Below are 144179 nucleotides of genomic sequence, written 5' to 3' on the forward strand. Positions count from 1 at the left end.
GACTTTTTTTTTTTTTGCAAAAATGTCCGAATCGCTATTTTTGAAACTCATTTGTATGATGTTTTTCTATGCAGTTCATGCAAATCTCAAGGAGAGCATTTTGGAAGCATGTTTTGGGCGGGACTAGGGTGGGCTTACAATTTGGATGTTTTTCTGTAATAATGGAACATTGTAAAAACGTCCAGGGCAAAATATAGGATGTTTTTGGTTAGACCTGTTTCAAGTACTGCTAGATTTCTCAGCCGCTTTTGACACTGTGGATCATGGTATCTTGCTAGCACGACTGACAGAAACAGGTATCAATGGTACAGTACTTGCCTGGTTCAGATCCTATCTATCAGACAGGCAACAATCCATAATGTTTGGCAGCAATTCATCACCACCATGGACACTGACCTGCGGGGTACCACAAGGATCGATACTGTCACCTATTCTGTTCAATATCTACCTCAAGCCACTAGCTGAGCTGATTCGGTTAATGGACACTCAGTTCTACATCAATGCGGATGATGTGCAGCTACTCATACCCATTGAACCTGACTTACCTACAGCCTTCAATAAACTAAGTACTTGTCTAACATCAATTCAAGAATGGGCTAAACACAACAAACTTTGCCTGAACCCAAGTAAAACTGAGCTTCTCTGGGTCTCTAACACAAGTGGATACATACCTGACATCAAAATCCCTTTTGGGAAGTATGAACTCCCCCTCAAATCACAAGTCAGGAACCTTGGAATACAGTTAGATTCAACACTTACTCTGATTCCCCAAATCCAAGCAACCTTCAAGAGCTGCTTCTACTATTTGCGACAGCTACGCTGCCTCTCTCCTTACATCAAGAAGGTAAATCTTATCCCAGTTGTGCATGCCATGGTAACATCAAGACTGGATTACTGCAATGCATTATACAATGGTCTGACTACAAAGGGCCTGCACCAGCTCCAGTTGATTCAGAATGCAGCATCAAAACTCATAGAAGTTTGCAAGCGACGTGACCATATCACACCATTTTTGCAAAAACTTCATTGGCTACCAGTACTATACAGGGCTAAATTTAAAACTCTATGTCTGATCTTCAAGGTCCTGAAAGGAAATGGCCCTGAGTATCTGAAGAATAGAATGATCCTCCACACACTGTCAAGGACACTAAGTTCCTCCCAAGGACTTTCACTAACTATGCCAACACAAACAGAGGATGATCTCACTAACTACACCCTCTCCAAAAGACATTACATGATGTGATACCCACAATCAATCCTTCTCTGGAGTAGCCCCCACACTCTGGAATGCATTGCCCGAAAGGCTCCGCTTAACACAAGACTATCCCTACTTCAGGAAGCAGGTGAAAGCTTGGCTCTTCAACCAAGCCTTTAATGGAAGAAGTAACTAACTTGTTAGTCTCACTCACACACACAAGGATTGACTCAGGCTGCACATACTGCAGCGGGACATGTTTATCCACTCCTAGCCTAACTGAGATATTTAACCATCTCTCTGACCTCATGTGCAACTTTCTTCAAATCAGTCACTTTACTTTCAAATTCTTCCTACTTTCTTACTCATCTATATGTTACAACTTTGCCTTACCCTTCACTACCAATTATAATGTTCTATTACGTATTGTGTTGTCATTGCAAGTAGTATACCATGCCATATTTTGTATTGTTACTTGAATATTTTTACTGCTGTAATTGCCTATTGCTCATATTTGATCTATTCTTACTATACACTGCCTTGAGTGAATTCCTTCAAAAAGGCGGTAAATAAATCCTAATAAATAAATAACAACTAAGCGCCAAAAAGGTGCTCAAACTGACCAGATGACCACTGAAGGGATAAAGGCATGACCCCCCCACACTTAATCCCCCAGTGGTCACTGACTCCCTTCCACCCCCCTCCCCCAAGAGGTGAAAGTGACAGTACATACCAGGCTCTATGGCAGCTGCACATAATGGTCATTCCTCTTAGAGCAACAAGCAGATCCCTGGAGTAGCTTAGTGGTTGGTGCAGTGGAACCAAGGTCCATATCCCATTCTGACTGGTATACTTGTGGTAGAAAGTATGAACACCCTAAAACCCACAAAATACCTATTGAACCCACATATAGGTGACACCTGCAGGCATAAGGGCTATTGTAGTGGTGTACAGTTGGATACAGTATACTTTTCACTATTCCTGGAGGGCTCACCATACAATATAAGGAGGTTATGAAGCAATGTGTACCTGGGACCTTTATGTGAAACTCACTGCAGTGCCCCCTAGGCTGCCCGCTGCTCTGCTGAGATGTCTGTGTGGCCAGTCTAGGACATCCCAATGGCTTGTTTGTGTGCGTATTTCCCTTGGATGTCTTTTTGCTTGAAAATAGCTCTTAAAGAAAGATGCACTGAACACAAAAATGTCTAAAATAGGGCAATTTTTGAACCAAAAAGATAGACAATTTTCTGGTTAGAAAATGACCATGTTTGGCACTGGATTTTTGGATGTTTTTATGCAAAAGTCCAAAATTGGATTTAGATATCATAATGAAAACATCCCTCTATGTAGCTTATATAGCACATACTGTATTTTCAAGGGGGGTAAACACGGGGGCAGAGCATGGGCGGGACGTGGGTGGGGCTCCTGCTTACAAGCATAACTTACAGAATGCTGTAAGTTATGTATGTCCCTGCTGCGTTTAGGTGTCCTCACTTATGCCAGCTCTATGGCTGGTGTAAGTGTGGGCGCCTAAATGTTAGGCATGCTGATAATAACGATAACATAATATTTATTTACTGTCTAATCCAGCGTTTTTCAACAAGTGTGCCGCAGCTGCTCCCAAGGTGTGCCATGGCCCAGAGCTGCACGGGGTGTCCATGGGGATCCCACCAGCATGAAAGTAGTTTATGTGGAAGTTACAAGACTGTTACCAAGCAATTACCCTGAGTCATAACACCCAAATACTGCCTCCTCCTCCTTTCAATAATTCAGCATAGCCGCACTTGCTGTCTGCCCAGACCAATGCAGCAAGGCTCATACTGACGCATACATGGGCCAGCAGCATCAGAGGTCACCTTCTCTACTGACGCATGTGTGTAACGTCCTCCACGTGCAGCTGGCCCATGTATCCATGTATTTGTCAATGTGAGCCTTGCTGCAATAAATTAAGGGAGGACTCAGAGGACTTGCTGCTCTACTACTAATCATTTCTATAGCACTACTAGACATAAGCAGCACTGCGTATATACAGGTACTTATTTGTACCTGGGGCAATGGAAGGTTAAGTGACTTGCCCAGAGTCACAAGGAGCTGCACTGGGAATTGAACCCAGTTCCCCAGGATCAGCGTCCACTGCACTAACCACTAGGCTACTCCTCCACTGCTCAGTGCCAGTACCCTGGTGGATTCCTGAATGGAGGACTTGTTGGTCAGTGCCAGTACCCTGGTGGATTCCTGAAGGGAGGACTTGTTGCTCAGTGCCAGTACCCTGGTGGATTCCTGAAGGGAAGACTTGCTGCTCAGTGTCAATTAACCAGGGAAGAACTTCTTTTTTTTTCTACCTCAGAAGAGTCTAAGCTTGCTGGCCAGCTTTGTGATAAGACCTGGTGCAACAGAGCTGCATTCCTAGCTGATATTTTCCAAGCCTTGAACACTCTTAAAAGGAGTATGCAGGGAAAGAATAAAAATATTCTTACTGGTACTGACAAATCTCCTTTAAGGAAAAACTAACACTGTGGGGAGCCAGAATCAAAAAAGAGAACAAAGCTAAAATGTTTGAACTGACAAAAGTTGCAGACTAGACAAAACTCTTATTGACTTAATTCTACATAGTTTGTCACTGCTGACTAAAAACATCGAAAAGTATGTCCTATCACTTGATGTAACTTCCTTGGACTGGGTGATAGATCCATTTATGTTAAGTGCATGTGAGTCAGCAGAATTAACTGTTGCAGAAGATGAGCTGACAGAAATCAGAAATGATAGAACAGTAAAACTGAAACACTCATCAACAGATACGGACTAATTCTGGTTGTCTCTCCAAGCAGAATAACTCAGCATCACAAAGAAGGTGATTAAAGCACTTCTTCCTTTCTCAACATCTTATTTATTTATTTAAGACATTTATATCCAACATTATCCCAAGGAGTCTTGATTTAATGTGGCTTACAACAATCAATAATAGCAGTGGATTGGCTAACCTTTTGGTCTAAATCCAATAGACCCACTTTCTCTGCTGGTATAAAACAATCATCATTTTTTGTTTTTCATAGAGCTTATTGGACTCCTTTCAAATTGTCTAAACTAACCAGATCAACATCTCCTCCAACATGTTGGTCTTGTTCTGCTCCTGTTGGTCACCTGAAGCATCTATTCTTTGAATGTTCCCATGTGTCCACCTACTGGAATTTAATATGGAAAAGAATATGTTCAATAATTCCCTTCTCCTCGCCTGTTGGTTTGACATATGATGTGATAATACTTTGTTCTTCAACCCCTAAACTTACACTTGAGGATCAATATCAAAAACGTTTTGATATAATGATGGCTCTAGCCACTCAGCTTATAGTATTTCATTGGAAAAATAATTTGCATTTGAACTTTTGTGAATGGTGGAGTCAACTTTATACTATTAGAATCTATGAAGAATCTGCAGCTTTTATATTTTGTCAATTGCCTACTTTTAAGAAGCATTGGGCTCCTTTTGATCATTACATCAAAACATCAGCATCTCCTAGAGATTAGATTTGTATATTTATACTTACATTGTCACATTTATCTATATGTAATGCATTTGTTTTTTTCCATTTGTTCTTTGTTGTTGTATGTTATATTGGTTTAAATTTTCTTGAAAACTCAATAAAAATGATTAAAATAATAATAATAATAATAATAATAGCAGTGGAAGGAAACAGAGTAGTACCAGTGGACAGGGCCACTGAGACACAGCTGGGCCCAAGGCAGAACTGAATCACCGTGCATGAGCACCTTCCCCCCCCCCCCCCCCCCCCCCCCCGGCCATCGCTGCCCACCCTTTTCTGTCTCTGAATCACTGCTGCACTGCTCCCTCGCTCTGTCCTCTTCTGCTCCTGTGTGCCAGGAGTTGGGACCTGGATGATTGCATTAATGCGATATCATGTTAATGTAATCATCCAGGTCCTGGGCGACATGCAGGAGCAGGAGAGGACAGACCCAGAAGCAGGCAGGAAGAAGCTTGCTGGCGCCACCCCCCCTTGGAGGATGGGTCGGGAGAATTTTGTCCCTTCCTCTCGGCGGCCCTGCCAGTGGATTAAGTGATTATTAGTTGAAAAATCGGGAGGATAATAAGGAAAGTTGACTGTTGTACAACAAAGAACAATCATTATAACAATGAGAGGGGATAGTATCTTACCTGTGTGAGGTTGGTTTCTCTGCTATGAACACAATGAAAAGCAAGTACAGGTCATGGCTTCAAACACTTGAGGAGGACTTGAGGGTATGCTTGTCAACCATCCACCTTCAGACAAGGGAGATCATGAAACATCACCAAACAAAGATTTCTCACTGATTTATTTTTTTTATAAAGATAAGAGGCTGGGGATTTGCTTTAATATTGTTGTTTTTTGAATGCATGTTATATGTGGCTCTAAAGATAGCACAGGATCCTGTTTACTAAGCCGTGCTAGCATCTTTAGCATGCGCTAAAAATTAGCGCATGCTAATACTAGAGACACCCATAGAAATATATGGGTGTCTCTAGCATTTAGAACATGCTAAAAACGTTAGCGCACCTTAGTAAACAGGGTCCACAATGTTTAAAATTGTAATTATTGAACTTTAAACACAATTTTAATACTTGTTTATATATATATATATATCCTTACAAAACTGATGTGTGCCTTGGCTGTTTTTACACTTTATAAGTGTGCCACAAGATGAAAAAGGTTGAAAATCACTGGTCTAATCACAAAGCTCAAAACCATAAGATAATTTGCTTAATTCAGAAATTACAGTAGTTAAAAAAACTTGTAAATATTTTGCAAATAACCAAGTTTTCAAACCTTTTCTAAATCTCAAATAGTCTAATTTGCATCTAATCTAATGTGGACATTTCTATTCCGCTTTACCAATTGGCTCAAAGCCGGATCACAGGGTAAAAGAGAACAGATCCAGGGACATACCCCCAAATTACAATAAAAATAACCGGCCATTTTCTAATATCTCTAGACATTTAAGCTCTAGTTTATAAACCTGTTATGTATTGTGCAAAGAGTTTGTGTTTAAGAAACATAGCAACATGATGGCAGATAAGAGCCAAATGGTCAATCCAATCTGCCCATCCACAGTAAATCACTATTTTCTCCTTTCCTTAATAGATCCCGCGTGCCTGTCCCATGCTTTCTTCAGACACAGTCCTCGTCTCCACCACCTCCACCGGGAGGCGATTTCACTAATCCACCACCGTGAAAAAGTATATCCTCAAATTACTCCTGAGCCTATAATCTCTTATCTTCATCCTGTGTCCTCTCATTCCAGAGTTTTCCCTCATTTGAAAGAGGCTCACCTCCTGTACATTAATGCCACACAGGTATTTAAACATCTCTATCATATCTCCTCTCTCCCTCCTTTCTTCCATTGTATACATATTGAGAGCCTTAAGTCTGTCCCTATACGCTTTACGACAGAGACCACTGACAAATTTTGTAGCCGCTGTCTGGAACAACTTCATCCTGTTTATATCTTTTTGTAGGTATGGTCTCCAGAATTGCACACAGTATTCTAAATGGGACCGCATCAGAGACTTATACAAGGGCACTATCACCTCTTTTTTCCTGCTGGCCATTCCTCTCCCTATGCACCCAAGTATCCTTCTGGCTTTGATCGTCACCTTTTCTACCTATTTAGCCACCTTGAGATCATCTGACACAATCACCCCCAAAACTCATTCTTCTTTCATGCACAGAAGTACTTCACCCCCTATACTATACCATTCTCTTGGAGTTTTGCAACCTAAGTGTAGGTCCCCCCCCCCTCCCAATTGCTGGACCATTCTTCAAGCTTTGCCAGATCCTCCTCATGCTATCCACACCTTCTGGGATGATACCTTATCATCCACAAAGAGACAGGCCATCCGAAATATCACTCACAAAGATGTTAAAAGGAGCAGCCCAAGGACCAATCCTTGCAGTACACCACTGATAACATCCTTTATTTACCACTACCTTCTTCCACTTAACCAGTTTTTAACCCAGTTACTCACTTTAGGATCCATACCGAAGGCACTCAATTTGTTTATCAGATGCCTGTGTGGAACCGAGTCAAAGGCTTTGCTAAAATCAGAGTACATCACATCTAATGCCCCTCCCATATCCAACTCTTTGGTCACCCAGTCAATGAAATCAATTAGATTTGTCTAGCAAGACCTGTCTTGGGTCCTGCAGTCCATTTGATTCTAGAAACCAAACCTCACAATCCTCCGCTTTAGAAGAGTTTCCATTAGTTTACTCACCACCAATATCAGACTAACAGGTCTGTAATTCTCAACCTCCTCCTTACTTCCACTCTTGTGCAGAGGGACCACATCTTCCCTTCTCCAGTCATCCAGGACCACTCCAGACTCTAAGGAAGCATTGAAGAGGTCAGACAATGGAGCCATCAAAACCTCTCTGAGTTCTTTGAGCACCCTTGGATGTATCCCATCAGGCCCCATCACTTGGTCTATTTTTAGTTTAGCTAGCCCCTCATGAACACAGTCTTCTGAGAATTGGTCCTGGTCTACTGAACATCCATCTCCATTAACAATTGTTTTCTGTGGCCCTGCCGAAACACAGCATCCATGAACAAAGAACACTACCCAGCTCATTTTCGAAAATGATCGCCAGCCATCTTCCGACACAAATCGGGAGATTTTTATTTATTTTATTTATTTATCACATTTGTATCCCACCTTTTCCCAGGCGATCTCCTGAACCCGGCCAAATTGAAAAGCCGATTTTGGCCGGGTTCAACTGCTTTCCATCGCGGAGCCGACGAAACATTAAGGGGCGTGTCGGTAGGGTAGTGAAGGCAGGACGGGGGCGAGATGGGGGTGTGCTCACGCAGGGCCGTGCCTAGGGTCTCTGGCGCTCCCCTGTGAAAATGATCACGCCCCCCCCATGAAAATGATCGCTCACCACTTGCCACACTGAAAGGAATTGTCAGCAATATTCTTAGAAACAAATTGCTATACATTGCAAAATAAGATAGCAGATGTAAATTCTCAAAGTGGACATATTCCAAACGCTAAAATGAAAATAAAATGATTTTTTTCTACCTTTGTTGTCTGGTGACTTTCTTTATCATGCTGGTCCAGTATCTGATTCTGCTGCTATCTGTCCTCTTAACTCCATTTCCAGGGCTTCCTTTCCATTTATTTCTTTACTTTTCTCCTTTCTTCTTCATTTCTTGCTCTATATCCATTTCCAGCAATTTCTCCTCTCTCCCTGGGTCCTGCCCTTCCATCCATGTCCATTCTTGTCCCTCTCTGCCCTTCCCTCCTCCATCCATAGCCAGCAATCCTCCTCTCTCCCCTCCCCTCCATTTCCAGCAATTTGTCCTCTCCCTGGGCCCCCATGTCCATCCTTGTCCCTCTCTGCCCTTCCCTCCTCCATCCATAGCCAGCAATCCTCCTCTCTCCCCTCCCCTCCATTTCCAGCAATTTGTCCTGTCCCTGGGCCATGCCCTCCCATCCATGTCCCTCTCTGCCCTTCCCTCCTCCATCCATAGCCAGCAATCCTTCTCTCTCCCCTCCCCTCCATTTCCAGCAATTTGTCCTCTTCCTGGGCCCCCATGTCCATCCTTGTCCCTCTCTGCCCTTCCCTCCTCCATCCATAGCCAGCAATCCTTGCCTCCTCTCTCCCCTCCCCTCCATTTCCAGCAATTTGTCCTCTCCCTGGGCTCCCATGTCCATCCTTGTCCCTCTCTGCCCTTCCCTCCTCCATCCATAGCCAGCAATCCTCTCTCCCCTCCCCTCCCCTTCCAGCAATTTGTCCTCTCCCTGGGCCCTGCCCTCCCATCCATGCCTCTCTGCCCTCCCATCCATGCCTCTCTGCCCTTCCCTCCGCGCCCTGGTGCCTTTAAATCTTTTACTTCCGGTCGCAGCAGTGTCAGTGAAAGCGGAGCGCTGCCGACGTCTCCCTTCCCTTTGCGCTCTTGGTTCCCTCAGTGTCCGCCTTCTTCTGACGTCAGAAGAAGACGGGACACTGAGGGAACCAACGAGTGCAAGGGAAGGGAGACGTCGGCAGCAGTGGCGTAGCTAGGGTAGTTGACACCCGGGGCCGGTCATTTTTTAACACCCCCCCCCCCCAAATCCAGTACTAGGCATACCGAGAATACAAAACACTCACAACCTATAGAGCAATTCTACCATACCATAAGTAGTCATTTCTACGAGTCACACAAGGAAAAGGAAAGCATCTTAAGCACTACAGTGAGCACTAGAACATCAATTCACCTATTGTAAAACGAAACCAGACAGAATAGTACAGATTGTCGATCCTGCACAGTCAATGCCAACTGAAAGCCATGTCTTTTTCACAAACACAGATACACCCTAATCCACTATAGAATAAGTAATCATAAACTTTCTATTTAGACAAAAATTAAACTGAACCCCCGATGCCAGACTCTGCATACAATGCAACACCACAGAAACAGAAAATGTCTCCTAGTACTGTGCAAAATATAAAGACAGCAGATGTAAATTTGAAAAAACTAACAAACACCAATCACCACTTTACAAATTAACAAATAGAAATAAAACAAATACAGAAAATAAAATAATACCATTTTATTGGACTAATACATTTAGCTTCCAGAGGCCAAAATCTCCTTCCTCAGGTCAATACAGTATAGTGCTGTTACAGTATCCTATCCTGATCTGAGGAAGGGGGTTTTGTTCTCTGAAAGTTAAGTCAAAATGTATTAAAATTAGTCCAATAAAAAGATTACCTTATTTACATGTTCTATTTATAAACATTTATTAACACAGCTAAAATACTATATCCTAAAGCAAAATAATAAAAATATATATTTACAGTTTGTTGTCTTTGGTTTCTGCTTTCCTCATCTTCTTTTCACCGTCTTCCTTCCATCCACCATCTGCCCTCTCTCTCTCCTTTCCCTCTAGCATTTGCCCTCTATCTCTGTCCCCTTCCATCCACTGTCTGCTCTTTCACTCCCTTCTATCCACTGTCTGCCCTTTCTCTCTGCTCCTTCGATTCACCATTTGCCCTCTCTCTTTCCCCCTCCCATCCATTCAGGGTCTGCCCTCCCTCTCACTCCCCATTCCATCCAGGATCTATCCCTCCTCTCTCACTGCCCCCTCTTTTCGGCTCCCAGTTCCCACCTGCGGCTGCCCCTAGTTCCAGATCCATTGATTCTCCCATCCACCCCTGCCCCAGGCATGACCCCATTCTCCCTCCTGCTCACTTTTCAGACCCCAGTTCCAGCTCCATGCCCCTTCTCCCATCTGTCTCCCACCCAGTCCCTTCTGCCCATCCGAGTCCCCCTCACCCCATCTGTCTCCCACCCAGTCCCTTCTGCTATCCAAGTGCCCCCCACCCTCACCCCATCTGTCTCCCACCCAGTCCCTTCTGCCCATCCGAGTCCCCCTCACTCCATCTGTCTCCCACCCAGTCCCTTCTGCTATCCAAGTGCCCCCCACCCTCACCCCATCTGTCTCCCACCCAGTCCCTTCTGCCCATCCGAGTCCCCCTCACTCCATCTGTCTCCCACCCAGTCCCTTCTGCTATCCAGTGCCCCCCACCCTCACCCCATCTGTCTCCCACCCAGTCCCTTCTGCCCATCCGAGTCCCCCTCACCCCATCTGTCTCCCACCCAGTCCCTTCTGCTATCCAAGTGCCCCCCACCCTCACCCCATCTGTCTCCCACCCAGTCCCTTCTGCCCATCCGAGTCCCCCTCACCCCATCTGTCCCCCACCCTCACCCTGCCTCGTCTTCTCCCTGCCACCCGGTCTTTAAAAAGAAATTGCTGACGCGATAGTGAGCGCAGCACCTCGTGTGCAAGTAAAAGAAGCGGATCCGATCATCTCATTGGGCCTTCCTTCACTGTCCCGCCCTAGAGGAAATAGGAAGTTGTGTCAGAGGAGGGCGGGACAGTGAGGGAAGGCCCAATGAGATGATCGGATCCGCTTCTTTTACTTGCACACGAGGTGCTGCGCTCGCTATCGCGTCAGCAATTTATTTTTAAAGGGCTGGTGCAGGGGGGGGGGGGGGTGCCAGGAAGAAGAGCAGTGGGAGCGGCGGCACCCCCCTTTCTGGTGATACCCGGGACGGACCGCCCCCACCGCCCCGCCCTTGCTACGCCACTGGTCGGCAGCGCTTTCACTGATGCTGCTGCGACCGAGGTAAAAGATTTAAAGGCCTCAGCGGCGCGGGGCGAGGGTAAGCACCGCGGCGGCGCCCTCCAGAGGTGGGCGCCCCCCTGCGGTGCTTACCCCGCTTACCGCATCGGCACGGCCCTGTGCTCACGAGATGGCCAGCTTCATCCGATAATGGAAAAAAAAAGCTAGGCTTGACGAGCATTTTGCCGGCTTTACTTGGTCCCTTTTTCTTTTCACGACCAAGCTTCAAAAAGGAGCCCCAACTGACCAAATGACCACCGGAGGGAATCGGGGATGACCTCCCCTTACTCTCCCAGTGGTCACCAACCCCCTCCCACCCAAAAAAAAAACAAAAAAAAACCTTTTTTGCCAGCCTGTATGCCAGCCTCAAATGTCATACCCAGCTCCCTGATAGCAGTATGCAAGTCCCTGGAGCAGTTTTTATTGGGTGCAGTGCACTTCAGACAGGTGGACCTAGGCCCATCCTCCCTACCTGTTACACTTGTGGTGGTAAATGGGAGCCCTCCCAAACTCACCGTACCCACATGTAGGTGCTCCCCTTCACCCCTTAGGGCTATGGTAATGGTGTAGAGTTGTGGGGATTGGGTTTGGGGAGGATTTGGGGGGCTAAACAACCAAGGGAAGGGAGCTATGCACCTGGGAGCTATTTTTTCTTTAATTTTTAGAAGTGCCCCCTAGGGTGCCCGGTTGGTGTCCTGGCATATGAGGGGGGCCAGTACACTACAAATGCTGGCTCCTCCCACAACCAAATGCCTTGGATTTGGCCGGGTTTGAGATCGCCGGCATTATTTTCCATTATGACTGAAAACTGATGCCGGCCATCTCAAACCTTGCGAACTCTGACATTTGGCCGGGCCCAACCGTATTAGTGAAGAAAAATATGGCCGGCCATCTTTTTCGAAAATACGGTTGGCTCCGCCCACTTGCGGTGCTGGCTCTGAAGAAGGCCCGCGAGCTATTTGGCCGGCGCCATTCGATTATGCCCCTCCATGGCTCACTATGCCATTTTGACACTTCCTCTTATCGCTTACATATCTAAAAAAATGTCTTCTCTCCTAATTTTACCGTACCTGCTATCTTTCTTTTCATTAGTGTCTTTGCTTTCTTGACAGCTTTTCCCAATATTTTTGCCTGTCTTCCTCTTTCTGTGTTGTCTTGTAACTTATGAAGGCTAATATTTTTTCTTTTATTTTGCCAGCTACTTCATTCGAGAACCAAAGCAGCCTTCTTTTCCTCTTACTTTTACGTACTTTCCTAACATGAAGGTTTGTCGCCTTTAAAAGAGCTCCTTTCAGTTTCGCCCACTGCTGTTTTACTTTCTTCAGTTGTTTCCATCCAACTAACTCTTTGAGATATTTCCCCATCTTGGCAAAGTTAGTTCTTTTGACGTCTAGAACCTTCAATCTTGAATAAGCCCTCTCCTCATGTGTCTTAATATTGAACCACACCATCTGATCATTAGATGCCAAATGATCACCCACTGTAACATCAGAAACACTCTCCCCATTTGTAAACACCAGGTCCAGAATACCTTCATTCCATTACCAACTGCTGGAACAATTGTTCCTGTAGAGAATCCAAGATCCCCTTGCTTCTAGACAACCCCGCAGCAGGGACGCCCCAATCAACGTCCGGCATATTAAAATCACCTATCAGTAGTACTTCCCCTTTCCTAGTTATCTTGTGAATGTCTTCGATTAAATCTCTGTCTATTTCCTCTCATTGTGTGGGAGGCCTGTATATCACACCAATGTAAATACTTTTTCCATTCCCTCTTTCCAGAATAACCCACAGTGCTTCTTCCTTACCCCATAGGTCCTGCCACTTTAATATTATTCCTAACATTTAACTGCCCTCCTAAAAGAATAATAGCATTTAATGTCTCATATAGTGTGTGGCAGCTTATTCCACAGTAGAGGAAAAGAGAGGGTCCAAAGTGCACCAATCAAACAAAACAAAAAAAAGCACATAAGGGCCTTCAGGTGCAGGACAATGTAGATAATTTAATATAAAGAGACCCGACACGGGCTGTGTTTCGGCGACAACTCTCCTGCTTCAGGGGTCACAAAACTCCTGTGTCAAACTTTGGAAAGCTGTCAGTGATAACAAATGGGTACTTCGAAACTAGGCATGTGTTCAAAATAATGCAAATTGGAAACATCCGTTTCAATCCTGCAAGTGCAAGAAGACGCTGCCAGAAAAAAAACGCATAGGAAGATGCTGCCAGAAAACAAATGCACTTGCACTACTGATATGGATGTTTCTGATCCGCATTATTTTGAACACATACCTAGATTCTGAGTACCCATTTGTTATCATTGACAGCATTCCAAAGTTTGACACAGGAGTTGTGTGACCCCTGAGGCATGTGAGTTGTCGCCGAAACATGGCCCGTGTCAGGTCTCTTTGTATTAAAGTATCTACATTTTCCTACACCTGAAGGCCCTTCAGGGGCATAATCGAACGCGAACGCCCATCTCCATGGGCGTCTATGTCTGAAAACGGGTATGTGAAGAAGCGGGACAGACCGTATTTTCGAAAAAAATGGGCGTCCATCTTTTGTTTCGAAAATACGGTTTGAACGGACCAAATGCCCATGGATTTGGTCCTTTCTGAGCTGGGCGGTTTGTTTTTTTTGCGATAATGGAAAATAAAAACGCCCAGCTCAGAAACGTCCTAATCCAAGCCATTTGATCGTGGGAGGGACAAATGTACAACACTGACATAGCTCTTAGGGGTGAAGGGGGCAACTACATGTGGGTACAGTGGGTTTCAGAGGCCTCCCATTTACCACCACAAGTGGTACAGGTGGGGGGGCCTGGGCCTGGGTCTGCCTGCCTGAAGTGCACTGCAGTACCCACTAAAAGTGCTCCAGGGACAGGACTTGTTGCTGCTGTATAACCTTGGCACAGCAGTTCACACCTGAAGACTAATCTCGCTGAAAACGTCCTTTATTTGAATAAGCACCTTTACTCACAGTTAACTGCAGATCACAGGTTGTGTCCCACTGCCAGTGCTTTTTTTGTGCCGGTACGCAACGGTACGGCGTACCGGCACCTTTTTCTCCCCCTCCCCTCCCCTCCCCTCCCCTCCCATTACTTCCAGCGATTCTCTGCCTCTCTCCTGCCCTCCCATCGACGTGCAGCGATTTTTCCGTCCCTCCCCTGCCCTCATCTCTCTCATATCCAGCGATTCTTCGTCCCCCAGGGTCCTCCTTCACTGCCTGCCAGCCAGTCGGACTCAGAAGCGAACGGTGTAGCTTCCTTCTGCAGGTCCCGCCTATGCGTAAACAGGAAGTTGTAGGCGGGACTTGCAGAGGGAAGCTACGACGCTGCCAGCCAATCGTTGCCTGCACCGTTCGCTTCTGAGTCCGACGCTGGCTGGCAGGCAGGCAGTGAAGGAGGACCCTGGGGGACGAAGAATCGCTGGATATTGGGAGAGGTGAGGGCAGGGGAGGGACGGAAAAATCGCTGCACGTCGATGGGAGGGCAGGGGAGAGGTGGAGAATCGCTGGAAATAATGGGAGGGAAGGGCAGGGGAGAGAGAATTGCTGGACATGGGATGGGAGGGAAGTGCAGGGGAGAGAGAATTGCTGGACATGGGATGGGAGGGAAGGGCAAGAGAGAGAATTGCTGGACATGGGAAGGGCAGGGGAGAGAGAATTGGACATGGGATGGGAGGGAAGGGCAGGGGAGAGAGAATTGCTGGACATGGCATGGGAGGGAAGGGCAGGGGAGAGAGAATTGCTGGAAATCAATGGGATGGGAGGGAAGGGCAGGGGAGAGAGAATTGCTGGACATGGGAAGGGCAGGGGAGAGAGAATTGGACATGGGATGGGAGGGAAGGGCAGGGGAGAGAGAATTGCTGGACATGGGATGGGAGGGAAGGGCAAGGGAGAGAGAATTGCTGGACATGGGAAGGGCAGGGGAGAGAGAATTGGACATGGGAGGGAAGGGCAGGGGAGAGAGAATTGCTGGACATGGGAGGGAAGGGCAGGGGAGAGAGAATTGCTGGAAATCAATGGGATGGGAGGGAAGGGCAGGGGAGAGAGAATTGCTGGACATGGGATGGGAGGGAAGGGCAGGGGAGAGAGAATTGCTGGAAATCAATGGGATGGGAGGGAAGGGCAGGGGAGAGAGAATTGCTGGACATGGGATGGGAGGGAAGGGCAGGGGAGAGAGAATTGCTGGAAATCAATGGGATGGGAGGGAAGGGCAGGGGAGAGAGAATTGCTGGACATGGGAAGGGCAGGGGAGAGAGAATTGGACATGGGATGGGAGGGAAGGGCAGGGGAGAGAGAATTGCTGGAAATCAATGGGATGGGAGGGAAGGGCAGGGGAGAGAGAATTGCTGGACATGGGATGGGAGGGAAGGGCAGGGGAGAGAGAATTGCTGGAAATCAATGGGATGGGAGGGAAGGGCAGGGGAGAGAGAATTGCTGGAAATCAATGGGATGGGCAGGGGAGAGAGAATTGCTGCACATGGGATGGGAGGGAAGGGCAAGGGAGAGAGAATTGCTGGACATGGGAAGGGCAGGGGAGAGAGAATTGGACATGGGATGGGAGGGAAGGGCAGGGGAGAGAGAATTGCTGGACATGGGAAGGGCAGGGGAGAGAGAATTGCTGGACATTGGATGGGCTGGGAGGGAAGGGCAAGGGAGAGAGAATTGCTGGACATGGGAAGGGCAGGGGAGAGAGAATTGCTGGACATGGGAGGGAAGGGCAGGGGAGAGAGAATTGCTGGACATGGGATGGGAGGGAAGGGCAAGGGAGAGAATTGCTGGACATAGGATGGGATGGGAGGGAAGGGCAAGGGAGAGAGAATTGCTGGACATGGGATGGGAGAATTGCTGGACATGGGAGGGAAGGGCAGGGGAGAGAGAATTGCTGGACATGGGATGGAAGGGCAAGGGAGAGAGAATTGCTGGACATTGATGGGAGGGCAGGGATGAGATAATTGCTGATCATGGAGGGGAGGGCAGGGAAGATAGAATTGCTGGACATGGAGGGGAGAGAGGAGAATCGCTGGACGGGGAGGGGAGGACAGGGAAGAGAGAATTGCTGGACATGGAGGGGAGAGAGGAGAATCGCTGGACAGGGAAGAGAGAATTGCTGGACATGGATGAGAGGAGAGAGAGGAGAAATGCTAGAAATGGATGGAGAGGAGAGCAGGAGATAGAGAAGAATTGCTGGACATGGATGGAGGAGTTGGCTAGGAGAGAGGAGAAATGCTGACTTGGATGGAGGAGAGGGGAGAGAGAATTATTGCTTTATATGGATATAGAGGAGGGAAGAGAGATGAGAAATGCTGGACATGGATGGAGGGGAAGAGAGAGGAGAAGTGCTGGACATGAATGGAGGGGAGGAAAGAAAAAAAAAGATGCGCATGGATGGAGATGAGGGAAAGGGAAGAGGAGAAAAACTGCACTTGGATGGAGAAAATAGGCAAAAGCTGGATCCATGTTATACCTCCTCCAGTCAATTCCATGGAGGAGGACCCAGCTTTTACTTATGGATGCAGGGCAACAAAAGAAGAAGAAAGGAGGAAAGTAAAGAAATAAATGGAAAGGAAACCCTGGAAACGGAGTTAAGAGAACAGATAGAGAGCAGCAGAATCAGAGACTGGGACCAATATGGATAGAAAAACAAAGTCACCAGACAACAAAGGTAGAAAAAAATCATTTTATTTTCATTTTTTAGTGTTTGGAATTTGTCTTATTTTGCACTGGGTATACTGGAGCTGTAAGAGCTTACAGAAATTATTTATAATGAAAAAAAATCACATTATTTTTTCTCCTATACTAGTATAATATTTTCAATGATGTCTGTTTATATGCGCCATGGCTGGTATAAGGGGTTTGGCTAATGTGGGTGTGGCTATAATAGGGGCGGTGCCATGTGTGGTGACCCCGCCCACAATGAGTACCGGCACCTTTTTTTCTACAAAAAAAGCACTGCCCACTGGCAACGAGTCTCACTGGTACTGAGATTAGCAGTAGGTCCGAGCTGGCAGCATGGTGTACGATGCCCTCTTTCAGCAACATTCAAGGTAAGAACTAAGTGCTGTAACGTGGCTAACACATGAAAGGGATCTAAAACTGGCTTACAAAAATGGCCACTACCTCATGGACTACCGGAAACACAACAGGGCACACTCTGACCCAGTAAGCAGAGGGAAAAGCACCATGGGAGTACAGCCTACCAACATCGTGAGCATTTAACACAAGCTAATGGAATCACGGAGCCCAATACCCTACACCCACCACAGTGCATTGCTGATGTGACTCTGCAGTGCCCTTAACAGAAAAGGTGTCACACTCACCCGAGACCCACATCAGAACCAGGGAAAGGCTGCCAGAGGATAGAACACATTCTGCTGTCAGTGAGGTGGGTACGGAATTTGAGGCTGGCATACAGGCTGGGAAAAAAGTTTGTAAAGTGGGTTTCTTTTGGTGGGAGGGGGTTAGTGACCACAGGGGGAGTCAGGGCAGGTGATCCCCGATGCCCTCCAGTGGTCATCTGGTCAGTTGGGACACTTTTTCGGGACTTGTTCGTGACAAAAAAGGGTAAAAAAAAGTGACCCAAAATCGCGGTAAAAACACCTTTTTTTTCGATTATCACCTAAAGACACCCATCTCTGCTCAGCCGATAACCACGCCCCAGTCCCGCCTTCACCATACCTCCGAGACGCCCCCCATCAACTTTATTCGTTCCCGCAACGGAGTGCAGTTGAAGATGCCCAAAATCGGCTTTCAATTATACCGATTTGGGCACCCGCAAGAGAAAGACGTCCATCTCCCGATTTAGGTCGGAATATAGGCGTTTTTCTCTTTCGATTATAAGGTGGCTTGTATGCTTTCTTTTGTTTAGCTTTTTGTTTAGTTACCTATCAGAGATCTCCGCCTTGTAACCAATTTTTGACACGTTGATATTGACGGCACATTCAATCTAACTTCCTGCATAGACCGTAACTCCCTATGAACCAAATATAAAGAAATCATATTTTGAAGATAATCTGGAACTTGTCAATATAAAATCTTAAAAACAAATATCAACAACTTAAAATGAATTCTTGCCTTCACCGGCAACCAGTGCAACTTCACCAGAAAAGGACTAGCATGATCAGTAGAACTTCCAAAAATATAGCTTTGCTGCTGTGTTCTGAATTACCTGAATTTGATGCAGCTGTGTATCTGGTAAACCTAATAAGAGTGATACTGCAATAGTCTATTTGACTTAAAACCATAGATTGCAAAATCATTCTAAATTGAGGAGGACCTAATAATGGTTTAATGTGACAAAGTAACTTCAATTTAAAGAAAACCTTCTTCAATATTTCATTTATTTACTTTTCCATTCCCAGAGTAGAATCCAGAAACACCCCTAATATTTGAATGTGTGCCTGTAAAGAGATTTTGGCTGTTGCTAATTTAATTTTTACTTGTGGAACATCTATATCTTTACCTGCAATCATGGGATCCAACTTTCCAAAATATTTGGGGGTGCTAAACCCTATGGAAATTAGCCCTCCCTAGACATGAGTTTGGTCAATATTGTGGGGTGCTCAAGCATAGTACAGACAGAGAGGGTAATACAGTATACAATCAGAGAAACCAAAAGAAAAAAAGCAACACTCTCTTTGGACTTAACAGGAGAAGGCTCCCTCGCCGGAGCCCGCTTTTTTCGCGCCATAGCGAAATCAATGCAAGTCACCCAGGCTTTTCTAAGGCATTTACAACCTCAATTCTGAACGATCGCCATATTTACAAATTTGACCCCTGAGGCAGGCGCCTTTTGGGCGCCGAAACACGGCCCGTGTCGGGTCTTTGGCTAATAAAGTACTCCTGTTGTCCCATTCTTGAAGGCCCAGTGTTGCTTTTTTTCTTTTGGGGTGCTCAAGCACCCACAGGGTTGGCACTTATGCCTGCAACCCATAGAATATTTGTTTTACTGGGATTAATTTTCAAACCATTCAGAAGCATCTTTTCAAACACTTGCATCATCACCTCTGTTGCCTCTGGAAAGTTCTTTACTATATTTTTATTTATTTTTGTTATATTTGTACCCCATGCTGTCCCACTCATGGCAGGCTCAATGTGGCTTACATGGGGCAATGGAGGGTTAAGTGACTTGCCCAGAGTCACAAGGAGCTGCCTGTGCCTGAAGTGGGAATTGAACTCAGTTCCTCAGGACCAAAGTCCACCACCCTAACCACTAGGCCACTCCTCCACTCCACTATAGGGAACAATAGCTAAATGTCATCAGCATAAGGAAACTTTCATCCAGTTTCAGTAACAAAATATCATGATCTACCAAGTCAAAGTTGGAAATAGACAAGTTTTGAAGAAGAGCAAGCAAAATAATAAAGGGGATGGAACTCCTCTCATATGCGTTCCATCCCATAACCCTTTTATTTTCTGACAAGTCTGAAAATCCAGATATACTACTGTATATACCATTGATTAATCCTTATCCAAATTTCATGGACTCCTTCAAAATGATTTAATAGATTGGTTGGATGAGACCTTCTTTTACTAAATCCATTTTGGCTCTGTCCCATTAATCCGTGTCTGTCCAGATGGGCAGTAATTTTCTCTTCAGAACAGCTTCTAACATTTTGCCTGACACCAGCATCATGCTAACAGGTCTGTACTTTCCTGAATCACCTCACAGCTTTTACACTAGCCACCCTCCAATCATATTGTAACTGATTTGAAGAAGTCACAGCATATTAATAATAAATCTGCAGTTTAATTTAGGAGTTATTTTAGTACTCTGTGGCAGGGGCGTAGCTACGGGTGGGCCCAGGCCCACCCAATTTCAACCCAGGCCCACCCAGCGCCAGCCCCAGCTCCCATTGCCGGCCACTGCTGCTTTTCCTGATGAGCAGCAGGGCTGGCGCTACAAAAAGAAGAAGCGCTCAGCTGACTGAGCTGAGCGCCAACGCTAAGACTTGACGAGAAAAAATGTTTTTTAAAAAACGCGGCACCGCAGGCAGCCTCAAAGCATTGGCTGCTGGCTCTGCAGGCTCCGCCCGTCTCTTATGTCACTGCCCCTGGAGCGAAGCAGGGGCAGTGACGTAAGAGACGGGCGGAGCCTGCAGAGCCAGCAGCCAATGCTTTGAGGCTGCCTGCGGTGCCGCATTTTTTAAAAAACATTTTTTCTCGTCGAGTCTTAGCGTTGGTGCTCAGCTCAGTCAGCTGAGCGCTTCTTCTTTTTGTAGCGCCGGCCCTGCTGCTCATCAGGAAAAGCAGCAGTGGCCAGCAATGGGGGCTGGTGGGCCTGAATCGGGAGAGGGAAAATGGATGGCAGGATGGGGAGAAAGAGGGAAAATGGAAGGATGGGGAGAGAAAGAGGGAAACAGATGGGAAGATGGCAGAGAAAGAGGGAAAATGGAAGGATGGGGAGAGAAAGAGGGAAAACATGGGAGGATGGCAGAGAAAGAGGGAAAACGGAAGGATGGGGAGAGAAAGAGGGAAAACAGATGGGAGGAGGGCAGAGAAAGAGGGAAAACGGAAGGATGGGGAGAGAAAGAGGGAAAACAGATGGGAGGATGGCAGAGAAAGAGGGAAAATGGAAGAATGCGGAGAGAAAGAGGGAAAACAGATGGGAGAATGGCAGAGAAAGAGGGGAGATGGATGAAAGGATGCAGAGAAAAAGGGGAGAGACTGGAAGGATGTGGAGAGAGAAGGGACACTGAACAGAAAAGGGTAGAGAGATAGACACTGGTTAGAAGGAGGGAGAGAGACATTAGATGGAAGGCTCAGGAGAGAGGGTAGATGGGTGGAAGGATGGGGAGAGAAAGAGGGAAGACGCTGGATGGAAGGGTAGGGAGAAAGAGGTGACACGATGGAAGGTTGCAGAAAGAAAGAGGGGAGACTATTGGAAGGATGGGGAGACAGAGGGGAGAGACTGGAAGGATGGGGAGAGAAAGAGGAGAGCTGCTGCATGGAAAGGGGGAGTAGTGAAAGATTGGAGAATAAGAGGAAGGGGCATGGGTAGAACAAGGGTGAGAAAAAGATGAAAAGCCATAAGTAGATGAAGGAAATTAAAGAATGGATAGTAAGAATGAATTAAATCTGGACACAGAGAGAGGCAGAAAAATATTGAAGAAAGCAAAGAAAAAGGAGAGAAAAATGACAAATGGCCAGGAAACCCTGGCAGAAGAGTTAAGCGAAAACGAAGGAAAGCAGAATCTAGAGACTGGGAGCAACACAATGAGAAAAAGTAAATGGCCATTCAACAAAGGTAAAGAAAATAATTTTATTTTTAATTTAGGATAAAGTAATATGGTGTTAATAAAGTTTCAGAGACCAATACTTCCTTCCTTAGGTCAGGAGAGGATACTGTAACAGCATTATTCTGACCTGAGGCAGGAGGTTTTGGCCTCTGAAAGCTCATTGAAAAGGGTGTTAGGTTATTAAATAAATTGTCTGAAATTGGACGCACTGAAAAGCAGAACTTTACCCTGTGTGACAAATGCATCTGAGTGTGAATAAATTTTGCTGGGGGAGGGGGCAATTTTGTGCCCACCCACTTTGGGTTCAGGCCCACCCAAAATTGGCAGTCTGGCTACGCCACTGGTCCCCCACCTTGGGCTCTGGCCCCCTCTCACCTCGAGGTCGTCTGGCTACACCAAACATTACGTAAACAGCATGAAAATTCCTACAGTTACAGTTTATTACATTTGCTATACCGCTAGGCGTTTTACAAGAAAAAGATCTGAGCAGTGCACAACGATACAGGAATTGAAACAAAATATTTTTGGGCTGCGCGCTCCTAATTTTGGGTTTGTGAGGGTCACTGCGCGGATAGACGCCTCATGCACCTTCTCTAGTTTGACAGCTACTGGGTGGTGGTACTGTCACGTGTGTGCTGCTCCCTCATAAGCCCCGCCCCCTGGGTCCCGCTTTCCTCAGACGGGTTTCTCGGGGAAACGTGACGCACTTGGCGGCGACTCAGTCGCTCTCTCATCCGGGAACGACATAACACATTCCTCCTCGAGTCGACCTCGAGTAGCAGCAGGAGGAGGGCGGTGGAGGCGGATCCTTAACGCCCACGCCCTCCTCCTCCGTGTCTCTATCTGTGTATCGCTAACCGGTCACGAGTCACGACCCACGGGTCCCGCTGAAGCTTAATGTAGTCCGGAAGAGATCAGTCCCACTCCCGCCGTAAGGGAAGAAGGCGTGGGTCGGGATTGAGGTTGAGGGAAGGTCCCTGAAAGCTCCGCCCCTTTGTAACGTGACCGGATTCGCAACGGCAGGAACGGAACTACAAATCCCACAGTCCGTTGGGTGCCGTTGCCCTAGTGACGGAGGGTCCTGGTCTGGACGAGCGGTGCGGTGGTGGAGATGGCGAAGGACGAGGACGTGGTGCGCATCGCCAAGAAGCTCGACAAGATGGTGTCCAAAAAGAGCACCGTGAGTGTCTGCCGCCTCTCCCTCCCTAGGCGTGTGTGTTTCTAGCACTGCAGTGGGGGCATCTGTATGCGTGGAGGACAAAACACGGGTTCTGACTCTGCCCTCATCTCCCCCTCTCCTCTCCCGTGTGTGTATGTTTGGCACTAGAGCGGAGACGGGAGATCTTTATGCGCGGAGGGCAACATTCCTTCTTCCTCACCTCGTCCTCGGTGGCTGTTGGTGGGTAGGGTGGGGTGGGCAGGACCAGGGCAGTGGCAGTAGATTGTGTTTGTGGGTGGGGTAGGGAGGGCAGGATTGTGTTTGTGTGGGGGGTAGGGAGGGCAGGACCAGGCCAGTAGCAATAGATTACCATTACCACCTGTGGCCCCTGGAACCGTTTACACCCTCCACCTTACCCGCACACTGCTCTCCTAACATTGGAGTAGTGCGCAGTCCTAAGCACCGGAATGGATCTGTCTTTCCGTTAATCATTTCCAAAGAGCCTGGGTGACACATGGCACCTCTTTTTCAAGCAAATGGTAACCGACTACAAAAGTACATCCAGCGATATTACATCTTCATTCAAGCGAACCCACAAACGAACAAAACTGAGAACCCTCTTGTAAAAATGGACGTCACAAGACTTGTATGCATGGTTTGTTTGTTTTAGATTTTCAAGAGATCTACAATCACTAGAGACAAACAAATTGCCATACAGTCTCAATTATCTGTTGTAAGCCGGACCGAGCCATTTTGTCAGCTAAGTGAAATGTCGGCTAATTCGAAAACAATGGTAACCCCTTAAAAATGCAGTATTAACACTAACCCCCCCCCCCCCCAACATAGATATGATTGTGTTTCTTGTACAGTAGACAATTTGAGCATAAATACAGAGCCACATATTTCACAGTACAAAACAGCTATTGTACATAGTGTGAACAAAAATACAAAACTGAGCAAGAGAACCATACAGTATTTATCTATTGCATGTTCAGCCTCCCTTGAGTTGTCTTCTTACAGCAGGCCGTGAAGAGAAATACAGAACTGAGTTGGAGCCCTATTTTTCAAGCTCACTGCTTTATCTTTTTCTGTCAATAACAGTACTGTATGAAGCAGACATCAAGACAGCAGAACTGAAACTGGAAGCAGACATCAAGAGGTTAGAACTAAAATTGGAAACTCTCCACAGTCCCAAGTTCACAGGCAAAACAGATGTAAGAATAAAGTGCTGTAAATATAAACAGGGTTAGGTGTATATACAGTACTGCATAAAACTCATTGTACACAAGAATCTTACTATGGTTCCCTTGCTGCAAAAGGATGGTTTCTGATCAAAAATGGTTCCCTAGTAGGAAAAGCAGGTTCTCGGGTCAAATAATTAATTTACAGAGCAACAGCATGTTGGGTCCAAAAATTGCTGCTATGCTGTAAAAGCAAGACTTCAGCTCAAAACATCTTTAATGTTCACTCTAACATAAAAATAGCCATATTGGGTCAGACCATTGGTCCATCTAGCCCAGTATCCTGTTTCCAAAAGTGGCTAATGTAGGCCACAAGTACCTGTCAGAAACCCAGTTATTAGCAGCATTCTATGCTACCAATCCCAGGGCAAGCAGTGGCTTCCCCCATGTCCATCTCAATAACAGACTATGGATTTTTCCTCCAGGAACTTGTCCAAGCCTTTTTATGACTCAGATACGCTAACCGCAGTTACCACATCCTCTGGCAGCAAGTTCCAGAGTTTAACTATTCTTTGAGAGAAAAACTATTTCCTCCTGTTTGTTTTTAAAAGTACTTCCATGTAATTTCATTGAGTGGCCTCTGATCTTTGTATTTTTTGAACGAGTTAAAAATTGATTCACTTCTACCCATTCTACACCATTCAGGATTTTATAGACCTCAATCATATCCCCCCTCAGCTGTGTCTTTTCCAAGTTGAAGAGCCCTAACCTCTATAGCACTTCCTTTTACCATCATCCAATGCTCAAACAAGCAGTGTATCAATCAAAAATGGTTCCCTCGCTTCAAAAACAGGGTCCCAGGTTCAAAAGTTATGGTTCCTTTTAGGGAAGCATGGTCTCAGATCAAAAACAGTGCCATTGCTGAAAAAGCGAGATCCCAGATCCAAATATTACTGCACGTACAGTACTAGAAAACTGGAAGAGAATCTGTGCATGCAAACCAGCTGCAAAACATGGTTCCCTTGCAGAGAAGCACTGTTTCAGATCAAACATGGCTTCCTTGCAGCATGTGAAGCTGGAAAACAGGAAGAGAACCTGCACACTTCCTTAACAGCAATGTAGTGATGTCACCGGGGGTCTGTCAGATAATCAAGACTGTCCTGTCCTGAAATAAATATTCCATTCTTCCATAACTCTAGCTACTGATCCGAACTGTAGCTACTTTGAACCAAAACTTTTTTGGAAAATAGTGGGATACAAGAAAGCATAAATAAATATCTAATTCAAATCAGAGATCAAGTGTTTTATTTCAGTAGAACCCCGGATTATTTGTATTCGGCCGAATATGAATAATGTATTCAAGGCACTATTCAGGGCCGAATCGAATGTGAGTATTTGGTACAGATCTAATAACAATCTTGAAAAATTGGATATGAAAACAAGAACTCCATGCTCACCAGGTAATCTATTTAAAAAAAACAACCCAAAATAATGTATTCCACTACTGTATCTTAATTGCTGAAGATGGTATCGGCTTTATGGAAATAATTACACTCTTATAAAGGGCAAGTTTATAAACTAGAGGCTCACACAGTGCATGTTACATGTGTACGTATTTAGAATAACAACATATATGAGCATATGTGCACACCTAGAAGCATAATATTGGCATTTATGTACCTAATGTATTTGCAAGGGGTATACACGAGTGTCTTTGCTACATTTAAGCACTGCCCTTATGCCTAGATGTTAGGCGTGTCGATACTAGGTTATGCTAATATTCTTAGTTCATTTATAGAATAGCTCCTACTGTGCGGCCTGGGGAGATGCTTGGTTATAGAGCTAACTTCACAAATACAGTGCAATCCGCTTAAGTGCAAGGGTCTGGGACCAAAGAAATACGTGCACTTACTGTTGTGGCCCAAAGACGCTTGACATCTGATAAACATATGTACAGTACTGTTTATTATACGTACAGTATACAGTCTTCGTTAACTGACGTTATACAGTTTCCGTTAACTGACGTTAGGCTTACTTGAAGTAATCAGTCATAGTCCTCTGTACACTCTTGTGTCTGTGAGTTCCATAGACTACGTCTGCCCGATGGTAAAAACTGTCATAGCACTGACATCCAGTGGTCTCCAGATAGGCCCACATGGTGTTGAGACTCTCCAGCGCTCTTGCAAAAGTGACAGGAGGTTGTTGAATTTCATCAGCATGTGCCTGCACTCATTTCATCATCTGTTTCATCATCAGCCATTGGCTGCGTGTAGGCGCGTATCTGGATATCAGTGCTATTAGCTGTTTGTAGATCATAATCAACAGCTACGTAGTGATGAAACTCCTGTTCAGTAACACCGGCTGGGATGTCAATAGCCTGTTCATCTGACGCATTTGTAACAGCTGCATCTGTTTCATCCCTCTCCACATCATTAACAAAGCTTGCGCGCTTGTAGCAGTTCACAATGGTTGCCTGTGTAACATGATTCCAGGCTTCTTTCTGCATATGTAGGGAATTCAACAGTGATAGATTACGAGCCAGTTCAACAGCACGTTTATCATTGCCAGTCTGGTCATCCATAACGCTCATCAGATGACGTAGCACAAGAGCCTGATAATGTTTTTTGAAATTGGCTATTATGCCCTGATCCATAGGTTGGATCAGAGAGGTAGTGTTTGGTGGCAGGAAGACCACCTTGACGTTAGCCTGACATCATCACTGTGTGCAGCACAATTATCACAAAGCAACAAAATCTGACTCTCTTGTGCCCGCATTCTAGTGTCTAGCTTCTTTAGCCACTGCTTCCAAATTTCCCCAGTCATCCATGAATTTGTGTTAGCCTAATATGACACAGGAAGTTGCTTAACATTCTTGAAGCAACAGGGCTGACTAGTGGTTCCAACTTCTCACTCCCATCCATATTGCAGCAAAGGAGGATATCGTCAGTTGGTCCTTTGACGTTTTACTTCCTGTAGTTTCGGCTTGTTTGAATGCAAGTGTTCTATCAGGAATCGCTCGCCAGTAGAGTTCATTTTCGTCAGCATTGAAAATGTCACGAGGTGCAAACTCGTTCAAGATGGTAGGAGGAACCCAATTTTCAGCACCAAAGTCATCTTTTTATGTTGTTCCTCTCCTTCCATCTTTCCAACCATCCAACAATGGCTTTGAATTCAGTTAGTCCAAGACTTTCAGCTAGCTGATTGGCTTTCTCCATAAGCAGTGGACCACTGACAGGAAGCTGTCTGCTCCTGACTTGAGAAAACCACAGAAGAAGAGCGTCGTCTACCTCCAGCTTTTCCCGTCCGTTTTCGGTGTGGATTTGTATTGTTTTGCCAGTCTTCCAGAAGCTGGTCTTTCTGTTTCAAGATACGTGAAATTTGACAGGGATTGACACCATATTCTTTAGCAATAGATGCTTGACTTTGTTTTCTAATTTTTTAAGAACGTCTATTTGTTCAGCCAGTGTTAAGGTCTTACAGTTGTGCAATGACAACAATGACGCCAGTGTACACTCTAACAGCATTCTTTTGCTTCTTCTGCCTGTGGCAGTTAACCAACAAGATTTCAAATTTACCGCCGCTTTGTCACACGCCAATTGGCTTCCATATTCCGTGCGTGCGCTCATGCGGAGTCTTTCCTGCAGAGGCTTGGTCTTAAACCATGCATATAAGCGAATCTTGCACTTATCAGTGGTGCGCTAAACCAAAGTTTGTCCCCATAGAAATCGATGGCGCCAAAAACGGGACTGAAGTAGGGCATGCAGTTAAACAGAGCATGCGCTTATCTGACGTGCACTTAAATGGAGTGCACTGTACTCCACATACCCTGGCTTAGGAGTGAGGTTCATTCCTGTCATTGTATGTGCAAAATTAACCGAAATATACCTGAAGGTTTCTCTAAGGGGCAACCCTCCATTGCCCCATGTAAGCCGCATTGAGCCTGCCATGAGTGGGAAAACGCGGGGTACAAATGTAACAAAAAAAAATACCTAACAGTATCATACCCTAATACTCAAAAGTGCTGAAGTACAAAAGCTGATAGTCCATTACTCTCCTTAAACCTGGAAGAGCATCCTGAATGGAAGGAATGAGTGGAAGTCCACCAGCACGTGGGGAAAGAAGCAATAACAGTTTGCAAAATGAGCGAAAAACTTTAAGATCAGCGGACATGGAAAAACAATTGGCTAAAGTACAAATATAGTGGGAAGTATATAGAGTTACTTTAAGGACACAAGTACATCATTTCTCTTAGTGATGCAAAAATAGGCAAGTCAAAGATGAAACACAAGGTAGTTTTCACTTAGTACTCAAAGGTCGCTGTAGTCTCCAGACTTGGAAGGTTGGTCTTCCCTGGTTGCCTTCTATAGAAACAGCATCTTATTTAGTTAAAATTTTAGGAATCTCCATATTGGCTGGAGCCTAATCAGCTGGTTGTAATGCTGAGACCTTAAAACTAGAGCCTCAAATGCCTCTAAAAATTGATATTTCACAACATTCTTTAGCCTAATAATGGGGGACTCTCATTGCTATTTTTCTTGTCATGTTTTGGTTAAGGCTCTGTTGTGCTGCCTCCCTGTGAAGTTCTGGACTGACGCTGAAGTATGACTTGGGATAGTTGGACTCGTTGACATGTCCCATTGTTTTGTTTTATAGGAAGGTGCAATGGATCTATTGAAAGAACTAAAAAGCATGCCCATAACCCTGGATTTACTGCAGGTAACGATTATGGGAAGACAAACTTTGCAGTGTTCTGAGTTAAAGGCTGATGCAAAAAGGGTCACATTAGAGCTGCGCATAGATGGCTCAGCATGCGGCTTCTATTGCAAACTTAATTCTGTGCTATGCAGGAACCTATTTGCAAATTTAAAACACACAGAACTTGCCTGTTAATCAGGAGAAGCCAGTTGGGCACATGCTCACAAGAAGCTGTGCTTACTTTTCGAAACCTTTTTTTCGCATGTCCAAAGAAAAGCAGGAGCACATCGGGACCTGTTCTTTTGCTTATAAATATGTCTCACAAAACTTATATATGAAAGTTTTGGGAGGCTGATATTTGTACACAGAATAATAGGTGCGGATGTGTGCCTATACTGTTGTGTGTGTGTGGACATCGCATATGATGTGGTACCTCCCTTTGGTCATTTAAATTTGCAGGCGCTTCGGTTATGAAAGAAGACAAAACTGACAATTGAATGTCTGGCATGAATCCTCTCCAGTAATCCTTCTGCAGTATCCCAGATCTGGCAAAAAAATTGTCTCGTGCTCGCATCAAAAGCCACTTTTTTTCTTTGCATTGCGCAGAATGCTTTAATGTGCTCATTACTATATGTTTTAATGGACTGTGCAGCCATATCTGTGTGAGTTAACATATGTGCTCAACCCCTTTCTGCATTGTATGGCCACTAATGTGTTCGTAAAACCCATGCTAATCATGCAGTTAGGCTCATGTTAACTTTCTGCATCAGCTCCTTAGAATGTTTCTAGAGGTCTCTCCACTCAGTACAGCTCTTTGCAGGATTCGGGGTCGGTGACCTGTTCTGTGTAATGAGGGGGATTGATGTATAATGTGGCTGCAGATGGGGCTATGGCTTGGCCTTAGTGCAAGGCTGGTTGCTTGTGATTTTTTTGTATTTATTTTTCTTGCTTTTATTCTTTCCAACCCAATTAATATTTTGGAAAGAAATGTATAAATAAAGGAAGGAGTCAAGAATGTTTGAGGGCAAAATAACTGAAAAATGAAGAGTGGGGCCAAATTTAGCATGAGGGTGAAAACAGTAGCAATCACATTTGTTTGAAAATGGCCCAGATCGTACTGGGATTTGGAGAGAAATCAAGTCTTCTCCCCCCCCCCCCCCCCCCCCCCCCAAAAAAAAAAAAAAAAAAAGAAATAGCCCAATGCTTTGTGTATAGCAGAAGAAGTTCTAGCTTCTGCAGTATAAAAACTTTTTCATGTGGTAAATAGCAGTTTGGGAGTTGCTTCTTTCAGACTTTCAATCCTTCTGTACTGCCCCAGACTCCTCCCCCTACCCTCTGCAAACATACATCCCTTACCCCTTTTCTCTTCCAATTTATCTTCCTTCACATACATTCTCTACTTTTTCACTGTTTCCTCTCCTTCTTTTCATTAGCTCCTTGGCCCCCTCTGGTGCATTCCTTCCCAGTGGCGTTCTTAGCTTGTTCACCACTTGGGGCTGATTGCTGCTGTGCCCCCCCCCCCCCCCCCAGCGCATCACCAGACCTTTCCTCCTAGCAAGAGGGTGTGCAGAGCCAACAGCTGTGCACCTGCTCCACGCACCCCCTTGCTGCCTGCTCCTGGGGTGGACCGCCTCCACCACCCTGTCCTTGGTATGCTACTGTTCCTTCCCCAGCTTCTCTCCACAAATTCCGTCTCTGTCAGCATTATAGTTGTTGGATGATTTGACCTTCCTGCACCATGTGGAAGAGTAGCCTAATGGTTAGTGCAGCAGCCTGAGAACCAGGGGAACTGGCTTCAATTCCCACTGCTGCTCCTTGTGACTCTGGGCAAGTCACTTTACCCTCCATTGCCCCAGGCACAAAATAAGTACCTGCATATACTATGTAAACCGCTATGATTGTAACCACAAAAAAGTGGTATGTGATTAATGTGGTCCTTGCAATCCTGCAATGTTATCAGTCTTGTGAGAACAGCACAGGACTTCCTGCACCATGTTGGTCACACTCTAAAGGAGTATGCTGTGCAGAAAAGTGTGGCAGCAGCTGAATTTCAACCAGAGCTCCACCTTGAGGCAAATTCTGTGCCGTGGGTGGAGTCCAGTACAGATTCCACAATGCAGTAACATTCCAAAAGCAGTGTAGTGCATGAATAATAATCTTTTTAAATTTTACATGGAACTTGGGCACACCGGTAGGTTGTACCAGCTGTTCCGAGTGAAGTCTAAATATGAAGCTGAACAGCTTCTGATAAGGTTTGGTTTTCTGTTGACATGGTCGTCTCTTATCCCTCCTAAGCAAGTTGAGGAATGCCCAGTCCCCGGAGGCTTAGATTAAATATAGGTCTTCTGAGTTTAGATTTTAACCACTAAACACCAGTAAAACATCCCTGATACAACAAAATGAATATATGGGTTTATTTGATAAACAGTGAAAAAATACTACTTTATCACTCTTATCCCTTCCCTGGCTTGTTTTGTACAGCCTACTGTTTTTTTTTTTTTTGCCTTTTCTGTACTAATAATTCCTAAGTGACAGAAACATATGTGTTTAATTCTAATGGAAAAGATATCCAACAATAGTACTTGTGGTATAAAAACTGATGAAACTAGATTATTTTTTTTTGTACCTACAAAGATTGCCTAATTAGCTGGAAAATAAACACTCACATTTACGATTCATGAACATCAATGACCAGAAATCCTAATTATGTGCCATGATATTGATATCCAAGGTAGATTTGAAGAGCGGTGGTTGAATGATGTAGGTAGCCTGGTGACTGCTCCTTTTTAATTGAGACAGGTGTCAGACTTTCATCTGCAAACTTTTTCTGATCCAGTCTTGAGTTGAATTCCCAAGTAGAGACTTAGTGTACTGGATGAGTGAAAGTGGGGATCAGGTAGCGAGAGTTGTGGATAATTCACAGTTTAATCATGATACATCTCTGCTCTTCTTGCTTTTCAGTCCACCAGGATTGGGATGTCTGTGAATGCATTAAGAAAGCAGAGTATGGATGAAGAAGTTATATCTCTTTCTAAGTCGCTCATCAAATCCTGGAAAAAGCTCTTGGGTGAGAACCTCAGGGTTAATTGGGGAAAAAGAGGCATCACGCTTAGATGCAGACCTTCCTGAGTAATGGCTCTGTCCAAGGGGTTTACCACTTGCGATATACGATTCGGTGTGTGAAATTGTGTCCAGCCTTCAGTAGTGTTTTTTTTTCCTTTAATACGCACCTGGTTCCTAGACCCTCCTCTAGATAGGAGAAGATGGCATCATTCAAAGCTTTGTTAATGTATGGAGTGTATGACCTTACCTCATCTTGGCAATGTTGAGTATGAGAAGCAAGGCCTGAGAGCTGTGTTAACTGGGCTAATGGTGAAAGATTGCTTTGTTGTAGATTGCTTGATAGCTTTCGCCAGGAGAGACCATATCCCTGCATGAACTCCTATGTGCAGATTAAAAAAGGGAAAGCATCAGAGTGTATCTCCTCCAGGATCTTATTTGAGGCCAGTTTTCCATAACTACTTTTAACTTTCTGAAAATGTTTTATTATGAACGACCACTATACATTTGTTGGGGTTGTTGATCTGAAAGCAGACCGACTGCCATTGAGTTGAATAATGTGTAATTGTGTGGTTCTGGCTCTTGGTAGATGCCCCAGAAGAGAAAAGTGAAGAGAGGAAGAAGAGGGAGAGTGGTGATTCCATGGACCCAAGGTAATGAACTGTCATGAGAAAGGTTAAGCATCAGCAGTCTAATGTGGGCTGAGAACCTGGGGGGTGGGGAGGAAGGTTCTATTTCCACTGCAGCTCCTTGTGACTCTGGGCAAGTCACATAACCCTCCATTGCCCCAGGTACACAATAAGTACCTGTATGTAATATGTAAACCACTTTGATTGTGACAACAGAAAGGCAGTATATCAATCCCTGCCCCCCCCCCCCCCCCCAGAGGATGATAAAACAGTAAAGAGAGGGGTGGATACTGTCCTATGGAGTTAGTACTCTATGCTGTCAACTTGCAGCCTCATAATGGCGAGAATGTCCTTTTCTTCCCACCAATTCTGCTCCTCCCTTGCTTGTCCTGCCGTCTGATGTTTTTTTTTTTTCATTTCTCTTCAGTTTAGCTGTTTTGTAATGATCCTGGGATCTAACTTCAGACCTCTTTACCTTTTGTTTTTTCTTTTTTTTTTTCTGTTTTTCAGCTCGCACAAAAAACAGGAGCAACCCAAAACTCCAACAACTCCGAAAATCACCACCTTTCCCCCGATTGCTGTCACCTCTGACACAGTGCGGAATAAGTGCAGAGAGTTGCTGACTGCTGCACTGCAGACAGATAGTAAGCCTGTTGGGGAACAGAGGCACGGCCCAGGGGTGGACTTGACCCATTCCTTTCTCCCTCTATGTTGTGATGTCATCCTCTCCTTTACTGAGTTTGCTTTGGTATCCAGAGTCCAGTTCTTACCCTGGATTCTTGTGGTGTTAAAACTCGTCTCTTTTTAGTTTGAGCACACGGACACTTTCTCTCTCTATAGGAAACACACCAGCAGTATCTTATTAATTCACTTAACCCAGAGGTTCAAAAACCTAGTCCTGGAGGCACTCCAGCCAGTCAGGTTTTCAATATATCCACAATGAATATTCATGAGATAGATTTGCATGCAGTTGAGGCAGTGCTTGCAAATCTCTCTCATAAAATTCATTGTGGGTGTCCTGAAAACCTGACTGACTGGGGTGACTTCAGGACCAGGTTTGGGAGCCACTGACTTGACCACTGGTTACTGTCCCTGCTGCAGTTGCATGGATGTCAGCAGGTTGTTTCTGTAGCCACCATGCCATTTTAATCAAGTGTTTTGCACATTTACATGAATACTGTATGATGCTCTAGAGGTAGAATCAGGAGCAACATCAGAACATTTCTTTAGTAAACAAATAGTGGGTGTTTGGAACAGCCTCACAACAAAGGTGGTGGAGGTATTGGAAATTCAAGAAAGCCTGGGATAACCACAGAGGATCCCTAATGATGAAGAATGAGGGGAAAGCCAGAGATAAATTGCAGTTTGTGGCCCATTGTACCAGGAGTGAAACCGGGCAGTCTGGATGGGGCCAGGCAGCCTCTGTGTTCTTTGGTGGTCTGTAGCACTGGTAGGAGCAGGGTTGAGAAATTGCAGTATTGCAGACATCTTGCCTTTCACTTCTTCTAAAGCAAAGACAAGGGAGGGCTGATGAGGGTAAAACCAAGGGTACTCACAACCAACAATAACTGGCAGAGTTGGCACAAACAGGCTATAGTGACCCAGAAACTGATTGGGTTGGTGTCAACATATTGTTGTACAAGACAGTAGAGATGGCTAGAAGCAACAAATGGTGTAAAGCAGAATTATTAGATGTTTCTAAAAAGACTTGACACAGGCCTCAGGAGTCAGCATACAAATTTCGGCATACAAAACTATCTTAAGAGCGTTATAGGTCCACACAAAAGCACGTCATCCATTCTTTTTGTCAATAATCAGACTGCACAAGCAAACTTTTTGTCAATAATTACGGCTGTTCGTGCAGTTTGACACGTTCTTTCTTTAGCGTTTTTTGGAGGACGTGCTTTTGTGTGTATAAGTGATGTTAGATTCTGGACCTATAAAGCTCTTGAGGTGTTTTTGTATGTAGACCCCTGACGCAGGCCTTATAGCCGAAACACAGTTCGTATCAGATCGTTTTCATTGAATAAAGATCTTCTGCCAACCATTGTTCACTTTGTTGTTTTTTTGTGCATCCTGAGTCTTTTTAGAAACATCTAATGAATTCAGCTTCACACCATTTGTTGCTTCTGGTCATCTCTACTATCTTGTTCTGTGATTTTGTCGTGTGGAGATTTGGTTCTTTTGTCTGTGACCGGCCAGCCTATAGTTGGCCAGGTACTGTACAGCAGGATGCAGGGCACCAGGAGGCTAGATGTTTGGGAGTTGATTAGATTATTTCAGAGCTGGAGATTGACTATTCTGGATTACTGCTCAGCTGCCAGATCGGTAGAGACTTGGTGAGGAAGGAAAGAAGAACTGGCATCCTACAGGTGATTGTGTTGTGCACCTGGAAGCTGGGATTATTTATTTATTTTTTTTACTTTCACTTTCTGTTCCATTCCACCAATTCGTTCCTAAAGGATGAAGAACATATTGCATACACAAAACTCATAAGCCAGAATCAATCATATGCAGCATTGAACACTTGCATGTACATATAAGATTTTCTTGTAGTGTGGACAGAGTACATACAGTGGTGGAAATAAGTATTTGATCCCTTGCTGATTTTGTAAGTTTGCCCACTGACAAAGACATGAGCAGCCCATAATTGAAGGGTAGGTTATTGGTAACAGTGAGAGATAGCACATCACAAATTAAATCCGGAAAATCACATTGTGGAAAGTATATGAATTTATTTGCATTCTGCAGAGGGAAATAAGTATTTGATCCCCCACCAACCAGTAAGAGATCTGGCCCCTACAGACCAGGTAGATGCTCCAAATCAACTCGTTACCTGCATGACAGACAGCTGTCGGCAATGGTCACCTGTATGAAAGACACCTGTCCACAGACTCAGTGAATCAGTCAGACTCTAACCTCTACAAAATGGCCAAGAGCAAGGAGCTGTCTAAGGATGTCAGGGACAAGATCATACACCTGCACAAGGCTGGAATGGGCTACAAAACCATCAGTAAGACGCTGGGCGAGAAGGAGACAACTGTTGGTGCCATAGTAAGAAAATGGAAGAAGTACAAAATGACTGTCAATCGACAAAGATCTGGGGCTCCACGCAAAATCTCACCTCGTGGGGTATCCTTGATCATGAGGAAGGTTAGAAATCAGCCTACAACTACAAGGGGGGAACTTGTCAATGATCTCAAGGCAGCTGGGACCACTGTCACCACGAAAACCATTGGTAACACATTACGACATAACGGATTGCAATCCTGCAGTGCCCGCAAGGTCCCCCTGCTCCGGAAGGCACATGTGACGGCCCGTCTGAAGTTTGCCAGTGAACACCTGGATGATGCCGAGAGTGATTGGGAGAAGGTGCTGTGGTCAGATGAGACAAAAATTGAGCTCTTTGGCATGAACTCAACTCGCCGTGTTTGGAGGAAGAGAAATGCTGCCTATGACCCAAAGAACACCGTCCCCACTGTCAAGCATGGAGGTGGAAATGTTATGTTTTGGGGGTGTTTCTCTGCTAAGGGCACAGGACTACTTCACCGCATCAATGGGAGAATGGATGGGGCCATGTACCGTTCAATTCTGAGTGACAACCTCCTTCCCTCCGCCAGGGCCTTAAAAATGGGTCGTGGCTGGGTCTTCCAGCACGACAATGACCCAAAACATACAGCCAAGGCAACAAAGGAGTGGCTCAGGAAGAAGCACATTAGGGTCATGGAGTGGCCTAGCCAGTCACCAGACCTTAATCCCATTGAAAACTTATGGAGGGAGCTGAAGCTGCGAGTTGCCAAGCGACAGCCCAGAACTCTTAATGATTTAGAGATGATCTGCAAAGAGGAGTGGACCAAAATTCCTCCTGACATGTGTGCAAACCTCATCATCAACTACAGAAGACGTCTGACCGCTGTGCTTGCCAACAAGGGTTTTGCCACCAAGTATTAGGTCTTGTTTGCCAGAGGGATTAAATACTTATTTCCCTCTGCAGAATGCAAATAAATTCATATACTTTCCACAATGTGATTTTCCGGATTTAATTTGTGATGTGCTATCTCTCACTGTTACTAATAACCTACCCTTCAATTATGGGCTGCTCATGTCTTTGTCAGTGGGCAAACTTACAAAATCAGCAAGGGATCAAATACTTATTTCCACCACTGTAGGCCAGTGGTCTTTTTCTGCTCTCATGTGCTATTATAATTTTTAGAGAAGGCATCATGAAGTATCCTGTTCTGTGCTATTGCTGATTCAGGTTGGTGAGGGGTTTTAAATGGGAGTTAGATAGATGAGCCTTTTTTAAATGAAGGAAAACTCTGGAATAAGAGGACATAGGATAAAGTTAAGAGGAAATAGGCTCAGGAGTAACCTAAGAAAATACTGTTTCCATATCATCATGCTGATCAATCCATAGACTGGTGGGTTGTGTCCATCTACCAGCAGGTGGAGATAGAGAGCAAAGTTTTTGCCTCCCTATATGTGGTCATGTGCTGCCGGAAACTCCCCAGTATGTTCTCTATCTCAGCAGGTGGTGGTCACACACAGCAGCAGCTCAAGCCTAATTTTTAGGTTTTGTTGAGTACCTGGGGTTGAGGGCTCTTCTTGAGCAAGTGCAAACCTGGTGGCGCCAGGTCCCTCCTTTTCTCCCCCCTCCCGCTGGCTCCGTTAAAAAAAAAAATAATTTTTGAACGTCCTTAAGGGCGTTTATTTCGACGTTTATTTAAACGTTTATTGCAGCTACTCACTGGGGCACCAGGTCGTTACAGCTTGGAGCGAGAAGCAGGTAATTTTTACCTTTTTATAGCGGGCAGGGGGTTCCCCGATCGATCTCCACGTGGCCTATGGCGTCGGAGGGCGAGGGCGCGAAGAATCGCTCCCCGGACCGCGTGTGCGCTTCTAGCGGGGATGCGGGGGTCTTAAAGTCTGATTCGCCCTTGTTGGGTGTCAGTTTGGAGGCCGGTCAGTGTCCCGGGTCTTCCTCCGGTGCGGCGGTTTTTCCCGCCATAAACGCCCATCCCCCACTGCTCGCCTCCGCCATCTTGGCCGGCCACTCTGCTCGGACGGCTTCTTCTTGGGCCGCTCTTGAGCTGGGAGAAGTTAATGCCATGGCCGCCCTTGATTTGGGCGACGGCAAAAAAGCGGCTAAAGTTAAGCGCCGTTCTTCCCGCGCGGCTCCTTCGCGGAGTGTCGTGCCGGACGCCATCTTGGATGCACAGCATGTTTCTCCCCCGCTCTTGCGAGCGCCGGTTGAGGGTGCGTCTAGGGCTGTGGCCCAGGCTGCTGAAGTGCACAGTCTGGGGGGTTTCTCCCCCGAGTTTATTTTGCTGCTGCATCAGGCCTTCCTTATGCAAAACGCTGCCCCTTCTCCCTTGTCTGATAAAGGGGTTGAGGGCCCCGGAAGTAAACGCCCTCGGGTGGATTCCCAGGCCTTAGAGGACTCTGTTTCCTCTGATGTAGATGAGGGCAGCGTATCTGAGTTCTCCCAACGGTCCTTTGGGGATTCCTTGGAGGAGACGGATTCCCGCTCGGATGGAGCGGATGACCCCTCTGCAGCGCGGATCTTTCGCTCAGAGGATTTGCCCAACCTGTTAGTGCAGGCCATGAGCATTTTGAAGATTTCCTCTCCGGAGGACGTCTCTCCCTCAGCCCCTGTTGGCTCCGCCATTATGCTGGGGACGAAGCGCCCGCCTAGAACCTTCCACGTGCATGATGCCATGCACACCTTAATTTCGGCTCAATGGGATGTCCCGGAAACGAGCCTCAAAGTGGCTAGGGCTATGTCCCGCCTCTATCCTTTGCCTGAAAGTGAACGGGAGGCTTTTCTTTGGCCTACCGTGGATTCTTTAATCACTGCGGTGACTAAGAAAACGGCGTTGCCGGTGGAAGGTGGCACGGCCCTAAAGGACGCCCAAGACAGAAGATTGGAGGCGGCCTTAAGGTCGTCCTTCGAGGCGGCTGCCTTAAGTTTGCAGGCCTCAGTTTGCGGTTCCTATGTGGCCAGGGCGTGCCTGACGATTGTGCAGCGGGCTTCCCCCTCGGATCCTTCCTTGAGGGCTGATTGGCCGGCCCTGGAATCGGGCTTGGCTTATTTGGCAGACTTACTGTATGATGTCTTGAGAGCCTCGGCTAAAGGTATGGCTCAGACAGTCTCTGCGCGGCGGTGGCTTTGGCTGAAACATTGGTCTGCGGACCACGCCTCTAAGTCCCGCCTGGCTAAGTTGCCTTTTAAAGGCAAGCTGCTCTTTGGGGTCGAGCTGGACAAAATTGTGACCGATCTCGGCACGTCTAAGGGCAAGAGGTTACCAGAGGTCAGGGCTCGGGCCAGTGCTCGCCCCGGTATCTCCAGAGGACGGTTTCAGGAAGCCCGTCGGTACCGCCCGGGCAAGTCGGGCTCCTCTGCCCCCTCTTCCTTCAAGAGGAACTTCTCCCCCAAGCAGCATTCCTTTCGCAGAGACTGCCGTCCCGGAGGTGCGCCCTCCGGTCCTCCCCCAGGGTCTCGTACCCAATGACGGGGTCCTGGTCCATGGCCCAGTGCAGATTGGAGGATGCCTGTCCTCGTTTCTGGGCGAGTGGACCAGGGTAACTTCAGACGCTTGGGTGCTGGAAGTCATCAGAGACGGCTACAAGCTAGAGTTCTGCCGACCCTTAAGAGACGGGTTTGTTCTCTCTCCCTGCAAGTCTCCGGTCAAAGCTGTGGCAGTGCAGCAGACTTTGGACAATCTGATCCGCCTGGGTGCGGTCGTTCCGGTGCCAGAAAATCAGCTTGGCAAGGGACGTTACTCCATTTACTTTGTGGTACCAAAGAAAGGAGGTTCTGTAAGGCCTATCCTCGACCTCAAAGGGGTCAATCGGGCCTTGAAAGTTCGGCACTTTCGCATGGAGACTCTCTGCTCTGTTATAGCGGCAGTGAAGGCAGGGGAGTTCCTGGCATCCTTGGACATCAAGGACGCGTACTTGCATATTCCCATCTGGCCTCCTCATCAACGCTTTCTGCGTTTTGCAGTCCTGGGCCGACACTTCCAGTTCAGAGCCCTCCCGTTCGGGTTGGCTACTGCTCCGCGGACCTTCTCCAAAGTAATGGTGGTCATCGCGGCCTTCCTGCGAAAGGAAGGAGTACATGTCCATCCTTATCTGGACGACTGGTTGATCCGAGCCCCCTCTTATGCAGAGTGCGGCAAAGCTGTGGACCGGGTGATTGCTCTTTTGAGCTCCCTGGGGTGGATCATCAACTGGGAGAAAAGCCAGCTGCGCCCGATTCAGTCCCTGGAGTATCTGGGAGTTCGATTCGACACCCAAGTGGGCAGAGTGTTCCTGCCGGACAATCGGATTGTCAAACTTCAGGCTCAGGTGGACCAGTTCCTAGTAGCCTCTCCGCTTCGGGCTTGGGACTATGTGCAGCTGTTGGGCTCTATGACGGCCACGATGGAAGTAGTGCCCTGGGCCAGGGCTCATATGAGACCCCTACAACACTGTCTGCTGCAGCGCTGGACTCCGGTGTCGGAGGATTATGCTGTGCGCCTTCCCTTGGACCCAGCAGTGCGCAAGGCGCTGAGCTGGTGGCTGAAGACAGACAAGTTGTCTGCAGGGATGCCTCGTGACCCCGAAGTGGATTGTCACGACGGACGCCTCTTTGACGGGCTGGGGAGCCCACTGCTTGGGAAGGACAGCGCAGGGGCTCTGGCCTCCTGCAGAGGCAAAGTGGTCTATCAACCTCCTGGAACTCAGAGCCATTCGGTTGGCGCTTTTGGAGTTCCTCCCGGTACTAGCGTTGAAGCCAGTACGGGTCCTGTCGGACAATGCCACGGCTGTGGCCTATGTCAACCGCCAGGGAGGTACCAAGAGCGCCCCTCTAGCCAAGGAAGCCATGAATCTATGCCAGTGGGCGGAAGCGAACCTGGAACAGCTGTCAGCGGCCCACATTGCCGGAGTCATGAATGTCAATGCGGACTTTCTCAGTCGCCATACCTTGGATCCCGGAGAGTGGCAGTTATCGGCTCAGGCGTTCTTGGACATCACGAAGCGCTGGGACCAGCCGAGCCTAGATCTGATGGCGTCATCGGCCAATTGCCAAGTGCCACGCTTTTTCAGCAGAGGACGGGACCCTCGATCTCTGGGAGTAGATGCTCTTCTCCAACAGTGGCCGACACAGGAGCTTCTCTATGTGTTCCCGCCCTGGCCCATGTTGGGCAGGGTACTAGACCGGGTGGCAAAGCATCCGGGCCGAATAATCCTGGTGGGTCCCGACTGGCCCAGACGTCCTTGGTATGCGGACTTGATAAGGCTATCAGTGGACGGCTGCCAGTGGAGCAGGGCCTGTTGCATCAGGGTCCCGTGGTGATGGAGGATCCCTCCCCCTTTGGTCTTACGGCCTGGCTATTGAGCGGCAGTGTCTGAGGAAGAAGGGCTTCTCAGACAAGGTCATCGCCACTATGCTGAGAGCGAGGAAGCGCTCTACTTCTACTGCTTACGCCAGGGTTTGGCGTACCTTTGCAGCGTGGTGTGAAGCAGGCTCACTTTCTCCCTTCACTGCACCAATTTCTTCAGTGCTGGTGTTCCTGCAAGAAGGTCTGGAGAAAGGCCTGTCGCTCAGTTCCCTTAAAGTCCAGGTAGCGGCTCTGGCTTGCTTCAGGGGCCGCCTGAAGGGGGCTTCCCTGGCTTCGCAGCCAGATGTGGTACGTTTTCTCAAGGGAGTTAATCACCTGCGCCCTCCTCTGCACTCAGTGGTGCCTGCGTGGAATCTCAACCTGGTGCTAAGAGCATTGCAGAAGCCGCCTTTTGAACCCTTGTCGAGGGCATCTCTGAAAGACCTGACGTTGAAAGCAGTCTTTTTGGTGGCTATCACTTCAGCCAGAAGAGTTTCCGAGCTCCAGGCACTCTCATGTCGAGAGCCTTTTCTGCAGTTCACTGAGGCAGGAGTGACTATTCGCACAGTGCCTTCCTTCCTGCCCAAGATTGTTTCTCGCTTCCATGTGAATCAGCAGCTCTGTCTCCCTTCCTTTCGTAGGGAGGACTACCCAGAGGAATACTCTGCTCTCAAATATCTGGATGTGAGACGAGTCATCATCAGATACTTGGAAGTGACCAATGATTTCCGGAAATCGGATCATCTGTTTGTCCTGTTTGCAGGCCCTCGTAAGGGTCTGCAGGCTGCTAAGCCTACAGTGGCAAGATGGGTCAAGGAAGCCATTGCAGCGGCTTATGTGACCGCGGGGAAGGTGCCGCCTATTCAGCTGAAGGCTCACTCCACTAGAGCTCAGGCGGCCTCGATGGCAGAGGCCGGGTCCGTCTCCTTGGAAGAGATATGCAAGGCGGCAACTTGGGCATCGGCCCATACCTTCTCCAGGCATTACCGCTTGACTGTGGCGGCTCGGGCGAAGGCCCGGTTTGGAGCTTCAGTGTTGCGGTCAGGGATTTCTATGTCCCGCCCTGGGTGAGTACTGCTTCGGTACATCCCACCAGTCTATGGATTGATCATCATGATGATATGGAAGGTAAAATTATGTATCATACCTGATAATTTTCTTTCCATTAATCATAGCTGATCAATCCATAGCCCCTCCTAGATATCTGTACTGTTTATATTCTGGTTGCATTTCAGGTTCAAGTTTAGTCTTCAGTTCCTGTTCAGGAGGACTTCGTGTTCAAGTTTTTTCAATTGGATTCTTCAAGAGTTGAGACGAGTTTGTGTTACAGTGAGCTGCTGCATTCCTCTCCCCTCCGTTTTACGGGGCTGGATTGAGACATAAATTCTGCCGGCGCTCCCTCCCGCTTCGTGCGGCTGTAGGGCAGCTTTGTACCCCTCCCGCTTCGGCGGTGTTAGGGTCAGTCAGCTCCTCCCGCGGTTGCGGTTGCAGGATAAGCCAGATCCCCCCGCATCGGCGGGGTGGTGTCCCTCCCCCGCTCCGCGGGGATGAGCTGGACTGATTCCCCTCCCCCACTTGTGTGGGGATGAGCTGGGTTAATTCCCCTCCCCCGTTTCGGCGGTGGTGAGCTGGGCAGAGTGTCCCTTTGTGGGTGTAATTCTCTAAGTGCTGAGTCCTGCGGATGGAGCTTTGATATCGACATACTGAGGAGTTTCCGGCAGCACATATAGGGAGGCAAAAGCTTTGCTCTCTATCTCCACCTGCTGGTAGATGGACACAACCCACCAGTCTATGGATTGATCAGCTATGATTAATGGAAAGAAAATTATCAGGTATGATACATAATTTTACCTTCACAGAAAAGGGTGGTGGGTATGAGGAATGGCCTCCTGGTGGAGGTCATAGAGACAAGGACTGTGTCTGGATCAGGCGACCCTCAGGGGGAGGAATGCTGGCTTCAGCCTAACCCCTGGTAAGCCTTTCCTCAGCTGAGAGGTGCCCAGCTCTACCACCGGCTGCCTTTCAGGTGCTGTGGAGGACTTGCAGTTCATCTGCATATCCTTACAGCCTTCTCCGGGGTGACACCCAGGTCCACTCCGATCCACTCAGGGCCTCCGCTGTAGGTGCCGCGCGCCTAATGGCGTGCAGGGCATTTTTCTCTTTACATCTAATCTTCTTCCTAGTTGCTAAAGTACCTCAGTCGTTTATGGCCCCTATTCACATTCTTTTCCTAGCCCTGTCCCTTCCTAATCTTTTCCCTCACCCCCTACCTCTCTCCGCTACAGGAACTCACTGCCCATCCATAGACTTCATCACCTCACCTTCTCGCCTATCCTCTTCCTCCCGCTTGGCTTTTAATCTCCGTCTCTTTCTTCCCTCCATTTTGCCTTCCCCATTCCACCTAAATACCTCTCGTCTTCGACGCCTTCATGGCCACACCTCTCCCACTCTTCCTCCGCTCTCTTTTACTCCTTCTCTTACTCTCAGCCGGTGACATCAATCCCAATCCTGGACCTCCTCACCAACTATTATCCCAACTCTACAGATCTCACCACGACCTCTCTAACCTCATCTCTATTTCTCTACTCCCCTCCTCTTCTCTGCCCTTCTCTTGTGCCCTATGGAATGCCCGCTGTATCTGTAACAAACTCCCCTATATCCAGGACCTCTTTATCTCGCGTCACCTCCATCTGCTCGCCATAACAGAAACCTGGCTCTGCCCTGATGACTCTGCTTCAGTCGCAGCCCTCTGCCATGGCGGTTATCTTTTTTTCACATACTCCTCGCCCTACTGGTTGCGGGGGCGGTGTTGGACTACTCTCTCCCTCCTCCAGATTTCAACCCCTTCTTCCACCTCAATCTCACTGTTTTTCCTCCTTTGAAGTCCGCTCTATCCGCCTTTTCTCTCCTCTGCCTCTTCGAATAGCGGTCATTTATCGTCCCCCTGATAAGTCCCTTTCATCCTTTCTCAGTGACTTTGATGCCTGGCTTGCCTTCTTCCATGATCCTTCCTCCCCCTCTCTCATCCTTGGTGACTTTAATATTCCTGCTAATGATCCTTCCAACTCTTATATTTCCAAGTTACTCGCTTTAACATCCTCCTTTAACTCCAACTATGCTCCACCTCCCCCACTCATCAAAATGGTCACTGTCTTGATCTCATCTTCTCCTCCAACTGTTCACCCTCTAGTTTCCTTGCCTCTGATCTTCCCCTCTCTGATCACCATCTTGTAACTTTCACACTTAAATCTCCTCCCTCCCAGTCCCGTCCTATCTTATCTAATTTATCTAGGAATCTTCACGATATTGACCCTTCATCTCTATTCCATCCTAATTCTTGATCTTTCCGCTGCGTTTGACACTGTCGATCACAGCATACTCCTCGATACCCTGTCCTCACTTGGATCCCAGGGCTCTGTCCTTTCCTGGTTCTCTTCCTACCTCTCCCTCCGCACCTTCAGTGTTCACTCTGGTGGATCCTCTTCTACTTCTATTCCTCTGCCTGTCGGCGTATCTCAGGGTTCTGTTCTTGGTCCCCTCCTCTTTTCTATCTACACTTCTTCCCTTGGTTCATTAATCTCATCCCATGGCTTTTCCTACCATCTCTATGCTGATGACGCCCAAATCTACCTTTCTACCTCTGATATCTCACCTTGCTTCCAAACCAAAGTTTCAGCGTGCTTGTCTGACATTGCTGTCTGGATGTCTCAATGCCACCTGAAATTAAACATGACCAAAACCGAACTTCTCATTTCCCCCCCCCCCCCCCCCCCCCCCCCCCAAACCCACCTCCCCACTCCCCCCGTTTTCTATTTCTGTTGATGGCTCTCTCATTCTCCCTGTCTCCTCAGCTCAAAACCTTGGAGTCACCTTTGACTCCTTCTCTGCTCATATCCAGCAGATCGCCAAGACCTGTCGTTTCTTTCTTTACAACATCCGTAAAAGCCGCCCCTTTCTTTCCGAGCACTCTACCAAAACCCTCATCCACACCCTTGTCACCTCTCGTTTAGACTACTGCAATCTGCTTCTTGCTGGCCTCCCACTTAGTCACCTCTCCCCTCTCCAATCGGTTCAAAACTGCTGCCTGTCTCGTCTTCTGCCAGGGTCGCTTTACTCATACTACCCCTCTCCTCAAGTCGCTTCACTGGCTCCCTATCCGTTTTCGCATCCTGTTCAAACTTCTTCTACTAACCTATAAATGTACTCACTCTGCTGCTCCCCAGTATCTCTCCACACTCATCCTTCCCTACACCCTTCCCGTGCACTCCGCTCCATTGATAAATCCTTCTTATCTGTTCCCTTCTCCACTTCTGCCAACTCCAGACTTCACGCCTTCTGTCTCGCTGCACCCTATGCCTGGAATAAACTTCCTGAGCCCCTACGTCTTGCCCCATCCTTGGCCACCTTTAAATCTAGACTGAAAGCCCACCTGTTTAACATTGCTTTTGACTCGTAACCATTTGTAACCACTCGCCTTCACCTACCCTCCTCTCCTCCTTCCTGTACACATTAATTGATTTGATTTGCTTACTTTATTTTTTGTGTATTAGATTGTAAGCTCTTTGAGCAGGGACTGTCTTTCTTCTATGTTTGTGCAGTGATGCGTATGCTTTGTAGTGCTATAGAAATGCTAAATAGTAGTAGTAGTGAATTTAAGAAAGCATGGGACAGGCATGTGGGGTCTCTTAGGAAAAAGTGGTTACTGAGGATAGGCAGACTGCATTTGGCCCTTATCTGCTGTCATGTTTCTGTGAGTTGTCAGGTGCCTTTGTATGAGGCAAATATATTGGGGAAGCCTTTATCCTCCACCAAACACTGCAACTCTGCTGATATCTGCACATGCTTGGGAGAACAGCTGAGGGGGGGAGGGTGGAGGGATATCCAGGCACTGTGTATCCCTCTGTGTATTTATTTGTTTTTGGTGATTTTACAGATGATTACATTGCCATTGGGACAGACTGTGAGCATCTCACTGCCCAGATTGAAGAGAATATCCTTTCACTGTTCAGTGTGTACTGCATGGCTGGAGTGGTGTAATGTCAGACCTTGCTGCTAATGGTAGCAGTATGGGGATGGGATAATACTGTATCTGCTTTGATGTTTATTACTGGTCTTAATATATTGCTATTCACAAGATCATGGCAGTTTGCATACATTAAATATACCTTTCTTGTCATCTGAGGCTGCATCATTCTGAACATGTGGGTTTTCCAGTGAAATCACAGGTATAGCCTGCTGGTGCTCTGGGAAGGTTCAGCATTTTTCTTTACGTCTAGCGCATGGTAGGTTCAGGCTGGTGCTCCTGGTCCCTGGCCTAGCACATCGTTCTGCTAGCTAGGCTGCACAACGAGGTTGGACCTAACGGCCACCACCAGGTTACCCAGTCCCTAGATCGGATCTGGTTGAGTGCAGAATCTTGCTCTGCTGCTCCCAGTCACGATCCTTAGTGTTCACTGGGCAAGGCGTGTGGCTCGGTCCAGTGGAACCCTGCTGCAGGATTGTGGATTCTCATCACCCTGCCCTTTGTAGCTTATACACCCTGTTTGTGTGTTCCTTCATTGGGCACCTCTGCAGTTCTTTAGCACTTTGGGGGGTGAGGGGACAGAATTTTCAGTTGGAACTGCCTGATTAGCTTTATTCCTTTTTTCAGGGGAATGGGGAATAAAGCTATATAAAAAAGAGCACACCTGCGGAGAGCAGGGGAATGGTTGAAACGCTGGAACCCTGGGCTGAAGTCTGCCTTTGAAGGAAGGCAGGTCTGCAGACATCTGATGCTGTGCAGTGTGCAAGCGCCAGCAGCTTAGTACAGCTGCTGGCTGTCTGCTGCTCCTGTGATAGGCCGTTTCCAACTTCAGAAATGACCTGGGGGGAAGGGGGGTAGGAGGGACTGCTGCAGCTGAAGAGTCAGGACTCGTGACCATTTTGTTTTTATTGCCTACAGCAGGAGAGCCTTCAGCCCCCATTGGGGCTTGGAGGGGGAGTCCTGACGAGGGCCCTCCAGCTTTTTTCTTTTTTTGGCTCTCCAGCTTAGCCCATCAGCCGGCAGGAGGGGTATGGGGAGAGCATCCAGGGGCTCAGTTTCAGAGGCCAAACACCATAGAGGGGACCGGAGGGTTTCTGATTCTCTGAGTACCTCCACTGTGATCCCGGAGGATCAGGAGGGTCTTTTGAACACCCAGTTCCTTTCAGGCTCCTGATTTTCACTCCCAAAGGAGGAGGAAGAGGAGTGTTCTCATGTGATTTTTCTCTCGTCGAGAGGAGCTTTCTTGTCGCATTGATGAGGTCGCAACAGCTCTGGGGATGCTCAGTACTCCCTCTGAGGGAGGTCCTCTGCTGTAAGGCCTTGCGGGGCCTCCCAAAGCATTTTTCTCTCCACATAGCCCTAATTCGCAAGAAGTTAGTGGAATGGGAATTGCCTGATGGGGTTTTCAAGGAGGCCAGAGTTCTAGAGCATCTGTACGCCTTCATCCTTGAGGAGGTGAAGAGGTACTGGGTGTACCCCAGGGTGGAAGCACTGGTCACAGCAGTCACCAAGAAGACAGCTGTCCCCATTCAGGGGGGCTCAGCTCTCTGTGAGCTGCACGAGAAGCAGATGGAGCAGTAGTTTTAGTCTCACATTTACTTTTGGAGCTTTTGGCGTTCAAGCCGCCATTTGTGGCAGTTGTGGCCAGGGCCGAGTTGCATTGACTGCAGCAGTTGCTGGAGTCTGTGGAAATTTCTTGTCTGGAGTGTGGTGCAGCCTTCCCAGTGGACGGCTCTTATGACTTGATCCGCATCTCCTGGTTCGTAGCTGCCTCTGTGGTGGGATGGTGCCATCTGTGTCTCCATTATTGGGTTGTGTCTGCGACCTCCAAGAAGCTTCTCAGTCAGTTGTCCTTTAGAGTCTGCTTATTGTTATGGAGAACCTGGAGGAATTGGTGAAGGACATGGAAGAGCCGAGGTGCCTCTGTCTCCCTGAGGTAAGATAGAAGGGTTCCCAGAGGTATTTGGCTGCTAGGGGTTGCTCCAGGGGCCTCGTGTTCGGATAGATCATTTAAGTCAGGCTCCTTGTGGGCCCAGAAGAGCCAGCGACTCCGGAGTGCGGGAGCAGCCTAGTCTACCCAATGAAGGTGCACCGCCCCTTGGTGCAGGTAAGGGGCAGGTTATCTCTCTTCCACCACAGGTGGGCCTGTATCACCTCAGATGAGTAGGTTCTGCAGTGATTGAAGACAGGTATACCTTGGAGTTCGCCTGCCCCGTGCCAGCCTTCATGGTGTCCCCTTGTGGCTTGGAGTGAAAACTTTGTTTTTGAAATTATGGTAATATTTTAGGTTATATTTTTGTTAATTGAAGATGTTTTTGTTTTATTTTGCTATGTATGTTTTTATGGAAACCGCCTAGTTTATAGGTATGTTAGAAATATCAATATATATAAAAGGCGAGTGTCGTACTCACTCGCAAATGCGCAGTAGAGACCTCAGCCCCGCTCCCGCGTCAATACGTGAGGCAGCCTTACAGGGTATAGATGCCCTGGTTCAGCTGTGACTGGAGGAGGAGCCCCTGTATTTCTTTCATCTGTGGTCTCCAGTAGGCCGGCTGTTGCGTGTCATCCTCATCTGGTGGCTACGGACTAGCCCCATCAACCATGGCATGCGGATCTAGTGTGACTACTGGTGGCCGAGGTACTTTCTCTACTCGGAGGTTTCGGGCTCCTCCATTGGGGGCCAACAGAAATGGAATATCCAGACTCCTCCTGGCTTACGGTCAGGCCTTAGAATGGCAGCAGTTGGTGAGTCGTGGCTTTTCATCTGTAGTGTTTTCTACCTTGCTTAGGTCCCAGAAATCTTCCACATCCTTGGCTTTTATGTGCAGGTCTGGAAGGTTTTTGAACAGTGGTGTGCAGAGCAGGTTCTGTGTCCATGGAAGGTGCAGATCCTCTTTTTGTAGCAAGGTTTGTATCAGGTCCTGGCCCTGAATTTCATCAAAGTCCAAGTGGCTGCCCTTTCCAGTTATTGGGACAAAGTGCAAGGTCTCTCCTGGCGGTGCATCTGAATTTGTTTTTTTTTCAGGTGCTATCCGGGGCTCCCTTTGAGCCTTTGCGGCATTCCTGGATTAAGAACCTTACCCTCAAGGTTGTCTTCTTTGTGGCTATCACATCGGCCCACATGGTCTCTGAGTTGCAGGTGCTCTTCTGTTGGGACCCATCTCTCTTTTTTTGGAGGTCTCGTCAATCCGCACAGTTTCCTTCTATTTGCACAAGGTAGTTTCAGTATTTTATCAGGCTTATTTTCAAAAGAGGAGGACACCCATCTTTCGACAACAATCGGAAGATGGGCGTCCTTCTCCCAGGGTCGCGCAAATTGGCATAATTGTAAGCCGATTTTGGGTGTCCCCAACTGCTTTCCATCGCGGGGATGACCAAAGTTCCTGGGGGGCGTCGGAAGCATAGCAAAGGCGGGACTGGGGCGTGCTTAACACATGGGCATCCTTGGCCGATAATGGAAAAAAGAAGGGTGTCCCTGACAAATACTTGGCCGACTTTACTTGGTCCATTTTTTCTTGCGACTAAGCCTTGAAAAGGTGCCCGAACTGACCAGATGACCACCGGGGGGAATTGGGGATGACCTCCCCTTACTCCCCCAGTGGTCACTAACCCCCTCCCACCCTAAAAAAAAATTTAAAAATATTTTTTGCCAGCCTTTATGCCAGCCTCAAATGTTATACCCAGCTTCCTGACAGCAGTATGCAGGTCCCTGGAGCAGTTTTAGTGGGTACTGCAGTGCACGTCAGGCAGGCGGACCCAGGCCCATCCCCGCCCTACCTGTTACATTTGTGGTGGTAAAATGTAAGCCATTCAAAACCCACCAGAAACCCACTGTACCCACATGTAGGTGCCCCCTTCACCCCTTAGGGCTATGGTAGTGTTGTACAGTTGTGGGGAGTGGGTTTGGGGGGGGGGACTCAGCACACAAGGTAAGGGAGCTATGCACCTGGGAGCAATTTATGAAGTCCACTGCAGTGCCCCCTAGGGTGCCCACTTGGTTTCCTGGCATGTCAGGGGGACCAGTGCACTATGAATGTTGGCTCCTTCCAAGAACAAATGGCTTGGATTTGGTCATGTCTGAGATGGGCGTCCTCGGTTTCCATTATCGCCGAAAACCGGGGACAACCATTTCTAAGGACGACCATCTCTAAGGTCGACCTAAATGTTGAGATTTGGGCATCCCTGACCGTATTATCAAAACGAAAGATAGCCGCCCATCTTGTTTCGATAATACGGGTTTCCCTGCCCCTTCGTGGGGACGTCCTGCGAGGATGCCCTCAGGAAAACGTGGGCGCCCCGTTCGATTATGCCCCTCCACGTGAACCAGGTGGTCTGTTTGCCTTCCTTTTCAAGAGGAGAGGTCCAGTCCTTCTGCTCAGAAACTATACAAATTAGATGTCTGGTGGATGTTGATTTGTTACTTGGAAGAAACCAATGAATTTCATCTGTCTGATCATCTTTTCTTTTTCATGGCCCTGGTAAGGGTCATGCAGCCTGTAAGGCCACAATTAGTTAGTGGATCAATGTGACCATAGAGGCCGCCTATATTTTTAGAAATTAGCCAGTGCCTTCAGGTTTGAAAGCTCACTCTGCAAAGGCTCAAGCAACTTCTTAGGCAGAGGTCCAGAAGGTCAATCCATTCCTTTGTGAAGCATTATAGGTTGGATGTGCTTGTCAGGGCTCATTCAGGCTTTGGCAGAACTGTCCTTAGAGGGACTTTGTTTTCCCCTGTTTTCCCCTGTCCAGTAGTTCCTCTTGAGTACATCCCATGTGTCAGAACGATGCAGCCGAAGGTGAAATTGTCTTACCTGATAATTTCCTTTCTTTTAATCAGCTGCACCATTTTGAAGCTTACCCTCCAGTAGACTAAAGTCCAGGGCTCTCGGGTGTTCTGCTCTTTCCTTTTCAGTCTATTAAAAAAAAAAAAAAAAAAAAGATTCCAGAAGGTGGTCCTCAGAGATGCAGGGTTGCAAGTGCCACGCTGTGGCGTTTATGCTCGCTGTGGTGCGAGTGCCACTCTGTGTTGGTATTCTTGCTTGCATTTGATTGCAGCTGTAGTGGCAGTTCAATACTGCCACTTTCCCAGAACATCAGCAGGTTATCCAGTGAGTTCACTAGAAAAGCCACATATTCAGAATTGTGCAGCTGACTAAAAGAAAGGAAATTAATCTGGTAAGACATAATTTCATCTTAACAAAGCCAGAAAGAAAGTGAAAAAAAGAAAAGTGACTGTAAGCAACAGGTAGGTAGAGAAGAAAAGCTACAGACATGAGCACTCAAATTCACAGTCAGAGTCCCCAAATGGGTTCAGAAAGAAATTCCGTATATACTTGATTATGTCGAAGTTTGTGCCAAAAAATTGTTCTTAAAAACCAGGGTCATCTTATCTACGAGTAACAGCCGTAGTGCTAACTAAATTAATCCTCCCCCCTGCACCCCTGTCAATGTATGTAATATCATGCGTGTGTCCAGTCCCGACATCTATAGCCCTCTGCAGTCGTGTGTGTCCAGTCCCAACAGCTATAGCCCTTTGCAGTCATGAGCCTCCCTGCAGCTCTTCTCTTCCTTTTCCACAGCCCAGAACTCGTGTGTATGCATATGTGTGATACTTCCGGGTTTGCGGTAGTGAACTGGCAGCCAGCAAATTTCAGCCCTGGCTGTGCTCCTGCACCACCCCCTCCATTGGGCACCTCTTAACAAGCATGGGGAGGAAATGGGGGCCCGGTATGGTATGTGTAAATTTTTTTTACTACTGTGCCATGTAAAAATTTGAAAAGAAAATATGTTTACTGGTATTAAACAATACTCTAAAAAGTGTAGCTGCAATAAGAGGTGTTGCCCATTCCCATCTTGCCTTTTATGAAACAGGTTTAGGTTCTTCCATCTTGAGACAAGAATTGTACTTGTGCAACCGTTAGCCAGTGTGGGGGAAGGAGCAGTAGAGAGGGCATGCTGGATCTGTGTATGTGTGTGTGTGCCGGGGAGAAAGACCTATTGGCTGGGGAAGGTGTCAGATTTGGCTGTATGCGTGGCGTCAAACTATACACAGGTCACACACATTTTGGCCATTTTTAATTCCAGAACTGCCCTTGACCTTATACACGAGATCAACTTATTGTCAAGTATATACGGTTTGCCTTCAGGCCCACCTTGAATTTGACCAAGGGGGTCTCAAGGAAAAAATATTTTGGAATGAATTCCATAGAATATAAAATGCTGAGTTGTAGAGTGGAGAGGCACCCGAGAGAGAGGTGGAATTAGTTGGAAGTTTATCACTTTGTGAGTAAAGCAATTGCAGAGGAGCATGGGGGATCGGATCATTCAAGAGCTGCTCCAGTAGTCCCATTTGCATGGTTGTAAAATATAAGTACCATAACTTTATAAATTTCAGCTTATAAGCATTTGGAAACCAATCATTTTTTAAATAAGGAGAAGACGCGATCAGTTATATGAAAGTCAAAAAGCAGTATTTTGAATGATAAGTGCAACCTGGTGAACACTATTGAAAAGTGCATTACAGTAATCTAAGCAACTAGTTATAAGAGCATATATCAACATAAAGTATCTTTGTCCTGATTTTCCGAGATGCATAGAAACAACATTTCACAACAGAAGAGGTTTGGGACTCAAAAGAGATCTACCAGTGGCAGTAGCAGGTGCCATTAATGCTAAAATGTAGAGCGGGATAATACCGGCACCTGCTGCAGTAGGATTCTTGGTAGGGCTACGCAGTTAATGTTAATAACGTGATTAACGTGTTAATTGTTTAGTGTTAAAATTTAACGTGATTAATACCGGGAGATGACACTCACCTTAACCTCTTCCCGAGTCATGGTCATACTTCCTCTGTTTCCACTTCCGATGCACTTCCATGAACATGATGTCAGACTGAGGTTGTTGGAAGGAGCTGCTGATCCTCCCTCAGAGCCGCCCTTGGTTCCACTGATCCCCCTCCCCCATGAGAGCTGCTGGGACACCCTCAGAGCTGCTGGTAAGAGTTTTAAAAACAGGCACAGGCAGCTTTGTTCACTCACTCTCACTGAAATCGTACTGCAAGAGGAGGAGAGAGTGAATGGTTGCATATTGGGCTGCTTCCTCCTCTGGTGTCTGCCTGGGGCTGACTTTTCGTTAATATTTAGTATATCGTCCATCCAGATTGTCTTCTAAGCGGTTTACAATATAAAAATAAAGGAAATACGAAAATTCATTAAAACGTGAACCCTAGGGCTGGACAGTGTCCCCTGCGATACATGTGAGCAGTAAAATCCAGGCAGACACAGGAGGAGGAAGCAGCCCAATATGCAGCCATTTGCGCTCTCCTCCTCTTGCAGTATGATTTCAGCTGGGGAGAGAGAGCGCGAACAGTGCAGTTGCTGCCTGTGGCTGTGGATAATGTTGGGCTACGCAAAGCAAGGTGATTTGTGTTGGGTGGGCTGTGTAAAATGATAGTGGGGTTGGGGAGGGTTGTGTAAAATGATGCATTTTATAATGTATTTGTGGCACAAGCACATAAAAGAAATGCAGCACCTCTCTTTGTTTTGTTTTTGCTTTTATTCTGGCCCGGCAGTTTTGTCCTTCTCCTTTTGAGTTTCCAACTCTATACGATTCATGCTACTGCACTAAGAACCTTAGTTCATTCACAACTGTGGAGAGAGAAAATGGCAATGGACAACGATAAAGTTTTGCTGCATGGACTTTTGTTGCAAGGACAAGACAATACTATGGTAAGGATTTCAAATATCATCTTAAAAGCAAACATTCTTTTGTTCACTCATCAAAAACGTCTGTTCCTGGAGTTTTATATTAAGATTCCTCTGGTAACCGGAAAATTGAAAATTCAGAACATCAACTCTTGTAAGTAAGGCAAAAGCTGATGCAGTGACTGATGACTGTCTCTCTGTGTCAGGTGTACAGCGATGCGTGCGTCTGGTAGCGCTATACAAATGTAAATAATAATAATAATGAGTTGATACAGTGGATTGCTATGGACAACAGATTCATGGCTGCAGAGACTTTTCCAGGTGGTCACTTCTGACTCTACCTACATGTTGCCATTACAAACTACCATTAAGCAAAATTTATTTGAACTTTATGATCATGAAAAGCAAGAGAAAATGATGCACATATCAAAAGCTACCTTTGTTTCTGTAACTGCCGATTACTGGACTGTTGGGAATGAGAGCTATCTTGGAACAACTGCATTTCATGGTGAAAACTGGTGTCTTCAGTTGATGGCTCTTGAAATTTTTAGTGTTTAAGAAAGACACACAGCTAGAAGTGTGGCTGACCTTGTCAAATATGTACTTGATGAATGACATCCTTGGGATACAATTTCTAATTTTGGGACCGACAGTCCTAGAAATATGATTTAAAGCATCTTCTCTTCTGCTATAAGAGGCTGGAATTGATGTTGCTCATTTCAAATGTCAGAAGATAGTATGCCACTTCAAACACAGTTCTGCCAACACTTCTGAGCTTCATAAACAGCAATTAAAAGAATTGCCTGAAGAGCAGCAGATCTAAGATGTGCCAACAAGATGGAATAGTACCTTTGACATGCTGGAACAACTTCCGAAATACAAGGAGCCAATAATGTCAACAGTGTGTGTTTTGGATGTGCAGTTCAAGAAGTTGGAAACAACCCCGCTATGGTAAGTTAAACCACACAAGAAAAGAAGTAGGGGATGACCAAATGACTTCCAGCCTCACGGATAAGTGTAGTTTTATTGAGCAAAACTATTTTGATGGTACTTAATAAAACTATATTTATCTTCCATCTATTTGGCTGGAAGTCATTTGGTCATCCCCTACTTCCTTGTGCAGTTCAAGAAGTTGACATTTCTTACAGAACGTGACGATACTTAGCTTTCTAGCAAACAGTTGTTTGCTGAGGGAACTTTAAGCCCTAGACCTTAATTTCCATCTGCCAAGTAACAACCATTAAAGAAAATGAAATTGTCTGCCACCTAGCTCCGATGATGAAAACGAGGAACAATCTAGGCTAGTTGGAGCATTATAAAGCAGAGCCCACTTCAGCTGGTGAAGTTCATGTTTTAGACTGATGGAGAATATGTTGCACCAAGTACACAGTTCTCTCAAAATTGGCAAAATGTTATGTACTCCAGCAGCCACAGTTCAATATGAATGTTTATTGTCAAAAGCTGGATTTATTATTGAGAAACATAGGTCATCGCTGCTCCCTCAGAGGGCCAGTCAATTGCTTTGTCTAAATAACTGGCTTAATGGATAATTAATTCACTTGTGTACTCGGCGGCAGTTCTATAGCTTGGCACCTCAGCTTAGGTAGTTAGGTGATGTCACACAGCTGACATCATATCATAGCAGAGAACAGAAAACATACTGTTACTTCTGCTGTTAGCAAGATTAGGGGAATTGGTGGCTGGCTCTGGGGGAAGGGGGGATATGAAAGAGAGACTGAATAAAGGCTGGGACCCATGCCTTGGTGATATGTGAAACAGAAGCCGTTAGGTGATGTCATACAGCTGACTCCATGCTTCCAGAAGGGAGACTAGTTTCTAGGGATGCCAGCTAAATCCAAAAAATATATTCATAAAAGCCACTTTTTAATTGGTGCACGTCTTTATATGCAAGCTTATAGAATTACTTTTCACATGCCTGAAGGAATTGTGTGTGTGTGTGTGTGTGTGTGTGTTTTTTTAAGGAAACTGTCGTCAGTTATTTGTTGAATGTATATGAACAATAAAAAAAATGTAAACTATGTGTACGTTCTAAATTAATTTTGACTCTTACATATGGATCATGCAATTTATCATGTGATTAAAAATGTAATGTATATCCCAAATCCTTAGGTTTTGATGCATTTTATAGCATGCTGTGTGAGTGTGAAAGTAGCAGCAGTGGCCCGATCAGATTCTTTACATTTTATGGAGAATTTTGTGTGTGTCGTTGAAACCTGTACTTCTTAATGTCCTCGCCTGACCAGCCCAGAACCTTGGGTTATGCTTTTTGACCAGCAGGTGGAGGTAAAGAAATGCTGGAATCTCATATGCCCCGATGCTCAGAAGCAAATGCAGGTGCTAGAGGCCATTAGCGCTAGACTAGTTCCCGCATTTGCTCCCGTGGAATGCTAAAAAGGAACGAGTGCACTGACTCACACCGTGAGTTCAGTGCAAATGCATACTAATGAGCCCATTACCTATTCCTTCATAATGCTTGGAGGACAGCATGCCAAAGAAGGGTGCTCCTTCCGTTGCAAACCCTATGCCAGTTCTGAGCCAGTGTTAGGGTTTGTGAAGCAGTCTGGCTGTCACAGCCATGGTTGTCTGGACCCTGGACCCCCCCCCCCCCCCCCCCCCCCCCCGAAAAAGATAAATCGCTGGTGGTCCAGTGGGATACCCCACCCCAAAGACTGGCCTACATCGAAGGAGGAGGGAAGGAGCCCAACTCCTTCCTCCTGATGGGTGTATCATCAAAATGGCGCCCTGCCCAGCGCATCGCCATTTTGGTGACGTGCTCAGCAAGAGGAGGGAGTAGGGCTCTCCCTCCTTCAAGGTAGATCACCATGTAGGGGGGGTTGGGGGGTCCCAGCCAGGGGTCCTACTGGACCCACTGAGTTTTATGTTTGTTTGGGGGGGGGGGGGCGGTCTGGTGTCCACTGGACATGAGACCTTACGGAGCCTGTACAAAGACGAGGAGATTCCTATGGGTGATGAAAGTACTCTACAGGGATAAAACATTTTTATAGACAAGAACTCTCGTCTATGATTACTAAGTGCCTAGCCATTCTCAGCATTTCTTCAACAGCTCAAGAAATCTCTTCTCTAGGAGATCCCATTATGGAAGGTATCAAAAGACTACCTAAGGCCTTCCCTATGCATCAAGAAATTCATGCTTTTATTACAGCTGAATGAGATTCTCCTGAGGTAAGACTTCATGTTGGTTGTGCTGTGACCATCCTTTGTCCCTTAGTACCAGAAGAAAGAAAAGCTCAAGCAGCCTAAGCAGATGTCATGGTGACTATCACTAAGAAAAGTACTATTTTGGTAGAGGGAGGTACTGCAGTTAAAAATCTTCAAGATTTCAAGGTAGAAGCATCTTTGAAGCAATCTGTCGCTGTGGCAGCATTATGACTTCAAGCTTTTGTCTGTAATGCGTATGTGGCCAGAGCCTGTTTTCGCTGGGTTCAGCAGGCTAATGGTTCTTAGGATCCTAATGGGGTCGCTTGGCTTGGTGGGCTTGGCCTACTAGCAGATGCCCTATATGATTTGGTTTGGACTTCAGGTTGAGGGATGGCTCTAGCAGTTTTAGATGTCTGTCATGGCTGTGCAGTTGGGCTGCAGACTCGGCGTCTGTCTAGAGGCAGATTATTGTTTGGTGAGAATCTTGAGAAATTGAAGATTTGGGTGAGGCTGGTCTTCCAAGTCTTACTGAAAATAAACCTAAATCTTCCTTTTATTCTTCCTGTAACTGCTCTTATTTTCAAGATGCAAAGTGTTACAGACCTGGCTGTTATACTTTCAGTGTTCCTATTTCCAGTCAAAACAGTCCTCCTTTCAAAAAGCCAAGAAGGGAACAAACAAAGGAGGTTGAACTCTGAATGTGTGTGTCTCCAGTGATGGAGTCCAGGTCATTTCCTCAACACTACTAATAGAATGACGTCTGTCAAATGTTTTGTAGGAGGGAACCTGCATAAGTTGTAATCGGTGGGTCCTGCAAGTAACCAGAGATGGACACAGAACTAGAGTTTTCCCACCCTCGTGCATAATTTTTCTTGGACTTTTTGCCAAACTCCTGGCAAAAGGCAGGCAGTAAAATCTAAAATGAATCTTCTGAAGTTAGGAGCAGTGGAGCCAGCTCTCTAGAACGAGAGGAGACTGGGAAGATATTCAACCTATGTCATGGTGCCCAAAAAAGGAAGGTTCCTTCTGGCCTGTCCTGGACCTCAAGGGAAATGACTCGGGCCCTGAAGTTAACTCACTTTAGATGGAAACTCTTTGAATAGTAATAGCTTCAATTTTTCTTGGCATATTTCTCACAGCCCTAGATCATTTTCAGTTCCATGTTATGCCTATTTGGCTTGCCACAGCTCAGGACCTTTTTGAAAGTTATGGCAGTGGTTGCAGCCTTCCTTCATTGAAAGGGTATCACCCTTATCTTGATGATTGGTTAATCAGAGCCAGTATGCTTCAGGAAAGCTTGCAAGTGACTGCCAAGATGTTGCAGCTTCTGCAGTCACTGGGTTGGGAAACCAATTTCAACAAGAGCAAATGTTGAGGGAGTATTTGGGGGTGAAATTCAACACCAAGAGAAAGTTGTTGTTTTTTTTTCTCCCAGAGCATTAGATGCTAAAACTCCAATCACAGATGAGTCTCTCTTTGCAAAACAGACTCTTTGGACCTGAGACTACATGCAAGTATTGTTCTCCATGGTAGTGACCTTGGAAGTTGGGGAAGGGCTTTGAGACCTCTTCAGTACTCCCTTTTCAGTCATTGATCTCCTGTTTCACAAAGCTGTGAATATGGCCTGGTCGATCAATTGTTTAGAGCTGAGAGCAATTTACAAAGCAATATTTGCCTTTACCTTCTTCCTTCAGGAGAAAGTAATGTGGGTCTTTTTATTTTTATGTTTTATGCTATATTTTCTTTTATGGTTTTTCTTTGTTCGGAATGAAAGAGATAGGTCTATCCGTTTTTTTTTTTTTTTTTTTAATGGAGTTCTTTTCTTAATTTTATATTTTGTTTGTAACATAGTAGATGACGGCAGGCCTGTATGGTCCATTCAGTCTGCCCAACAAGATAAACTCATAGCATATGATGTGATACTATAGTTGATCATGATTTGTTCTTGCCATTTTCAGAGCACAGGCGGCAAAAGTCTGTAGGCACTAGCCTTATACTCCAACTTCTGAAGTTGTCAGCCATGATCAGGGCACAGACTATGGAAGTCTGCCCAGCACTAGCTTTGCTTTTCAATTACTGGTGTTACCATCTAATCACCACAAAGCTTGTTTGGTTTCATGCCTTCTATACAGGATTCCTTTGTTTGTCATGTATTTTTTAATTCCGTTACTGTTTTCATCTCCACCACCTCCCCTGGGAGGGTATTCCAGGTATCTACCACCCTCTCCGTGAAAAAATACTTCCTGACATTATTCCTGAGTCTTCCCCCCCCCCCCCCCCCCCCCCAACCTCAATTCATGTTCTCTAGTTTTACCACCTTCCTGTCGCTGGAAAAGGTTTGTTTGTAGATTAATATCTTTCAAATATTTGAATCTGTATCATATCACCCCTGTCTCTTCTCTCCTCCAGGGTATACATGCTCAGGTCCTCAAGTTGCTCTTCATACGTGCAAACTTAATATCATTTTCTCTGAACCACTTCAAGTCATTTTACGTTCTTAGCAAGGTATGGCCTCAAACTGAACACAGTAGTCCAAGTGGGGCCTCACCACCAAACCTGTACTGGGGCATCAACACTTCCTTTCTTCTGCTGGTTATATCCCTCTCTGTGTAACATAGCATCCTTCTGGCCTCTGCCTTGTCGCATTGTTTCATCAGTTAAGATCCTCAAGACACCATCACCCCAAGGTCCCTTTCCTGAGCTGTGCTAATCAATCTCTGCTATCTGGTAGATTTCCTTTGGATTTTAACTGAATCAATACAAAAGGAGAACTTAAAGATATACCTGCGCCACTAAAATAATAAATCACAAGTACAGAATAATCAGTGTAGTCAAACTCATACCACACATTCATTCATCCAACCTACATTTGCAAATAATTGAGTGATTGTGAAAAGTGCTCAGTTCTAACATGCAGTCATCAACTGCAGTCGCCAATGAAATGAGACTGACTTAAGGAGACTGTCATTGCACTAATCAAGTTCTCACATAAGCATCCAGCTGTATCAAAATAAACACAAAATAAACATACACCAGATGACAATGCTTTTCATACTGTTGAGATAACAATTAAAGAAGATGAAATAATCACTACTTGTCCAAATCGATGCCAAACGAAGATCTTATTGTGGCAGTATATGTAAGGCTTGATGACTCTGTGGTGACCTCCTTTAGTACAGCTCCAAAAACATGTGAATAACCCATTTACTTAAAAAAAACAAAAACAAATGTCCTCCGTTTCCTCTACTTAGTTCTGAGTTTCACATACACTTCAGGAGGAAATATACATGTCCTAAAATAAACAAAGTAAGTACTCCTCACATCAGTCAACATGCACTCTTCAATGCATCCATACTAAACTACTGAAAAATATATACAAAAATTGAAACAGCTGCTCACCAAGTATCCATGCATCAACAGCTCACAATGACTCAACAAAGCCCACCAAGTATATATACTCCCTATGGAGATATCCATCCTATCAAAACTAAGATACCAATTCAAATAATCCCGCTGTCAAATTATTATACCATTAATCCTATTCTACCTCCCGGTTCAGTCTCCTTGGGTATACTGTGTCCTAGCCAAAAATTTCTGTTCCTTGTGAAGCAATACCTGTGAAATGTCGCCCCCATATCGCAAAGACACTTGTAAAAGTACAACAAACTACAGATCTCCAATAGTGTGATTGTTAGTCACTCAGTGATTGGTGAGAGGATCTTCCTTTTTACAAGTTCATATATTACTTAAATGTTCTCCAGTATGATGTTTGATGTTGCGACGAGTCTGTCTGATGTAATATAAACCACACGGATACTGGATACAATAAGTAACACAGGTACTGTTGCAGTCTGTCTTGCTCTTTAAATAGAACTTTGTGATCAAATGCAGGAGTTTGACAAAAGAGCATTCCAATGCATATTGACAGTAAATGCACTGACCACATGGCCTCCAGGTCTAATCCTAGTTTATGGCTTACTAGCCAACATATCCCCCCAATATTCCTGTTACGTTTGTATGCAAATTTGGGGAGTTCACACAACTGAGGGTGGTTGCTAAGAATATGCCTATATTTTAGAATAATAGAGTGTACATGAAAAGCACTGGATGAATATGGTATTAAACAAAAGGATTATTCATAGATATACTTTGTGGGTTGCAACAACCAATCACGGTGTGCATACAGTGCTTTTATATGCCTTTTTAACAGTTGCTGCTGGATACCCCCACTGAATAAATCGATTATACATAGTAACAGCCTTTGTTTTAAACTGAGAAATGGTTGAAGACTGTCGCTTCAAACGTAAAAATTGACCCAGAGGACAATCGATGAAACAAATATCTTTCGCAAATCTCTGAAGACATATCTCTTCAACAAGGCATACAATGAGAACTAATAGCCACACTAATTCACCCGACAACCCACTCAGTCAAGATAGCTCACCTAATTTAACTACCTTAATCACTCCTTTCCTTCCTCTTTCTACCCTTATTTAACCTCTGCACAATATTAAATGTAACTGTCACCCTGCAATGACAATGTTAAAACTATGTAAGCCACATTGAGCCTGCAAATAGGTGGGATAATGTGGGATACAAATGCAATAAATAATAATAATAATTGTTACTACAGTAATGCATGCTTTTCTTCTATAAATATTTGTAGAAACATTCGCCTGAGGAGAAATATGAACTGTGATATCAAAAAAATTAATAGAATTATGATGTTGGTATGATGAAAATGTATGGGGGTTGACATCATTTATGTAATGCACAAATTCATCAAGTTGTTCCTGAGTTCCCTTCCATATCACAATGTCATCAATAAATCTTTTCCACAATAATTATACAATCCCTGTACTGGCAGTTGTATATGAACTTCTGCTCAACAATGACATACACAGATAGGCTATAGATGGAGAAACTGTAGCCCCCATTTCTACTCCCTTAATCTGAAAAAAAAATTATGTTCAAACTTAAAGTAATTGTGTTTGACTACAAACACTGCCATTTTATTCAATAATGTCAATTTCTCACCAGAAATACAAACCTGTGACAAAAACTGATTTACTACTACCAAAGTCTTGTCTTGAGGAATGTTCGTATAGAATTCCTTTACATCTAGTGTAACTAAGAAGATATCTAATGGCTGGGGAATACATATATTTTTGCAAAATTTGATTAAGAATAGTCCTGAACAAAAGAAGGAGCCTGGGAAACGAAAGGCTTTAGATAAAAATCAATGTATTGGGGCAATGGCTCCAAAGTAGACCCCCAGCCAGATACAATAGGATTGATTTATGTCACCGATTTATGGGGCACAAAATACATTTCAGGAATCTGAGGATCACAATCATATAAAAATGTATACTTTTTGTACAAAATGACCCCCTCAAAACTGGCCCGGGATAACACATATTCGACACTTTTCTGGAAGACCTCTGTAGAGTCATCTAGCAAGCATCGATAAAATTGAATATAATTTAATTGATTATGTGCCTCATACAAATATTGCTGACGATCCATCACCACTATAGCTCTCCCCTTGTCAACCTTTTTAATGACAAAGGAGGAATCGGAAATCAAATGTTGAAGAATGCTATATTGTTCCCCAGTCAAATTATGGTAAGTTTTAAATCCTTGTCGTTCCATACCATAAAGATCCTGCAGAACTAAGTGCTGGAAAGCTGCCACAGAAGAATGGGGGGGGGGGGGGGGGGCAGGAGGTACCCAAGTGGAAGAGACCATACCAATAGTAGAAAACCCCCTCATTTATAAGTACAGGTTTAAAAAAAAATTATTTATCATTTAAATTTTCAACCAAGAAATCTCTTGTACAGAAAAGTAAAGCTATCCAACATAATCTGATTAAAAGAAAAAGGTTTCTTATCATTAAAGATATCCACTAAGGTAGCTTAACTCAAGTCCACAACTCTGAATCCAATATTACATATAGTAGAGTATTAATTACCAAGGGAATTTAAAAAGAAGATTTAACACCTGAGATTCTAAGGGATTCCCTTCCTTCATTAGAGCTATCATGAGGGTATAATCACACCTCCACGATCCGTTTACCTGCAAGAAAAACTGAGTTGAGAAGGTTCATAAAAAAACATATTTTACAGCTTGGTGCCTAACTACACATTTACAGGGGTAACGTAAATAAAATGTAGCTCCTATCTGAAGGACACCAGGTTTAAATAGGAGAAACTGTCGACGTTTCCTCTGAGTTTCTCTTGTTACATCTGGAAAAACCTGGATTTTAAAACCTGAAAAAGGTTTTTCTCTATTTTTGAAGAATAGTTTCATCAACCAACTTTTGTCTGGATGGAGCAAGAGTGACAGTTGTAAGCAGTGTTGAAGGTGTCACAATTTCAGTGTCCGAAGACTCTCTAAAATGTCAGAGACATCCAACGATAAATAATTTTGAGCCAAATCTTTTTGTTGTTGACCCTCCAAACCTTTTGCTTAAAGGTAGTACATCTGAGAAAATGGAGGTATATTATCTTCCAGAACTCCAAGGGTTTCCTTAATATAACTTTTTAACATCTCTCTAGGAGATATAGAAAAAATAAATTATTAGCTCTTGTTATATTACCTAGTGTTTCTACCTTCCTGTGAAGATCAGTTGTATCTTTATAGATGCCTGTATCTTCTGAATATTTTCCATTTCTTTCGCCTGTTTTTCAACCCGTTCTTTTACTTAAGTTCAGAGTCAACCATTTCCAGGTTTCTCTCGAGGAAATTTGTTGCTCCAGTTTTTGAATCTGAGGACATAATTCTTTGCCCAAGTTTACAATTAAAGCCTAAAGACTATCCAAGGTCACTTCAGATGGTTTACTATTCAAAAATGAAGGAAATTGTGAGGAAGGCACCAATTCCTGGGCTTTAGAAATTACTTCCTGCTCACTATCTGCAGTAATCGGCTCACCCACAATAGTTGAAGTTCCCGCTACCTCATCCTGGGAGTCCGGAAGAACCGTTGGTCACTTGTGCGATGGCTGGTTTAGAGCCTCTCGGCGTTGAAACTCCTCCACACTTCTTTGCAGTGGAATCTGTACCGCCGACAGTGGCGAACTGCTGATTTGTGGTTGTGAGAGGGGAGCTCTAAAGTCGGGGCTCAAGGTGACGTCCAGCCCAAAAGACGCCACAGGATCACCACCTTCCCCAGGCGTCTCAAGCAGGCTTCCTCCCGAATGAACCAGAATTCCTGGCCTCGCTATAAAAGACTCTATTGAACCAATAGCTTGCGGGGCTGGTCGCAGCGAGGCTCCAGCCGCCAACTTTCCCCTACGCTTCGGCATCGCGGTCACAAATGTTTGCAGAGAGGAGAGGCTCAGCGTATGTCAGGTGCGTGGCGCCATCTTGGTTTCCTCTCTATGTACAGATTGAGCCTGAAAAAAATACCTTCAGTTTGAACAATCTGAAAAATCTATGCAAACTATGACAGGTATTAAGTACATAAGTATTGCCATACTGGGACAGACCAAAGGTCCATCAAGCCTAGCATCCTGTTTCCAACAGTGGCCAATCCAGGTCACAAATACCTGGCAAGATCCCAACATTTTATGCTGCTTATCCAAGAAATAAGCAGTGGATTTTCCCCAAGTCCATTTAATAATGGTCTATGGACTTTTCCTCTAGGAAGCCGTCCAAACCTTTTTTTAAACTCTAAGCTAACCGCCTTTACCACATTCTCCGGCAACGAATTCCAGAGTTTAATTACAAGTTGAGTGAAGAAACATTTTCTCCGATTCGTTTTAAATTTACTACTTTGTAGCTTCATCGAATGCCCCCTAGTTGTAGTATTTTTGGAAAGAGTAAACAGACGCTTCACGTTTACCCTTTCCACTCCACTCATTTTATAGACCTCTATCATATCTCCCCTCAGCCATCTTTTCTCCAAGCTGAAGAGCTCTAGCCTCTTTAGCCTTTCCTCAGAGGGAAGTCATCCCATCCCCTTTATCATTTTCGTCGCCCTTCTCTGCATCTTTTCTAATTCCACTATATCTTTTTTGATATGCTGTGTCCAGAATTGAACACGGTATTCGAGGTGCGGTCACACCATGGAGAGATACAAAGGCATAATGTCCTCATTTTTGTTTTCCATTCCTTTCCTAATAATACATATCATTCTATTTGCTTTCTTAGTCGCAGCAGCACACTGAGCAGAGGTTTTCAATGTATCATCGATGACACCTAGATCCCCTTCTTGGTCGGTGACTCCTAACGTGGAACCTTGCATTACGTAGCTATAATTCAGGTTCCTCGTTTCCACATGCATCCCATTGCACTTGCTCACATTAAACGTCATCTGCCATTTAGACACCTTGTCTCCCAGTCTTGTAAGGTCCTCTTGTAATTTTTCACAATCCTCTCGCGATTTGAATAACTTTGTGTTGTCAGCAAATTTAATTACCTCACTAGTTACTCCCATCTGTAGGTCATTTATAAATATGTTAAAAATCAGTATTGTATGCACCATCTTTAGCGGGACAAATGACATCCCATAATTTAATACTGAAAGCTCCATATGAAACAATTGTCTAGAAGAGCTATTGATTACGTTACTCATCACCTCTTCAGTTGCCTCTTGGGTCTGGTCTTAATAGAACCTTGGACAGATGCCCCTGAGGTGGCATATCAGACTGAGGGAGATGTAAAAAGATTGTCAGTCTCATTTGATTGGTAACTCATGTTAGACCTGAGCACTTTTCTTTGCCTCCTCAGTTGCCTCTTGGGTCTGGTGGTCTTGGTAGAACCTTGGATAATTGCCACCTGAGGTGGCATATCAGACTGAGGGAGATGTAAAAAAGATTCTCTCATTTAATTGGCGACTCATGTTAGAACTGAGCACTTTTCACAATCACTCAGTTATTTGCAAATGTGGGTTGGATGAATGAATGAATGTGTGGTGTGGATTTGATTACACCGATTATTCTTTACTTGTGATTTGACTATTAAATTTTAACTGCAATACCTTTGACCATTCTTATAATTTTTGGAGATCTCTTCTCATGGTTTCTACTCCCTCTGAGGTATCCACTCTATTGGCTATCTTTGTGTCATTTGGAAAAAGGTAAACTTTCCCTTCTTCTCCTTTTGTAGTATCTCTCTCAAACTTATTAAATAATCAGCCCCAGTACTGACCCCTGAGGCACTTCACTACTCACCTTCCTTTTCTCTGACTGGATTCTATCTGCCACCACCCTCTATCACCTTTTGGCCAACCAGTTTACAATCCAGTTCACCACTTTGGTCTTAAGTTCAGCCCTCTCAGCTTATTCATGAGTCTTCTGTGAGGGACCATATGAAAAGCTTTGCTGAAATCCTAGTAGATTATATCTAGTTCTTTGGTTACCCATTCAAAGAAGTCAATCAGATTTGTTTGGCAGGATTTTCCTTTGGTAAAGCCATGTTGCCTCGGATCCTGCAACCCATTTGATTCTAGAAAGTTAATTTCCTTCATCAGTGACTTCATTATTTTTTCCACCACTGACGTAAGGCTTACTGGCTTGTAGTTTAACCTCTTCTTCCCTCTCCCTGCTTTTTGTGAGGAGAGACCACGTCAGCTCATCTCCAATCCCGTGGAACCCCTTCCGCCTCTAAAGAGCTATTAAATCCTTAAGAGGTTCTGCAAGGACTTCTCTGAGCACCCTTAGTATCCTGGGATGTATCCCATCTGGCCCTATAGCTTTCTCCACTTTCAGACTTTCAAGCTGTTTATAAACACTTTCTTCTGTGAGCGGTGCAATATCCACTCTATTGCCAGATATACCCTCAGCAGCTGACTGTGGTCCTCCAGGATTTTCTTCTGTGAACTTTGAAGAGAAGTACTTGTTTAGCATGTTCACTTTATCCTCATCATTCTCTACATAACCATTCTCAGCATCTTTCAGTCTGATAATTCCATTCCTAGCTTTTCTCCTTTCCTCATTATATCTGAAAAACGTCTTGTCACCTCTCTTTACATCTTTAGCCATTTTTTCTTCCACTAGCCATATTTCCCTCTTTGCTTCTCTGAGTTTAATCCAGTAATCTTTTCCGTGATCCTCTTGTTGTGTTCTGTATTTCTTGAAGAAATGCTCTTTTGCCCTTATTTTTTCAGCCACTTGTTTGGAGGACCATATAAGGTTCCTGTTTCTCTTGGGTTTTGTTTACTTTCCTTGTATAAAGATCTGTTGACATACTTTTATAGCAGCTTTCAGCTTGAACCACTGCACTTCCACTTTTCCAATGCCTACCCATGCTGTCAGCTCCTTCTTTGGGTATTCCCCCATTTTACCAAAATCAGCATGTCTGAAATCAGTAGAATTTTGTGTGTCTGCATACCACTTTTGCTCTTGTATCAAAACATATCGTGTGATGATCACTATTGCCTAGGAGGGTATCCACCTGGATGTTGGAAACACTTCCTCCATTTTTAAGTGCTAATGGAGTCATAGTTATTAGATTGTGATACTGTATTATTGAGACAGTTGTGCCCCTCTTATGTGTATTTTCATAAGAGTAATATTTACTACTACTACTACTACTACTTATAATTTCTATTGCGCTACTAAACGCACACAACGCTGTACACTTGAACATGAAGAGACAGTCTCTGCTCGACAGAGCTTACAATCTAATTAGGACAGATAAGAGAATTACTAAGATGGGAATGATAAAATATGGGTACTGAACAAGTGAGTGGGGTTAGGAGTTAAAAGCAGCATCAAAGGGGTGGGCTTTTAGCCTAGATTTGAAGACGGCCAGAGAATATGGTGCCGCAAGATAAAAAGAATGGCGTTTGGAGCTAGCAGTGGAGGAGAAGGGTGCAGATAAGAGATCTACCCAGTGAACGGAGTTCCTGGGGAGGAGTGTAGGGAGAGATAAGAGTGGAGAGGTACTGAGGAGCTGCTGCACTTGTAAGTCAGTAAGAGGAGTTTGAACTGTATGCGGAAATGGATAGGGATCCAGTGAAGTGACTTGAGGAGAGGCCTAATATGAGCATAGCAACACTGGTGGAATATAAGTCGTGCAGCAGAATTTTGAACAGATTGAAAGGGAGAGAAAGGAAGAGAGATGGCTTAGTGGGAGACCTGTGAGAAGCAAATCACAATAGTCTAAGCGGGAGGTGATAGTGTGGATAAGGGTTCTGGTAGTGTGCTCAGAAAGGAAAGGACAACTTTTAGTGATATTATAGAGACAGAACAACAGGTTTTAGCAGTCTGTTGAATATGTGCAGAGAAGGAGAGGGAGAAGTTGAAGATATTTAGGGAGGAGGGTGGTCTTTTAATTATTTTTACATCTAGTTTGGTTTTTAGAGTGAGGGATTGTTCTAATTTCCTCTGAGGTAAATGTTTTTTTGTTGATTTTTCTTTTTTTTAATATTCCACCAGGGGTTCTGTATTCAGATACTTCACCTTTAGTGGAATTTTTGATTACCCAAGATTAAACCACTATGATTTGGGGGATTTTAATTTGCATTTAGATAAAATGGAAATGAATTTAAATTCAGTTCAGTTCTTACATACCGCTAATATCCCCTGGCTGGGGTTCAGTGCGGTTTACATCCTCAGTGAGACAGAAGTTGGTAAGTTGGTACAATATTTAAGTTGAAAACATTTTTATATTATTTTTCTTCCTTGGAATGGAAGCAGACAGTCACAGAACGACATAGAGCAGGACATATTTTAGATTTGATTTTTCTTCCAGATAGTTGGAATCTGTTGTCACAACTTGTTGTTTCACCTTTGCCATGATCAAACCATTTTTCTTTACTTTCTGTAGGTCTGGGTGGAGTGGAAAATAAAGTGGACGATTTTTTTCTTTTTTGTTTATTAGGAGTTTGGTTGATCCTCAAAAATTGATGATTCAACAGAATATCAGATCAAATGGTTGAGAAATGAGTTTCAGATTTTGGATGACTTCCAGTTTAAATTTCATCCTAAGTTCTCTACAGAAACACTACTAATTACGGTGTGTGAGCTTATTAGAGCAGGTTTTGACTGGGGGCTAAGCTATATGGTGGCTCTGGACATTTCAGCAGCTTTCGATACCTTGCATCATGGATTGCTGCTGGGACGCTTAGAGGAGTTAGGGGTAGGAGGGAAAGTTCATGCATGGTTTCGCTCTTTCATGAGAGGTAGAACTTTTTGAGTAGAAACTAATCAGACTGTATTTAGGTGGTTGGAAATTCATTCAGGAGTACCACCCCAAGGTTCTGCTCTCATGCTTGTTTTGTTTAAGATTTACATGTTCTCGCTTTGCAAACTTTTGAAAGGTTTGTGAGTATCATACAGGCTATATGCTGATGATATTCAGTTTTTTTCCACATTGAAAAATCAGTTGGGGAAGCATTTGATTGCTTGTGTCTTTTTCTTTCAACTCTAAAAATCTGGATGTCTGCAAGAAGATTTAAAACTCAATATGACTAAGACCCAGGTAATGATTCTGTCAGATAGATCTAAGTTTTCCAATGCAAATGGATGTAGAAGGTACACTGATAAATGTTAAACAGGAGATGAAGTACCTGGAAATGTTCTTGGATTCTTCACTATCCTTTTTCAAGTCGTGAGGGGTTTGGTGAAGCAAATTTTTTTTTCCAATTAAAACTTTTGAGTAGATTTGAGAGTTTTCCTTTCTGATGATAATTTTAAGTCCGTGATCTTTTCTCCTATCACCCTGCTATTTGATTATTGTAATGCCCTGCTTCTGGGAGTTCTGGGATAGTTGGTGCGTCTCCTTCACATGGCACAAAATGGCCTTGGCGAGGTTAGTGACTAAATTTGATCACATCACTCCAGCCTTGATTAAACTTCACTGGCTACCGATTGGTGTACACAGTTTAAGATCTTGGCATTGATCTATATGATCTATAAATGTGTAAATGATGAGGCACTTATTACCTTGGTAACTTGTTAAGAATATACTGCCCAAAAGGCTCTTCTAGTCATACAATAAATTATTGCTGCTTGTGTGAAATATATATATGATTGGATGATTACAGATTGAGAATGTTCTCTGTGGAAGGGGCAAGACTGTGGAACCAGCTTCCAGACCAGATTCGTACATTGAAGAACTATGGTCAATTTTGAAACTATATAAAGGCATTCTTGTTTAAGGAGGCCTTTTGGTACTGAATTGGCACCATATTGATGACATCTGTTGTTTGCCATATCTGTCCGATTCTCTGTTATTTGTTTGCATATGGTTTGCAGTGGTTGAGAGGTATATGTCTTTAATGCATATGTAGTGCTTGTAAACCGCCTAGAATGTTTGATAGTGCAGTTTATACACTGTGAATTAAATCTAGCATTGACCCTTCCCTCGTGGGTTCCATCACCATTTGTCTGAGCAACGTAGTTTGACAGATAACCATGATATCGCTGCTTCTTTCCGATTCTTCTGATAGGACATCCACATCAGGCAAGTTGAAGTCTCCCAGCAACAGTGCTCTCCATTCATTCCAAGCTTATGTATATCTTCTATCAGATCCTGGTCCAGCTTCTCCATTTGTGTTGGAGGTCTATAGATAAGACCCTTGTGGATACAGGTTCCATCTTCTCTTTTCAAGATGATTCATATAGCTTCTTCCTTTCCCCAGGTTCCCTGCATTTCAAAAGCTCTGTTTTTATTTTTCACATACAATGCCACTCCTCCACCTCTTTGGCCCTCCCTTTCCTTCCTAAATAGATTGTAGCCCGGTATGGTCGCATCCCATTCATGGGAATCATTGAACTATGTCTCTGTAATAGCAACAATATGCAAGTCTTCCTCAAAACATCAGGGCTTGCAAATCTTGAACCTTTTTTCTTAGACTATGAGCATTTGTGCTCATTGCTTTCCATGTGTCACTTGAGTTTAGATAGTTTTCTGTATTAACATTACCTTCAGGGAACAAATAGGATGAGTTCTCCACGGAAGTGGATGAACACAAAATTCCATGAGGTAAAAGTCCAGATAAAGAAATGGGAAGTGGACCAATGACTTCAGGATGTTGAGACTATGTTGGTATATAAACAAGTAATTACTTGTTTATATACCAACATAGTCTCAACGTCCTGAAGTCATTGGTTCACTTCCCACTTCTTTATCTTAACATTACCTTCCCCACTGCTATCGTGTTTTTCCTGGTGGTGACTTTCTGAATTTCCTTTTTACCCACACTCTCTAAAATGTCTAAAAAAAATGCTGTTTGACTTTGTCCCCAAGGATCCCTTTTCCTGTCACAGAAAGATATAGCCTGTCATTACAGTACAGCCTGCTATTTTACCACATACTGACCCATCCTCCTATGTATCTAAAACCACCTTCTTTACACCAGATTTCAAGCCACTTACTGAATTCCTCTGTTTTACATAGTTTTTTTTCTCTCCTTTCCCGTATGTAGGAATAACTTCAGAAAAAGCTGCAGTCTCAACTAAAGATTTGAGTCCTACCCCAGGCTTCTGGAACGTTCTCTGTGTTCCAGACTTGCTATTGTTGGCCAGGTCATTTGTCTCCAGGTGGATTACAATATCAGTATTAGAATCTGTCACAATTGCGGCTGTATCCCATGCAATGGCTTAGCCAGACTGCTAATTTTGGGTGGGCCTGAACCCAAAGTGAGTGGGCACAAAATTTTCTCTCTACCCCCCCCCCCCCCCCCCCCCCCCCCAAGCAAAATTTAGTCACACTCAGATGCATTTGTCACACAGGGTAAAGTGCTGCTTTTCAGTGCATCCGATTTCAGACAATTTATTTAATAGCCTAATCCTTTTCAGTGAGCTTTCAGAAGCCAAAACCTCCTGCCTCAGGTCAGTATAATGCTGTTACGGTATCCTCTCCTGACCTAAGAAAGGAAGTATTGGTCTCTGAAACTTTATTAACACCATATTACTTTATCCTAAATTAAAAATAAAATTATTTTCTTTACCTTTGTTGTATGGCCATTTACTTTTTCTAATTCTGTTGCTCCCAGTCTCTAGATTCTGCTTTCCTTCGTTTTCGCTTAACTCTTCTGCCAGGGTTTCCTGGCCATTTATCATTTTTCTCTCCTTTTTCTTTGCTTTCTTCAATATTTTTCTGCCTCTCTCTGTGTCCAGATTTAATTCATTCTTACTATCCATTCTTTAATTTCCTTCATCTACTTATGGCTTTTCATCTTTTTCTCACCCTTGTTCTCCCCATGCCCCTTCCTCTTATTCTCCAATCTTTCACTACTCCCCCTTTCCATGCAGCAGCTCTCCTCTTTCTCTCCCCATCCTTCCAATAGTCTCCCCTCTTTCTTTCTGCATCCTTCCATTGTCACCTCTTTCTCCCTACCCTTCCATCCAGCGTCTTTCCTCTTTCTCTCCCCATCCTTCTACCCATCTACCCTCTCTCCTGATCCTTCCATCTAATGTCTCTCTCCCTCCTTCTAACCAGTGTCTATCTCTCTACCCTTTTCTGTTCAGTGTCACGTCTCTCCCCTTTTTCTCTGCATCCTTTCATCCATCTCCCCTCTTTCTCTCCCCATCCTTCCATCCAGTGTCTCTCTCCCCATCCATCTGTTTTCCCTCTTTCTCGTCCATCCGTTTTCCCTCTTTCTCTGCCATCCTTCCATCCGTTTTCCCTCTTTCTCTGCCATCCTTCCATCTTCTTCCATCTCTGTACCTCTATCTTCCTCCATGTTTAGTATCTCCTTTTCTCTGTGTCCCTATATTACTCTGTCCATCTTCTCCCCTCTCTTTGTCCCCAGTGCCAATATATCTCTACCCTCTCTGACCCTACCCCATCCAGCTTCTCTCCCTCTCACTCCCTCCTCTTTCCAGCATCTGGTTTGGTTGCTTGATTTCCTGCCTCCCTCCCTCAAGCTGTAGGTTTAATATTCCCTTTTCCTTCATCTCCTTGGTCTGGTATCTCTGTTTCCCTTCCCTCCCTCCTTGTGCTGTACCAGCAGTTCTCTCCCTTCCCTCCAGTTCTCCTCCCATGTCCAGCAGCTCTCTCCCTTCCATCCAGATCCCCTCCTCCTCTTCCTCCCACATCTAACAGCTCTCTCCCTTCCACCCAGATCCCCTCCTCCTCTTCCTTCAGCAGCTCTCTCCCTTCCATCGTCCCCTCCTTCTCTTCCTCCCATGTCCAGCAGCTCTTTCCCTTCCCTCTAGTCCCTTCCTCCCTTGTCCAGCAGCTCTCCAACCCCTTCCTCCTCTCCCATGTCCAGCAGCTCTCTCCCTTCCATCCAGTCCCCTCCTCCTCTTCCTCACATGTCCAGGAGCTCTCCCCCTTTCCTCCAGTCCCTTCTTCCTCTTCCTAGCTTGTCCAGCAGCTCTCCAGCCCCTTCCTCCTCTCCCTCCCATGTCCAGCAGCTCTCTCCCTTCCATTCAGTCCCCTCCTCCCCTTCCTTCAGCAGCTCTCCCCCTTCCATCGTCCCCTCCTTCTCTTCCTCCCGTGTCCAGCAGCTCTCTCCCTTCCCTCCAGTCCCTTCCTCCTCTTCCTCCCTTGTCCAGCAGCTCTCCAACCCCTTCCTCCTCTCCCTCCCATGTCTAGCAGCGCTCTCCCTTCCATCCAGTCCCCTCCTCCTCTTCCTCCCATGTCTAGGAGCTCTCCCCCTTTCCTCTAGTCCCTTCTTCCTCTTCCTAGCTTGTCCAGCAGCTCTCCAGCCCCTTCCTCCTCTCCCTCCCATGTCCAGCAGCTCTCTCCCTTCCATTCAGTCCCCTCCTCCTCTTCCTCCCATGTCCAGCAGCTCTCTCCCTTCTATCCTGATCCCCTCCTCCTTTTCCTCTCATCTCCAGCAGCTCTCTTCCTTCCCAGTTCCCTCGAATCCCCTTCCTCCTACAAGTCTGACTCTGGGGCTCATTTTCAAAGCACTTAGCCTTCCAAAGTTCCATAGAAACCTATGGAACGTTTGAAGGCTAAGTGCTTTGAAAATATGCCTCTCTGGCAAAAGTATCCCTTCCTTCTCCCCCCCACCCCCCCCAACCAAGCAACCACAAATCCAGCACTTACTCTTCCAGGCCCGCCCATACAAATCCTTCATCGCTGTCGCTGCCTTTTCTCACGCGGTTTCGGGGAACGGCCGCCCGGGAGGCAGCGATCAGCGTTACCTGTCAGTGCCTGCCCTAAAATTGTGCTTCTCTTCTCCCCAGGCTTTGCCCCGCTCTTTTCTTCGCTCGTTGCGCAGCGCTGCTATTCAAACAGGCAGCTCCGCTCCTCTCTGCCGCGTCTATCTGGCCCTCCGATGCACTTCCTGTTTAGTAGGGCCGGATGGACGCGGCAGAGAGGAGTGGAGCTGCCTGTTTGAATAGCAGCGCAGCGCTGCGCAACGAGCGAAGAAAAGAGCGGGGCGAAGCCTGGGGAGAAGAGAAGCACAATTTTAGGGCAGGCACAGACAGGTAACACTGATCGCTGCCTCCCGGGCGGCTGTTCCCCGAAGCTGCGGGAGAAAAGGCAGTGACAGCGATGAAGGATTTGTATGGGCGGGCCTGGAGGGAAAGTGGGTGGGCCTGGGCCTGTCCAGGCCCACCCGTGGCTACGCCCCTGATCCCATGCCTACACTTACCTCTCCTCCCGGTGACCAGGCCCTGTGGCTGCTGTGGACTGCTTTCTCCCTGTTTCCTAAACGTGTTCCAGAGATCATTCCAGTCCTATTCTGGTGTTCAGAGCAAGGCTTGGCAGCAGGGTGTTCCTGCTGCCAAGCCTAATTCTTACTCGTGACATCAGTAAATGCCTTTATAAAGCACCTAGAAACCTTCTTGCTTTGCCTTTGCAACAGAGGTCTTCAGACGAGTTCTTGTCTGCGTGTGCTTCTTGTACTTCTTTTCTTCTTGCTCCAGTCCTGTTTGCCCTCAGCGTCTGTTCCAGTCCTGCCTCTTCCAGTCCTGCTTACTTCAGCCCTGCCTGCTTCTGTTCCAGTCCTGCTTATTTCAGCCCTTTCTGCTTCTGTTCCAGTCCTGCTTACTTCAGCCCTGCCTGCCTAGAGCTTCAGCTCCAGTCCTTCTTGTTCCGGTCCTGCTTGTACCAGCTCTGTCTGTTTTCAGCCTCGACCTCTGTTTGGATGGTTTGCTTGCTGCTGCCGGTCTCCGGCAGTTGCCCAAGGGCTCACTACTCCTGACTCCATGACAGAATCCTTACTTTCTTCTCGGATCGCATTCAGTATTTCTTGGTACTTCTGTTAGCAGAGGATCCTGGAAGGCATTTCACTAGGTTGGGACCCTTGAACTGTGATCCTAAGTTAATGCCTCTTTATAATGGAGTATCGTAGCAGTAAGATTTTTCTGCTTTTGAGCCAATCTGTCATTACTTGAGCCGATTGTGACCCATCTGTTCCTCTTTTGCTTTATTCTCTGAGGCAGTGCTGGTAGTAAAAGGTAGTGAATTGGGTAACCCTGGATGCTTCCTTAATTGCAGCCAATTCCTTCTAGAGTTTGTTGATTTCATCTTTAATAACTGATATTTGGAAACAGATGGGACAAGCTCTAAGATTCCAGTCAAGCCTTTAAAAAGATACATTCTCCCGGTGGGGGAGGGGGGGGGGGGTTGGAGGGGAGGGCACATTACTGAGTGCATTTAACAATGACCAGTGAAGGACAGAGTTTGATTTGCTTGTAGTTGGATCGTAATTATTTATTTCATTTTTTAATCTATTTTTGTATTTATATTCTGCTTTAGGACCAAAGCAGGTTACACTAAAAATATAGATAAAATCATGACAATCAAAGCATCATAATACAATATGCTTCAACAAACATCTTACAATGTAGTACAATCTCTAAAGAGAACTGCCTGTTACAAATCCGAGATCATCCCTCAAGGAAAGATTTCATAAAACAATACGTTTTCAAATATTGCTTAAATGTTGTCTCTAGAACAGAGCCTCAAATATCCAGACAAACTATTCCATAAGCTTGCTCCTACGATAGAAAAAGCTTGATTACATGTATCAGCCAGATGATTAATAGAAACACACAATTTTTTAGCATGTTCTGAACGTAAAACACGCTTTGGTTAGTACATAGATAAGGCATTCAAAAAATACTTTGGAATCATAGAATAAACATGTTGATGAATCAAAACCAATACTTTAAACAGTACTTGTGATTTTATAGATAGCCAATGAAGCTTTTTCAAAATAAGTATAATATGATCTGACCTTTGTGTACCAGTACGTAAATGTGCTGCTGTGTTTTGGACAGCCTGCAGTTGACATGCCCAGATAAAGAGTTACAGTAATCCAGTCTTGTTATGACCAGGCTCTGCATGATTGTCTGAAAATCATAATCAGATGTACATAAGTATTGCCAAAGGTCCATCGAGCCCAGCATCCTGTTTCCAACAGTGGCCAATCCAGGTCACAAATACCCGGCAAGATCCCCAAAATGTACAAAACATTTTATACTGCTTATCCCAGAAATAGTGGATTTTCCCCAAGTCCATTTAATAACGGTCTATGGACTTTTCCTTTAGGAAACCGTCCAAACCTTTTTAAAACTCCGCTAAGCTAACCGCCTTTACCATATTCTCTGGCAATGAATTCCAGAGTTTAATTACACGTTGAGTGAAGAAACATTTTCTCCGATTCGTTTTAAATTTACTACATTGTAGCTTCATCGCATGCCCCCTAGTCCTAGTATTTTTGGACAACATGAACAGACGCTTCATATCTACCCGTTCAACTCCACTCATTATTTTATAGACCTCTATCATATCTGTCCTCAGCCGCCTTTTCTCCAAGCTGACGAGCTCTAGCCGCTTTAGCCTTTCCTCATAGGGAAGTCATCCTCTTCAGCTTACTGAGAACACAAAGTTGAAAAAAAGAAGTTGAAATGTCATGGTTGACTTGCCTCTGCGTTGATAGATTAGAATCTAACATTACTCCCAAATTATGAAGAAAGGGTTTGACCATAAAATTCACTCCTTGATGTTTTAAAACAGAAGGCAGTGAAGAATCCCATTGCCTGCCAGCATACATAATTTCAGTTTTTGAAAGGTTTAAGGACAACTTGTTATTGCATTCAATTAGTGATGATATCAAAATATGTAATCAAAGTCTCAGTCAAGTCTTGGGCATCACCTAAAATAAGGGAAAAGAACTGAATGTCTGCATACATTCTTTATTTATTTATTTTATTGATTTATATAATAGAAAACAAGCAAAATCTAATACATCTCAAGAAATTAAACAACCCTAATCGAGGAAATACATACAGCAAGAGGGGCATAATCGAACGCCCAGGGCGTCTATCTCCGAGAACAGGTACGTGAAGGGGCGGGACAAACCATATTATCGAAAAAAATGGGCGTCCATCTTTTTTCCGATAATACAGTTTGTGCCAGCCAAATGCATTGGATTTGTGCGGATTTGAGCTGGGCGGTATCGTTTCTCAGCGATAATGGAAACCAAAGGCACCCAGCTCAAAAACGACCAAAATCCAAGGCATTGGGTCGTGGGAGGGGCCAGGATTCGTAGTGCACTGGTCCCCCTGACATCCCAGGACACCAACCGGGCACCCTAGGGGGCACTTGTAACAATTAAAAAAACAAAGCAAACTACCTCTGAAGTCCATAGCTCCCTTCCCTTGGATGCTGAGCCCCCCAAAACCCACTCCCCACAATTCTACACCATTACCATAGCACTTATGGCTGAAGGGGGGCACCTAGATGTGGGTAAAGTGGGTTTTGGGGCGCTCCCATTTACCACCACAAGTGTGACAGGTAGGGGGGGATGGGCCTGGGTCCACCTGCCTGAAGTCCACTGCACCCACTAACAACTGCTCCAGGGACCTGCATACTGCTATGATGGACCTGGGTATGACATTTGAGGCTGACATACAGGCTGGAAAAAAAAAAAAAAGTTTTTAAAGTTGTTTTTTTTGGGTAGGAGGGGGTTAGTGACCACTGGGGGAGTCGGGTGGTCATCCCCGATTCCCTCCGGTGGTCATCTGGTCATTTAGGGCACTTTTTTGGGACTTGTTCGTGAAAAAAAAGGGTTCAAAAAAAGTGACCCAAATTCATGCTAAAAACTCCTTTTTTTCGATTATCGGCCGAGGACGCCCATCTCTCCTCGGCCGATAAACATGCCTCAGTCGAAAAAGGGGAGGGGGGGAGGGAAGATTGGGAGGGGGGAAGGGGGGAGAAAATAAATAAAATAAGTTGATGACGGACCCTGTCGGTCAATGCTGCTGTGACTGTTTGTTGGCGTTATGTTTAAGCCAAATGTTGTTTGCAACCTGGATGCATTGCCATCAATAAAAAATGTTGAAACATAAAACATGCCCCAGTCCCGTCTTCACCACGCCTCCGACACACCCCGTCAACTTTGGCCGTTTCCGCGACAGATTGCAGTTGAAGACGCCCAAAATTGGCTTTCGATTATACCGTTTGGGTGCCCACGGGAGAAAGACGCCCATCTCCCGATTTGGGTCGAAATATGGGCGTCTTTCTCTTTCGAAAATAAGGTGGCAAGTTTACTAAAGTCCACAAGTTGTGGGATTCAAAATATTCGATTATGGATAATTAAAGAAAAGTTACAGGAAATAAGACTATCAGAAGCTTCTATTTAATACCCCTATTTAGTTTAATAAGAGCTATAATCCAATATCTGCCTTAATCTCTTTAGCAGCTAGAAAGGTGGAGAGTTGTGAAGGTTCATAGAATACATACTTATTTGACTGATATTTTATTACACATTTGCAGGGGTATTTAAGGAAAAAAGTTCTACCTAATTGGATTACACCCGGTCTCATTAGTAAAAATCTTTGCGCTTTTCTGTTTCTTTTGTAACGTCAGGGAAGAGTTGAACCTTCAGTCCGAGAAAGCTCTTCTCTCTGTTTTGAAAGAATAATCTCATCAACCAGTTCTTGTCCGGTGATAGGGCCACCGTACCAGTGTATCTGAAGCCTCTAATATCGAGACATGTAGAGCTGGTTTTTCCTGAGATACTTGGTTTTTTGAAGGCAAATAATAGATTTGTGTGAATAGAGGAATCATCTCCTCTGATACACCTAATATCTCTTTTAACATATTTCCGGAGCATTTCTCTTGGTAGTGTCCCAAATCGTTTAGGAAAATTCAAAAATCTAATAATATGCCTAGTTAAATTTTCCAAGAATTTTGTTCTTCTGCTAAGTGTAGTTAGGTCTTTTATCATAGTCCCTTGGTTTAAATGTAGTTCTTTCAATTCTTTTTCCATTTATTTATACTGGTTCGATATTAACTCTACCTTGACGTCTGTATCTTGTATCTTTCGATCAAGAGTAGCTATATCTTGTGAAAATTGTTTAATTTGTGGGTTTAGGGATTTCCCCAAATCCACAATCAAAGTCCAGAGAGTATCTAGTGTAACTTCTTTAGGTTTTTCAAGTATAGGAAAATTTACCTCCATTGCAGCGTGTGAGGATTGTTGTACTCCTGTTCCTCCACTGGTCTCCACATGTTCTAGAATGCTAACAGGTGGTTCTTTTCCACTCTGGTTGCCCTGGTCTCTTGAAAGGCCTGTACCTTCTGCGGATTTTTCTTTCTCCTTTCTGTCCGTCCGCTCCATTCTTCGCTCGCGTCACAGCGGAATCCTGCATCGTTGTACTTGTTCCAGGGGGTTGTGGGGGAAGTGCTCTACTATCGGGGCTGAGCGAAAGCTCCAACCCTGGGATCGCCAAGTTGTCTCCATTCTCGCCCGGTCGATGAAGCGGGTCCGCTCTCAAAGTCAAGGGTATCTGGGCTCTCTGAAGGTAATTTTGAATTGTTGGCTGAGTTATAGAGGAATTCTGCCGTAGCGGGGCAGTGGAGGAGGATGGGCGGCCCCTTCTCTTCGGCATTGCTAGAAAACAGAGCGTCCTCAGGAGCGTCCAACACAGTCAGCGGCCATCTTGAATCTGAAGCCGAATGTCAGCATACATTCTAAAAGATACCCCTAATTTCTGGAACATTACACTCAAAGAAGACATGTAAAAATTGAAAAGTAAAGCTGACCCCTGTGGGACACCATGATTTTTGGAATATTAATCAGAGATGGAATCGCAGATTTTAACTACAAAGGATATCTCTTGTAGATATGACCCAAACCACTGCAGTACCTTACCTCAAATACCCAAATCATACAATTTTTTTAACTGACTTTTAAATGTTGGGGTGATGGCTGGGTGCCCTGACAGATTAGAAAAGTATATTTTTGGCTTCTTTAACAGTATATGATTTCAATATATATCCTAATGACTGGTAGCAATGTGCAAGTAGTGTCTTGGAATGTGTCAGGTTGTAAATTCACCTGTAAAGAGATCAAAGATATTACAAATATTGGCTAGATCTAAATCAAGTATTGTAGGCTTGTAGGAAACTAAAATCTGTCATTGAACTAAATTCTGACATTGAACATCAGAAGTTCATATCCTCCTGGCTGGGTCAATGCTACTATACATCCTCTAATAAAATGAAAGCAGGAGAGGCTGTATTAATTCATAAGAGGATTCACTTTCAGATGGTGAGATCTAAAAGACCCAGGGAGGAGATATACTATAATAGAGAGCACCATTAATCATCTTCGTGTTCTTGAGGCTTCTTTGTATGCCCCAAATGATGCACATAAACCTTTTAGATCCCTATTTAATACCCCAAAGATGCATAAGATGTTGTTGTGGGACTTATAATTTTAGATCCACAGTTAGATTCTTCATTTAGAACTGATAATGGATTGGGTGTGTGGATTAAAAGCCTTGACAGACTCACGGAGAGCCCTTCATCCTCAGGAGAAGGACTTTACTCACCTGTCTAAAGTACATCATACATATTTTTTTTATATTTTTATACCTTTTCTTTCAAGTAATAGTGGCAGTGATTGGAGTGCTGGCCTAGTCAGACCATACACCAGTATGAATAGAATTAGATATTAGAGGGGTGGGGAGAGAGGCAAATAGGAGGTAGAGATTTTCTGCTTTCCTGTATACAGATATGGAATTTTGTAAATACCTTAGAAGTGGCAGGATTTTGTTGTGTTTAATGAGGCAAACCCTTTGAATGCCACTTTGTTTTGGAAAATTGTAAAGATAGTAGTAAGGGGAGATGATATAGCCTATGTGTGTAAAATGGAAAAAATAACAAACAGCTAGCTGCCAGAATATTAGATCTAGAAAAGGTTATAAGACTTGAGAAGGCTTACCAGCGCATTCCATTTGTATAAAATAAGCACACATTTACTACTGCCCAAGCAGCTTTTAACTTGTTCTGGAGGAAATACAGAAGAAGTCTTCTCATAAATCTTACGAGTAGGGCCAATCCAGCTCTTTGTAAATTAGGGCAAATAGTCACGGGACAAAAGCAGCTGGAATCTTTGTTGAATTTTATAGTTCATTATACAGGTCAGAAACACAGGGAGATAGGGAGGCTATTTGTAATATTTTTAGATACTTAGAGGCATATTTTCAAAGCGCTTAGCCTTCCAAAGTTCCATAGGTTTCTAAGTGCTTTGAAAATATGCCTCTTAGTTGCCACATTTGTATGATACGGAGCAAGAGCGTTTGAATGCTCCATAACTCAGGGGAGGAACTTCAGAATGCCATCAAATCATTAAAATTACACAGGTCCCCAGGGCCTGATGGCTTTGGTGGTGAATTCTACAAAATATTAAATCTGCACTTGATGGGTCCTCTGACAGCATTCTACACACAGTCTATTCAGAGATCTTAAACTTCTGGCTAAAAGTTTGGCAGCTAGACAAGCAGTGCATGTCCCTACTTAGTAGTGGGAGAACAAGTTGGGTTCATAAGGGGGCACAAGTGGTGATCAATATTTGAAAGTTGATATTAGCTGTTGAACATTGTAACAGGATGGTTGCTCCTGTCTTTACTCATTAGTTTTCATTCTGAAAAGGCTTTTGACAGGGTGGAATGGTCATTTGTTTACTGAATAAGTGGATTCTTTGTGCAGGTGATATAACAGCTGTGGTTCTAGTGAATGGGATCTTCTTTGAAGTATTTTTCCTGGGTAGAGGATGAGGAAGGGTTGTCCCCTTATTTCTTTGTTCTATATTCTTTTCCTGGAATCTGTGTTTGCTTAGCTTAAGAATACCTTGAGTGTTCCAGGTGTTTCCATTGGCAAGGAGCAGGTTAAACGCATAGCTTCTGCAGATGATATTATGCTCATACTTACCCAACTGGAGAAAGCCTTGAGTGGTGCACTACATATCTTTAATTCTGTTGGGACTTTTAATGTTTCTAAATCAGAGGTACTACCATTAAATTTCAGGATCTATGATTATTGGGCTTCCCCTCCTTTGAAGGAAGCTCAGGGAAGTTTTTTGTGGGGCAGTAAGAAGGCCAGACTTTCTCTGCAGACACTAATACTTTCCCAAGTTTGAAAGCAATTTCCCAGCAAATAACTTACCAGTGAAGTTCTGTCCTGCTGTGGAAGTCCTCTCACAGCACCAGATGCAAGGAAAAAATACACTTTGAAGTGTCTATAAATGCTAGAAGCCTAAAAAAATAAGATGGTAGAGTTAGACTAAACAGCACTAAATGAAGAGGTAGATATAATAGGTATCTCAGAAACCTGGTGGAAGGAGGACAATCAATGGGATACTGTTACCAAGGTATAAATTATATGGTGGTTCAAATTGGGGGGGGAGGGGTTGCGTTGTATGTTAGAGGGAGTTCATTCAAACAAAATAAAAATTCTTCATGAAACAGACAGCAATGTGGAATAATTATGGATAGAAATTCAATGTGTGAAGGGAAAGAATATATGCGTAGGGCTATACTACCGCCTGCCATGCCAGAACGATCAGACAGATGAAGATATGTTAACAGAAATTAGAAAAGCTAGCAAATTTGGCAAAAGTATAATAATGGGTGATTTCAGCTACCCCAATATTGACTGGTTAAATATCACATCATGGAGTACTAGGGAGGTAAAGGAGGTAAAATTCCTAGACGTAATAGATGAGTGTTTCTTGGAGCAACTGGCCCAGGAACCAGGGGAGCTATTTTAGATTTAGTCCTTAGTGGAATGCAGGACTTAGTACAAGAGATAATGGTGTTGGGTCCACTGGGAAATAGTGGTGATAACATGATCAAATTTTGACTTAACTGGAGTTGTCACTAAGGAAATCTACAGTAGCGGCATTTCATTTTTGAAAGGGTAGCTATGATAAAATGATGGAAATGGTTAAATAGAAGCTGAAAGGCTCAGTAGCAAAGGCTAGGACTGTAAATCAATCATGGACAGTGTTTAAAAATACCGTTTTGGAAGCCCAGACCAGATGTATTCCACGTATTAATAAAGCTGGAAAGAAGAGCAAACGATAGCCAGCATGGTTAAAGGGAGAAATGAAAGAGGCTATTCAGATATATCAGAAGCAGAAAGCCTGTGAGGGAATCTATGGGACCATTAGATCATCAAGGAGTAAAAGGGGCACTCGAGAAAGGACAGGGGCCATAGCAGAGAGGCTGAATGAGTTCTTTGCCTCTGTCTTTACTGAAGAAGATGTAAGAGATCTACGTGTACCAAGAGATGGTTTTCAAAGATAATGCAGAGAGAAAGAAATCTCGGTGAACATGCAAGATGTACTGAGTCAAATCGACAAATTAAAGAGAGTAGTAAATTGCCTGGACTGTAGGGTATACATCCCAGGGTACTGAAAGAACTCAAATATGAAATTGCAGATCTGCTGTTAGTGATCTGTAATCTATCTTTAAAATCGTCCATGGTACCTGAAGATTGAAGAGTGGCTAATGTATCGCCTATTTTTAAAAAAGGATCCAGGGGTTATCCGAGAAATTACAGACTGGTAAGCCTGACTTCAGTGCTGGGCAAAATTGTGGAAACTTATAAAGAATAAAATTTCTTAACATAGACAAACATGGTTTAATGGGACAGAGTCAACATGGATTCAACCAAGGGAAGTCTTGCCTCACCAAATTGCTTAATTTCTTTGAATGTGTGAATGAATGTGGATAAAGGTGAGCCGGTGGTTGATTTAGTGTATCTACATTTTCATAAAGCTTTTGACAGAGTTCCTCATGAGAGATTCCTGAAAAAATGAAAAAGTCATGGGATAGGAGGAAATGTTCTGTTGTGGATTAGGAATTGGTTGATGGATAGAAAACAGAGGGTAGGATTAAATGGCCAATTCTCTCAGTGGAGGGGGGTGAATAGTGGAGTGCCACTGTGATCTGCACTCGGACCGGTGCTATTTAACATATTTATTAATGATCTGGAAATGGAAACGATGAGTGAGGTGATTAAATTTGCAGACAACACAAAACTATTCAAAGTTGTTAACTTATGTGGATTGTGAATAGTTTCAGGAAGACCTTAGGAAGTTGGAAGACTGGGCACACAAATGACAGATGATTTAATGCAGATAAGTGCAAAGTGATGCACATTGGTAAGAATAATCCAAGTCATAGTTATTTGATGCTTTGTTCCATCCTATGAGTCAGCACCCAAGAAAAAGATCTAGGTGTTATCGTGGACATTACACTGACATCTTCTGCCCAGTGTATGGTGGCGGCCAAAAAGCAAACAGGATGCTAGGAATTATTAGGAAAGGGATAAGAAAATAAGACAGAATATTATAATGCCTCTGTCTCCATGGTGCGACCCACACCTTAGAGTATTGTGTGCAATTCTGGTTGCCATGTCTTTAAAAAGATATAGCAGAATTAGAAAAGATTCAAAGAAGGGTGACCAAAATGATTAAGAGGATGAAACTCTTCTTATATGAGGAAAGGCTTAAGAAGTTAGGACTTTTCAACTTGGAAAAGAAACAGCTGAGGGGAGGATATGATAGAGGTCTGCAAAATACTGAATGGTGTAGAACGGTTAAAGATAAATCATTTTTCTATTCTTTCAGAAAGTACAAAGACTAGTGGACACTCAAAGAAGAGCAACCAAAATGATAAAGGGGATGAGGAAAGGGTAAAGAGGTTAGGTCTCTTCAGCTTGGAAAAGACGGATGAAGGGAGATAGGATTTTATAGACCTCAATCATGAGTGCTGTGGAATGGGTGGAGGTGGATCGATTGTGTGCTCGTTCCGAGGGTGGAGAGACTGGGGGACACTTGAGAAAGTTGCATGGAGATACTTTTTGGACAGGTGGGAGAGTGGTTTTTTTCGCTCAGTGGGTGGTTGGTCTCTAGAACTCTTTGCCAGAGGATGTGGTAACAGCTGTTAGTGTATCTGGGCTGGGTTTAAAAAAGGTTTGGACACGTTCCTGGAGGAAAAGGCCAAAGTTTGCTATTGAGTCAGACATGGAGAAGCAATTGCGTGCCCCAGGATTTGTAACATGGAATGTTGCTAATAATTGGGTTTCTGACAAGTACCTGTGACCTGACTTTGCCACTGTTTGGAAACAGGATATTGGGCTAGATGGACCATTGGTCTGACTTAGTATGGCTACTCTTATGTTCTTATGTTCTAAGTTACTACTTTTAAAATGAACAGGAGGAAATATTTTTTCACTCAACGAATAATTAAACTCTGAAACTCGTTGCCAGAGGATGTGGTATCAGCAGTTAGTGTATCTGGGTTTAAAAAATGTTTGGACAAGTTCTGGAGGAAAAGCCCACAATCTGCTATTGAGATAGTGGCTTTCCCCACATCTGTTTGTTCCTGGGATCAGTAGCTTGAATGTTGCAACTATTTGGGATTCTGTCAGGTAATTGTGACCTGAATTGGCCACTGTTGGAAGCAGGATACTGGGCTAGATGGACCATTGGTCTGACCCAGTATGGCCATTATGTTCTTAAGACATTTCATCTAAGGTGAAAAAATTATCTTCTGGAATGCCTCAGGGATCATTGCTGTCCCTGATTTTTATTTAATTTGTTTCTTAGCCCCCTTAGCGCTTTTAGTTCTGGAATTTGGGGTTTCCACTCATTTCTTTGCCGCTGGTATCCAATTAATGCTCTTTTCCGATCCAACTAATCCCAATGTATGTCTTTAAATAATTGTTTAAATAAAATTGCTTCTTGGTTAGGTTTTCATCAATTAATATTAAATGATTCTAAATCAGCAGCCATAGAGATAACAGATCATCTTTCAATTCTTCCTGTTGCATCTGAAATATTTGATTAGCTATTATCCCTTGTTTCTTCTATAAAAATTTTAGGTGTTGCCCTACAATTACAATTAACATTCAAACCCCATATAGCTTTAATATCTCTTAACTGTTTGGGGCTTTACACCTAATTTGTTTGGATGTCTGCTGTGTGCAAACTTGTACATGCTCTAGTGATGAGTAGATTAAATTTGCTAATTTGCTATTAAAAGACTATTCAAAACCTGGTCATTTAAGGTTACTACTAGGTCCAGATGGTTAAACAGGGTATTCCCTCCCTCCTCCCCCTGTTTAAAGGAAGGAAGCTCATTGTTACCATGTACCTATTGAATAAGACCTTGTTATTCCTTACTGTCCATTATGATCATTTGAGGTCACAAGATTTGAATCGCTTAGTTATACCACCTCTTTTCACTCGAGACTCAGCTTTTACCTCACCCCATCTTTATGGAACTCCCTCCTACCTCTCCTTTGTCTTGAGGTGAACAGAGAAATTTAAAAAGACTTGAAGACTCGCTTTTTTTTTTTTTTCCTATGGCCTTTGTTGTATCTTAGTGCTGGAGGTCTATTCCTTCACATTTGCACCTCTTCTTCCTTCTGTTGTATGATTTTTAATGGTTAGTATGTTTTATTTTAAGTATTTTAGGTAGCTTTAAATGTTCTGGTTAGTGATTGTTTGAACCACCATATTTTTGTAAACCATTTTGTCCAGTGAGATAACATAGCAAATAAAATAAATATGATTCCATAGCGTCCTGTCTCTCTAGACTGGCACAGATAGGTTATGCACTCCTACCAGCAGATGGAGACTGAGAACTACTGAGTCTCAGTTAAGTCTATAAGTGAGCTGTGCAGTCCTCTGAAGGTCAGTCTGTTCTCAGTCTCAGTAGATGGTAGTAGCAGTGGTAAGCCTGTGCAGTCCCAGTTAGATTTTTGCTTTGTAGAAATTTGCTGTTGATATTCCTTGAGAAGTTTAAGGTAAAAAGTCATTAGGACCTTTTAGAAGAAAAGAAAATCTCTCTGAATTGCCTTATGCTGCCGGACCGGGGTTGAGGCCTGTGAGTTAGAGAGCTGCACGGGACTGGGGATTATGAAATTCCTGCGAGGATGAAAAGTTGCCATGGGATTTCCACGGGAGTGTAGTCAAAATCTCTGGAGACTCAAGAATGAGGCTTGGAACATACAGAGAGAGGTAGTTCAAGTGCTAGAATGTACCTAAGAATGTCCAGAGAGGCAGCTGGAACACCAGACTGAGGCTTGGAACACTCAGTTGAATAGTAAATATCTAAAAAATCGCATGGGAGGTTGTTGTGGTTGAGAGGAAACAGGGCTGCGAGCAAGTAAATAATAGCATCTACTGCAGTGGGTATGAGTTGGGATGGAAGAGTTTAATTGTGGGGATGGAATGGGACTTGATATACTGCCTTTCTGTGGTTACAGTGAAAGCAGTTTACATATTATATACAGGTACTTATTTTGTACCTGGGGCATTGGAGGATCAAGTGACTTGCCCAGAGTCACAAGGAGCTACAGTGGGAATCATACCCAGTTCCCCAGGTTCTGAGGCCACTGCACTAACAACTAGGCTACTCCTCCACACTTAGTGGAGATGGGTGAAATTTCTATCCCCGTGCAACTCTGTACCTGTGGGTGTCACACCTGGGTTCCTCTTCCCCTTCTCTCTCCCTGATTTACCCCTTTGCGGCTGGTGCCTCAGCTAGCCTCCTACATAAGTACATAAGTAATGCCACACTGGGAAAAGACCAAGGGTCCATCGAGCCCAGCATCCTGTCCACGACCGCGGCCAATTCAGGCCAAGGGCACCTGGCGAGCCTCCCAAATGTACAAACATTCTATACATGTTATTCCTGGAATTGTGGATTTTTCCCGTCCATTTAGTAGTGGTTTATGGACTTGTCCTTTAGGAAACCGTCTAACCCCTTTTTAAACTCTGCTAAGCTAACCGCCTTCACCACGTTCTCCGGCAACGAATTCCAGAGTTTAATTATGCGTTGGGTGAAGAAACATTTTCTCCAATTTGTTTTAAATTTACTACACTGTAGTTTCATTGCATGCCCCCTAGTCCTAGTATTTTTGGAAAGCATGAACAGACGCTTCACATCCACCTGTTCCACTCCACTCATTATTTTATATACCTCTATCATGTCTCCCCTCAGCCGTCTGTTCTCCAAGCTGATAATCCCTAGCCTCCTTAGTCTTTCTTCATAGGGAAGTCGTCCCATCCCCACTATCATTTTAGTTGCCCTTCGCTGCACCTTTTCCAGTTCTATATCTTTCTTGAGATGCGGCGACCAGAATTGAACACAATACTGAAGGTGCGGTCGCACCATGGAGCAATACAACGGCATTATAACATCATCACACCTGTTTTCCATACCTTTGCTAATAATACCCAACATTCTATTTGCTTTCCTAGCCGCAGCAGCACACTGAGCAGAAGGTTTCAGTGTATTATCGACGACGACCCCCAGATCCCTTTCTTGGTCCGTAACTCCTAATGTGGAACCTTGCATGACGTAGCTATAATTCAGGTTCTTTTTTCCCACATGCATCACCTTGCACTTGCTCACATTAAACGTCATCTGCCATTTAGCCGCCCAGTCTCCCAGTCTCGTGAGGTCCTTCTGTAATTTTTCACAATCCTGTCACGAGTTAACGACTTTGAATAACTTTGTGTCATCAGCAAATTTAATTACCTCGCTAGTTACTCCCATCTCTAAATCATTTATAACTATATTAAAAAGCAGCGGTCCTAGCACAGACCCCTGAGGAACCCCACTAACTACCCTTCTCCATTGTGAATACTGCCCATTTAACCCCACTCTCTGTTTCTATCCTTCAGCCAGTTTTTAATCCACAATAGGACATTTCCTCCTATCCCATGACCCTCCAATTTCCTCTGTAGCCTTTCATGAGGTACCTTGTCAAATGCCTTTTGAAAATCCAGATACACAATATCAACCGGCAGTGCCGTGCCAAGGGTCTCTGGTGCCCCCCTGCAGACTATCAGTTGGTGCCCCCCCCCCCCCCCCCCCCCCGTCTCGCTTCTTCATTCGATGTTTCTCCATTGCTACCTGTCTTTCCTTTAGACTGAAAACTACAGGCCCAGCCAGACCTGACAAAAGGGTCTACCACACCCTTCAATGTCAAGCATATACTAGAAAACTGTAAGTTAGCTTACACAGGAAAGCAGTTTAAAAAAATAAACACAATTCCTGCTGTTTCTTAACACTGCTCTCCAGAGAAAGCACTGCCTTTATAAAGAGGTTTTTCAGTGGGACTTAGCCTATTAAAAACTATTAGCATAATTAGGAATGGCCAGCCCTTGTAACTGCAGAGACCTAAGCTTTGATTATGCATGTTCCTGTCTTTGTTACAGGGTGTGGGGGGTCTCTTCATCTCATTTACACAGTCTGACCTCCCTGGCTCTTGGAGACTGCTATACATTGCAAAATAAGATAGCAGATGTAAATTCTCAAAGTGGACATATTCCAAACACTAAAATGAAAATAAAATGATTTTTTTCTACCTTTGTTGGCTGGTGACTTTCTTTTTCTGGTCATGCTGGCCCAGTATCTGATTCTGTTGCTGGTATCTGTCCTCTTAACTCTGTTTCCAGGGCTTCCTTTCCACTGTATGTATCCCTCATTGATAAGTCTCTGACTCTAAAGTTTAGCAATTTCATTAAAGCAAAATGTATTTTCAAATATCACAAACTCTCCCTATCCAAGCAGAATGTTTTATATAAAAACAAACACACAAAAAAAGCAATCAGATTTTTACTTACCAGCTATTCTACACTATACGTCAGCTAAACTTCCTCTTTGAACCTCAGCCAATTAAATGGATTTTAGCTGTAGCTATGATAATTATGTACACATCATTGCAGTCATGCCCTCCTCTCAGTGTACATGCTCAAAAAACAAAAACTTTGAACCACTTACAGATAACAATTACACTATTTATTTTTTATTTCTCCCCAGTCTCACTTGCACACCTGCCTCCAAACCTGTTCTCTTTAATTTGAATGTTGTTCCAGCTCACCCTGAATGAAAGTTGTTCACACACCAAAGCCATAAATAGCTGCTGGTTGTACTCTTTGAAGCAGCTTTAGCAGAGCAGCGTGTCTGTCTCAGCACTGCTGGGCTACCTTCACTTCCTGATGCGGGAAGGGCAGGGGAGAGAGGAGAATCACAACTTCAGGTAAAAGATTTTGCAAGTGAGGGGTGCCCTCTAGAGGTCGGCGCCCCCCTGCGTTGCTTACCTCGCTTACCGTGTCAGCACGGCCCTGTCAACCGGCTCCCCTTTGTCCATGTTTTACTCCTTCAAAGAATTGAAGTAAATTGGTCAGGCAAGATTTCCCCACACAAAAGCAGTGCTGACTTGGTCTGAGTAATCCATGTCCTCGGATGTGCTCTGTAATTTTGTTTTTGATAATAGCCTCTACCATTTTCCCTGGCACCGACGTCGGACTCACCGGTCTATAATTTCCCGTATCTCCCCTGGAACCTTTTTTAAAAAATCGGCGTTACATTGGCCACCCTCCAATCTTCCGGTACCACGCTCGATTTTAAGGATAAATTGCATATCACTAACAGTAGCTCCGCAAGCTCATTTTTCAGTTCTATCAGTACTCTAGGATGAAACCCATCCGGTCCAGGAGATTTACTACTCTTCAGTTTGCTGAACTGCCCCATTACATTCTCCAGGTTTACCGTGAAGTCAGTAAGTTTCTCCGACTCGTCCGCTTGAAATACCATTTCCGACACCGGTATCCCACCCAAATCTTCCTCAGTGAAGACCGAAGCAAAGAATTCATTCAATCTCTCTGCTACATCTTTATCTTCCTTGATCGCTCCTTTTACCCCTCGGTCATCCAGCGGCCCAACCGATTCTTTTGCTGGCTTCCTGCTTTTAATATACCGAAAAAAAATGTTGCTATGTTTTTTTTGCCTCTAATGCAATCTTTTTTTCGTAATCCCTCTTGGCCTTCTTTATCTGCACCTTGCATTTGCTTTGACACTCCTTATGCTGCTGCTTGTTATTTTCAGACGGTTCCTTCTTCCATTTTCTGAAGGCGTTTCTTTTAGCCCTAATAGCTTCCTTCACCTTACTTTTCAACCATGCCGGCTGTCTTTTGGACTTCTGTCTTTCTTTTCTAATTCGTGAAATATGTTTGGCCTGGGCCTCCAGGATGGTATTTTTGAACAGCGTCCATGCCTGTTGTACAGTTTTTACCCTCTCAGTTGCCCCCCTAAGATTTTCTTTAACCGTTCTTCTCATTTTATCATAGTCTCCTTTTTTAAAGTTAAACGCTAACGTATTTGACTTCCTGTGTATAGTTACTTCAAGGTTGATATCAAAACTGATCATATTATGATCACTGTTATCAAGCTGCCTATCTCCTAGTGGTAGATAGGCAGCCTTGAGAGTATGAAATCCTTTCTAGTAAAAATAAATAAATAAACTGACAGTTGACTTCAGCTTAAGCAATCTACTCCTTGTGGGGCTCCTGTATGCAGCCTAGTTTCTGCATGGGGGTCTCTGGGGTTCTTTGGGGTTTTCTGGGCTTCATGGGCAGTGTAAGAGTTTAAATGAATTCAGTGTAGGGGTCTGGATTTGTTGGGACACTGTTCATTCTATGCCAGCCAGGAAGATGCTGGAGTGGAGAGTTTGGCTCTGGGATCTATGCCTAAGCTGGGCTGTACTTGCAGAGACACGGAGGTGGTTGAGTAGTATTTAATTGGGGCAGGAACTGTCACCATCTTTCAAGTTGGAGGAGGATTGGGATTGGGCTGAGGAAGAAGCTCTGGCCTTGCAGCAGACTATGGGGTAAGATGCTTGCTTACTCTTTCCAAAAATACTAGGACTAGGGGGCACACAATGAAGCTGCAAAATAGCAAAGTTAAAACAAATCGGAAAAAATATTTCTTTACTCAGCACGTAATTAAACTCTGGAAATCATTGCCAGAAAATGTGGTAGAAGCAGTTAGCTTAGCAGGGTTTAAAAAAAGGTTTTGCTAGTTTCCTAAAAGTCCAAAAGCCATTATTAAAATGGGAAAATCCACTGCTTATTTCTAGGATAAGCAGCGTAAAATGTATTGTATTAAATGTATTGTACTGTTTGGGATCTTTCCAGATACTTGTGACCTGGATTGGCCACTGTTGGAAATAGGATACTGGGCTTGATAGACCTTCTGTTTGTCCCACTATGGCAGCATTTATGTACTATATGTATGCTTGGGATGGTGGAGGTGTTGTCTTTCATTGGGAAGAGTTCATCTCCCAGGGCCCATCAAAGCTGAAGTTTGATGATGTCCCTAAGGAGGCTCTGTGGATGCTGGGCCCACTTTTGAAGGTCATCAGGAAGACCTCCATGTCCTTTCCCATGCATCAGGACATTTGTAATGTGATACAGACCCAGCAGAATTCTCCAGATGCTCCTTTCTGGATTACTCAGTCCATAATCTGTTTTTACCTGATCCCAGATTAAGATAGAGGATCCTTGCCTCCTACGGTGGATGCTGTAGTTTTTGCAGTGACTAAGAATACCATCTTGGCAGAGGCGTAGCCAGGTTTTGACATCAGGGGAGCATACTTATTGGCACTGGTCAGTGTTGGACAAGCGGCAGTGCCGGTATTGTCGTTGAGGTGCAGTGACTGTGGCTGGCAATGATTAACATAGGCTGCCTCTGTTGCATCCCACCTACAAGGAAACGGGAAGTTAGATCAGGAGGCGGGAGGCAGCAGAGGACCCGGGACTGGCCAGAGCAGGCAGCCTGTCTTCTTTACTGCAAGTAAAATTATTGAAATTGTGACCATCACACCAGGAATACTCCTTCCACCAGTAGTAACTTTGTTTAAATGAGATAGGCTTTTGTGTGGTGAGCATTTTTATTTTTGGTGACAAGGGCCACCAAAGGTAGCCCTTGTCCCAGAGCCTACTTTCAAATAGAGCCAGACAGTTTATGGAATAACACAAAACCCTGCAAAAATCTATACATAAAACTTACCACACCATATCAGTCCTAATCCACCTATGAAAGCTAGTACTATAAATATTATACCAGTCCCTAGAGCACCAATATACCTGCTACTAGGAAACTGGAACAAGCTGGACTGTTACAGATTCTTACGAACACCACATACTAGCAGAATCCCTCACCTCAGCTGCACATGTAGAATATGGACAGACCCTCACTTGATACAAAATAGGGGACCACAAAAAACATGCAGAGAAAAACTGGAGACCACCCCCCCTCAACCCAAGAAAACCAGACTCTATAAGCAGGGAAATATTAGTAAAAGAGAAACAGAAATGTATTGTCCCCTGTACTTTGGAAAATAAAAATAGGAAAAAAATGTACATTTTACAAAGCAGGCACATCTCCGTCCTTAAAGTATTAATTTTTTTAATGAATCTTCTGCCTTTGTTGTCTGGGAATTTTATTTTTCTAATTAGGCTGGTCCCAGTCTCTTTTTCCACTTTCCATGTGCCAGTCTTCTCCCAAATTCTTTTCCAGGTTGGCCTTTCCATTTAAAAAAAATTTTTTTTTTTGTTACATTTGTACCCCGCGCTTTCCCACTCATGGCAGGCTCAATGCGGTAGGCAATGGAGGGTTAAGTGACTTGCCCAGAGTCACAAGGAGCTGCCTGTGCCGGGAATCGAACTCAGTTCCTCAGGACCAAAGTCCACCACCCTAACCACTAGGCCACTCCTCCACTTTCACTCTCCTCTTCTTCCATTCCTTATTTACATCTGTCTGGCACTGATTTTTTATTTTATGTTTCACCCTCCCCCCCCCCACACACACATTTGCACTGTTCTGTTCTCTGTGTTTATATCCACCTGTTGGATTTTACTCTCATTGTCCCTTTCTCTTATCCTCTAGTTTTCTTTTCACTTCTCATCTACCTATTGGCTTTTCCTGTCTTCTTCTCATTCTCTCTCCAACATTCCCATTGCCCCCCACCCCGTCCTCTGTACGCACCCTCTAAACCCTCATCTACCCTCCACTGCCTCCTATCCCCTCACCTGCTCCAGCTCCATCCCTATCTCTGCTTCCTTTTCTTGTTTCCAGACAATTCTTCTGTCTCTTACCCTATACCCCATGTCCTATTGCCTCTCTTTCACCATCTTTTTAACCCCATTTCCACCCTCACTCACACATGTCAGAGACTCATATCCCTCCCCAGTACCCCCATTCGTTTTCATTGCTTCTCATCCTCGCCAGTCTTTCAGGTCATTCATAGCAAACGTCATCCCCTTTTCTTGCCCTTCTTCTCTTATCTCTCATTTCACAACTCTCTCATTCTCTCAACCCATCCCTGTTCATAACTACCAATTGCCAAGTACTCACTATACCCTCAAAATTCCCACTCCCATCTTTTCTATGTATAATTTCTTGCTTTATTCCTCAACCCTTATTCGATCACCAAGTCCCAGTCATCTTCTCCTCTGTTTTCCTTCTCTCCCTGCCCCCTGGTCCCATCCATCTTTTTCTCTGTTCCCCTTCTCTCCACCCCCTACCCCCAAGTTCCATTCATCATCTTCTCTGTTCTGTCCCCCCATCTCATCTTCAGCTCTGTTCCCCTTCTTCCGCTCCCTAATGGCATCTATCTGGTACTCTGTATCTTCTGCCCCCCCCCCCCCCCCCCACCAAGTTCCATTCAGCTTCTGCTGTTTTTCGATCTCCTCTCCAGTAGACATTTTTTCTCACTCCATGTCCACCATCATTTCTTCTGTGTCCCTATCTTTCCTATAAAGCATCTCCCCTCTCTCTCCCCCTCCCCCTTCCCTGCATTCTAGTATTTCTCATCCTCTCTTCCCTTAGTCTGGCATATTTTACTCTTCCCCTCCCCCCCAAGATCTGGTATCTCTATCATCCTTTCTTCCTCCTCCTTGCCAGTCCTCCAGTGTTTTCATGGCTACTGGCAGTGCCAGCAAGTAAAACAAACTGCCTCTGGCGGACCCTGCAAGTGTTCCCTCTGCTGTGTCCCACCTCCACTGACACAACTTCCTGTGTCAGAGTGGGTGGGACACAACAGAGGGAATGCTTGCGGGGCCAGCCAGAGGCAGTTTGCTTTAGTTGCTGATGCTGCTGGCAGGCATAGAAACACTGGAGGACCACCGAGGAGAAGGAGGAAGGGCCAAGAGAGATATAGGACGGCACAGGACAGGGGAAAGAGGAAGACATGCTGGATTGTGTGTTGTGCATTTCCCCTTGCAACCCTGTAGTGATGCCTAGGCCAGTGGTTCTCAACCTTTTTTTTAGTCAGGACCCACATAATGGATGATGCTTCCATCCATTACACACTGCATACATGATCCATGGACCTTGGTCTGATACAGTAAATCAGTTCTTATATATTAAAAGTAACAATGCTCTGTGTCCACAAAAATCTCCCCTACAGCAGGTGCAAATCATAACTACATATTTTCTCCATCATAGGAGCCAACTTTTCAAAATGATTGGGAGTGCTATGCCCAATGGAAATAACCCCTTCCTGTACACATTCAAGCAATTTTCTCAATATTGGGGGTGCTCAAGTACCCACAGAGTCGGCTCCTATGTTCTCCATGGAAGTTACCATATAAAAGTTTTTTTTTAATTATGATTCTCATCTCTATAATAGCGAAATAAATCTCTCCACTACCAGGGACACTGTGAAATACCACAAAACCTGAAACAATCCTAACTCGACATACATGTAACAAATCTGCTATAGAACAGTAGCACTGATTTAAACAAGAATCCTACTTAACAATCAGCACTACAGATATTACACAGGGCCCTAGAACACCACTACTACTGGTAAAACAGAACAAGTGAGACTGATAAACAGTTCTACGCAGAAATTACTTGTCCACAGCACACCACACCTTGGTCACACACCAAATACAGAACAAGGGATCACAAATTAGAAATATAAAGATAAAAATTGCATTGGGAACCCCAGGAATTCAAACTAGGCATGTTCCACAACATAGGAGAAATGAAAACACAAATGTATTTCCTCTTGTACTGAAAAAAATAATTACAAAAGACATCCGTGATGCACATTGCCCAAAGCTAACATATTCCACCAAATAAATTCAAAATAAAACACTTCTTTCTACCTTTCTTGTCTGAGTATTTTATCTTTTCAAGCATGTTGGTCCCAGTTTCTTCACCCCTATGGTTCAGCAATTCCCTGTCTCTCCCCCCCCCCCCCCCCCCTTTCTTCATATTTGTGCCAGAAGACATGGCTACACAAATCCCCAATGCCATGTGTCTTCCAGGTTGTATAGACAGCAAAACTGTACACCAGAAATGAAAACTTCAATCCAGGAAGGAACCAAGCCATCGGGGTTTGTGTAGCTGCATCTCCTGTGGGTCCAGCATCTCTCCCCCTTCTCTTGCTCTCCCTCCTCCTCCTATGGTCCACCATCTTCCACTTCTCTTCATGCTTTCCATCTTTATAACACAAGGCTTCCCAGGGCAGACTACAATAGTTAACATAAAGTTGAACCCATTAGGAAACAGGATATCCTCACTGAAATTTGGCCATCTGTATTGTATAGAACAGCATAGAAAAAATTAGCACAAAATACAGAGTTTATTAGTGCTGTTTCTACAAGCAACAATTATTTTTTAAGCTGTTTGTGATAACTGAATATCAATGAAATAACAATTATTTCATGATATATCTACATATAGGAAGCTTTCAAATAAATTAAAAAAGCTGTCAAGTAAAAAGAAAATAAATCTTTTGTTCTACTCCTTTTAAGACACTGCCTATCCAACTGGAACAGCTTTTAGACGTTTTACAGATGGACCATTCATAGGTAGTCCCTTATTTCTAATCAGTTTTTGCTATTTTTTTCAATAGCATTTGCTATTGTTTTGGGTCAAAAGGCTAGATAGCCTCACCCCATCTCCTGTTTTATCTATCCTCCTTGCCTTCAAATCCCTTCCCCTTCCTGAGTCCAGCACCCTCTGTTTTCCCTCTCTCTCTCCGCCACTGCCATCAATCCCCCTCCCCAAGTCCAGCACCCTCTGTTTCCCCTCTCTCCGCTGCCGCCACCCCCCTGCTGCTGCCACTACCCCCAGAATGTCAAGCCCACTTTGTTTAGCGGTTCCTGCAGCGATAACATGCTGCCTGAGCCGGCGTTGGATCCGGTCCTCTGCCTTAGACACAAGTACTTCCTGTTTACGCAAGGGTAGGACGCAAGCAGAGGGAAGGATCTGACTCAGCTCAAGCTCAATCAGGGGCTGCTAAACAAAATAGGCTTAATAGGCTTGACGGTCTGGGAGGGGGGGGTGGACGAGGGAGAGCAGAAAGTGGTGTTGGACGGGTAGGGAGGCAAGCTGTGGAAAGTGGTGTTGGACGGGTAGGGAGGCAAGCTGTGGAACTGTGGGATAGGAAGGGAGGGGAGAAAGTTACCACAAATTTTTTTTTAAATTTCTCTTTATTGAATTTTTAACAATCATAATAATCTTATGAGTGTTTACACAATTAGGTAATACAATTAGAAAATAAGAAAAAAATTCAAATCTAAGGTTTCCTTTCTATCGTCCACAATATTATTAAGAAAATGATCCAAGAAAGGAAAATAAAACACAGGCAAAAGAAATTAAAGAGAACATCTTGTCCCAAGTGGTTACTCTAAGCCATCATACAGTACTACATGTGTGACTCAATTACCACATTAACCTCCTCTCTACTTATCAGGAAATCCTCCAACTGATTGGGTTCAAAAAACTGATAGGATTTAGACTGATGCAATATTCTACATACACAAGGAAATCGTAACAGGAAATTTGCACCTATTGCAAGCACCCTAGGGCGCAAGGTTAAAAATACCTTGCGTCTCTTTTGTGTGTCCTTAGATAAATCCGGGTACACTCTTATCTTTGAACCCAAAAATAAAGAATCTAGATGTCTGAGGGAAAGTCTGAGCACTGCATCTCTGTCTAATTCCAGTGCAAAGGTGGTTAACAAAGTTGTTCTTTGAGTTATCACCTCAAGTGACGATTCAAGAAAAGTAGTGAGATTCATTACCTCCTCCTTCTGGGCTTGCAGATTTTCCTTTACATCTTTAGTGTTAATTTGCAAATAAAAAGCCTGCGTTATTGGAGGCAGTGAATTCTCTGACATACCTAGTATCTCAAGTACTTCCTAACCATTTGCATTGGAGTAACAAGCAGTGATCTAGGAAAGTTTATACCACAAATATTTTTAAAAAAAATCCTTGCTAGAGGGCTGCGGTGGGGGTGTCGTCTTGTGTACCTTTTAGAGAGAATGCCATTAAAGTGCTGTTTAGGTGGTATATGCCACCTGAGCGTCTCGGGCGCATTTACCCGGCACTCTCGGGGTTGTGTTGGAGGGGCTGTGGCTTCACGGGTTCTATGGGGCATATCTGGTGGAACTGTGGGAAGATCAGGGCTTTTTGGAAAGCAATCCGTAGCAGACTGCAGGCGTGGCTGGGTGGTCTGATCCCGTGGCACCCAACTATCTTTTTATTTTCTGCTAAAGTCACAGGCTTCTCCGCCACCCAACAAAGTTTGATGCGCTATGCCACATGTGCAGCTAGAATTGCCATAGCTGCCTGCTGGAAACAGCCTATAGTCCCACCGCTTGCGAGATGGCTCCGGAAACTGGAGTACGTTTGTGAGATGGAAAGGCTACTGGCCGAGAGGCGAAACCAAATAACTAAGTGGCACTCTATATGGGATCCCTTTCTTTCTCATGCATAACCACAACGATGTCATGGGCTAGAGTAATGCGAGTCCTGTTGGTGGGGGGGGGGGAGGTATGGGAAGTGGGTGGGATAAGGCAATAGGTTAAGTTCAATTAAAGTTCAAAAATTTTATAAAGTCTGGAGTTTTGAAGGTTATATGTTTGCACAGGCACGGTGGCACACAAGTGAAATGTACTGATCCCAAATTGTTAGCAATGGAAAGAGCAATATGTAAGGGATAGCCAAGTGTTAGCCATGACTTGGGTCTAGATGCTATGAAATGTAATGTAAGGTTTATTTTGTACTGTTCTGTTGGATATTGTATTACTTGTCAATAAAGACTTCATGCAAATAATAAAAAAAAATCCTTCAGGGTGCCAGCCCCACAGGTTGAGAACTGCGTAAGCGCCATATTTTTAAAAATCTGGGGGAGCGACAGCTCCCCTTGCGGCCCCCCCCCCCCCCCACCCTTAGCTACGCCACTGCATCTTGGTGGATGGCAGCATGGCTCTGAAGGATCCTCAGAACCATTGCATGGAAGCTCTTCTGAAGCAGAATTTTGATTTGGCAGCCCTGGGGGGGGGGGTGCAGGCAGCTTAGTAGCCAGGGCCTATTTTTACTGGACATGTATCTTGGATAGGGAGTCAGATGATTGGCCTTTTGTGAATTAGTAGTCTCTTGGCTTGCACTCCTGGCTGGGCTTCCCAATGAAGGAGTTCGGGTTCAGCCTAACAATCCTGGTGGGTGCAAGGTTGTGAGACTTCTATTGGAGGTGGACCCAGAATACCTCAGATCAGTGGGTTCTTGAGGTCCTTCACAACTGAAATGCCCTAGAGTTTGCCCATCCCCTCTCAGATGACTTCCTGGAGTCCCCCTCTTGAGCCCAGTGGAAGGTGTGGTCTATCTGGGACACTTTTCGAAGGCTAGTTAGTCTGCGGGCTGTGGTTCCAGTCCCAAGTGAGGAGAGGAGCATGGGTCGTTATTCAGTTTACTTTGTGGTGCCCATGAAAGAGGGTCCTTCCGACCCATCCTGGACTTGAAAGGGGTGAATCGTGCTTGTCGAGTGCCCTCTTCTTCATGGAAACCTTGAGAAGAAATTGGTCATCGTGGCTGTCTAACCAGGAGAATTTCTCGAGTCCATGGATCTGATGGAGGCCTATCTTCACATCCCTATTTGTCAGGCTCATCAGAGATTCCTTCGCTTTGCTGTTTTGGGGTGGCATTTTCAGTTTTGTGTGCTCCTCTTTGGGCTGCTGCTGCTGCTGCTCCCTGCACATTTTCCAAGTTAATGGTGGTGGCAGCAACCATCAGAAGGAAGGCATCTTAGTTCACTCTTAGCTGGATGATTGGCTCATTTGGGTGAAATCCTTCCAGGAGGACATTAGTCACAGCTAGAGTGGTGCAGGCACTGCAGTCATTGGGCCTTGTAGTCAACCTGGCCAAGAGTCATCTGTAGCCACCCTAGACCTTGGAATATCTGGGGGCGTGTTTTCGATACCAAGATTGGCAGTGGCAAGAATTCAGAAACTGCAGGCCCAAGTTAAATCTCTTCTCCGTTCTTAGAATCCTTGGACAGGGATTATGTGCATGTTCTGGGTTCCATGGTGGCATCTCTAGAGGTTGTTCAATGGGCCAGGGCTCACATGAGACCACTTCAGGCAGCTGTGCTTGCCAGGTGGTCCCCTCAGTCATAGGATTTGGAGGCCAGTCTTCCTGAAGTCTCTGGTGGCTGGTGAGGTGTCCGTCAGGGGGAGTGAGTCTGGAACCCCCTCAGGGGACTGTGGTGATGATGGATGCCAGTCTATTAGGCTGGAGGGCCCATTGTGCTGATTAGATTGTAAGCTTCTTTGAGCAGGGACCGTCCTTCTTTGTTAATTTGTACAGCGCTGCGTAACCCTAGTAGCGCTCTAGAAATGTTTAGTAGTAATAGTAATTTAGTGGCTTAGGGCCTCTGGTTGGATGAGGAAGCCCGCTGGTCAATCAACATATTGGAAACCAGGGTGATTTGGCTGGCATTGCTCTTGTTCCAGGTTCTCCTCCATGGCAAGGCTGTACAGGTGTTGTTGGACAGTGCTACGGCAGTGGCCTATGTCAAGAAGCAGCCCCTTTCTCCTGTCCTGGGCAGAGCTTCATCTCTCGGACCTGTCAGCCATGCATGTGGCAGACGTGGATAATGTGCAGATGGATTACCTTAGCAGAAATCTCCTGGATCCAAGAAAGTGGAGCTTCAGTCCGGCAGCCTTCATGCTCATCGTGAACAGATGGGATATTCCCATCATGGATAATGGCAACCTCTCACAATGCAAAAGTTCCTTGCTTGTTCATCAGGAGGATAGACAGGCTTGTGGAAGGGCTGGATGCTCTAGTGCAAGTTTGGCCTTCATCAGGTCTCTTCTGTTTTCCCTGTAGCCTCTAGTAGGCAGTATCATTCAGAGATCAAGCGCCACAGAGCCCACAAGTTCTGGTAGCTCCCGATTGGCCTTGAAGGCCATGTTATAGCAAACGGGTACCTCCTAGTGGAGGAGCCGCTCCTTCTGCTGCTGGCATAGGACCTAGCGGATCCGGCTCAATTCTCTCTTATGACCTGGCTCTTGAGCGGGCACATTTGAGAAAGAAAGGGTATTTCTGTCAAGTCAGTGTGATGCTCTTGCGCTCAATGAAGCGGTGTAATCTCGCGCTTAGGGGCATGTGTGGCATATTTTTCAGGATTGATGTGACGACCATCAGATTACTCCTTTCAAAGCTTCATTGCCCCAGATCTTGGATTTTGTGCAGGACAGTCTGGACAAGGGTCTGGCCTTGTCATTGCTTGAAGGTGCAGGTGGTGGCTCTGATGTTTAGTCAGGGGTAAGTCCGTGGCAGCTCATCAGGATGTAGTGTGTTGCAGGGAGTGCAACTTCTTCAGTTGCCGATATGCCTGGCTGTCCACCTTGGGCCTTAATCTTGTCTTGTCTGTCTTGGTGTCCATGCCTTTGAGCCCTTGTCTGGCTGTACGCTAAAGGATCTGACGTTGAAGACTGTATTTCTTATGGCCCTAATTTTGGCTTGCAGAATTTCCAAGTTGCAGGCCCTTTCTTGTAGAGAACCCCTTCTGTTGTTCTTTAAGGACAAAGTGGAGCTCAGGTTGGTTCCATCCTTCCTTCCCAAAGTGGTGCTAGTGTTTCATGTCAATCGGTTGGTTTCCCTACTAGTGCTGGGAGAGCATGTTGGCTCAGAGAAGTAAAATTTGCGCATTACTTGGGATTTGGGTTTTGGACTTGGCCTGAAAGACTGAGGGAACGGTACAGTATAGGGGGTGAAGTGCTTCAGTGTACGAAGGAAGAGTGGGACTTGGGGGTGATTGTATCTGATAACCTTAAAGCTTCCAAACAGGTATAAAAAGTGACGGTCAAAGCCAGAAGGATGCTTGGGTGCATTAAAAGAGGGTGGCCAGCAGGAAAAAGGAGGTGATAGTGCCATTGTATAAGTCTCTGGTGAGGCCCCATTTTGAGTACTTTGTGCAGTTCTGTAGACCGCACCTATGAAAAGATTTAAACAGGATGGTGTCAGTCCAGAGGGTGGCTATAGAATTAGTAAGTGGTGTGGAACACAAAAAATATAGGGACAGGCTTATAAACCTCAACATGTATACACTGGAAGAGAGGAGGGAGAGAGAAGATATGATAGAGACATTTAAATATTTCAAGAGCATTAATGTGCAGGAAGTGAGTCTTTTTCAACTTAAGGAAAACTCTGGAATGAGGGGGCATACCATGAAGTTAAGAGGGAATAGGCTTAGGAGTAATCTAAGGAAGTATTATTTCACGGAAAGGGTGGTGGAATCATTGAATGGCCTCCCGGTGGAGGTTGTGGAGTCAAGGACTCTGTCAGAATTTTGAAAGGCATGGGATAAGCACGTGGGATTGCTTAGGAAAAGGAAAGGTTAGGGGTTACAGAGGATGGGCAGACTGGATGGGCCATTTGGCCTTTATCTGCCGTCATGTTTCTATGTTTCGTCGGCCAGATCATCTGTTTCTGTTAATATGTTGTCATTGGAAGGGAGAGGCAGCATCCAAGGCCACAATAGCTAGGTGGATTAAGGAGGCGATGGCATCGGCTTACTTAAGGGGACGCCAATTTTACCATTCTTGAAGGCTGATTAGACCATGGCTCAGGTGACTTCATGGGTGGAGCACTCCATGGTTTCTGTATTTGTAAAGCAGCAGTTTGGTCTTCACTGCATTATTTTGCTTGTCATTACAGACTGGAGGTGTAGGCTCATCAAGATGGTAGTGCTTGGGGTGAGAGTTTTAGAAGCAGGATTTCGAGGTTCCCATCCTTGATGGCTACTTCTTTAATACTTCCCATCTGTGCTGGTCTAGAGGGACGATATGGAAGGAGAAATTAGGTCTTCCATGCTAATTTACTTTTTCTTTAGTCCTCCTAGACCGGCACAGAGCTTGCTGTGTTCTATTTGGCCTGCTGTATTTTGCATTCCTTCTTCTGGTGGTAGTTGCTGATCCTTCATTTTCATGTGCACGAGGCTGCGAGAGGTTAGTTGTTTGGGATGTCTTCAGGTTTGTTTCTCTTTCATAAATGGAAAAAATTCAAAAATAAAGACACCTGATTGGAAGAATATGTAGGTCAGCCTTGGATGGGTTGTCCAGGCTCTGCTGGTTTCTATATTGGTGCTAGGCCGTGCCAGTTTCCATCTGTTGGTAGAAGTGCATAACCCATCGGTGCCAGTCGAGAGGGACTAAAGGAAAGTAAATTAGCAGCAAAGACCTAATTTCTCCTTTCTTCAGCATATATTGTTAAGGGCAAAACTCTACTTATCTAACCAGAGTTATTTTCAAATCCTGTGTTTTTGTCTTTCAAATGTTATATGGCATGACACCAGATTACAAGCATTCTATTACAATGGGCTTTTATTTAGTTCTTATCTGTCTCTTATTTTACATTTGTGGTTACTTTTTTTTGTTTTTTGATTTATTGTAAGCCACATTGAACTCCAGTATGTTCAGGACAATGTGGTGTATAAATGTCAGTAAAAAAATAAATACCTATAGTGCTGAGAGCGCGTTCCATAAGGAAGATGGCTACCTTGTGGGTGGAATTGAGTGGTTTCTCCAGCAGATATCTGTAAAGTGGCGACTTGATCTTCGCTTCACACCTTTATGAAGCATTACATATTAGATGTGGCAGCAGGAGCAGAAGCTTTCTTTTGGAGTTTCTGTAATCAGAGCAGGGGTTTGTGCTATGCTTTGATATTTCCTACAAGCTGTGTGCTTGTCTGCTGAGGATGTCAAGAAAGGAGAAACTAGATCTAGTCTGCCAGTTTTCTTTCCTTTAGTTCTGTCAAACTATTCCAGTTAGCCTTCCTGATTCAGACTTTTTTGTATCATTCAGCATAGTCTGTCTTCTCTACTCAGAGAGTTCTTCTTATTAATTTGTTTCTAATAAGGCTGTTTAGTTCTAAGACACATTTCTGTGACTGGTACATGAAAAAGGAATGATGTTTAGTTCCCTTTGCAGGAATTCCACTACTTTGTTATGAGGTTCTGGAGCTGCACAATATCCTTATAGGGCAGAGCACACAGTTCTGTATTCTCTACAAGTTCTGACTGGTCTGGTGGGACTAAAGGAAAGAAAATTAACAGGTAAGACCTAATTTCTCCTTAAACGTCCTTGACTTGCTTCCTTGACTCTGCTCCCAATCATATATCAGGAAATTGGGAACACAGACATGAAATACAAGAATCGTGTGCGGAGCAGGATTGCAAACCTGAAAGACTCAAAGAATCCGGAGCTGCGGAAGAAGGTTTTATGTGGGATGATCTCGCCTGAGAGTATAGCGGGCATGAGCTCGGAGGTGAGGACTGAGCATGAAAAGGCCAAAGCTTGGCAGGGCTTTTTATGGATCACTTCATGGGTTTGGACTTGAGACTACAGTCAATTTGCTTATGTAGGAAGAGGAGGAAAGGGAAACTAGAGACTTTGACAACATGTGGCATTTGTCTCTATAGGAAATGGCCAGCAATGAACTGAAGGAGATGAGGAAAGCAATGACAAAAGAAGCCATACGGGAGCACCAGATGGGAAGGACTGGAGGAACCCAGACAGATCTTTTCACCTGTGGCAAGTGCAAGAAAAAGAATTGTACTTACACACAGGTATGTACCAGATGGACATATGCGATTGCTCTGTAGGCTATGCTGTGTAGACTGAGTTGGGGGGTCCCTTTTGGTTTTTCTCTTCTCTCCTTGCACAGCACAGACACTCACTGTTGTGTAGATCAGACTGAGTTGGGTTGCGGGGGGGGGGGGGGGGGGGGGGGGGGTCTCTTTGCTTTTTGTGTCACTCTCTCCATCTCTCCAGGTGCAGACACGCAGTGCAGATGAGCCCATGACTACCTTTGTTGTCTGTAATGAGTGTGGGAACCGCTGGAAGGTGAGTGCCAGGCTTTGGGGTGAGGTATTGATTTAAATCATTTACTGGGGTTGGGAAGATGGGTTGGGTTCATTGTTGTTTTGCAGCACCTGTTCAGGAGATGCTGCTTGGTATGAGAGGGCATGATGTGGTGAGATAGTTGACTGCAGTGGCATAGCCACAGGTGGGCCAGGGCCCATCCACTTAGGGCTCATGCCCATCCAACAGTAGCACACGTTTAGCGGTAGCTGGTGGAGATCCCAAGCTCTACCAGCTGAAGACTTCCCCCTGATGGTAATCAAAACACTACTCTCCACGATATTGGCACCTGCGCATGTTCAGTTTTCAGTGCATGCCTGCTGCAGACTGCCAAGGTGGAAAGAAGCATTTTCCTGTCAGCTGAGATGTCTTTTGGTGGTGGTAGGGGAGAACATTTGGTGCCCACCCACTTCTTGCCTAGGCCCACCCAAAATCTGTTGTCTGGCTACGCCCCTGGTTGACTGACTTTATTATAAGGGACACCTGTGGGCTGAGGTGGTAGTTGACAGGAGAGAGGATGATTCAGGTGCTGTCTTGGATGGGAAATAGTAAAGTGGAGGCCAGTCTATGGAGTCTGCTGTAGGGAATATATTGGGAACGGAAGGCTTGCTTGCAGATCTGACTAAGGAGTGAACATAATGAGCAGTTTTCTCAATGATACACTATGTTGAGACAGGTGCTTGAGGCTTTCTGGAGTCAGGAGTATAGGAAGAACTAGAAATTGTAAATCTGACGTAGCACAGATTAGTTAAATGACCCCCTAGCTGAGCCCTCTGCTTATTCTGTGACAGAGTTTGAAGCACAAGATAAAAACATATTTTTCCTCTCCTTACAGTTCTGCTGAATGTCATTGACACCTACAACCATCAAACCTAAACATAGATCAGAAAACTGCAGCCTCCACTGCGCTGCATGAGAATGTGTAAAGCCATTTCTCAATCCCATTCATGCGTGTGAAAAGCACTTCAGCCAGCGCTGGAGAGCCAAGGCCTCTCCATAGGTCATGGAAAGATTTTCAGTTGCAGTTTGCAATATTTCTCAATCTGAAGATAATCTGTTTTGTTTAATAAATTTTGTTGCCATTTTCTGTCCTTTTACTTGCTGTCTGTAGCAGTTTCTTTTATTTGCCTGCGTATTTGGGATGAAAAGAGATTTTCTTTTTGTATGAACAGGATAACAAATGCCTGGTATATATACCCCAGGATCTACAGAGAGGAGCAGATGTGTAGTTACACATTGCATGTGAAGCCTAGCATAACTATCAGTCTTATTACTCATTTCATTATGTGTTAAGCAATTTTCCTTTGACCAAAAAAAAAAAAATAAGATCCCCCCCCCTAACCCCCCGGGGGAGGACTACATTATACTTAGATATGCTAAGTCCCTGGCTGGATATTGGTCATGATGCAGGTGCCCTGTGACTCCCCCCCCCCCCCCTCCCCACCACCACAAAGGTAAGAACGGCCACTGGGTGTGAAGGGTAGGAGTGATGTCTGCTTGCTCCTGCGTAAGGCAGCTGTGACCTCTAGTGGCAGTCTTGTGGACTGAAAATTGCCACTAACTGGCTAAGTTTCTGCTCCACCCAAACTGTGCCCTGGACTCACCCACAAATTAACCAGTTTTGATGTGGGCGGTTAGAGGGGGATATTCAATGTCATAATCCATTTAAGTGCTGTCAAATATTCCCGGATAGCCCTGCACAAGTGATTTAAATATCTGCTTAAATCATTTTGAATAAAATCCTGAAAAGAGAACACATTGCTTTGGAGTGCTGCCAGAGAGCTAAGCTTTAAACATTAGTTTGGTTTGATTCATAGATTCTAATCTGCTGTTCTCTGAGGATAAGCAGGCTGTATCATACTCACAAATGGGTTGATGATCCATGTCGGCCCAGGAACCGGCATAATGCATAGCAAAAAGGAAAACGTTTTGCTAGAGCCTTCTGGTGCGTGTTCCACACCGTGCATGCACAGTGTGCCTTCCCGTCCATCGTGTGACCATGCTCCTCAGTTTGTTTTTTCCTACGTGAGGAGCAGCGGTATTTTCTGCGTTGCCTCTATTGCCCGGCTAAGAGCCACCTTCGTTGTTGTCGGTGCCTTTCGGTTATTTTTTCGCCTAACTTACCCTTTCACCCTTTATTATCCTTTAAAAAAAAAAGTACCCTTATTTTTCTTTAGTTTTATTGGCCCACGTTTAAGTTTCCTTTATTTTTTTCGTGGCTGGCCGTACTTAGGCTTGCTCAGTTGGGGTATCCCCTATTTTTGTGCCTTTATTTTTTCATAATTTTAACAGTATCAGTAACTTCCCTCAATGGATGAGGTTTCGGTATCTTCCAGTATCAATGCCCAGCTCCAAAACAATTACCAATTCTTCTTACAAATAACATTTATGTTAGTAGTACTGGATCTATCGGATGCGCATGTCACCACTACTATGGCTCAATATATCAAGCCAAGCTGGGCTTAGAGTGGGCATGTATTCATCATTGATCCAAGCTTCAAATTTCAAACTTCAGATACTTAGCTTGAAAGCTTCTTCTCAATGCTCGATTTCCCCATATTACATTGAAGGAGACTTCTTAAACCGACACGAACTCATGTTTTGCATAAATTGCTGTATCAAGGATTGTCTCCTGAAAAAAAGCCAAACAGCAAATCTTCATCAGGCTCACACAATACTCATTCTTTATAAACAAATCATCCGAGATTTGATGGTCACATTCAATCCAGTGCTGCACCAAAGGTGCTTCTGTCTTTGCTGTCAAAATACGTGACTTATGTTCATTCAAGCGCAGCTTTATTGCGCGTTAGCTTCTACCAATGTAGATCTTATCATATGGGCATTAAACAATATATGCTACCATAGAGGTTGAACAATCAGTAGTCCAGCGAGACTTTGACTTGTTTCGTCTGTGGATCCATCCGTGTTGGTCTGACTAGAGTCTGAGAACACCAGTGGCAATGGCCACAGCAGCTGTGATGGGGTACCTTATCCTTCTTCACCTCTTCTCTCCTTTTTTTCCTAGATAGCAGTTCTCCAATATTTCTAGCTCTAGAAAAGGGTATTATAGGTTTATTAATAAATACTGCATCCATTTGCAAAATGTGCCAATGAGTCATAATTGAATGCACTATGTATTTTGCCAAAGATGAAAAAAGGAAGAACACATACCTTCACTGTCTTCCTCACGGGTTTGATCCAACAGTAATAAGTCACACTATGCAAAGCGAGCACGTAAATAAGCCCTTCGAATTATAATGGCAGGATAATCACGCTCCAGGAATTTAGATTTTAATATATCAGCTTGTAATTTGAATTCCCTTGTAGATGAATATAATCTTTGTAGCCTCAAAAATTGTCCAATAGGTAGATTACTGTGTAAATGATATGGATGAAAAGTCTTAAAATGTAAATAATTATTCCGGCCAGTGACTTTACGATAGATGGTAGTTAGAATTCCATCACCAGTTTTCTCAATATGAATATCCAAAAAAATCAATGAATCTCTGATTACAGATACAGTGAAACCTCGGTTTTTGTCGCTAATATGTCCGAAAATTATAGACGAAAACCGAGGCACCATGGCAGCGTGAGCAGTCTTCACGTAATCCTGGCCCCTATCTCTCAATCAACGCTGCCTGTATGCAAGGAGTTTCTCTCAACGCGAAGGCGGGGTTTTGTTTGCGTGGCTGCAAAGTGAAGGAGCGTCTGAAGTTCCCCGGATGTTGTATACTCGTCCCAGCCCTTGCTATATACAGTATATAGAAATTATTGAGGTAACGCCGACGAGATCCGAGGCGGCCGACAAAAACCGAGACAAAAATTTTGCGCAACAAATCGACGATAACCGAAAACCGATGTCGACGAAAACCGAGGTTTCACTGTAGCTTCAAATTTAAATCCAAGGTGTACATCCAGGCAATGAAATCCAATAATGTACTCGGTGCAACCGGACCATCTCGGGTGCTGATACACATTCTTGGTGTATCCAGTTCCTCGGGCCTGATCATAACCCAGCAAATTGAATTCTTTGTCTTCATATAAAGAAAAGGACATAAATTTCCCAAGAGGCTCAGAGAGAGAAACTTTTTGGAGCTCGGTCCAGTCCTTTGACATTGGCATCGGCATCAAGGTCAGCAGCGTCTGCGTCGATGGAGGCATCATCATCGGGAGTCACAGTAGGGATGGCTGCTGCTGCGAGACCCATGGACACTGGGAGTACTGAGGCGTCAAGTGAGCTAGGACCTTGGACTCTTGGGAGAAAATGTATCAGGCTATGATGCTCATTGCCCATATTCAATCATACCAGCTCTTCATGAGCATCTACTTGCGGACCTCGGTGAGGCAGCTGTCTGACTTGGTTGATGTTCTCCCTCTGGAGTACGCCGAGGCTTTTTGCCAGCTGGTCAAGCAGCAGAAGGCGTGTCGCAAGTTCTTGGCCAGGGGCACTTACGACACTTTTGACGTGGTGTCCAGAATCTCTGCTCAAGGTCTAGCGTTGCGCAGACTCTCATGGCTGCGTGTCTCTGACCTGGACCATTCAGTCCAGCAGAGAATGGCGGATGCCCCATGCTGGGGGATAACCTTTTCGGAGAGAAGGTTGAGGAATTGGTTAACCAGATCAAGGAGCATACCGATGCTACGTCTTCTCTCTCCCACCGGGTTCCTTCTGCAACCACCTCCTCATCTAGGAGGTATTTTGGTGGGTCCTGGAGTACTTCTTATACCTTTTATAGGTGTAGGTATGCTCCAGCGGCTTGCCAGCCTGCTCAGGCTATACACTAGCGTGCTTGTTCTCATCAACAGCGTGCACCTAAGGCCCCTGCTGCTCCCCAGCAAAAGCAAAGGATGAGCTCTCATAACCTCCGATTGGTGGGTTCTTCAAATAGTCCGGTTAGGATACACCCTCAATTTGATCTCCAAACCTCCAAATTGCCCACCGAGAGCTCACTCGTTCAGCTCTCAGTACAAACAGGTACTTGCAGAGGAACTCTCTGCCCTTCTAAAAGGTCCATGAGGTCAAAGAAGGGCAGGGATTCTATTCCAGGTACTTCCTTCTGCAGAAAAAGACGGGGGATACGTCCCATCTTAGACCTAAGGGCCCTGAACAAATTCCTAGTCCGAGAAAAGTTCAGGATGATTATCCACTTGAAATCAGCCTCCATTGAAGAGATTTGCAAAGCTGCAACGTGGTCTTCAGTCCACACATTCACATCTCACTACTACCTTGAGCAGGATATCTTTCGGAGGATGTCTCCTGAGTCTTGCTGGCTTCCAGGAAAGATTCCACTAAGAGGTGTTACTCTTTTAAATACCATCTGGTGTGACAGCAAGACTATAGATCTGCTTTCTTGTCCTACACAGACCCTGCTTGAATACCTTCTACACTTATCAGAGTCTGGTCTCAAGACCAACTCCGTAAGAGTTCACCTTAGTGCAATTAGTGCTTATCAGCGTGTAGAAGGTAAGCCTATCTCTGGATAGCCTTTAGTTGTTCGGTTCATGAGAGGTTTGCTTTTGTCAAAGCTCCCCATCAAACCTCTACCAGTGTCATGGGATCTCAACGTCGTTCTCACCCAGCTGATGAAAGTTCCTTTTGAGCTTCTGAAGTACATGACCTGGAAGGTCGTTTTCTTGGTGGCTGTTACTTCAGTTCCTAGGGTCAGTGAGCTTCAGTTTCATAACAGAGTAGTTCTCCGCACGCACTCTAAGTTCCTGCCAAAGGTGGTGTCGGAGTTCCATTTGAACCAGTGGATTGTCTTGCCACCATTTTTTCCCCGTCCTCATGCCCACCCTGGTGAAAGCAGCTTGCACACATTGGACTGCAAGAGATGTTGGCCTTTTACATGGAGCGGACGAAGTCATTCAGACAGTCTGCCCAATTTCTCTTTTGATCCCAACAGGAGGGGAGTCGCCATCGGTAAACGCACCATTTCCAGTTGGCTAGCAGATTGCATTTCCTTCGCTTATGCCCAAGCTGGGCTGACTCTAGAGGGCCATGTCACGGCTTATAATGTCAGAGCCATGGCTGCATTGGTAGCCCACTTGAAATCAGCCTCCATTGAAGAGATTTGCAAAGCTGCAACGTGGTCTTCAGTCCACACATTCACATCTCACTACTACCTTGAGCAGGATATCTGACGCAACAGTCGTTTGGAGCAATCAGTGTTGCAGAATCTGTTTGGGGTTTAGAATCCAACTCCACCCTCCTAGGCCTATTTTGTTCTGTTCCAGGCTGCACTCTCAGCTAGTTTGTATATAGTTTCAGGTTGATCTACATTATGTCCTTGCTGTTGCAAGGCCCAATTTGACCAATGTTTGTTGTTTTGGGTGAGCCTGGATACTAGAGATTCCCCACTTGTGAGTATGATACAGCCTGCTTGTCCTTGGAGAAAGCGAAGATACTTACCTGTAGCAGGTATTTTCCTGAGGACAGCAGGCTGATCATTCTCACAATCCCGCCCACCTCCCCTTGAAATTTTGTTTTTTCATTTATGCTTTTGCATAAAACTGAGGAGCGCAGTTGCGTGCCGGGCAGGAAGGCAGTCTGCGCAGGTGTGGTGCAGCACGTGCACTAGACGGCTGTAGCACAACTTTTTCTTTTTTGCTCTGCATTAGGCCGGATCCTGGGCCGACGCAGATCGTTGACCCACTTGTGAGAATGATCAGCCTGCTGTCCTTGGAGAATACCTGCTACAGGTAAGTATTTTCGCTTTAGCTGTGTGTCCTTCTCTTATCTCTTTGATAATCTTCTGCCTTTACCTCCATCTATCCTGTAAAGTAAAAAAAAAAAACTACCAAAAATCTGCCCATTCTTTTCACTTGCAGAGGTTCTATATCTGTCTTCATCCTGACTTTATAATCCCTCTTTCTCAGCTCTAGGCTAAGTCTCCCTATATAGGGAAATCATCAGCAGTATTTTCAGTAAACCCTATACTGGTCAATCCTGCTCATTCATATCCTTTAACACAGTTCTCCCTTTTACAGTTCTTGATCACATCAACATGACTTTTTATTCAATGCAATACATGTTTTGCTTAAGTCTTAAGGAAAACCATCTGGAACCTTAGAGCTTGCTTCATCTGTCTCCAAATATCAGCTATGAAAGATGAAATCAACAACCTCGAGAAGCAATTGGCTACAATTCAGGACGCTTCCAGGATTACCCAATTCCCAGCTAATTTACCACCACCACTGCCACAGAATAAAGCAACAGAGGAATAGATGGATCACATTAGGCTCAGGTAGATTAGGACCTGTGACGCACAGGCATCCACCCTCCCAACCTTTGCACCTAAATAATTCCTTTGCTGCACTGGAGTATTATGATGCTCAGAAAAGAAGTACTGATGTGGAACTTAGAGGCAAAGAATGTAACATAATCCAAAAGTCATCCCCAAAACAATGCCAGGTTGATGCAAAGCAGAAAATTCTTACTTCTAAGAGACTCCATTATCGGAGGCATTAACTTAGGACTACAGTTCAAAGGACCCAACTTACTAAAATTTTATTTATTTATACATTCTTGAATCCCACTATTATCCAAAAACAAGTTTCAGTTTAAAGTGGCTTACAATTTACATTTTGGTGGAGTTACTACTACTACTATTTGAGTTACAATAGTGTGTTGCAGTGTTGAGGAGGCATCTATAGTTCGTGTAGTTATTCATAGAGTTTTTGAAGAATTTTTGAAATGAAAAAGGTAGTGGTAACTTTTGTGTTCAGTTGTTAGCGTTTTGATATTTACTCATATAGTTTTTGAAGAGGTAGATTTGAAAGAAAGGTGACAGTATCTTTGTGATTAGCTGTAGAATTTTTTTGAAGAGGTAGGTTTTCATTTCTTTTCTGAATTGGAGGAGATTTGTGATGCTTTTTTATGATTTTTAGTATCGAGTTCCACCATTTGGAAGCCAGGTAGCTAAATCCTGCTGTGTAGGTAGTTTTGTAGATGTAGGAGTAGGTAGTTTCAGTTTTCTGGGCTGGCATTTCTTGAGGATAGTTCAATTGTGTTAAGCATATATTCAGGAGCCATTCCAAATCATATCTTGAAAATTAGGGTGCTCACTTTGAAAAATATTCTTGCCTTGACTGGTAGCCAATGTAGTGTTTCAAGTAGTGGGGTTGCTCTTTCATATTTCGATTTCTTGAAAATCAGTTTTGCTACCATGTTATGGGCTGTCAATTTTAGTGTGTTTTCTTGCACCCTATGTATGCTGCATTGCAGTAGTCTAGTTGTGATAGTATAGTTGATTGGACCAGTATCCGGAAAGATTGTGTAGGGAAATTGGTCTCTTACTCTTCTTAGTTTCCATAGTGTTCTGAAGCATTTTGATGTCACTGCTGGTATCTAGTTGTTCAGTGTTAGGTGTTTGTCGAGAATGATTCATAGTATTTTAAGTTGTGTTTCGATGTGGTATGTTGGTTGATTGTGAATTTTTGCTAAGATGTGGGGTTGTGTAGGCTGGATAGTACTAGGAATTTGGTTTTGTTATTGAGTTTGAGCTCGAACGTTTTTGCTCATTCTTCCGTGAGGTCCAATCCTCTTTTTATTTTGTACGCAGGCACCCCACATGAAGTTCATCATTGAAGAATGACAGCCCAGAACCAAGACCTCTCACCTGGGGGTGATGCAGCAAGTAGGTGCCCTCTATGCTGCTCCTCTTGGCTGCCATAATTAGCCACAGCATCCTCCACTCTCTGAGCAAGAACTTCACTGCTCATTTATCTTTTAGATGTGACTTATTGAAGGACATTTTTCACTACCTCTCCTATTGGATCATTCTCACTGATGCAGCCATACCTCCAGCTAAGGTCTAAGGAAAAACAAAAAACACAGCCCCATGCAACACACAAATACAAGCACCTCGGAGCCCAAACACCCCCAAGCCAGAAGTAACCCCCAAAAATGGCCAACCTAAGGGCATGGATCTTCTACTATACAATAACAATGTGAATAATGGGGATACCTGCAACAAAATACCAGTACGCATAACAGGAAGAAGATGACCCTCCAACAACTGGAAGAGCCTAGTCGCCACCTAAACAACAACACAGTGGCCAAACAACCAGTAACATGAAACCAAACATGAACACACAGCAAAACAGGCAGACCACACTGACAACTACAAAATGTTAAAAACACAAACATTAAACATGACATATATGTCCCAATACAAAGAGGTTACATAAATGTGAGATCGTCAATAAATAAGACAACACTACTAAGAGACTGGATAGAAACGGAACAACTCGGACTACTGCTCATAACTGCAACATGGCAGTACCTTGAAGATGACCCTGCACTACTTGACCTATGCCCACTAGGATACAAAAATAATACATAGCAACAGAACCAAAAGAAGAGGAGGAGGCGTTGCAATAATACAAATCCTCCACAGCAGAACCTGTCGCTAAACATACATACTCAGCAATTGAAATCCTGGCATGCAAAATCACTTGACAAAACACTAACTGACTAACTATGCATCACATTATTCTACTGCCCTCCAGGAAGCTGGACAAATGCCCAAGATGATTTCATGGACTTTGTATCAAACATCTGCACCAATCACCCAAATGTCCTACTAATAGGTGACATAAACCTGCGCCTAGAAAAACAAAATGTCACAAACACCAGAACACTAATGAAGTTCATAAACCAATGGAACTTCACAACAGCACAGAGTTTCATCACACATAAAAGGTCACCAATTAGATATACTAGCTCACAGATTCTTAATGAGTAACAACCACATATTCACAAACCACACACGGGAAGAGATACTGTGGTCAGACCACAGCAAGCTCACTTTCACACTACAAAGGAAAGAAAACGGCAAGAAAAGAGCCAAGAACCCAACATCCATTCACAATCAGAGGAAAAGTAGACAACCACACATTCTGGACAACAATAAATGAACTCAATGACATACCACCTGAGGATAAACACTTCATGAGAAACTGGGACGAAACAAGTGAAAACACACTAAACAAAATAGCACCACAAAAACAAAAATCACAAAACAACCACGTCACTGGCTTAATGACAAGCTACTACACATGAAGAAACTCTGTAGGAAACTCAAAAGCACATGGGCCAAAAACAAAACAGACAAACAAAACCATTAGAACATACACATCCTATATAATAATTTCTCAATCTGTGTCCCTGGACGGCTGGCTAGGTTTGTAAACGTATGCAAATGAGCTACTACGTAATCGCCCTCTCAGTGTCCCACCCTCGCAGAAAGAGGAAATTATGTCAGAAGAGGGCGGGACACTGAGAGGAAAGGGAAGGCTGGAGTTGAGCTGAGCCTGCCGCCACTGTGACTAGGTAAAATAAACGTTTTTAAGGCAGGGTGGTAGGAAGGAAAGGAGGACTGTTGTGGGCGAATAAGGCGGGCAGGTGAGGGCTGGGGTTGAACTGGAACTTGGGTGCTTAAAAGGGGGGCAGGTGGGGGCTTGGGTGAGTCACTGGATGGGAGGGGAGTGCAGAGGAGAGTCGCTAGACATGGAGGGGAGGGCAGAGGAGAATCACTGGGGAGGGGAGAATCGCTGGACATGGAGGGGAGAGGAGACGAGAAATTGTTGGACATGGATGGAAGGGGTAGGGAGAAAGGAGAAATCGCTGGACATGGAGGAGAGGGCAGGGAAGAGAGGAGAATTGCTGGATATGGATGGAGAAGGTAGGGAAGAGAGATTTAAAACATAATTGCAATTAGACGATAGCCTTGCTAAGGCCTGTTTCATTGTTCACGAAACGGGCTTTTTTGCTTGTACAGCATAAAGAAAGTGAAAACAGAACACTACAGTACATATAGGAACCTCGACCAGACCTATAGAAAAAACAAATATTTGAACTCATGAACAAATTACTGAAAACCCAGAACATATTGGCGACAACTGAAACACCACCAATAAAGAGTCAATAAAGAGGTATATATCAATCACTGTGTTTTCTATTGTTATGCATTTATTTGATGAAAATATATTGTAAATCTTATTAGTTTTGTACAACATAACATATAAATTAATAATACATACATTATGCTGTATTTTTGAGAATATTTGTAGTATTGATCACAAATTGTTGACTAGGTTCCCAGTTGTAATTAGTTAAAATTGAATGCCAAGAAGTACAGAGTGATGCTCTTGGGGTGCAAGAGATGTACCAGATAGGAGGAGAGAGATTGGGACTTTGGGATGATGGTGTCTGAGGATCTCAAGGTGAGGAAGCAATGCGACAAGGCAGTGGTTGCGGCCAGAAGGTTGCTAGGCTGCATAAAGGGTATATCCAGCGGAAGAAAGGAGGTGTTGATGCTCCTGTGCAAGTCATTGGTGAGGCCCCACTTGGAGTATTGTGTTCAGTTTTGGAGGCCCTATCTCACTACTATTACTACTAAAAGACTTGAAGCGGTTCAAAGAAAAGCAATGAAAATGGTATGGGGTTTGTGTAGCAAGACGTACGAGGAGAGTTGATGAACAGGTATACTCTGGAGAAACAGGGGTGATATGATACAGACGTTCAAATATTTGAAAGATATTAATCCACAAACAAACCGTTTCCAGAGATGGGAAGATGGTAGAACTAGAGAACACAAATTGAGGTTGAAGGGGGGCTGACTCAGGATTAATGTGGGAAAGTGTTTGTTTTTTTTTCACAGAGAGTGTGGTAGATACTTGGAATGTCTTCCCACGGGAGGTAGAGGAGATGAAAACAGTAAGTGTGGCATAAACACAAAAGAATCCTGTTTAGAAGGAATGGATCCAAAGAAGCTTAGCAGAGATTAGATTGCAACACCAGTAATTGGGAAGCAAAGCCAGTGCTGGGCAGACCTCTACAGTCTATGGTCTGATCATGGCTGGACAGATTCAGCTTCAGAAGTTAGAGAACAAGGCCAGTGCTGGGCAGACATGTGTGGTCTGTGCTGTGATCGTGGCAGAACAGATTTGGATTGAAGTGGAGCTTTTCGGGGGCATCAATGGCAACTTCTGAAGTTTTGGGACAAGGACTGTGCCGGGCAGGCTTCTATTGTCTATGCCCTGAAAATGGCAAGGACAAATCAAGATCAGGTATACGTATGAAGTATCGCATCATACCTTATGTAATGAGTTTATCTTGTTGGGCAGACGATGGACCGTACAAGTCTTTATCTGCCGTCACCCACTATGTTACTATGACCCCGCAGTTTATTATGTAGAACAGCACTGTGCCAAACTAAGGTTTTAAATCTCATGCATAGCCTAGTCCTCTGTCTCAGAGAACCCCAGGGCCTACCTTTCCTTGCCAATTTGCAACCTTTGAGGGATTTCACCAGCATGCAACTGATTGTCCTGCATAGTAAAAACTTCTGAATCTGATCTTTTCCTTGGTAACCCATCCCAAGCTCTTAAAAATGGAAACATAACTAGCTTAGCGCCAGTGCAGAAACTCTACTGATAGGAAGGGGGACAGTGAGAGATGGGGCTTCTAGCAACCATGTTCAGGAAACTTCTTGTAGGCCCCACAAGTAGGCTGGCATCTCTTGGTTGTCTTCTTTTGAAAAATTAAAACATTGTTAGGAACTGTCTTTTAGAAGAGATCTGCATGGTATTTCAGGGCCACCTGTAGATTCTGATCTTCCCCCATGGCAGCTTCCTTTATTTAAAAATTTTCATCTAACTAGAGTGGAGATGAGGGGAGGGGGTATATGGAGGGAGGGAGGGAAATGGGAGGGGTGAGCAGGGGGTATTTTAGGGGGAGGGATGGTTGGGGTTTTAGGTATATGGGGGGTCAGGATGGATTGGAGCCCTAATAATTGCATTACAGGTGCTGACTGTAGTTAGGGTTGCTAGGATGGGAAGTGTTATTTCTTTACTGTGGATAAAATATAACTCAGGGTGGTGTAGGCTGGGGCGTCCGTCTGAGCAGAATAGTTTTGTTGAGCCTTGCTCGAATTCTCTGGGGTTATGTGAGGGGCTGACAGTTTTAAAAGTAGTCATATGGAATGTGGAGTATACATTCTCCCACAAAACGGTATAAAATATTTCATACGTTGCACAAATGTACGGCCTCTGGTGCCTTTCTCCTGGAGACACATTTGGATGCTAAAGAACATGGGAAGTTATAGAAAAGGTGGGTGGTTTCTTATTTTGATGCTCCAGCAGTGGGGAACAAAGTGGGTGTGATATAGGGGGCTGGTTTGTCCTTGTCTCATCTACTATTGAGGGGCCAACCTTTGGTCTTTTATGTAATGTCAGTTGTATATTTTTGGTATAGAGAATAGTGGAAGACCTATATTTTTTAAACTACTTATTCATTTGTCTAGTTTTGGTGCTAGGAGGGGACTTGAAAGATGTTCATCATATGGATCTCGATAGATCTTCCCCTTCTGGCAGAGCTGCACTGGGACCTCTTTGAGGTATCCCTTTGTTGTGCAATATCCTAGACATGGTGGATGTCTGAAGAACGTTGCATCCTACAGAGCGGGATTATACACATTTTTCAAGGGCCCACTCCACCATGTCTAGGATTGACTATCTTACTGATGAGATCTTTTCAATGCGGTGACTGAATTAGTGATTGGTCCAATTGAGGTCTTGGACCATGCTAGGGTGGGGGTATCCCTTATTCTCTCCATTGGTTCAGCTGCTCCTTTTTATTAGAGATTTCCTGTACATTTATATAAAGTTGGTAAATTCCAAGAGTTTTTTAGGTTTCCAAGCGGAAAGAGTATGTGAGTTATAATGTGGAGCATAGGCAAGATTCGGTTCTCTTTCTGGGAGGCCGTGAAAGCGGTATTGAGAGGTGAAATTTTAGTCGACTCGAACTTCCATAGGAGAATGAGAGATTGAGAATTTTGCAGCTGGAGCAGAGTCATCTAGTTATGACATTTATGGGCAACATTCCACCCTGCTTTGTAAGACGCAGTTATTAGAGCAGCAACAAGTTTTGAATGCACTTATCTGAGGGCACAGAAATCTGTAATTTATTATAAATACCAATTGTACAAGTACACTAACAAGAACAGTAGTTTTTTGGCTTGGTTGATTCTGCAGCGTCGGGGACACAAGAAGATAACAGCTTTACAAGCTGTGATTGAGGCACTGGCACACTCTGATGTAGAGATTAATACAATTCTAAAACCTTCTATGAGGCCTTTTATTCAGAGCTGACCTGCTGGCCAGTGATATTTATTTAAACAGTTTAGATCTCCCAAAGGTAGCAGATGAGCATCTGGGAAAGCTGAATGCTGATGTTATGCTTTTGTTACACAGGATGAAGTGGTGTGGGTTATTTAGCAGAGCCCTTGGGTAAGGTCATGGCCCAGATGGGTAGCATATTGAATAAGTTGGTAAGGTACAATATATCCCCTTTGCTTTCTGCGATATTTAATGTTTTTTGTAGAACAGGGCTTTTTACCAGCTTCGTTAACAGCTAAGATTATTGTTTTGCTGAAACTGGGGAAAGACCCTGTGTTGTCAGAATCCTACCATCCTATTTCATTACTAAATTATGAGGCCAAATTGTTGACTAAGATCTTGGCCAACCAGTTATCTTGTGTTTTGCCATCACTATTAGTGGATTCTCAAACTGGCTTTGTGAGTGGTGAAGAATATGAGGAAGCCTTTGGCAGCTGTAGAGCAGGTAGAAAACTACCTGCCCTTTTAATTAGCTATGATACGGTGGTTTGGCCCTTTTTGTATGGGGGTTTGGAGGTTTATAGGTTCCAAGGTTTTTTTTTTATCAGGCTATCAGAGCACTTTATAATATTCCGCAGGCATGTGTTTGGGCTAATGATATACTTTCAGATTCTTTCACTATTCATAGAGGAACACGGTAGGGGTGTCCATTCTGAGATTCATTGGGTGCAGGTGGGGATTAGGTTTTTTAAGATAGCAGCATTTGCGGATGACTTGTTAGTTTTTCTTACTGAGACCAGGGAGTCTTTTATTGGAGAGTTTTCAGGAGTATGGAGACTTCTCTGGTTTCAGTCTGAATGAAATCAGAGGCTTTAACTGAATCTGATTGTTTCTGAAGGCTTTGGGAGGACTCTTTTTTTTTTCCATTGAAATGGGCAGGCAGTTACTTTCAATATCTAGGTATCTTGTTGCCTTTGAATCTCTTTACTCTCAGTCAACTGAATGTGGATAAATTGTTGTGGGAGACTATCAGTTGAAGTCATCTACTGCTATCCTTCTTAGGGACAGTTCAAGTTTTTCAAATGGTTATTTTCTCCCATTGGTTGTATGTGCTACAGGTGCTCCCATTACAGCTTTTGGGTAGGGATATAAGGGCTATTTGGCATTTAGTGGGGATGTTTTGTTGAGGGGAGGGGTGGAAAAAGCTAAAATGAGGTGAGCTTATATATTAGGTAACTAACAGAGGGGGGTCTGGGATTACCAGATCTAAAGTTATATAATTTGGCTTGTTTGTTGAGACACCTTCGTGGTTGGGTTGTTGGAGACTAGTTGTTAGCCACATTGAACCTGATCTATTGGGATAATGTGGGATATAAATTAAATAAATAAATGGATGTAAGCTTTGAAAGAGATTATTTTTGGCCCTGGCACCTACTTTATTTATTCCATGCGCAAGCTTCCAGGGTTCCTGGAGAGTTTCAGGATAGTGTTCTTTTGAGGTCTATGCACTTTTTCCTGGAGAGCTCTTTTACGGTTAAGGGGTCAATGTCCCCAGAACAGCGACCTACTTTCCATTGTAGTTAATGTGGAATTCACATCTGGAATGGAGAATGTGGCGTTTCAACATTGGAATAGTTTGGGTATCTCATGTATTGAACATTTATTGAGGGAAGATGGTTCGCCTTTATCCTTGAAGGAGATGCAACAGAGAGTGGCTATGCGACCCGTGAATAGTATTGCTTACTTACAATTAAGTGATTATATAGCTTTGTTGGATGTACAGGGATTGGCTACTTGTTTGGGGGAACCCTAGTAGCGCTTTAGAAATGTCAAGTAGTAGTAGTAGTAGTAGTAGTACAAGACTTTTTACAGGGTGGTACATTAGGTCATGCTTCCATTTCTTGGCTTCACAAACTTCTGAGTCATGCCCAACCGGATAAATGTTACAAAGTGTTGAGATTGACTTGGAGTGGGTAGTAGGTACTTGGGGCAACATCTAGATGTGATCCGTTTTCCAGCTTTAATTACGGTTATCCCAGGGATGGTGCACGGCACTGAATTACAGGTGTGTCAATATCGTATCATACATTGAGCTTATTTCTCTCAAAGACAAGCTTCACATGCGGGTTGTACCAGTGATCCCCATTGTTTGAAGTGTCATGCCCTGACAGCTGCTTTATATCATGTGCTGTGGAGCTGAAGGAAGATAGGGGTTTTTAGGGGGCAGTTCTCCATTAATTGCAACAGATTTTGAGGTCCCCTGTCAACTCTTCAAACGTGGAGTTTTTACTTTAACAACTCCAGCTGCTATTGGTTTAGGGGTAGGGGAGCAAAGCTGTTCCAGAGTAAAAGCTTACATAGTGGGTAAAAAGTGTATTCTTAATCATTGGCTTCATACTTGCCCCTTCCTTTTGGTATTGGAGGAATCGTAGGGGGCCTTTTATCATCCTAAGTGACAAAAGGTTTTTCTTTTTGGAAAGCATACCTTCAGGATATTTCTCATTCAGCCCGTAGTCAGGTACTCAATGGATTTCAGGCAGCACTTTCAACTAGCCGGTATTCTAGTGAAGCTTAGGCAGGTTAGGGTAGGGTTACCATATGGCTCCAGAAAAAGGAGGACGGATTGAGCCCGCCGGGTTTTACTTCCATTGCTTTCAAGCAATGAAAGTAAAACCCGGCGGGCTCAATCCGTCCTCCTTTTTCTGGAGCCATATGGTAACCCTAGTTAGGGGAAGGTAGGGAGGGGCGGACTGGTAACTGGTATCTAAGTTTGGTGACTATGGGAATATAAGAGTCAACATCCTGTGGTTGTTTCTTTTTGTTTTCTCTTTGTGTAGTTCACATTGGTTAGTGAGGGGGATTTTGTAAGGGGATGTAAGTTGATGATGTCATACTTCTGAACACTATTGAACCTCATTGTCTTGTTGATTTGAATTTAATTCAATAAAAAAGATTTATATATATATATAAAACAAAATTATCCTGCTCTGATAATTTTAGGTGGATTATAGTCATATCATACATGGTGTCATGAGACACATAAAACAAATCCCATGGTGGACAGTGGCATCTTGTGGTCTATGTGAACATGACAAGTCTTTGTGATGAAACAGAATAGCCAAGTTCAGTGTCGTGTAGGGGCCAGTGTATTATGGTGTTGTAATGTTTACTCTTGATATATGAAAGCTTTAGCGCACAGAGGTGTGGTAAAAAGTGAGTACTAAAATTAATGTGTATTACAATTAATACAACCTGCAAATTCTATGGGAATAAGGGGATTACCTTCTAGTTTCTAATGCAGAGGTGCACTAAAGCATGCAATACTGGTTTTTTTTTTTTTGGGGGGGGGGAAGAAGGTATGTTTTCCTACAGCAATAACATTATTAAGGTGGGCTTGTCTGTATGTCAATTTGCATAGGTTTGGGACAGATAGATAATGGCCATATTAAAGATAGGAGGAACTAGGAAAAGCAAGTATGGTGGGGTGAGAAGTAGGAGAGGACATGGTCCTAGACAGTATCTCTAGATCTTAGAGTGGGAGTTGAATCTTTTCTCAGTCCTTTGACAACCATGTTCAAGTGTGTGGGTTCAGAACTGTGAAAAAAATCAGCTGTTTCTCCTAAAAATTGAGAGGTACCAACAGGGTGGGATTGACCTTTAGAGTGCCACTCAATATGTACAAGGAGGGGGAGATTCCAGATTTGCATGGGGGGTGGGTGGGAGACAAGGAGATGCCAGACTTGCATGGGTGAGGAAGAGATGCAGATTCTAGACCTGTGCGGTGGGGGGGGGGGGGGGGGGGGGGGGGAGGGTAAGAAATTGGGGAGATGCTGGACTTGGAAGGAGGTGGAGGGATGCTTGATGTCGAGGGGGGTGGAAGGAGTGCAGGGAAAGAACCAGAGATCAGGTATGGGGAATGAAGGGAGAGATGCTGGACTTGGAATGGGAGGACACGGAACAGAGAGGGAGAAATTCTGGCCCTAGGATGGGGGTGGAGGGGAAGAGGGGGAATAAGCTGGACTAGGAATAGGACAAGGATACAGAGAAAAGACTGGAGGAAGCATAGGGACAGGCACACAGAGGGGCAATGTTGAACACAGGAGAAAGATGGAGACACTGAGAGCAGATGCACCAAAGTCCCAGTAAAGCATCAATTGCTATTTCCACCTTGGTAAAAATGACTGAGGTGGAAATAGCTAGCAATGCCTCCCCCCCCCCCCCCCCCCCCAACAATGGATGGAAATGAGCTGCTTGCAACAATAGCAGCTTGGTAGGAGGGAAGCCAATAAGTCAGCTGAGCATGCGTAGAACAGCCAATCACTAAGTGTGGCTACGCTGTGCATGCTCAGAGCAGCACATGCTGTTATTGTTTTCATACATACATACAAGCTACGTGTATGAAAGCAGTGCGTAGCTTTTTTTTTTCCTTCAAATGTATCTGCGGCACAACTGCTTTTCACAGGAAGCTCTACAAAACAATGATGACAGCGAACCTGATTTCTGGAGAGATATGCTCTCCCCCTGCCCGGCAGCAGCATGGAGCTATAGTCTGACCACATGTGTCTCCTGTACCTGGAACCGGTGCCCTTCCTCAGCACGAACTGGCTGCCTGAGATCATCACAGATCTGCACCGAGCAGTTGACTGCACCGCCAGGAAACAGCCATCATGCAATGACAGCTCCTGACCACCTGTAAAAATTAAAAATTTAAGTGGAGGAGTGGCTTAGTGGTTAGAGCACCGGTCTTGACATCCAGAAGTAGCCGGTTCAAATCCCACTGCTGCTCCTTGTGATCTTGGGCAAGTCACTTAACCCTCCATTGCTTCAGGTACAAACTTAGATTGTGAGCCTTCCTGGGACAGAGAAATACCCAGTGTACCTGAATGTAACTCACCTTGAGCTACTACTGAAAAAGGTGTGAGCAAAATCTAAATAAATAAATAAATCCTAAAGGTGGGCAGAATTCACATTTGAATAGTAATTAGCTCATTAAAATAAAATAACTTTGCTTACAATTCTTGGCTGCTACTGTGGTAGAAAAAGAGCCCTCAGAATCCCTTTGTGCGTATCTTGCTGAACTCTGTGCTCGCTAAACCAGCTAGAACCAGTAAAAAAAAAAGCATGTTGCTGACTTGGTAAGTTTTGTAAATCTGGGCCTGAGAGGGCAGATGCTGAACATGGGGGAGGGTAAGAAACAAGGACATAGAGGGAAGGTGCTGGACAGGATGGATAAGGGACACTGGGAAGATGGATGGAGAAAGAAGAAATGTGAAATGGACAGCAGATATGGTAAGAGAATTAGAACGAAAACAGAGAAAAGCAGAAAATTATACCCTGCCTAGGACTAAACAGCTTACAGAAATTTATATATAAAATAATCATTCCCAAAATATTAAAATATATTAGAACTAAAACATAAAAGCAAATGGAGAAATAAAATGCTCAGACAATAAAGGTAAAAATAATTATATTCTGATTTTATTAATTAGAATACTGTATATCAGCTTTAGCAAATGTGCATCTCTGATATCTTGCATTTCAGTTCTGTTCCTCTAGTATTACTATAAATGAAGAGTCTGACTTAATGTTCAGTTTTATTTGTTGTTGCCTTCCTATCTCTATTACTGATGTGTGGTTCCTTGTTTATTTTTATTGAAGGTCTTTGTATGTGTTGTGCATGTAGCCAAGGTGTGGTATTCTAGTATTTAGTGTCTGTGAGATATTCTTCTAGTGTTTAGTTTCTGTAGCAATCTGACTAGCAAGAAATTTGGTATTCCAGGGAGCTGTCCTTTTAATAGAGTTTTTGCTATTTGAGTCCTGGGCGTTCTGTCTCTCTAGTTCCTGCTGCCTGCAAGTAGAAAGCTGTGAAAGGGCAGTTTGTATAGTAACTAAGTAAATGCAATTAGTTACTGTACTTAGGTAAAAGTTTTGTCACTTTTGGAAAGAAGTGCAAGAAACATTTGTTACTTTTATGGCAACTCTGGCTGTATCAACTAAGGCTGGTGCTGGGCTGGCTTGTACAGTCTTGAGTCCCACATATAGCAATCCAGTTTAGGATGGGCTGGAGAGAGCTTCAGTGGAAACTCCAGTAATTTGAAACATGAGGATAGTGCTGGGCAGACTTTTACAGTCTGTGTCACGCAAATAACAAAATGGATTAAGATAGGCTGGAGCGGGCTTTGACGGCAACTCCAGTAGTTGGAACATATGGACAGAGCTGGGCGCATTTCTACGGTCTATGTCCCAGAAGCAACAAAGAAAGACAATGTTTAAGAATATAATATCACGCTCATTGTTGATTTAATCTTGAATTGAGATTGAATGTGACTGTTGGGCAGACTAGATGGACCATTCAGGTCTTTATCTGATGTCACTTACTATGTTACAGCTAAATTTTTGTGATCTGTTTTTTTTACTGCAGCATGCCTCAGTTTAGATGAGGTCTTTTTTTCCTCATATTATAAGGAGGCGTGTTATCACCTCTATTTTGTGGTTTACACATTTTTTGTTCAGTGAATTAGATCTGAACTTTCATTGTGTGTGATCACTATGTTACTTTTAACAAAGTAATAATTTCTCCAATATTTACTACTTTTACTCAGTTACATCTGCTGCTTTCAGTTAAAAGTAAAAAGTAAAAGTGGAAGCAAGATGTAAATGATGATTCCTTGGTAAACCAAATGAAACAACAAAACCTGGAACAGGATTTTGCTATTGCAAACGTCATCACTCAAAGAGTGGATCATCTCATCTTAAGTTTGCTGTTCAGTGAATATAATATACTAGTAAAACAGGCCCGTTTCTGACACAAATGAAACGGGCGCTAGCAAGGTTTTTCTCAGAGTGTGTATGTTTGAGAGAGTGTGTGTGTGTGAGAGAGTGAATGTGCGAGTGTGTGTGTGACAGAGAGAGACCGCTGGGTGTGAGTGTGTCTCCTCTGTCCCCCCTCCAGCCACCCAGCGATTCTCCTCTCTCCCCTGCTCCCCCTCCAGCCACCCAGCATTTCTCCTCTGTTCCCTGCCCCCCCCCTGTAGCCACCCAGCTATTATCCTCTCCCCTGCCCCCCTTCCAGCCACCCAGCAAGTCTCCTCTCTCCCCTGCCCCCTCCAGCCACCCAGCGATTCCCCTTTTTCCCTTGCCCCCCCTCCAAACAGCCACCAATGCTGTTCTCTCCCCTGCCCCCCTCCAGCCACCCAGCAATTCTCTCTCCCCTGCCCCTCTTCCAGCCACCCAGTGATTCTCCTCTCTCCCCTGCCCCCCCAGGCACCCAGCGATTGTCCTCTCTCCCCTGCTCCTCCTCCAGCCACCCAGATATTCTCCTCGCTCCCCTGTTTACCTCCGTCGAAGCGGCCGCGTCTTTGAAAGCCCTGCCTGTCTGTAGCCTTTCCTTCAACTTTGTTCCCTCTGAGTCCCGCCTGCTGACATCATTTCCTCTTTCCGCGAGGGCAGGACTCTGAGAGAACAAACTCGAAGGGAAGGCTGTTGAGGTTGTGCTTCGTGCTGCTATCCTGTAGTTGGTCAGTGCTGTTTGTGACAAACCTGGAAGTGCATGACGTCAATTCAGGAGATGGATACAATGTTAGAGGCAGCACGAACCCTTCAAACTTTCACTGCCACGGAGTCAGCTTCAGAACGTTGGAGGTGCTTTTTATTATGTAGGATGAGAACAGTGGAGTTGTCTGTGTTTCTTGCATTGGTTACTGGTCTCCAACAAATTGGAACAGTGATGAATTGAGTCACTTTGAACTTTGAAGTGGAGATGAACCTGAAGCTGGTTGCAATTCTTGGTGAAAAGACATATGTCCCTATCACAACAGACTGCTGGTCATCCCATGGAAAAATTTTACATTGGGGTGACTGCCCACTGGATTGATAGTCTTTAGAGAGGGGGGTCTGTTTGTCTGGCCTTAAGACTGAAAGGTTCCCAATTGTTTAAGGCTAGATTGGGTAAATGGTGTTCAAAAATTGGCACAGAAGAAAATTGGCACTTAATGCTAGTCTACAATTGGCACCCAAAGATGAGCACCCATGTCTAGAATAGCAGTGAGTGCTGATTTCAGCATCCGGATTTGGGCACCAGGACTTACCCTTGCTGAAACCAAGTGTAATTCCCGACGCACATCCCCAGTATTCTATAATACTTCATACATGGCAGTGCCCCCTTTTGAGTTGTCCGCTATGGGATTTGGGTACACATTGTTAGAATAGCGCGTAGCAAGATGTGTGTGCAAATTCAAATTGGTGCCAATTAGTGCTGTTTAGCATTCAATAATTGGCTTTTTAACCAATTTAGTTGGGTGCACATCATGGATTGGTGCCCAATTTTGGGTGCCATATATAGAATCTGGGGGTTAATGTTTTTATATCAGGTCTGGAAGATATTCAAAGTTTACCTTCAGATGAAAAATTGTTAGAACAACGATGATTCCAACTTTATGAAAGCTTTCTCTGTAACAATGATAATGAAGATGAAGCTGCCAGTGATGAGTTATACAGCACTACTTCTAATGCCGATGATAATGAAAGTGATGATGATAAGGTATTCTTTGCTATGTAGAAGTCAAGTGTTTCAGACAGAGATTCCGTTCATCAACACCTGCAGACCCAGTCAGAGGACATCAGTAGTTTTTCAGCGTGGTCTGATTTGAAGGAACTTTTTATCAGACTGAACAATTCACTTTCTTCTAGTACAGTTGTTGAACACCTTTCCAGCTGTGCTGGATTAATGATTCACAATTGCGTGAGTGGTATGAAAAGCAAAGTGAATTAAGTTGTAGGGCAGTAAAGTTATTGGGATTAAAACATAAACAATAGTTGTGGTACTTACACTATTTACTCAAAAATTATTAAATTAGGCAATAACCTTTCAAACTTTCACTTAAGTACATTTTTATAATGTGGTCAATGCTATATTTTTTACTTTTACGTAAGTATTAAAATATACATTTATATTTACTTAAGTACTTTGGCCTAGTACTTTGAACAACACTGTGCGACAGGGTTATGGGGCAGCTGCAAGGGTGACGGTTTGGATGGCAGGCCTTAAATAGAACCTGAGAGTAGCCATACTGGGTCAGACCAATGGTCCATCTAGCCCAGTATCCTGTTTCCAACAGTGTCCAAGCCAGGTCACAAGTACCTGGCAGAAACCCAAATCGTGACAACACGCTATGCTACCAATCCCAGGGCAAGCCGTTGCTTCCCATGTCTGTCTGAACAGCAGACTGTGGACTTTTCTTCCAGGAACTTGTCCAAACCTTTTTTAAACCCAGGTATGCTAACTGCTGCTATTACGTCCTCCAGCAAAGAATTCCAGAGCTTAACTATTTGTTGAGTGAAAAAAATATTTCCTCCTATTTGTTTTAAACATATTTCCATGTAACTTCATTGAGGTCTCCTAGTCTTTGTACTTTTGGAATGAGTAAAAAATTGATTTACTTCTACTTATTCTACACCACTCAGGATTTTGTAGACTTCAATCATGTCTCCCCTCATCCATCTTTTACAAGCTGAAGAGCCCTAACCTCTTTAGCCTTTCCCATTCCATCCCCTTTATCATTGTGGTCACTCTTCTTTGAACCTTTTCTAATTCCGCTATTTCTTTTTTGAGATACGGTGACCAGAACAGAATGCAGTACGCAAGGTGAGGTCAAACCATGGAGAAACACAGAGACATCATAGTATTTCTGGTCTTATTCACCATCCATTTCCTAATAATTCCTAGCATCCTGTTTGCTTTTTAGGCCACCGTCACATACTGAGCATATTTCAGCATATTATCTACAATGACATGTAGAACCTTTTCTTGGTTGCTGACCCTCAAGGTGTGGACCCTAGCATCAGATAACTATGATTTGTATTATTCTTTCTAATGTGTATCACCTTCCATTTGTCCAAATTAAATTTCATCTGCCAGTTGGATGCCCAGTCTTACAATTTCCTAAGGTCTTTCTGCAATATTTCACAGTCCGCACGTGTTTTAACAACCTTGAATAGTTTTGTGTCATCTGCAAATTTAATCACCTCACTCATCGTTCTGATTTCCATATCATTTGTAAATATGTTAAATAGCATCGGTCCCAGTACTGATATCTGTGGCACTCCACTGTTTACCCTCCTTAATTGAGAGAAATGACCATTTAACACTTCCCTCTATTTTCTGTCCAATAACTAATTCCTAATCCACACCAGAACATTGCCTCCTATCCCATGACTCTTTCATTTTCTCAGGAGTCTCTCATAAGGAGCTTTATCAAAAGCTTTCTGAAAATCTAGATACACTCAACCGGATCACCTTTATCCATATGTTTATGCCTTTAAGGAAATGAAGCAAATTGGTGAGGCAAGACTTCCTTTGGCTGAACCCATGCTGACTCTGTCCTATTAAACCATGTTTGTCTATGTATTCTGTAATTCTATTCTTTATAATAGTTTCCACTATTTTGCCCAACACTAATGGGCTTACCAGTCTGTAATTTCCCAGATCACCCCTAGAACCCTTTTTAAAAATCGGCGTCACATTGGTCACCATCCAATCTTCAGGTACTACGGACAATTTTAATGACAGGTTACATATTACTAACAGTAGGTCAGCAATTTCGTGCTTGAGTTTTTTTAGTACCCTTGGATGTATGCCATCCGGTCCAGGTGATTTTCTTTCATTTGTCGATTTGGCTCAGTACATCTTCCAGGTTCACCGAGATTTCTTGCAGTTCCTCTGCATCATCACTCTTGAAAACCATGTCTGGTACAGGCAGATCTCTTACATCTTCTGTAAAGACTGAAGCAAAGAATTCATTCAGTTTCTCCACTATGGCCTTGTCCTCCCTGAGCGCCCCTTTTGCTCCTTCATGATCTAATGGTCCCACGGATTCCTTGGCAGACTTTCTGCTTCTGATGTACCTGAAAAAGTTGTTACTATGAGTTTTAGCCTGTGTGGCAAGTTTCTCTTCATAATCTCTTTTAGCCTTCTTTATTTATACTTTGCATCTGACTTGCCAGTGCGTATGCTGCTTCTTATTTTCTTCATTTGGGTCCTTTTTCCATTCTTTGAAGGGCATTCTTTTGGCTGCAATAGCCTCTTTCACTTCACCTTTTAACCGTGCTGGCTATCATTTTCTCTTCTTTCCTCCTTTGCAAATATGTGGAATGCATCTGGTCTGGGCTTCTAAGATATTGTCCACACCTGATTTAGTGTCATAACCTTTGCAGTCAATCCTTGTAGCTTCTTTTTAACCATTTCCCTCATTTTATTATAGTCACCTTTTCAAAAATTAAATACAGATACAGTAGATTTCCTTTATGGGTTCATCCCATACAGTAGCTCAAACTTGATCATGCTATGATCACTGTTTCCTAGGGGACCCAAGAATGCTACCACTTGCAGTATGCCCTGTACGCCACCAAGGACCAGATCCAAAATCAATGGCTCCCTCTCTTTTTGCTTTCTGGACCAGTTGCTCCAAGAAGCAGTCATTTATTACATTTAGAAATTTTATCTCCCTGGCACTCCCTGTAACATTTATCCAGTCAATATTGGTGTAATGGAAATTACCCATTATAATAGTGTTGCCCAATTTGCCAACTTTATTTCTTCATCTGTCTGTTCGTTCTGCCTTGGCAGATGGTAGTACAGCCCTACAAGAATACTCCTTTCCTTCATACATGGAATTTCTATTCATAATGATTCCACACTGCTATCTGTTCCATGTGGAATATTTATTTTATTTTGACTTAATTCTCTCTCTAACATACAGCGCAATCCCCCCCACCAATTTGATCCTTTCTATCATTGTGATACAATGTGTACCCTGTTAACACAGTGTCCCATTGATTATCCTCGTTCCACCAAGTCTCTGAGATGCCTATTATATCTACATCATCATTAATGCTATTAACTCTCCCATCTTATTTTTTACACTTCTAGCATTTGTATACAGGCACTTCACATTGTATTTTTTTCCTTGGATCTACAAGCTGCTTAGAAGTTGACAGGGAAAATGTGCATCCTTTATCCTGCTGTCTCATTAAACACACCTGGCTTACTTTCAGCATTGTTGAAACTTCTCTACTGGAATTCCCTAAATGTCCTGTTTCAATAGTATCCTTCAAGGATACTCCACACCGAACCATGTGCTCCTGGGCGACTGTTGGCTTCCACCCTCCAGTCTTGTTTAAAAGCTGCTCTATCTCCTAAAAGTTAGTGCCAGCAGCCTGGTTCCATCCTGGTTAAGATGGAGCCCATCTTTTTGGAACAGTCTCTCCCATTCCCAGAATGTTGCCCAGTTCCTAACAAATCTAAATCCCTCATCCCTACACCATCATCGCAACCACACATTGAGACTTTGGAGCTCTGCCTGCCTTTTGGGTCCTGCGCGTGGAACGGGGAGCATTTCTGAAAATGATACCCTAGAGGATCTGGACTTCAGCTTTCTACCTAAGAGCCTAAATTTGGCTGCCAGATGCTCCCTTTCACATTTTCCTATGTCATTGGTACCCACATGTACCAAGACAGCCAGCTCCTCCCCAGCACTATCTAAGATCCTGTCTAGGTGACGCATAAAGTCCTTCACCTTTGCACCAGTCAGGCAAGTGACCAGGCAACTCTCATGTCCACAGCCACCCAGCTATCTACATACCTAGTGATCAAATCAACAACTACAACAGCTGTCCTAACCCCGTCTGGGCAGAAGTTCTTGGAGACATATTCTTGATGCGAGAGAATAGTACATCCCCTGGTGGACAGGTCCTGGCTACAGGAGTACGTTCTACTTCACCCAGGTGCTGCTGTCCTAGGAGAACTCCCTTCTCCTAGGTAGCACAGGAGCTGACAGTCTGGAGGTGGTGTTGCCAGTGCCACCCCTGGCCATTCCAAGACAAGGGCGTGCCTGAGGCCACAAGGAGCTGCTGTGGGATTGAATTTGGTTCTTAGATTCCCAGCCTGCTGCTCTAACCATTAGGCTACTCCTCTGTCCTGTCCTAGACATTAGTACTGCTTTATTATGACAGGTTTAAGTATGTAAGTCTAGATTGTGTTTATTTTTTGCAGAGTTTGGTTATTGGAGCTCTCTTTCTGTTATGTAAACTTTATGAAATAATCACAGAATGTGCATGCATGTGGCAGTTTTTTCTTCTGAGATGGCAACGCTAGTGCGGACAGTTGAGTATAGAAGGATAGTGCATGGGAAGGGTGCAACAGTGGTTAGGGCATGAGGATGGAACATGGGAGGGGCATTAGTGGGTTGGGTGTCAGGTTTTTTTGTCAAAAAGTTGGCAACCCTAACGCCAATAAAGTTATCTGAATATACTGAGGTGGGGCTGTTGGACTGAATAAGGCTCAGATCATAGTGGGCTGGACTATATATGGGATTGGGGCTGAGTGCACACAGTAGGTGGGGCTGTTGTGTATAGTGAGGCTCAGATCATAGTGGGGTGGGTTTATAGATAGGAGTGAGGCTTGGTGCGCTCAGGGGGTATGGCTGTAGTTCACAGTGAGGCTCGGATCATAGTGGACTGGGACTATAGATAGGAGTGAAACTTGATGTACACGGGAGGGGAAATGTTGCATAGAATGAGGCTCAGATCATAATGGTCTGGGATTAGAGATGTAAGTGAAGCTTGATGTACATGGAGGAGGGGAGCTGTTGCATACAGTGAGATTCAAATCACAGTGGAGCAGGTATAGTGAGGCTTCGTGCACACGATAAAGCTTGGACCATAGTGGGCCAGGACTATAGATGGGATTAAGATTTGGTAAATACGGGGAGGGGAGGGGGAATTTGGGGGCTATAGCTCAGAATGACACACTGGAAACTCTTGTGACAGGCTGAGGGTCAGGGATCAGTTGGGTTAACTTACCATTAGAGATACTGAGATGATAAAGACATTGTGACAGGCCCAAACTTAAACTGTAAGCCCTCTGTGGGGACAGGGAAATAAATACCTACTTGCTGTACCTGACCGTAACTTCCTTTGAACTAATAAAGGTGTGAGCTATATATTAGTCACTGTGAAGAAAAGGCAAAATCAGATGTGGACAGCACATAACAGCCTGGATTTAAAAACTTTCAAAGGGTGAACTGTTAGTCTGCTGTAACAATATAACAGAGGCAGGTGCTACTTTATAGACTAACCAATTTATTGAGGTGAGTACTAGTGAGGAGCAGAGTCCATTTCAGCAGATGCCTCTCAAAAACTTACACGTCAATAAATTGGTTAGTCTACAAGGTGCCACCTGCCTGTATCACTCAGGGCTTCTTTTTCATGTCCACATTGCACAGGGTATTTGCAGTGTGTTGCAAACACTTTGCTATTTTGAACATGCTGAGTCCACAAGCGCCATTTTCAAAATATAACAATGCAACACCGTAGAATTCATTTCCTAAAAAAAAGCAGGAAATGCATGGTGCAGACGGGCCAGTCGAAGCGGAAGGGATGCAAGTTGATGCAATGTTGCTAAGTTGTGGGTCTGGCAGTGATTCACTGGATCTTCATGTTCTGACCTCTGACACTGTGGCCTATAAAGTATTAAGAGAAAACAAATTCACATACAGTGCTCCTTCCTCCTATATTACCAAAGTCTGAATGCAACCACACCATTACTTTAGGCAGTTTTGAGGATACAACTTGAACATGGAATAATGAAGGATGTAGCAGAGAAAACAAATAACATTGGAGTGATTTACTGTAGCTGATACAATTCCATTATCAGTTTATGAGTGGGATGGAGATAGGGCAGTATCATCTGCAGCCATGGCCACTGTTCACCTGCTTTATGCTTATTATGGTCTTGATATACCTATCGCCTTTGCTTAAAAAAGGTCAGAGTGGTGTACAATAAAAAGTATAAAATAAAATAGAAAGGAGCTCTATTAAAATAGTAAAGAACACTCGCACATAAACAAGAGGGATTGTGGGAAAGGAAGGGAAGAGGGACAGGATTTGATTAGGTTACTGTGTCTCTCTGCTTTTGCCCAAAGGGCTAATGCTCACCTGCTATAAGGTTTCAATACTCAGTTACACCACCAACTTTGATGCAGTTTTACAACAACAAAAATAATCCAGTTCTAACCTGAAGAGAGCAGATTTAGGCTTTAGCTCATGCTGTTTTCAGTAGTAACTCAAGGTGGATTACATTCAGAAACAGGAGGGGTTACAAACTAGGTTTAGCATAGTATATAACAGAAAATAAAGACCTGTATCATCCATTCAGTCCAAAAATGGTAGCCAGAGTGGTACCTGCCACAGTGCCACACCATGCAAGTTACACTCCTCTATGCCCTGTTTAAAATATGAAGATCATTTAGTTTTGCTTTGATTCCATTCTCATTTTATAAAGGGATCCTCTGTGTTTATCCCATGCATTTTTTAATTCTGTTACTGTTTCTGTCCCCAGCACCTAGCCGCATTGAGCCTGCCATGAGTGGGAAAGCGCGGGGTACAAATGTAACAAAAAAAAAAAAAAAAAAATCAGGAGGCCATTCCAAGTATCTATCACCCTGAAATTTCAATTCATGTTCTCTAATGCTACTGCTTTCTCATCTCTGAAAAAGATTTGTTTGTATATTAATACCTCACATCTTTCACCCCATACCATTGTACCTGAGGCAATGGAGGGTGAAGTAACTTGCTCAAAATCACAGTCAGAGTGGGATTTGAAATAGGCTCCCCTAGCTCTCATGTTGCTGCTTTAACCATTAGGCTACTCCTCCACTCTGGAGAAGCTGACTAGGAATGAACTAATGCCATGTTCCTAGCAAAGAGCTCAGATTCTACCCTGGCTTGCTCCAATGGTGCAGCCTGCTGCCTCCAAGGCCATGAACTCAGCATAGAGGAAAACTAGCTACTTCTCTGGCTGAGCTCAGAGGAGTTTCCTCTTGTCTAATTTTCTTCATTAAAAAGGCTGTCAGTATGAATTCCTCCCCCCACCCCCCTTATCTCCAGAACTATTTGTTCTTACCAGTTCTGCAGAATGTAATAAGGCGGAGGGCAGCTTGCATGAAGCCGTTCTTAACATGGCGCTGTGCACCTGTGCCCCAGCTGGGGGGAGGATAAACTGGAAAAATGCAGGGAGCCCTGGTGGCCGGAAAAGATTTTTCATACCAAAGCAGGGCTTCCTGTTGGGAAGGAAGGTGCCAGAGGCATGGGCTTAAATGCCCACAGCTTACCAGAAGAGCCCTCTCTGTCCCCAAGGATTCGGATGAGAGTAACATATCCTGGCAGGAGGCTGCACTTCCAGGCTTCAGCTGCCTTTTGTCAGGGGATGAGCTCCTCACTGCCCCCATGTCGTGGTCCTTGATGCGATGAAGAAGAGCAGGAAGTCAAAGTCCCAATGTTGGGCCCTTGGGGATGTGCGTTGGATAGGCGAGGCAGTGTGGGTAAGCCGTAAAAGGGGGTATCAAGGGGGCAGTCAGCTCATCCTGGCCCAGTTGCCCTCCTTGTTGATGGGCATGGAGTGCACAAGCTGTTCCTGGAACCGGAAGGAGCCGCTCATTGCAGCTGAGAGCTGCTATCTGTCTTCCAGAATCTCGATCCTCGCTATGTTGGGACTGGTTCCCCCACAGCCCAACACATTCCTCGCCTGGGGGTTTATAGATTGCCGGTTGATTGCCCTGGCCATACCATGATCTTGGGGAGATCGGCTCACATACAGCCAGTGGGCATTATGAAGCTGTGCTCTTTGCTTAGGGCTCCCATTTTAAAAATATTCTTGGTTTGTAGCTCCCAAGACTTCATTAGGTAGCTCCCCATCCAGTCGATAATCTGCAGGTTTATGGGGGTAGAACGGCCTAGCCATGGGTAGGTGCTATTAGATTCTGAATCGCAGTACCTGCTTTGGATTCTCGCATATTGCATGATGGCCCTTGCCGCTGCTTCCCAATGTGTCTCATGTAGACAGCACAGATGGTTGTGGGCAATGATGGCAGAGGGGAGTAAGCCTAGGCCAACCAGCAGGCCCACAAAAAGCAGCACAGCCCCTAGTGAAGGAAAAGAGGGGGGGGGGGGGGCAGTGGAGCTGTCTCTTGGAGGTTACACTTGTTCCCTGCAGTCAGCTGAGAGCTGGCCTCTGGTGTCATCATTAAAAGAGTAAATTGGTAGAGCACCTTTAGTACAATCAGTTCATCAGCATTATAGCAAAGACAAGGGAGGGGTAACTTAAGGGCACTATTCAGACCTTCCAGGTCATAGTATAAATCAGATGTGGAAACAGGGCCGTGCCTAGGGTCTCTGGTGCCCCCCTGCAGACTATCAGTCAACAAACACAGGAAGTCACAGCTAGATGTCTCTCTTGGCAAAGGACAGCTCTCACTCTGTTCACTTCCTGGGCAGATTTCTTAACAGAAGCTGATCATCCAATCAGAGAGCTCTATTTGAATGCAGATTAACATACAGACACTCATGGGAATGTTTAGTGAAAAACACCGGACTAATTTGCATATGATTTAAACAAATCTGAGCATATGACAACCAAGTACAGACTCCCAGCACCTGAATTCTGCAATTAGATTTAAGGCAAATACTTTTAAAACTTATTTTTAGCACTTTTAAAATTTCAGGTTCTCTTTAATTTGAATGCTGTTTCAAACTCTGACACTCACCCTGACTGAGGAGCTAGCCCCAAACTGAAGCATAAATAGCAATCTGGTTGTATTCTCACATAACTTGTGCCTGCCTCAATTAATACTGCTCCTTTGCATGAAAAGGGGAGGGCAGCAGAGATAGGAGAATCACAAGTTCAGGTGAAAGATTTTGCAAGTGAGCAGACGGACGGCATGGCAGTGGCGCCCCTCCAAGGCAAGCGCCCCAGCGCCCCTCGAAGGCAAGCGCCCCCCTGCGGCGCTTACCTCGCTTACTGCATCAGCAAGGCCCTGTGTGGAAACCCCCAAATGGGAGACCACCCCCCCCTTTTTAACATCAGACAAATCTTTGCATGGGAATCTTCTCACTGAATGTAACAATTTTGGCTTAGCTCAGTGGCGTAGCTAGGTGGGGCCTTGGGGGCCTGGGCCCCCCAAATTTCACCTGGGCCCCTGGTTTTGCTGGTGGGGATCCCCAACCCCTGCTAGCTGAAGTCTTGTCCAGCGCCGGTCTCCAGCACCGCCGCATTCCCAGCCCTGCTCTCTCTTCCTCCTCACGTTCTGCATACTCCTTTTAGTGAAATTGAGCATGCTCAGTTTCACTTAAAGGAGCATGCAGAATGTGAGGAGGAAGAGAGAGCAGGGCAGGGAACACAGCAGCGCTGGAGAAGGCTTCAGCTGGCGGGCATTGGGGACCCCTACCAGCCAAGGTATTTGCTGCTGTGGGGTGTGGCAGGGCAGTGGGGGGAGCGGTGACAGGGTGGCAGACTAAAATGTACCCTCCCCACCTCGGGCTCTGGCCCCCTCTCACTATGAGGTTTGGCTATGCTTAGCTTAGTGTATTTTGATCATGCTACTTGTGACTTCTCTTGCTACTTGTTAGGTATGTATTATGAGTTCTTGAAGCTCCTTCAGAGTTGGCAACAGAATCTAGAAAGTTGTCTCTGTCAAGTTAGTAAGTGAAGTCCTAGTGCTCCCTGGCTACAGCGGGGAGGGGTCGCTCAGTGATGAGAACAGTTGGCTTGAAATGATGGGATGACAGATTCAAACCTCACTAACACCCCTATCACCTGGAGCGGTTCACCTCATCCTCTACTATGACAGTTTCAATGGTGGCAAGTAAGCGGTGCTTTGGGGGTCACAACTGACCCACATGAGCAAGCATTTTCATAGCTGCTGACAGAGCTTACACTAAGCAGCACTATTGGGCAGGTGACTAGGGTAGAGATCAGGCAGAGCAGAGCCAGGAATGGCTCGAGGACATGGTCCCATCTCGAGACTTCACCTAGTATCTACATATATGGTTGGAACAAATATTATACCAATTTGACAAACTTTGATAATGTAACCTCAAACTAGCTATGCTGCTTACATAAGTCAGTCAAATGAGGGTGCCAGTAGGTGTCATTCCTGCATTAGCTGAGGTGGTTTAGCGATTGGAGCAGTTGCCTTATCATTCAGGGGCCACAGGTTCAAATCCCACCAGAGGTCACTTCTGTTTCAACATGAATGGTGGGTTTTATTAGGTCTGTTGCATTTCTATTTTCCGAGGGCATTTATGTAAACAAGACAATTTTCGCTTCTTCCACAGATTTACATGCAACGGCAAAAAAATAAATAACTAAATAAAAAAAAACAACCAATCAACCAAAAAAAAACCCCATCCCACTATTAATATTAGCTACAGATACCAACATTTCGGGCATATGAGGGGTCATCCTAGATGCTCTGGGGTCAACCCATGTGTTTGATCCTGAAAGCAATAAATGGTTGTTGGTTGTGCCTGAGTAGGCCCCTAGGTCCCTTTCTCTTGGACACCTCTGTCGCAGATTTTCCTCCACAAATGTTGCCACTAAAAGGCAAAGGGCAGGGGTCTACCACATGGCAATGCAGGGGGAATTGCTGCTCTTCATTTTGAAGAATTTGCACTTATGCCTTGTTACGATATCTATTGCAGGGAATTGCTGCTCTTCCTGCTTCAATATCTGCACTTACGCCTATTACAATATTGATCAGTGCACTTTACGACACCTTAGGGGGCACTTCTTTGGAATCTGTCCCTGTAACTAGGAGTGCTTACGGAATTTATCCTCCTGGCAACTGATTCACCCCAGACAAAGCAAGAAAGCATTCCTGCTGCATTTCTTCACTCGGTGACCTCCACCTTAATAAGAGTTAGAGGAGGTAGAGTGCATACCATAGCAAGGGTATGTTCTAGGGTTTCAATGTAATCACACCACCGTGCTGTAAGTTGACATGTACAAGGTAAAGTGTGAATTCGCTGGGAATCATTATGCCCTTCAGCAGAACAAATTCCTCAAGGCCAAGCAATGGGACTAAGCATATATTGCATGACCTTGCCCCTCTCCCCCCTTCTTTATGGATGGTTTTATGGTAAGGGCAGGTAAGGTAAAGGGTATGCACAAGTTCCAGAAGTCCAATAGGCCATTGGTAAGAGGGATTGTGGGTGGCAAACTATTGCTTATTCAGGGGATAAGCAGCATAAACCCCACTTTACTCTTGTCGAACCTTGCCAGATGATCGTGACCTGGATTGGCCACTGTTGGAAAATGAGTACTGGATCCAATGGCTCGTGGGTTGGTTCAGTATGGCAAGGTTTATGTTTTTTCAATAGATTCTACACTAGGCCCTATATAATTACTTCAGGAATCATGGCTTACTTCACATAGGTAAGGTAATCATTGCAAGATTGTAAGTGCCTCAAAGGTAAGCATGTATTTTTTTGTAACTACAAGGTGCAACCTGCAGGGGTCATAACTCTTCAAAGAGGGTACCTGAGGTGCTGTTGCATTCCCGGCTTCTCCGGTTAGTTTCCAGGGAATTAATTATGGGAACTTTGAGGCTTGATTTTCAGACCTAACCAGCAGCCAACATTCTGTATTTGGGGGGTTCACCTTGATGGCAACCTATTCCTGGCGTTCTCTTCATATAAGTTGCATGTAGGCATGTTCGAAAAGTCCTTGACTTGATTCTTCACCGCTGGGAGGTCATCACCTCAGCGCCTTAGGCCGCAGATGCCAGTCTGCAACTTTGTGCCATTGCATCCGAATTTTGGACATCAAACAACATATCTGGTTTGTGCGATGCAGATACCTTCATTGCTCTTATTTCCGCCAATTAAAATTCTGGTTGCTCTGCTAGTTTGCCCGGGACTTGGTATCTTGGTTTCATTAGACGATTGTCTTTCCTATTATGGGATGACAAGAGCAGTGCATTGTTATGTCATCATGGAGTTTTGCTTAGGTGATGTGCATTCCTTCTAGGGTGTTATTAGCTTATTACTCTTGCCTTGGTCATGAATACACAAATTCCTCCTATGTTTACTTGATCTGAATATCACAATAAGTGAGCAGTAGCTGACAATTGGAATAGTCCTTGTTGCAATTACCTGAGCGGTCAGGTTTCAGGGTGCACAGTACATCATTCGGCCTGCCTTGATCATTCTGCCCACTGTGATCTTGGGCATTAGTTAGCTCCACTGCTTTTCATATCGATGCTGCCTTCTACCTCCTGGGCCATATGTTCCCCTGCTATGAATGAATTCACCAGCCAGCTTGGTCTCCGGTATATGCTTCTTTAGTCTGTAAATAGTTCCTTTACTCCCACCAAAAAAAAAAAAAAAAATCCTTTTCACACTCAGCACGGAATGGTTGTCTCTTGGAATACAGAGGCAGGTGGTATTTGTAGCATGGAGCAGTTCAGTGTGTCCTATGTTTCACGACCCATCTTTACAGGAAATGAGGTAGGACGGTATACCATTAGCCGGTGTCTGTTTATGAAATCCTTCACCAGGTGCTCTCCTGCTAGGTTGAGTATGTAGATTGTCTGTGGTCAAGACCTGGCAAAGCAATTTGTTTCTCATTGTTTCATTTAGATCCAAGACTTATGCAGCTGCTGATTTGCAGTTGTGGTACTGCAGAAATATCAAGTAGACTTTATTCTTCATAAAATAATCAGGAGAGTATCCGCAGTGGGTCACCGGGCTGGCCTATTTTCTTCAATAGATCTAATTCTTTACAGGCACTTTTGTGTCTTCAGATTTTGACTTGAATGTTTGGTAGGGTTACACTCCAAAAATAGGAAAGTACCAACTTCCTCTGTCCAAAGAGGCAGTTCAGGTACCCCCAGGTCTCCAAGGTCAAACTGTGATAAGAGAGACTCATAATTATTGGAAATGTGTAGGAATAGATATATATGTATGTTGATAAGTTGTGCCCTAGTCCACAACTGCATCCTTGTTGGATGAACCGTTCTATGACACCTTTTCAGTGGTATTCTGGGTGAACAAATTTGGCATTGTTTGAACCCAAAGAGGTGTTCCTGTGTCAGACCTGTGAGTTCTTGTACCAAGTAGAGCGCTGCTGAGCCCAGTACTCGGACCAGGTTCTGCTTGGTGGCTGGACAACCCCAGGTTTCACCTGCGCTGACCGCCGTTCCCCAAAGGTTGAGCCCCTAGGTGCGGGCAGCCTGCAGGACTTATGAGACGGAGCTGGAGAGCGGGGTGGTGGACGTATTGGCCAGGCAGGCAGCAGGCGAGAGAGTGATCCAGGTACAGGCAAAGTCAATAGGCAAGCAGCAGGCAAGAGAGTAATCCAGGTACAGGCAAAGTCAGTAGGCAGGCAGCAGGCAAGAGAGTAATCCAGGTACAGGCAAAGTCAATAGGCAGGCAGCTGGCAAGAGAGTAATCCAGGCACAGGTAAAGTCAATAGGCAGGCAGCAGGCAAGAGAGTGATCCAGGTACAAGCAAAGTCAATAGGCAGGCAGCAAGCAGAGGAGTAATCCAGGAACAGGCAATGTCAACAGGCAAGCAGCAGGCAGGGGAGTAATCCAGGTACAGGCAATGTCAATAGGTAAACAACAGGCAGGGGAGTAATCCAGGTACAGGCAAAGTCAGTAGGCAGGCAGCAGGCAAGAGAGTAATCCAGGTACAGGCAAAGTCAATAGGCAGGCAGCAGGCAAGAGAGTGATCCAGGTACAGGAAAAGTCAGCAACGAGGAACAAGTAGATAAGAAGCAAACTACTGAGCAAGTAACACCTACCAAAGTAGAAGCCGAAGCATGGAATACAGGAAGAGCTCAGCTGATAAAGTGCTGGCATCTGACATCAGCAGGGAGAAGGCGCACAGCCAAAGGACAAGAGCAGGGGAAGGAGAAACCGGAAGACCAATAGGAGAGAAGCAAGGGAAGCCAGGCAGAGGGAGAGCAGACACAGGTGCATTAAAGCAAAGCAATTAAGGAGCTTGCAACCACCGCTCTCTGAACAAAACCAGAGAAGATCTACACACACATGGCTCAGGGCAGTGCCAGTCAAGTGTGCGTGTCGACGGGACCCTGTGCAGCCTGAGGACACTGCTTGCGTTGAGGTAGGGGACATGGAATCATGGTGTATTGAGGATGCGTCTAGTATTCATTCTGAGGTCAAGCCATTTGTCCTCAGGATGTGAGGGTCAGGAATATGACTGGCAGAGGTGGATACACAATGAACCAGTACAGAGGGCGGCAACAATGTTATTGGTATGGAATGGTTTTATGGATGCAGTTGGGGTTCTGGACAAGATGAATCGGGTGACATCCTTTCCTACATATACTTGCTGGGAGGGCTGAAAGGTGATGGTGCAGTTGACATCTAGGCCTTAATTCGAGAGGCTTTTACTTTGTGGGATGCAAGCAGGCACAACTTATCCCCAGTGTCTACATGGTTCAGTCTTATTCCTTTGTCCTACCCTGTCACAGGTTGTGGGAGATCTGAGGCACAGTCTTAAGGAAAGGAACACAACAAATTTCAAATGGGGGCAATTCAGCAGGAGGATCATACACCCCACCTTGCCTGGTTCCACAGGACGCCCGCATGCACAAGATGGGTGGATGCTTGACATGAACTCAGATCACTCAGCCACTTGGTCAAGTGGAGATGAGTCAGAAGCCCTGATGGGATCATAATATATGTGAGTGGAAGTGACTTGAGGGCTGTGTTGTGCATTGAGCTTACCCAAGTGACCAGGTCGAGCTTGTCCATTATTGCACAGCTGTGAAACTCCATGACTGTACGATTTAATATTTTCTCTCGCATGTGTGATCATTGGTGTGGGGGAGATCGTTTAGGAATGTGAGCAGACAAGTTGCATCTCAGAGGTTGGCAGAAGCTGTGTAAGGAATGTTATTTCAAAGTGGACATTCGTCAGATAGAAAATAACCTGCAATACTCTGCTTCACACCGGTCTGCTGGGAATGTGTGAGAGATTTTTATGGGCCACAACTGACCGCAGCTTAGTGGAGTGGCCTGGGGCAAGTTATATTTAACTACCCCAGGCTGGTGGTGGGAGTACCAGAGCCTGAGTGTTTGTAGTGCTATTTTCATTAAGTTATGACTTGGTGCAGAAGGGTTTACTGCACCTGGGTTGGACACACTCGCTGTGTGGCAAGAGCATCCTGGGTACAGCATATAGCGCGTTGGTCAGTTTTATTTATGGGTGCGGACTAGGATGCATTATTAATAGCTTTTAAGAGCTTATAATTTGGCTTGGGTATCCTGTTTTGGTTGTTTTAATAAAGCTGCGGCCAAGTTGTTCCCATTTAATTACCAAGTGCATGTGTCATTATTAATTAATTTGGGTTCAGAGTGCAAGTGGCTGTGGCAGGGTGTCACGGTTGTCATTGTTAACAGTGATGTGCCCTGGGGCTGGTTAGCAAAAGCCCTTGGAAACACAAATTCATATGAGTACAGGAATTGTAAAGCGGATGAATCACAGCGCTGACCCCCAGGTGAAGGAAGGGTTTACTAGTGCCTGTGGATGACACTGCCTTATTCACCCTCTCATTACAGGACTGGGAATCAAACAACTAACCAACTGCAGGGAGGAAGGAATGAGATACCAAGGGTCGACCATCCCAAAGAGTGAACTTTTCCATTCCAGTGAGTGAGATTGAAAGACAGACATATATTTCAGTCTGTGGGTCCAGGGGAAAGGTCCTCGGGATACTCACAATGAATATGTATGAGATAAATTGGCATGCAATGGAGGCAGTGCATTCACATTTTTTCTCATACATATTCATTGTGGGTATCCTGAAAATCTGAGTGGCTGGGTGTATTTCGAGGTCTAGAGAGATGTAAATGAAAACAGCAGCATACAGCACCCAGAAAGCTTTTCTTTCATCTTTCTTTCTTTTTTTTTTTTCATGTGGAAATGAATATTGTTAAGCGCATGTATTATGCACTCATAATGCATGTGCTCCTTAAAAAGCGCATGCTATTTGCACATAGATCATGCTCTTTCCTGATATATATGCATGAACTACTGCATTTGTGCATTCTATTGCGAGAGTGTGCATTATCTGTACATAGTGCATGTTCTTATCAGCAGACATTGAAACACCAGCCCTATAAAATATAGTATGTGTTTTTCTATAGTGCCTCTGAAACAATAGAGACAGAATGGAGCCAATACATTTCAAAGGAATTTCTCCAATAACTAAGCAGTTACCTGTGTAAATGATCTGTGAAAACTGCTTTCACAGTGACTAACAGTATGTGCAGAGGTTTTAGAACACATATAGGTAAAGAGGGAAGGCAAAGTACCCAGGAAGCTGTGCTTGGATTTTCTCCTATTGGTGGGGCCACTTGGCTTTTCTCTTCATAGGCTTGCTTCCCGTAAAAAGTGATCAGAATCAGTGCACTGGACTCAGGCTTT

The 144179-nt window shown here is 44.5% G+C and overlaps 1 protein-coding gene and 1 long non-coding RNA gene across 5 annotated transcripts; one reads left to right on the plus strand and one right to left on the minus strand.

The window, feature by feature from the left end:
- Window positions 1-4146: 4146 nt before the first annotated feature.
- LOC115476911 lies at window positions 4147-22265 on the minus strand. The gene is made up of 3 exons (XR_003943233.1): window positions 22186-22265; window positions 5367-5471; window positions 4147-4377 (listed from the first exon to the last, which is right to left on the minus strand). It is a non-coding gene; the product is annotated as an uncharacterized LOC115476911 (long non-coding RNA).
- Window positions 22266-22486: 221 nt separating this feature from the next.
- Window positions 22487-105868, plus strand: TCEA2 (transcription elongation factor A2). 4 transcript variants are annotated; one of them, XM_030213490.1, is made up of 11 exons: window positions 22606-22777; window positions 23858-23970; window positions 28591-28653; window positions 31594-31699; window positions 32282-32345; window positions 32832-32965; window positions 45621-45677; window positions 104021-104175; window positions 104330-104476; window positions 104682-104753; window positions 105607-105868. In XM_030213490.1, exons 3-11 carry the CDS (start codon window positions 28600-28602, stop codon window positions 105613-105615), a joined length of 798 nt encoding a protein of 265 aa, XP_030069350.1. In that variant the 5' UTR covers window positions 22606-22777; window positions 23858-23970; window positions 28591-28599; the 3' UTR covers window positions 105616-105868. The 4 variants fall into 4 exon arrangements, with proteins under 4 accessions (XP_030069348.1, XP_030069347.1, XP_030069350.1 ...); XM_030213487.1 differs by lacking the exon at window positions 23858-23970 and having other exon boundaries at window positions 22504-22777; XM_030213489.1 differs by lacking the exon at window positions 22606-22777 and having other exon boundaries at window positions 23858-23915.
- The last annotated feature ends 38311 nt before the right edge of the window (window positions 105869-144179 follow it).

The sequence above is a fragment of the Microcaecilia unicolor genome, chromosome 8, assembly GCF_901765095.1.
Source record: "Microcaecilia unicolor chromosome 8, aMicUni1.1, whole genome shotgun sequence".
NCBI lineage: Eukaryota > Metazoa > Chordata > Amphibia > Gymnophiona > Siphonopidae > Microcaecilia > Microcaecilia unicolor.

Coding starts and splice junctions, on each gene's coding strand:
- TCEA2 (XM_030213487.1), top strand. CDS start 22,709: ATGGCGAAGGACGAGGACGTGGTGCGCATCGCCAAGAAGCTCGACAAG. Junction 28,654..31,593: donor TAACCCTGGATTTACTGCAG/GTAACGATTATG, acceptor CTTGCTTTTCAG/TCCACCAGGATTGGGATGTC. Junction 45,678..104,020: donor CACTGCCCAGATTGAAGAGA/ATATCCTTTCAC, acceptor CTCTGCTCCCAA/TCATATATCAGGAAATTGGG.